This window comes from Primulina tabacum, chromosome 15 (genome assembly GCF_025594145.1).
Source record: "Primulina tabacum isolate GXHZ01 chromosome 15, ASM2559414v2, whole genome shotgun sequence".
Classification (NCBI taxonomy): domain Eukaryota; kingdom Viridiplantae; phylum Streptophyta; class Magnoliopsida; order Lamiales; family Gesneriaceae; genus Primulina; species Primulina tabacum.
The window spans coordinates 28,154,953-28,299,131 of NC_134564.1; the positions used below are offsets into that span (position 1 = coordinate 28,154,953).

General features: G+C 34.5%; 8 protein-coding genes across 11 annotated transcripts; 5 read left to right on the plus strand and 3 right to left on the minus strand.

The window, feature by feature from the left end:
- Nucleotides 1-33,092: 33,092 nt before the first annotated feature.
- LOC142527011 (uncharacterized) lies at nucleotides 33,093-36,607 on the minus strand. Its single transcript, XM_075631716.1, has 3 exons — nucleotides 36,370-36,607; nucleotides 35,682-35,792; nucleotides 33,093-33,323 (listed from the first exon to the last, which is right to left on the minus strand). Exons 1-3 carry the CDS (start codon nucleotides 36,484-36,486, stop codon nucleotides 33,093-33,095), a joined length of 459 nt encoding a protein of 152 aa, XP_075487831.1. The 5' UTR covers nucleotides 36,487-36,607.
- Nucleotides 36,608-50,980: 14,373 nt separating this feature from the next.
- Nucleotides 50,981-53,562, plus strand: LOC142527329 (uncharacterized). 3 transcript variants are annotated; one of them, XM_075632105.1, is made up of 7 exons: nucleotides 50,981-51,647; nucleotides 51,716-51,859; nucleotides 51,947-52,012; nucleotides 52,119-52,820; nucleotides 52,903-53,057; nucleotides 53,147-53,321; nucleotides 53,385-53,559. In XM_075632105.1, exons 1-6 carry the CDS (start codon nucleotides 51,384-51,386, stop codon nucleotides 53,298-53,300), a joined length of 1,485 nt encoding a protein of 494 aa, XP_075488220.1. In that variant the 5' UTR covers nucleotides 50,981-51,383; the 3' UTR covers nucleotides 53,301-53,321; nucleotides 53,385-53,559. The 3 variants fall into 3 exon arrangements, with proteins under 3 accessions (XP_075488220.1, XP_075488221.1, XP_075488219.1); XM_075632106.1 differs by having other exon boundaries at nucleotides 53,155-53,562; XM_075632104.1 differs by having other exon boundaries at nucleotides 53,147-53,560.
- Nucleotides 53,563-63,622: 10,060 nt separating this feature from the next.
- On the plus strand, nucleotides 63,623-66,141 carry LOC142526032 (large ribosomal subunit protein bL19cz; the record flags this gene model as incomplete). The annotated part of the gene is made up of 4 exons (XM_075630307.1): nucleotides 63,623-63,868; nucleotides 64,546-64,632; nucleotides 64,748-64,881; nucleotides 65,860-66,141. Coding segments are annotated over 4 exons (576 nt in total), but the record flags the coding sequence as incomplete, so codon positions are not given.
- Nucleotides 66,142-72,946: 6,805 nt separating this feature from the next.
- LOC142528128 (GTP-binding protein YPTM2) lies at nucleotides 72,947-76,084 on the plus strand. The gene is made up of 8 exons (XM_075633212.1): nucleotides 72,947-73,118; nucleotides 74,325-74,397; nucleotides 74,737-74,784; nucleotides 74,874-74,921; nucleotides 75,076-75,147; nucleotides 75,227-75,382; nucleotides 75,544-75,647; nucleotides 75,761-76,084. The coding sequence occupies exons 1-8, from the start codon at nucleotides 73,105-73,107 to the stop codon at nucleotides 75,855-75,857; spliced, it is 612 nt and encodes a 203-aa protein (XP_075489327.1). The 5' UTR covers nucleotides 72,947-73,104; the 3' UTR covers nucleotides 75,858-76,084.
- An 893-nt stretch (nucleotides 76,085-76,977) lies between these two features.
- LOC142528127 (RGG repeats nuclear RNA binding protein A-like) lies at nucleotides 76,978-80,596 on the minus strand. Its single transcript, XM_075633211.1, is given in 8 exon segments — nucleotides 76,978-77,429; nucleotides 78,075-78,122; nucleotides 78,271-78,429; nucleotides 78,650-78,782; nucleotides 78,890-78,955; nucleotides 79,181-79,511; nucleotides 80,180-80,294; nucleotides 80,296-80,596. Coding segments are annotated over 8 exon segments (1,113 nt in total). The 5' UTR covers nucleotides 80,386-80,596; the 3' UTR covers nucleotides 76,978-77,258.
- A 7,389-nt stretch (nucleotides 80,597-87,985) lies between these two features.
- LOC142526033 (secreted RxLR effector protein 161-like) lies at nucleotides 87,986-88,732 on the minus strand. Its single transcript, XM_075630308.1, has one exon. The coding sequence runs from the start codon at nucleotides 88,730-88,732 to the stop codon at nucleotides 87,986-87,988; it is 747 nt and encodes a 248-aa protein (XP_075486423.1).
- A 42,337-nt stretch (nucleotides 88,733-131,069) lies between these two features.
- Nucleotides 131,070-132,455, plus strand: LOC142526035 (uncharacterized). Its single transcript, XM_075630309.1, has one exon. The coding sequence runs from the start codon at nucleotides 131,070-131,072 to the stop codon at nucleotides 132,453-132,455; it is 1,386 nt and encodes a 461-aa protein (XP_075486424.1).
- A 5,650-nt stretch (nucleotides 132,456-138,105) lies between these two features.
- On the plus strand, nucleotides 138,106-142,795 carry LOC142527805 (uncharacterized). Of its 2 annotated transcripts, none has more exons than XM_075632746.1 (8): nucleotides 138,106-138,273; nucleotides 138,373-138,409; nucleotides 138,693-138,937; nucleotides 139,471-139,513; nucleotides 139,734-139,984; nucleotides 140,515-140,557; nucleotides 140,782-140,993; nucleotides 141,947-142,795. In XM_075632746.1, the coding sequence occupies exons 1-8, from the start codon at nucleotides 138,229-138,231 to the stop codon at nucleotides 142,577-142,579; spliced, it is 1,509 nt and encodes a 502-aa protein (XP_075488861.1). In that variant the 5' UTR covers nucleotides 138,106-138,228; the 3' UTR covers nucleotides 142,580-142,795. The 2 variants fall into 2 exon arrangements, with proteins under 2 accessions (XP_075488861.1, XP_075488860.1); XM_075632745.1 differs by having other exon boundaries at nucleotides 140,776-140,993; nucleotides 141,947-142,793.
- Nucleotides 142,796-144,179: the final 1,384 nt, after the last annotated feature.

The following is a 144,179-nucleotide window of genomic DNA, read 5'->3' on the forward strand; positions in this document are numbered from 1 at the left end:
GAACTTTTTTTTTTTCATTTTAACTGGATCGTTTACAAGAAAATGATATAGATGCAAAGACAATTATTGATTCATATGAAAACAAAATATGACAATGTGTTTGCCCTGTCATTTTCTTTGAAATCGTGGAGTTACATCATCCTAATCGAGTGATGAAACAATTCAAAATATAACAATCTATTCTAGTGTCTATTCTCGACAATGATGAACTTCATAATATCATGATAATTGGTCATCGCAACACAGATTGGAAAGAATATAATCAAAATGCAATTATTGTATGGAATAGAAAGTTAAAATATGTTTTCCAATGAGAACGACAATGGAGATCAAGAAAAATTGATGATGAATATTTTCAATGGTATGAGCGAAAATTGTTCGCTTTATATCTCCTACAGTGCATGGAGTTGTTTTTCGGCCACATCCATACCATATGTTTGCCGAACAACATAATGTCCAACAAAATTAAGTACGCATTCTCCTTATTCGCATCAGTCATCATTAGGCTGGTGGAGTGACATAGTTAGGACATCAAGTGGGTTTACCACTATTGGTTCATCAGCTGAATTTAATAGTGTACGAACTTTTTTTGGATATGAAACTACAAGGTCATCTGGACCATCAGATTTTTTGGGTAATATTCGGCCATATGGTCCATTATGTTTTTTTGGTAACACAAGCTCATCTGGTCTATTAGAGGTTTTGGTAATACATGGCCATCTGATCCATCGGGTTTTTTCGACAACACATGTTCATCTTGTCCGTCAGGTTTTTTGGGCAGCACAGGGTCATCTGATCCATCAGGTGTTTTCGATAATTCAAGATCATCCGGTCCATCATGTTTTTCGATAACACATGCCCATCTGATCCATAAGCTTTTTGGGTAATAGAGGGTCATATGTTTTATAATGTTTTTAAGTAATACAGGGCCACATGGAACATCGGAATTTTTTCGGTAATATAGAGTCATTTGATCCATCAGGTGCTGCCCAACGTTCGTTTGTTGATCATTATTATCAAACTCCAATTTTTTCAAATATCCAAATTTCTACATATCTTATTAATGTTGGTCCACAACAACTTGTTCATGATATGCGACTCGAGACAAATGTTATTTCACCTGTCATTTTCCATGTTATTCAGATGAGCAAAATGTAATTAATCAATATATGAGATTGCGAAGAGAGATGAAAAAATGTAATCCACCCGAGTGTGGAACCGGAAGCCATCTGTATCATTGTAATTTTGATGATGATTCTTTTAATTGAAATTTTATAATTGAGATTTTTCTTATTAGAACTTGAAGTTATTTGTATCATTGTATCAACTTTATTATATATTGCAATAAAATCATCATTAAGATTTATATATTTTCGAATTATATAAAATACTGATTTTATTTTACAAAATTCAAAGACAATAGTCAAAGACAATACTTTTGTATATCAACAACTAAAATTTAATATTTAACTTGAATAGATTATTGATATTGATTTTATTTTGAAGAAGTTAAAAAAAATTATATCATACTAAAAAATATCATTTGTATCATTGTATCAATTAAATTATATATTGCATTAAAATTTCATAATTAATATTTATATATTTTCGAATTATATAAAATATTGATTTTATTTTTAAAAAGTCAAATACAATACTTTGTATATCAACTAAAATTTAGTATTTAACATGAATATTCATTATAAATAACTTTAACCAACATCAATTCAAAATAAATATTCATTGACAAGAAATTAACTTTTTTGTCGGTCTGTATTCTTCAACTATCGATATCATTCAGGTATCACATTCATCTGGTTCCTGAAATAAAAAAATGAAAAAAAATATGTTTCATAATAAAAAAATAGAATAAGCAAAAATATACGTGACAAATTAAAATTAAAGACATTTTTACATATGCATAGTTCGTTGTTGTCTCTCTCTAACTACATGCTTATTCATCTCATTTTTCAGTTGAGTCGTTATGTCCTTACTAACTCTTCTTATTTCATGTCTAACCGGGTTGTTGTGCAATTCAAACAAGGGTGGATTCCAGTGTTGTTCATCTGCAAGAGGTTAAAATCTTCCCTCATACTTTGCTAAATACTCAGACGTGTTGTACCACGACTGCACAAAAGTTTTGGGATCTAACGAGTACCATTTAGTGGTGCAAATAGCATGTGGACATGAGATGTCAAAAATTGTCCATTTACCACATGAACAATAATTGGTCACTAATTTCACCACCTATATATGTTGGCCAAGTCTAGTCGCAACAGAAGCAGTTTGCTACCGTACATCATATCAAGAAGAAGTTCACTAGATTTTTTCACACATTCCCCATACTTCCGGCACGCATAATCTTACTATAGCTGATTTTCCTGAATCATATGACTACCTCTTTTAAGACGTTCAATGAAGTACTGTACGTACGTATCTGAGAATGGTCAAGTGTACTATCGCATATATAAGAAGTCTACAAGTTCCCTTTAACACATTGTTTTAACATTCCGACATATTGATTTTTATCACCCCACGATGCCAACCACCATCATGGGTCATACTTCATCTCTCGTTCGCAATTCCAGTAAAATATATGTCCGCCAAAATATTTTTTTGCTTGATTGTCTCTATTGTTGCTTCAAACTTACAAATTTGATGGTGTGTGCCTCCCTCTCAGCATAAATATTTCAAATGCACATCTTTGAAATCTGAATTTAAATTTGAGCAGACGTGCCTTAAACAAAAATGATGCACACCATGAGGATGTTGAAAATAGGGTAGATCCTCGGCTGCTCGCAGAATTCCCGTATGTCTATAGGAACTTAAGCGCACACCATTGCACCACAAACAACATATCGGCCAAGATTCTCTAAGAACCATTTCCTGGAATCAGATGTTTCTTCATCCACAATGGTGAATGCTAGTGGTAGAACCTGATTGTTTGCATCCAAAGTGACAATGATCAACATTTTATGCTTGTATTTTGTGAATAAATGTGTACCACCAACTCTAATAAGTTTTGATAGTGCCGAAACTTATCTACGCATGACTTGAATGCCAATAAAACATAGTTCAATGTCTTCATTGCTTCAGTTTTTGATATGAGATGCTTCAACTCCATAATTGTTCCCAGTTATATTTGGACATGACACACATATATTTCGGAAGTAGTTGAACTGAGATGTCCCATGCACCATAAGCAATTTCAACTGCACGTTTCAAATTTTGCCATTTATCTTTCACATTTTCCATTATATACTTAATCTTGTACGAAGGATCATATCGTACAACTCCCAATAGCATTTGTGCCACCATATCATTGTTCAAGTTGGGATTGTCTATACCGACATTGGTAGATATACATGTGTAAGGCCCGTCATATTTTGTTATTTTCCAATAACATGTTTACGACATCAAAGAAGCTCGAAGACCCATCGACATATGACTATAGAAGAATCATTTTTGCACCTTAATTTCCACAAAATGTGTTTGTTATCCATAGCACGATACTCATGTCTGATAACTCTAACAGAATGAAAATTTATATATGCAATCAGATCATTCTTATCCTTAAAAACACATTTACGCATAATTCTCCTCTCTCTGGATTATAATAGCTTGTTCTCATTCCAGAAGGTATATCGACAGAATCATGAGGTCTTCCCCGAAAAATTTCTTGAAAAATGATGGAATTTTAGAAGTGCTAGAAATAAATGATATGACTCTTCTCTGCAACGGTAACGTACTATACTTTTAAACTATTTTAAAATTTGCAGAAAATAATTTTTTTAAAATAGATAGTAATCATTCAAAATTAAATAAGGATAAACTATTCAACCAAATATTTTGCAATAAAAAGGTTACAAATAGAGTTTGCTAAAAAGGTAATCGTTTAAACATCGTAAACAACATCATGAAAATCAGAGTATTTGAAACATACATAAAATTCTTAAAAATGTAGGCAGTCCTCGGGTTTAGCCTCCGCATAGTCCGAGCCGGCTCATTGGTCCCCACCCCTCATCTCCTCATACTCAGTCCTCACCTGCATTGATCAAGTCTAGTGAGTTTAAAGACTCAACATGTATAAACTAGTGATAACAAGTAATACGTACTAAAACCACATGCAACTTAAAAGTAGAGCGTACGTACATAAACTTGAACGTAATAACATAAACATAGACGTGCCATCATCATAAAACTATTCATAAATATACTTGTTTCATACATACTTGAACATGTATAAACTTCATCATTTAGCGTAGAGATATGTTTCAAAGCAAGTGACCCATACATAAATGTGCCTGATCAGATTAAACCACAGTACTGGGCTGACAGGGAAAATTCACTACCACGTACATGAGATTCCCGGTCATGCTTTACCAGGTGGATTGGTCCCTGGTCATGTTTTACCGCTTTCCAATCCTGATATAAACTCGGTCATGCTTTATCGGGGTGGAGAGGTCATCGGCCACGTTCACCGACTTCCAAACCCATTCATAATTGGTCACAAGACATTTAGCATACCTTAAAAATAAAATCTTTTCATGTGCACGTCAAACATACTTACATGGCGTTGAGGGATTCGTTGGATCTCGCTTGGGGTCACTGCTGCACATACTTACATGATTTCAAGCACTTAACCTCCATAACTTAGACGTATTAGTCATGATCACCACCCGAAATGACAATTTACTTATGACGTTCTAAATCAGTCGGGACTTGACCTCGCTTATTCATCGTACTAAATCATGACATCGAACCCCAAAACAATCTCTATATGAAGTGTGAACATTTCCCAAACATGGAATACATGAACTTAAAATAGTGGTTTAAAAAGTCATGGACGAGCGCCTAGGCGCTGGGCGGCGCTGCAGCACTGCCTAGCGCCATGCCGCCACAAGGGCAGCGCCGCGGCGCTAGACTTGTGCAGAACGGGTGCTGCGGCGCTCCCTGGTGAGTGCTGCGGCGCTAATCCTGCACACAACCAACCTAAATAACATATTTTTGATGCAATTTTAAAAGTCACGTTCAAAAGACTCGAACCGATGCAACGAGACTCAACCTACAACGCTATGGCAATGTTCCAAACTAACACAACTCTCCAAAACAACGACGCACCACAAACAATGCAACACAACCCGTGAACACGACCTTTTGACACCAAAGTTTTTCCTACGAATTCTAATGCAACCAAGTGCCAATCGACACGAAATGAAGCACCAAAAATCAAACCCAAATTGTACTTAATATACCTAAACGCAGCAGCGATCATCCAACAATCCCCAACGAAGCCTGCAACAATAAACTTCACGAACACATCAAAAACACACTTTTTCATAAAATCGCAGTTTGAGCAGTCTCACAAAAACGATCATAACTCACTCGTTTCTTATCCAAAAATTGCGAATTTACTGTCAGATCAAAGGTATCAAAAAGTACTATGTTTTATATGTTGAAAAAATTTCCAGAAAATCAACCGATTTTTCACAAAAACCAAAATGACCATAAGTTTTTAGATCTAAAAATTTTGATCCAAAAATCATTTCAAACGTTTTTGCTCAAACTTTTCACAACATACATTGATTTTTACGCATAATAAACATCACAACACATGATATAACGAGATCGATGCAAAAACAATAGATTACACACGTGCCTTTGATCTTTAAAAATTCTGAAACTGATGATACCGAAGCGGGGGAGGTACGAGGGTTGATCCGGAACGATTTGTGGCTCGATTTTATTGAAGAAACGGACGTGAATCTGCTGGAGAAATTTGAGGGGGAGGGACGGCTGCTGCTAGTGCTAGGAACCCTAACTTTTCTTTTAAAAAAATGAAATGAAATGAAAGCAATAATATGTGTGTGTGTTAACCGTGAATGTGTGTGTGTGTATATGGGTGTGTGCGTGTGTTATAATATAATTAGGGGGAAATATTGCTTAATTAATAATTAACAACTAATTTAAATACTAACCCTCCTCTAATTTTAATAAAATTTCTTAATTTAAAATAAAATGTACAAGTGACAAATTTTTAAAAGTTTAAAATCATAAAATCACCTAATAATTAAATTAGGGCTTTTAAAATTCTAAAAAATCAATAAACCATTTAAAATAACTCATTCCTAACTTAAATAAAATACCACATTTTAAAATTGCCAAAATCGTCGTCGGTCTCTTTTCCTCGATCTCGCATCGAATAATCGCCTGAAACATGAAACTTAAGAAAATATTTTAACGTGTATCACATAAATATAATTAATTTAAAATGATGTCATTTCATAAATCATGCATCACTAAAAACATTTTAAAATTAATTAAATAGTTTAATAATTTAAATAAATGCATGTGTTTTACGGGTACTGATTTTGGGCTCTACAGCAACGTTTCACGAGATGGTTGATGAGATGATGTCCCCTCCTGAGGATTAGCATGCGTATTCACATTTTCATTGGTATTCACTTCTTGTTCTTGTTCTTCTTCTTCTTCTTCGTCGCTACATGACATCTCTAGTTCAGTATCACTCCTATAGACATCATCATTAGTGGTCATATCAGGAAAACGAGTCCCCGTATCTAAGTCAGCATTGTTTGCTGCACAATTACGTCTTTCTGGACTCCAACTTTCTCTACCAACATTTAGGTCGCAACCTAGTGTCGTATTCGGCTAACATGCAACAAGATTTGGTGACGAACCGGTGTTATATTGATCTCACGATCCACTTTCATGCTCCAAATATATATTGCTTAGTCCTTCAGTAACCTATGAAACATATGATTCTGGCTAATGGAAACCCCCATATGACGAAGTACCTTGTTGGTTATTAAACCCTGAATCGAAGATCTGTGGAACATATGATTTAGGTTCATCAAAACAAATATGATGATAAATTGAATTTGTTTCCACGTATAAATGCAACATATGCATATTGGGACATTGTGTTGTAAACTCTAAGCGTTGTCATCAACGAGATTGACTCAAACTTCATGCTAAAATACTCTCTCCATAAATGAATATTTTGTTGACAACTTCATAGTAAACTTCATTAGATCGATTCCTAACATTTTATGCACAACTTGAATAAACTCCAACAAAGTAATAGATTGTAATACTCGTGTCTGTCTAATATAAGGAATACTATATTCGACCGATCTATTCCAGATAATAACATGACCACCAAAATATAAAAGCATATCGATAGGAGCCATTTGCAAGAAGAAATTTCAGGATATATGGAAAATTTAAACAAATTGACAGAATAATTTTGGATTGAAGAATTGTAAGAAAGAAAGAAAAACGAGGCAAATAAGTTTAGAATTTGTGAATGTTTTGAATATAACAAAACAAACTAAAGAGATATTTATAGATGAATAGTGCATATGCAACGCGAGAATCGAGCTAAAAATTGCAAAGGCAGCGTCCGCTGTCGTTCGCTGCCTCATTGGCAGCAATGTGACATCGCCCACTGCCTTTGGCGTTTTGCAGTAATCTTGCAAAACACCATCAGCGAAATTATTTTTGAAATTAATTTTTTTTTAAAAATTAATAATACAAAAACCCCATTTTAAAGTTCAATCTAAAAGGAAAAAAGGGGGGAAATGTCTCCATGTGAAATGGTTCTTAATTTTTCGAAGCCACGTGATAATTTCACTCTTTTCTATAATATATAATATAATATAATGTTTCTTAATTTTTCGAAGCCATGTGATAATTTCACTCTTTTCTATTATATATAATAATTTTAATAATCATGATAATAATAAAAAAAATACGATGATAACACTACAATAATAATATGATCATGGTGATGATCTTGAAAATTTCTTAAACACTGAAATGTTTTTTTTTTTAATAAGCTTTCGCTGAGAGAATAAAAGGAAATGGTGGAATTGATCAAGATTTTAACTTATCTATCTTATTTATTAATAAAAGAATTCATTAATTTTGTCTAAACATCTTATATTGTTTGGTATATCAAAATAATGACCATATATATCATTAACAATATGTAATGTCATAAATATTTTTCACATTTTTCTACAACAAATTTACTAGCTTTTTGACTGTCTAATGTACATACATACATACATATATATACATACATACATACATACATATATATATTAAAATTTTAATATTTAAGGATAAAATTATATGCGTGTGTGTATACATATATATTATATGTATGACGCAAAATATGAGATGAAATATAAATAAATTAAACTATATGATAATTGTTAGATAAATGAATGATTTTAATAATTTTCCGGTATAACTGGTGTCCTATTTTTTTGTTTTAAAAATAAAGGGTTATTTTTTCCACATATTTAAAAATGCTAAGGTTGGTTACTCTTTCAGCTATCTTTGACAACACTAGTACATCGGCACATACCATGTACACAAAATAAATAATTATTCTTGAATAAGAGCCGTCGAAATATAGTGTTTGTCTGATATAATTTAAAATATTTTAATTGCACTGTTACAGTAGTTTATATTTTTTGATAAAATGATAAATGTCATGTCATATTCTTATTATTAGATTGAAAATGTCTCAGTTTTGGTGGTAAAAAAATAATATCGAGTTGTTTATAGGTCCAACTGTTATTTCTTTATATTTTCTAGTTTCTGGTAGGCATGCTTATCGGTTCCACCGGACCGGTTTCGGACCGGTTCCTACCGGTTCTGGGTCCGGTGAATTTGGAACCGTTCCGAACCGGTTCCGGTTCTAAGTTGAAATACTTGGAACCAATCCAAACCAAGACCGGTTCGGCTTCTAATAAATCGGTTCCGGTTCGGGTCAAACCGGTTCCGAACTCTAATTTATTATATTTTACTATATAATTAAAATTAGTAATATTAATGGACAGTTTTTTATTTAGTATTTTGATTGCAAATAATTGTGATTACATAAAAAAATTTTAACAGAATAACTTAAACGTTTATTTTTACAATTGAACATCTAAAATTCATCATGATTTATTAAAATATATTTTGAATATTCTGGATCTTCGTCGGAACTTGAGCTTTGGAATTCGTCGATCGCGCCAGAGGTCCTATTCTTTTTTTCTGCTGCAAACCAATCTTGTAGGCACGTTAGCATGGAAAGTGTTTCTGGCTTTAAATTAGTTCTTTGGTCACCAATGATCCTTCCACATACTGAAAATTCTGATTCGGAAGCAAAACTTGAACTTTGAATGGGTAGGACATCTCTTGCAATTGCAGATAACACTGAATAAAGTTTAGAATTTACTTTCCACCAATCAAGAACATCGAAATTATCCGTAGTCTCAATATATTGACTTAGATAAATTTAGATCTCAATGTAATTGGTTGTTGTCACCGATTTTTCTTTGAACTTTTGTCGTTTCAAACTTTGAAAGAAGTTCAGTGCTTCATTTTTGCTCTTATATGTCGGCATCTCCTCCGGCTGCGCACTCGGTTAATCACATTGTTCACTAGCATACAAATCAAACAATTCTTGGAGAGAATGCATGATTGACTTCTTTTGATCGTCAACATTCTTCCCAAGAAATTTAGCATAATATTCAAAAAACACGTCTAATCCTCCTTGATTTTGAGTAGGATCAAGTAATGTTGCTAAACCATGCACAATTGGGATAGTTTCCCAATATTTTAAAAATTTGTTTTCCATATTTGAAACAAAATCACGCATAACAGAATCATCGCGATATTCAATAAATTTATAAAACATATTGAAAAGTAAAGGTAGAAACATGGTTGAAGTAGGGTAGTTAATGACAGAAAATTTTTCGGTTGCTTCTTTAAAAATTTCTAACAAAGAAACACATTTACTCAAAATATTCCAATCATCGTCAGTTAGCATTAAAGATTGTGTTGTAATATTATTATAATATGAAGTAACTAAATCTTGAAAACGTAATAAAGTATGAAGAAAGTGATGTAAAGAATTCCATCTAGTTTAAATAGGAAGAGGAAATTTTTTAAATTTAATTCCGGTTGATTCGACTATTGTTTTTCAGTCACGTTCATATCTTCTTTCACGTAATAAGTTCCCACATAATTTGAATTTTTCTATTACAGTGGACATTTGCTCATCGCAGGCACATTTAACACATAAGTTGATAATATGACACACACATCTAACATGAAGCACATTACCTTCTAAAATTGGTTTTAGTGAATCTTTAAGATATTTAATTGCATGAGTATTGGCACTCGCATTATTTTATTTTGTAAGCCATTAATCTTAACAACATTTAAAACATATCTAGCTATAGTGTATGCGTTGTGAGACGATTCTAAATGATCTAGCGCTAAAATTCTTTTTTGCATTGTCCAAGTTTAGTCAATCCAATGACATGTAACAATAAGATATGATTCATATTTAAAATTAGTCCAAATATCATTTGTCAAACTAACTCTACAAGAAATATTTGAAAGATGCGATTTTAGTGTTTCTTTATATTCTTTGTAAATATCAAAACAATATTTCTTAAGTGTGTGCCTAGAAATATTGTGAAAACCAGGTTGAATAGTACTAGTAAATTCAACAAAACCTTCTTGTTCAGCTATTATAAAAGGTTGACAACATTTGGTAACATACTTTACGATGGCTTTCCGAGAAATTTCTTTTGTAATTGTAAAAGCTTTACCACTAAAATGATTAATTTGTTGTTGTATTGGTTCCCTACCGAATGGTTGTAGCGTATCAGGGTCAAGTTTATGTACCTTAACTAAATGTTTTTTCAAAGTACCGGTACCACCACCCGTTTTGTAAGAATGCCTCGTTTTGCAAATTTTACAAACGGCAAAAGAGTTATTCGTACCTTGTTGTTCAATATCAAAGTGATCCCAAACTTTGCTTCGCTTTGCACGGGCTGTCGTCGTGCTCGTTGACATTGTGTTGCTTGCTCGAGTAGAGGATGGCGTCCCTACATCTTTGTTGGGGAGTTCCATGGCTTCTTCATCCTCGTGGTCAGGTTCGACTTCATCAAAGTCGGGGATGTAGCCAAAATGTTCACCAAAGTCGGGAGCGTATTCGCCACCACCACCACGACGGTTTGAAGATGATGCCATTGAAATTCGAATTATTTATATGAGTAAATTGCGAAATAATAAATAAATAACAATAAAAATAATACGGATTATATATAAAATTATAACACAATTATTGAATATATTTGGAGAAATGATAGCAAAGAAATATATTGATTGTAGAGAAATGAGAATTTAAGAGAAAATTAATATGTGAAATATAAAAAATGACTTGTATTTATAGATGATTTTGAGGGTTAAAAAAAATAATATTTGCAATTTGGCCCCCAAAATTGGGCGCCAAATTTTAAAAAAAATTGCACATTTCAGTAGCCGTTGAACGGCTTCTGAAATGTGCACTTATAATGTGCTGCTGCAAATGCAGACTTTGGACCAACGGCTGCAAATGCAGCCGTTGGCCCAAAGGCCATTTTTTATTTTTTAAAAAAAATTCGGATTATGGGTTTCGGGTCCGGTTCCGGATACAGACCGGAACCGATTTGGAACCGGACCCAGAACCGGTTGAACCGATTAAGAAAATGCTGAACCGGTTCAACCCACAAACCAACGGATTGTACACGGTTTCGGGTCCGGTTCTTCCATACCGGTTCCGGTTCTGGGCTTAACTGGCCGGTTCCGGGCCGGTTCGATCGCGGGTTGGTTCCGGGTCGAACCGGCCCGTTAAGCATGCCTAGTTTCTGGCTGAATGTTATAGGTCAAGTCGGATAGTCTTTTATTCAAGACTTTTTTTCGAGTTATGCTTTTATCTATTAGATCAAATTGTTTCCAAAACTCAAACATGAATGCACAATAAGCTCAAGTTGCAAATTAGTCTCTAGTTGGTATGCTTGCACACCAAGTCAATCTATGTACATATCAGCCCGAAATTTCAGAAGATCATTTGACCAATCGATGCACATTATCCGACATCTCTAGTTGTCTAATAATGTTTTATAATAAGACAAAGACACGCTCGAACTTTTCTCTCTCATATATTAACTTTTCAGGAGCCATTTATTACTATTTTTATATACATGCCAAGATACATTAATTGCATCGTATTTTGAAGGAAAATGAGACAAAACATAACTTATCTTTATGTCAATTATAAGTACAAGTATTCATTTATTTAAGATATGAGCTTTGAAAGTTTTTATCTATATATTGGAGTTTTTATAATTTGTCTTATCAAAGAGTTCAAGCGTTCTTTAATTTTCTATCTTCAAGCTACTTCATAGCACACACATATAGTTCATTAGACTTGTCAAATTGGGTTGGGTATGTCGGGTTGACCTGTCCGGTCATAGAAATGAGGCGAGCTGTGTTGGAGATATTAGCATGTTCAACTTTTTTTTATTAAAAAATTAGCATTTTAAAAAAAATTAATAAAAAAATTATGCAGGCTAGCCCGCCAACTCACATCCAAGGCAGGTTGGGCTGTGTTTGATATTTGTAGGCCCGCCCAGCCTAAATGCGGGTTGCGTGTTGCTGGCTGACCCATCTCCACAGCCTGTTTTGACATCCCTATTGTTCATATATGAGCATTAAAGATCGACTTGTGTTGCCTTACCAACTCTAGTTTTTCAAGCTTCATGTTGAGAATTGTGTTTGTATCTGTCTTATCCTAGGGTTCACTATATAGTTTATGATCGTATTTGTGTAAAAGAGATATTAAGAGTTTCAGTATAGATATTAGATAAATTTTATCTGAATTGGGTTTTTACAAGTTGTTGTAAAACCAAAGTCTTTTAGTGAATTTCGTCATTGATTAGAAGAAGGGGAGATGTATTTCCTTGGAACTTCCATTTATCATGTTCTTTACACACACACACACACAAATGACATCATTTTAACAAGATTCCAATATTTTACAAAGAATATTATAGTTATTGGAAAATTTGTATGCATCCACATATGATCATTAAAGATGATGACATGTGATCTATCATCATTGATGGTCCAACGAAGATTTTAAAATCCAACACTGCTATGACTATCTCTAAGGGTGCACCTCTAATGGTAGAAAAGCACCGGTCTGAGTAGACCACTAAGGATAAAAAGAAAGCGAAACTCGACAAATCACTTGACAATGAATTTGAAATCAAAAATAGTTATTTTTTAGTAATTGAGGTGTATTTCAAATTCCCCAAAATTGAGTCATTTCAAATCATTCCCTCAAATACTTATTCAAATCTAAATCATTCAATCCAAACACAATATAAAATAATATTGATTAATAATTACAAATAATATTGACTTCCACATAATGCACAACATTTAGGAAAAAATATAATTTTAGTCTTGTAAGATCGCCTGTTTTGAACTTTAGTCATATAATTTGTCAAAGTTTAGTTTTCATTTAATAACTTGGATTGTTTTTTTGGATTTAGCCATTTTTCACCCGAAACCTCTAAACTCAACACATAGTGCTTATTTATTACAAATAATCTATAATGTGGCTAACATGACGAGAATAAAACAAATATTATAAAATTAAAATTTACCCAAACGAAAGAACAAAGACAAACTTTTTTCCTCCCGTTTTGAAATATAGGATGTCATTTTTATTTATTTTTTCTCATTATTTTTACTTAAATATATTTTAATGTGTAAAACATGTGTTTTGTTTTGGTCATATGAGTCATGTAAGAGAATATAAGTGTCAAATAAGTACTATTCGATATGTTTGATGACTTTTGGAGAAAAAATACTGAAAAGCAAGTTACTAGATGAAACCGAACTTTGACAAATTACACAACTAAAATCCAAAATCTCTCAACTTACAATATTAAAATCGTAATTTTTTTAACATATTTAATTTTAGTTAAAAACATTATTGAGAATAATATTTATTTAAGTTGGTGGTAGGAAGCAGAAGTCGCGTTAGCATAAAGAATTATAATTATTGTTAATTTGGGGAAGAATCTAATCTTCTGCTATAATTAAGAAGACTCAAGATAACATGCTTGAAAGTGCAAATACTAAAATATAATTACTTTTATTTATATAATAATAAAATAGCGATGATAATAATAATTATTATTATTATCATTATTCATATTTAATTTTGCTAACAAACACAAAAAAACATTATATTTTTCAAGTTTATAACTGATCATAAAATATTATTTTTTAGTTTTTTCCCTTACCCAAGCATCATTAAAATTTAAATTATATATCAAATATATGTAATTTGTAATTCTGAAAAATGATGTGATTTTGACGTATCTTTAAGAAGTTTCTCTTTCACAAAATAACTATCTATAAAATAGCCATTTGAAAAACATTGTGGAAGTTGAAAAATAGCTATTTCACCTCTTTTAAACCTTTTTCAACCTGGTATAAAAACTTAATTTATAATATTTATTCTTTAAAAAATTTAAATAAAAAATGATTTAACAAATATTTAAAAAAAGCTTTTCATAAATATGTTATGCGGCCGCAATATCATGGAGGTCTTGAGTTTGAATCCACCAGCTCGCAATATCATGGAGTTCTTGAGTTCGAATTGACCAGCTACTTGGGGTGTTTAATTAGTTAAGTTTAAGTAAATTATCTACTCCATTTGTATAAAAAAAAAAAAAAAAAACTTATGGTATATGAGCTTTTGTTTTCTTTTAGGAATGAAAATATATTCAAACATGCATTAAATTGATTTTCTTTTTTCCCCCAAAAAGAAAAATCCTTCTTGAGGTTTGACTTTTGTAACCCAACTGACCCTACGTATGTTGTAAACAATCCACCAATTTTACTTGACGAATCATAGTTTGAAACGCTATTTGTCAGATATACATTGAGAGGAAAATGAAATAATATTTCTTGGACATTCCAGAGCAAATTTAAACTCTGTTTCTTTATTGGACATTATCTTATTGATATTCTTTTCATTATTCAGTTTTCCATTTTCTTTTTTATCTCATTAGCAGATATATATATTGATACACCGGAGGCCCGGGTCATAGGTTCTGAATGATCTCGAGTCATGGATCAGGTTATTACAAGCTTTGGGCTGATCCGATACAAGCCGGGAAAATAACTGCTCGAGACATCATCTGGGCAGCCCGGGCTTTCAGACGAGTCCCCGAGTGAGGGCTCTCTACCCGAGTTACCTCGATAATAGCACTGCACTCGAGTGCACAAGTATGTGATACCTTATCTCGGTAATCATTATTGTCAAAATCATATAGATTTGACAAGGCGAAATGGACAATTTGGCATAGCAGATAAGTTGGTGTCAGACAGCAGGGTATGAGCAACCATCTTGCCATAATTAGTAAATGGGCATTGAAAACAAGGTCATCATTGACTTTCTTGCTATAAATATCAGGTTTTCTTAACATTCTCTAGATTTGCATACACCATTAGCACAATATTCTCTTTGCTACATTGGTTCTCTTCGTTCACCTACTGACTTTAGCATCAGAGTAGTTACGCCGGACATCTTTCCGGCACGCATTCTCATGATTATCTTTGTGTTTGCTGGTCAGCACCAGCCTTTCTCGAGAGAAAAATCTCTGGTTTGGGCACATCTCGTTGTGCTCTCATCCCTCATCATTTTTATATTTGATCCAATAAATTATCCGACCCACCTCACCTGATTTACCCGGATCTCATCATTGTCGCCGTCTGTGGAAACTTGAGTTTGAGGCATAGATAAGGTTCCCACTAGAAGAACAAACCAAGAAAATTCTCGGGTTCCTGGAGGTGACCCACCTCTCTCTGGTCAAGGTGGACCGCCACTCACTGGTCTTCAGCCTACTATTACCTTATTACCCGAAGAATTGGCCCAAATTATATCTGACGCCGTTGAGAAAGCCATGGCAAAGAAGACCCCCTCCCATCAATATACCCAGCCAGAGCGTGAGCAGGAGCAGGATCAAGAGGGCATAGGAAAGGATGGAGGGGCGGATGAAAGGGAGTCGAGTGTTGGTTCTAAATCCCCCATTGTAGCGGAAGAACTGGAAGGTTAAGGAGGAAAGTGAAGGTCTTGGAGGGGCAAGTTGGGGCTCGAGGCATCACTCGGATGATGGCTAAGGGATGTCCTTTTTTTTATTTAATCATTCGGGAGCCTCTGCTAGGTCACTTCAAATTTGTAAAGATAAAAGACTATGACAGGAGTTCTGACCCGAAAGACCATCTCGCCCGGTTCGAGAATATGGCTGTGTTGCACTCTTACGAGGACATGATCAAGTACAAGGTGCTCTTGACCACTCTGGTTGATTCGGCCCAAAGATGGTTTGAAGGACTGTCCCATTAGAGTATTCATTCTTTCGAGGATTTCCAGAAATTATTCTTACATCATTTTAGTAGCAGCAAAAGGTACAAAAGGACCACCTTCAGCTTGTTCGAAGTGAAGCAAGCCTTGAAGAAACTATAAGGGCATGCATCAAAAGATTCAATAGAGTAGCTTTGGATGTCTCATCATGCGCCCTGGAGATGAAAACCACCGCATTTACCCAGGGACTACGGGAGGGAGAGTTTTTTTCCTCGTTAACCAAGAAATTTCCCCGGGAATTTGAGAATCTTTTTGCCCGAGCAGAAAAGTATATTAACATGGAAAGAGCTCAGAAGCAGAAGCGAGATGCTTTGAAAAGAGAGAGAGGTGACCAGGTGGTCAGACCCGAGGAGAGAGATCATAAAAGGGTCAATGCGGGGCACTTTTCCCATCATGTACCTTTGAAAGTTGCTCGGGATAGGGATGTCCATGAGTGTATCTCGGATAGTTCGTGGGACCTGAACTCCAATTCACGATATGCTAGGTCCGAGAAAAAAGGATTTATCACCCTCCACAAAGCATGTTCTCATGACACAAGTGAGTGTCAAATGTTGAAAAAAGAATACATTAATCCATCCATACCAGAGTACAATCCATCAAACAGAAGGACGAGGTTTCCACCCTGGTCAACTCAGCGTTCTGGACCTAGCTCACACAATGGCTCGCAAGGTGCCCCGAGCGGAAGGAGAAACCAGGAACCAGAATAGAAGAAGGCCTCATCCCCGGTCTTAGGTGTAATAAAAATGATTTCCGATGGTTCCACGGATGGAGATTCTAATTGGGCCCGGAAGGCACGAGGCAAGAGAGATAGTTTGGAAGTAGAAGGAGTGAGCTGACCATCAGCTTTGGCTCGGATGATCTCCGAGGAGTCAGCCTTTCTCATAATGACGCTCTGGTGATCCAGGCCCGAGTTGCTAACTATGATGTAATGAGAGTCTTTATAGATTCCGGCAGCTCTGTTAACGTTATATTCAAATAAGCCCTTATGTAGATGTATTTACAAGGGTACTAGTTCGAGCCAGTAGAAATAGCTTTTTTTTTTTGGTTTCGCTGGTCATGCCGTATACCCGGAAGGATAAATATTTTTTCCGTTGACCTTGGGCTCCCGGGAATTGCAAAAAACTGTTGTGACTACTTTCACGGTTGTGGACGCCCCATCATCGTACAATATTATCTTGGGTCGGCCAGCTAGGAATGAATTTAAAGCTGTAGTCTCCACGTACCATCAAAAGATTAAGTTCCCAGTCGAAAATCGGGTTGGAGAAGTAAGGGGAGACCAACCGTCTTCCCGAAAGTGCTATGTGGAGACAGTAAGGGTAGATCAGAAGAAGGCAAAACGGGAGGAGAAGAGAAAGGATAAGACCCGGGAGGAGGAGAGGACACTGGGGAAGGGGGAAGTGCATTTTGTGGCAGAACAAGAGCAAGAAATTGTGGAGATCATGCTAGGAAAGGAGATCCGGGTGGCCCAAGACCTTGACTTGTCCACCCGAGTCAGTCTATTAAACTGTTTAAAAGCTAAACTTAATGTTTTTGTCTAGTCCCAAGAGGAACTAGTCTGGATTTCACCCCGAACATAGGTTGAACATCATCCCAGGAGCTCGACCTGTGAAGCAGAAAAAGAGGCACTTTGGTCTGGAAAAAGAAAAGGTCATTGACGCACAAGTCCGGGAATTGCTGCAAGCCGGACACATTTGAGAGGTACAATTTCTACATGGCTCTCGAATGTGGTTTTGGTTCCCAAAAACGCGGAGAAATGGAGAATGTATATAGATTTCAGCGACCTCAATAAAGACTGTCCCAAGGATTGTTATCATTTTACCCGGATTGATAGCTGGTGGATTCCACTTCTGATTTTGAGTTTCTCAGTTTTATGGACGCTTATTAGGGGTACCACCAAATCCCCTTAGCCAAGGCAGATCAAGACAAAGCCAGTTTTATTACGTCTGGAGGCACATTTTGCTATGTGGTCATGCCTTTAAAATTGAAAAATGCCGGAGCAACGTATCAGCGTCTAATGAACCAGGTCTTCATGAAGCAGTTAGGTAGGAACGTTGAAGTGTATGTAGATGACATCCTGGCCAAGTCCCGGGAAATTTCTTGTTACATCCCCGACCTAGAATAGACATTTGCTACACTTGTATCCTACGGGATCAAGCTCAACCCGGCCAAATGTGTCTTCGGGGTAAAAAGTGGTAAGTTTTTGGGTTTTCTAGTTACAGATCGTGGAATTGAAGTGCACCCTGAAAAAATCAACTCGCTACTCGATATGCCCTCCTCTCGATCTATCTAGGAGGTACAAAAGTTAACTGGGAGAATTTCCGCTCTTTACCGATTCATCTCCCGGCTGCGCACAGGAGTTATCCTTTCTTTCAGCTCTTGCGGAAGGCTCAAAAATTTGTCTGGGATGAAAAGTTCAAACAAGCATTCCTGGATCTCAAAAATCATCTAGCAGAACTTTCAGTCTTGGTAAAGCCAAAAATCGGGGAAAGATTATTTTTTTACTTGTCCACCACGGAGTACGCTGTCAGTTCTGTGCTTATCCAGGAGGAGGATTCTGACCAGAAGCATGTATATTATGTCAGCCATGCTCTCAGAGGAGCTGAGCTCAGATACAGTGAAGTGGAGTAAATAGCTCTGACCTTGGTAATGACTGCTCGGATGTTGAGGCCTTATTTTCTCTCTTATCCAATCGTTGTTCTCACCAACAGCCCTCTGAGGAGGATCATGACTCACCTTGAGGTCTCGGGAAGAATGGTAAAGTGGACAGTGGAGCTAGGGGAATACGATATTGAGTACAAGCATTGGATTTCCATTAAGGCGCAAGCCCCGTCAGATTTTCTTTCAGAAATGATTCAATCAGGCGAAAAAGAAGTATGTAGAGTTTTCATGGATGTAGCAGCAAGTCTGGTTGGATGCGGGGTCGGGGTGGTGTTGATAGCACCCTCAGGAGAAAAAATTAAGTTGGCCCTAAGAATCGATTCTCGGGTCACCAACAATGAAGCAGAATACAAAGCTATCCTCGCTGGCATACGAGCCGCCTAGGATATCGGAGCCTCCCGTGCCATTCTTTACTCTGACTCGCAGTTGGTCACTCAGCAAATAACATGAGTTTATGAAACCAAGGATGAAAATATGCTCAGATATTTGAAACTCATTATCACCCAGGAAACATCCCTAGTTGATTGGAGCATTGAACAGATACCTTGAGACGAGAATGGTGAAGCAGATTCCCTAGCAAAAATGGCTGCCTCCTTGTCAGATGTCAGTACCCGGGAGGTACTACATTTCACCCGGCTGGTTCTCTCTACTACTGAAGATGTACCACCAACCCGAGAAAATTCATGGATGACACCTGTGATCGAATTCATAACTCAGGACAAATTACCTGAAACTGAGCCCAAGCCCAGAAGATCAGAAAACAAGCTCCCAGGTTCGTTCTTTTGAATAATATTTTGTACAAGAGATCATAGCAAGGGCCTTTGTTAAAATGTTTAGCTAAGGAAGACGTAGAGTATGTCCTCCGAGAAATAAACGAGGGACGTTGTGGAGAGCATCTCGGGGGAATGGTGTTGGATCGAAAAGCGATGTTGGCTGGATTCTGGTGGCCCAGCATAAGCCAAGACTTTTCCCGAGTGTTTCGAGCATGTAAAGGATGCCAGCATCATTACAACTTTAAGCACAGCCCTGACCGCTCCGATGAAGCCGGTTTGGGCATCCTATCATTTCGATCAATGGGGCATGGGTATTATTGGTCCCTTCCCGGTAGCTCGGGTTCAAAAGAAATTTCTCCTGGTGGCAGTATATTACTTCACCAAATGAATGGAGGCCGAGCCTCTAGCTAAAATTACTGAGAAAGAGGTGTTGAAATTTCTATGGAAGAATATCGTATGTGGATTCGGGATCCCCAGAAGATTAAACTCAGACAACGGAATGCAATTTCAACGAAAAAGATAACATCTTGTGCCAAGAAATGAAGATCACTCAGTCTTTCACCTCAGTTTCCTACCCCCAAGCAAATGAGCAGACTGAGGTTACAAACAGAATTATCATGTAGGCTTTAAAAACTCAAATTCAAGGAAAATGTAAAGATTGGGTAGAAGAGCTACCTAGTGTTCTCTGAGCATACAAGACTACACCACGAACAACAACTCAAGAAACTCCTTTCAATCTTGTTTATGGTTGTGAGGCAGTATTACCTGTACAAATTGGGAAATCTTCTTCCTGGGTAGAATCTCACCCGGATAACAATGATCAAACCAGGGCAATGGAATTAGATTTGGTAGAAAAGAAGAGAGAACGATGATGATCTGGATGGAGGCTTATCGAGACCGGGTCATGAAGTCATATAATAAACGCGTCCGAATACGAGATTTTCAGATTGGGGATTTTTTTATGAAGAAAGTGAATCCAGCTAGGGATGTGGGCAAATTAGAAGCTCGCTGGGAGTGTCCCTTCAAAATCATCCAAAAATTTAGCTCGGGATACCTAGAAGATGCTCAGGGACGCTCTCTTAAAAGGCCTTGGAATGTTTTTTATTTAAAGAAGTATTATGCTTGATAAAATTTTATACTAGTAATCTACGATCCAATTAAATGAAAGAATTATTCAAAAAGTTGTAGCACAAGTCCAGGAACCCGTACCCTGGTCCAGGGCTCCGTACCACAATTATCCAACAAGTCCAGGGACCTGTACCTTGGCCTAGGGCTCCGTACCCTGGTTATCAAACAAGTCCATTGACCCGTACCCTGGCCCGGAGCTCCGTACCTCAGTTATCCAAGAAATCCAGGGACCCGTACACTGGCCCGAGGCTCCGTAATCCGGTTATCTGATAATCCCAGGGACCCGTACCCTGGCCCGAGGCTCCATACCCCGGTTATCCAACAAGTCCAGAGACCCGTACCCTAGCTCGGGGCTCTGTATCCCGGTTAACCAATAAGTCCAGAGACCCGTACCCTAGCCCGGGGCTCCGTACCTCGGTTTACCAACAAGTCCAGGGACCCGTACTCTGGCTCGAGGCTCCGTATCCCGGTTATCCAACAAGTCCAGAGACACATACCCTGGCTTGGGGCTCCATACCCCGGTTATCCAATAAGTCCAAGGACCCGTACCCTGGCCCGGGGATCCGTACCCTAGTCATCTAGTAAGACCAGGGATTCGTACCTTACCCGGGAGGCATGAAGCCCCGGTAATTTCTTAAAACTGGGAGACATGAGGCCCCAGTAGTCTATTAAACCCCGGTTATTCTCCAATACTTGGAAAATTTCTGAGAGTTTGACATTCTACGGAGAAAGAAACCCTGGTTATTATTCAGGACTTAAAGTATTTTTAAAATTCTCATTTAATTTCCAAATATTTTTTAGTCTGGAGTATATCTACAAAGGGAAAGATGGGAAAAGGAAGATTTTATTAAATAAAAGCCTTCATAAAAAGAACCGGAAAAGAAAAATTACAATCCTACTCTAAATCTATTTCACTAGGACCTGGCTATCCTTCAGCCTCCTGGTTTTCTTTTTTTAGCCTGCTTGGGAAGGGATGTTATGGCTCTATAGTCTTCCCCTATCCTCCGGGAGAAGCCCGGCCTCTTCAAATTTCTCTTGGCATTTGTCAAAATCGGTTCGGAAGAAAGAGTAAGCAGATCATCAACCGCCACCTTGAATTCATGAGATTGAATAAATGAGGTCTGCCATTCTTCCCGAGAGTGTATAAAGGCTGCCTAAGTCGTTTCGACAGCAATCGCCCGGGACTGTTGGTTCTCTATCTCCTCGGTCAAAGAACGATTCTTTAACTCCAAGGCATAGATGTGCCTCTGTAATGTTTCCTCCCTGGTGAGGCTGGCATCAACGTCCTCTCTGGTTTTAGCCAGGTCTACCTGGGCCGCTGATAGTTTTTGATTAGCCGTATCCAAAGCAACGCGGAGGTCAGTGACCATCACTTCGTAAACTGATCGAACCCGGGATAGTTCTTCTTGAAGTTGTCCGTGAAGCTCTTGGGTGGACCGGGCTCGACCAGCTTCCTTCGTAGCCACCTCGGCTACCTATTCAAAAGGCGAGATCAGCATTTGAACACCCTGTAAAGCAGGAGTTAGTTAAAAAAGAAAGAGGAGAATAGAGCAAGAGTAGAACTTACGGAAAAGATCCGGTTAGACCCTTCAAAAAGCTTTGGGGTCGGGAGAGAACCCTTCAAATAGGTCTCCTCAGTAGGAAGAAGCATCTTCTTCAGGATCCTGAATCAAGTAGGAGAAGCTCCCTCCAGGAAAAGGTTGCCTCGGACCCCTTATGGGGTGGAGTGGAGGGGCTCGGTGAGATGTTGGATTGAAGGAGGAGAAGTGGATTGGGCTGCTCGAGAAGTGCCTTGGTTTCTTCACTTAATTTTGTATACTGGAGCTAATTTGTATAGGGAGAAAATTGTTACAGTGAGAAACTTACTTCTGAACATATTGAAGTTGTTGTGTTTTTGCTATGAGTTTCAACTCATTAGGGTTTGTGAATCGAGCTGAACTAGATTTGTACAGTAGTTATAGCAATAAAATCTTCTAGTGGAATCTTTCTGGAAACAGAAGAAGATGAGACATAGAAGTTTTGTCTTCGAACTTCCATAAACAAACTCTTGACCTTTTTTTATATTTTCTATCATTTATTAATTCTTTTTTAGACCTTGTATATAATTAGTTCACTAAGGGTATCGAGCTATTTCCGCACTTTAAAACTCTTTTTAGTTGTTCGAAACACATAGTATGATCCAAAAATTAACTCGAGCTACTAACATAGCTAGATTTGCACAATATTCCAAAATTGTTTAAATATTTATTCACTCACCTCTAAACACATTTTGATCATAACAAGTGTATCAGATATGGTTTTTCTGATATCTGAACCTTGATATACACAAATGGAATTTTTCAATAAAATTTCAATATTTTATAAATAATAACATGACGACTAAAAAATTTGGATGCAGGCATATTTATCAGCCCAAAATGATGACACGTTGCATGTCATAACTGACGGACCAATGAAGATCTTAAAGGCCAATACTCTAATAGTTATATCATATGGAGCTCCACAAATGATCGATAAACCAAAAATATAGTGGATTGCCAAAAACAAGAAGAAAGCAAAACTTATAATGTGGCCAATGATACCCTTTATAAAATCATTGGAAAAATATGTTTTTTAAAAAAGCTGTTCTACTATTAAAGAGTCCGGGAAAATTTGACCCAACTCTGTGAAGGGAATAATCAAACCAATGAGAACAAGTTGACCGTACAATTCAGAAGTTCGACAACATCAAGATGAAGGTTAGAGGAACCATGAACGAGTTTGATGAGAGATTTAACAGCATTGTGATCGAGCTGGCTGTTTTGGGAAGGAATTAAGCAAACGAGAAGTTCTCTTGAAAGTAATCAAAGCCCTTCCAAGAGAATTAAATGTTAATACCACAATCATGTGAGAATCAAAAGATATAAATAGGCTCGAGTTCCACTCTGTATTTTCTGATATGAATGCTTATGAGTTCGATCTGGGAACAAGAAATGAAGAAGAGTAATTTGTTCCACAAATAACATAAGCTCTTATTGTAACCAAAAAATCTCCATCAAATTATGCTGAACAACTGAGAAATGATGTCATGTTCCTCTTCGTAAAGAAGTTTGAGAAATTTATAAGGAAGAATAATAAAAAAATAAAAATTTCAATACGAAAAATAATTATAAGAAGGAATCGACCTCTTCTGATCAAGCATGTTTTAATCGTGGAAGTTTAGACCATTTTATTGCTAACTGTTCCAGGCCAAAGAAATATGAGAATAAGTAATATGAAAAAAGGGGAACCAAAGACGAAAAGAAGTCTTTCAGAAAGAGAATAAAATTGAAAGTCTTGGTGGCTGAGTAAAGAAAAAGCAAATAGGCTGAATCAGATTCTGAAGCATCCAGCTCATAGAGTCCATCTTCTGCAATTGATGAAGAATGAAGAATCAGTCCAATGTCTAATGGCTGGCGATGATATGGAAATCAACAATGATGAGGTATTTGATTTTACATCTGATAAATTTACACGATATGATTTGATCACTAAACTAAATGAGATGGAAATGGATTATAAAAGGCATTCGTAAACATTTGAGAAAGTCAACGCGGAAAACAAGAGCCTAATTAGATAAATCTAATGAATCAAGCTGCATGCAGTCTGAAGAATTGGATGGTCTAAAGACCAAAGTCAGTGTGTTGATAACCGAAAATGAAAATATGCGATTCGAGTTCCAAGTGATAATGATTGAAAATCAAAGATTGAATAAACACTTGGAAAAAGTCTTCTGTTTCACTTGGAAATATGCATGAAGTGCAAAATAAAACGGGTGACATAACTAGTTTATGCTTTAAAAATAATGATTGCAGTTATTCTGAAGCAAATATTTAGATGTGTCTGGATAAGAGTAAATATAAATTCATAGATTTTGTAAGATCCAACACAATATATGAACACATAGAACATGAAATTCAAACTAGTCAGCCTATGTATCAAAAGAACAATGGGATGCATCGTGGAATTAGATATTTAGAACTAGAGAGCTCTAAGTCATGCTGGCTCATTAAAAGACTCAACAAAACCGGATCTGATTCTCATTCTAGGTCAAGCTGGCATGATAAAAATCGAGCTAGACAAAACTCTATAAAGGTTAAACATAACCACTACTATAATTGCAAACCAGTTTAGAAGAGATATAGAGTTTATAATCTGAAGGAAAGACCTAGACATATATTTTTTAAGTACATTACACAACACCCGTAAAATATCAGCACAATCACACACCCTTTGGAATGGAAAATATATTCGGGTAATTCAGATGTGGGTCCTGAAATGACTAATTTGTTCTGGACTCAAATAAATATGGGTATCAAAGTTATTTTTTAAGCCGTGATTTCAAAAAATCAAGATCGAGCTGCTAAGAAAGTCCATCTGACATCTAGACAGTGGATGATTGAGACACGTGAGTGGCAATATCTAACTGCTATATGAAATTATTGACCGCCAAGGTCCTATGATCACTCATGGTGATGATTTTAAATGTAAAACTGCGGGTAATCGTAAGATTATCCAAGGTAACATTATTATCAAATATGTACGTTTAGTTGAAAATCTTTGTTATAATTGATTAGCATAAATCAACTGTGTGATAGTTGATATGTTGCAGATTTCACAAGCACAAATGCATAACAAAAAATTCTGCTAGTAAATTTTTTTTGGTAGGACAACATTCTGGAAATACATATTAAAAAACCGGTATGTTGAACAACCATCTGATCCTGCGCGCTTTCTTGTTGTTAATTCTAATAAAAGTTGGTCGTGTCATAAGATGTTAAATCATTTAAACATCAAAACCTTTGCTAGTTTGAATAAACATGATTTGATCAATGGTCAGCTAAAAATGAAATTTTCAAAAGATAAGATCTAATCTACATACCAAATGGGTAAGCAAGTTAGATCGAATTTTAAAAACAAAAGGTCTAACTCATCATCCTGATGCTGAGAATTACCGTATATAGACTTATTTGTTCAGTACTGGTAATGAGCTTAGAAGGAATAAAATACACTCTTGTGATTGTTGATTATTTCAAGATTTATTTGGATAGTGTTTTTTAAATCAAAATATCAAACTCCTACCCAATAACGTTTTCAAAATGAGATAATAATTCTATTATGAATTGACCGAGACACTGAATTTACAAATCAAAATTTGTCCTCAAATCTTGATATCAAAGAATCCGACACGAGTTCTCAGAAGCTCGATCTACTCAGCAAAATGGAATTGGTGAGAGGAGAAACTGTGTGGGGACCCGGACGCTAATTCATGTCTTAATCATTATTAATGTCAAATATAACAATTAAGAAAAATGAGACTAATTAATTTTTTTTTAATTATAAATGCGGAAACGTAACAGTAATCTATCTCATATACATGTCAAAGTCAAAGTACAATCATGTACTACATGTCTCTATCTCAACTAGGTTCAACGACTATATATCCAGTGCTGAATCATATTCTGCTTCTGGGCCCGGATCTCCACGCTAACTAAAATCTCTCATCCTCTTCCTGATCCTGTCCCACCTGTTGTCATGCACACATACAAACAAGACAACAGCCGGATAACTCCGGTGAGAATTACATTCCCAGTATAAATCATGTATACATGCATTTCATATAAACAGATATAACAGCATGAAACAAATATTCATAACATGTATCAAAATCAGAAACATGAATCAATACAAACTCTGAATCACACTCTGTGACTCTAAGACTCTGACTCGACTCATCCTAATATAGGGATCCCGATCTGAATAAGAACACAACGTTCTCCCATATACTTTACCCCAGCTAGATGGTGGTACGTTCTTAGTCCCAGACTTTGGCTATCTATATTGAAGATCTGCAATAGGAGTCGGTCTTCTCCTTAGTCTATCGATATATATATTCAAAAGTCCAGTGACTTGGCGGTTCTGCCAAAGACTATGCGGATCTGTCCAACTCTAACTCATACTTTGCTATAGACCAATAGACTAAGCATATCAATAATAAGCATTGCAAATATCAAATGCAATAATCATTCAGTATGTGATTTTGGGAAACTCCAGTCAAATCTAACTCGAGTTGTGCAATCCCGCATCAACATTAATTTATACCTTTTTCTTCTCGATCTGACGAAGTCGAAGTCTCGAAGTCAAATCTGTCCATATCAAATCTGAAATGACAATATCGAATAGGCACAATATCAATATACCACTCCATTCAAGACCTGTTCTGATCAATACGCAAATCAAAACATAATCTGATCAATGTCAATGATATCATGATACAATCTCAATCAATACTGAATCTGATCAAAATCAATCTACTGATGTTTCGACGGCATAACAATACAGTCTCGGTAACCTCGTCAATCTCAACATCACAGATATAATACCACAACTCATAATCGATATTAATACGAATCATAATCTTCAATAATCACAGATAACAATCGCAAATCTGTATAATCTTGATCATATCAACTCTAAAAATCATAACAATTATATAATCAGTCCGTTCTTCGATCTGACTTCAATTATATACTGATCAGTATACCCAGAACACAATATATCAGTCAAATCATAATTCCTCCAATATCATAATTTCAAACGATATCAGAATTCGATAAAACTTACGTCCTGTTGTAGCTGTCGTCGTTAGGAACACAGTACTGTACTCGGATTCAAATTCGGACGGCCGGATCGTTCCAATTCAAAATCTAAAATCAAAAGCTTACGAATTCCTCAGATTCTCAATTCTTTCTCCTTTTCTGGTTGTTGAGGAAATGAACGATTGTATATATATATATATATTGCATGAAATGGTACAAGTGGCTCGTTGCATGTTCTGCACAGTCTCGCGCATATGCGCGACCACCGTCGGCGCATATGCGCGAGACCTTCGAGTCTCGGCGCTTGTGTCTCGGCAGCTCGCGCATATGCGCGCACCATCGCCGCGCATATGCGCGAGACCTACTGTCTCGGCATATCACCACTCGCGCATATGCGCGCCCCAATCGGCGCATATGCGCCCACTTCTCTGGACTTCCCTTAGGCTTACCGCACAGCTCGCGCATATGCGCGCACACTTATCGCGCATATGCGTGAGGTCTTCTGCCACTGGCGCGTAGGCTTGTCAAATTGGGTCAGGCCCGTCGGGTCGGCCCGCCCCGCCATAAAATTGAGCGGGTTGGGTTGATAAAATAGTAGCCCGTTTGGAGGTGGGCCAAACGGGTTGAGCCCGTTTGGGTTGCGGGCCAAATGGGTTGAGCCCGTTTGGGTTGCGGGCTGGCCCGCCAAATTAGGGTAGAATTTTATATTTTTAAGTTTTATATAAAAATTCCTATTTCTTCCTTATTTTTTCTCATGTGCCTAACTTCAATCACTCTGGTAAAATTTATATGCTTCTATTTTTTTTTGAAGATGTTATACTCTTCAATCCCCTCCTTTTTTTTAATGTTTAACTCGAACTAATCCAGAATTATCAAAATAATATAGTAAATAAAGTAATTATCTGTATTATTGAAAACATAATATTACATGAGTTAATTTTTAGTACATGTGTACGATGAAATCTTGTGTGAATTAGAATAAACACTTTATTTTTTTTATGTATTATGTTGATTGTTGTATGCTTTCAATGTCTTATTTCAATGTTTTTAAGTTTTTTATGAAAATATTTGACTGAAATATATTTTTCTTCTATGTTTATTTTAATACTGTTTAGTATTTTTTTTAAAAAAAATAATAAGCGGGTTGGCCCGCCTAGCCCGCGGCCCAAGGTGGGTTGGGCTGGGTTGGCCATTTAGAGGCCCGCCAAAATGGCGGGCTGGCCCGCCCCGCCCCGCCTAATGGCGGGTTGCGGTGGGTTGCGGGCTGGCCCGCCTCGTCAGCCCGTTTTGACATGTATACTGGCGCGCATATGCGCGGTTCCTTGTCGCGCATATGCGCGAGGTGTTCTGTCATCGCACATAATTCGTGTTTTCTTCCATCTTTTCCGATCTAATCCTTTCCATCTATAATCACCTCAATTATCACAAAATCATTTCAGATTACTGGTAATCAAATTCTCGGGCCTTACAAACTGAACCCTTAAAGAGGCTGCAAAAACATTTCTAGCCGTTTCTGGGATTTTTAAAAAAAAATATGGGCTGAAGCAGTGTGTGTTATACTTAGAACATATTGATGATAAACAAGAACCACAAAACAACACCCTATGAGATCTGGAATGACAAACGACCGAAAATCTCTTATTTTAGAATATTTGATTGTAAATTATTTATTCATAATAATGGTAAAAATCAACTGCTTTTGATGATAAATCTATTGCTGATATATTATCAGGAGATTCATCTTTTAACAAATCTTATTGAGTATTCAATAACAAAAGTCTAACCTTTGAAGAATTTATTCATGTAGCTTTTGGTGAATCTTCTGTTTCCCATGATATTCATGATATTATATTTGAATGATTTGAGTAAAAGAATGAAAAATTCTAATATTGAAATTGAAAGTGATGATGAGATTCAGATTTGAAGAACATATGATCTGCCATGTGAAGTGTACCTTCCTATTACTCAAGTCGATGAAGATACCGAGTTGATCTTGGAAAATCAAATTGATACTCCGCAAACAGATAATAGTCAAAATCAATTTGATCCAGTCCAAGATCAAGATCCTTCTATTGCAAATCCAAACTCACTTGGACCATGCTATCGATGGAATAAGAATCATCCACCTGAGCTAGTAATAGGTAACCTTGCAGCCCAACTAAAAACTAGAGGTCAAATGATTGATGAATTTATGTGTGATGCATTTATTTCGCAATTAGAACCTAAAAATTAGATGATCTCTCGCTAATTCAAACTAGATAAACACAACGCAAGAGGAACTAAATCATTCTGATAGAAACAAAGTATGGTACCTAGTTCCATGGCCTACAGATCAATCTGTTATAGGTACATATGTGTTCATAGAAAAAAAAACTAGATGAAAATGGTATTGTAACAAGAAATAAGGTCAGATTAGTTTCACAAAAATAAAAGAAAGAAGAAATAATTGATTTTCATGAGACCTTTGCACCTGTATTCAGATTAGAAGCCATTAGGATATTTCTTACTGATGGGATCGATTAGAGGGGTAATCGTTGAGCTACAATAGCTCGGTTCTTGAAATATTGAACACCGATGAATTAAATCGAGTTTGATGTTCAAACCAAGCGGGAAGACACTCGAAATAATCCTTCGTAGAAACCGATTACATACTTTGTAAAACATTTAAAATATAGCAAGTTGAATGAGTAAAAAATATTTTAGTTGAAGCATTTTATCAAACACTTGGAATGCAATATTTTGGTATTTGAAAAACACATAAAATGCTTCAACAATGCATCTTTAAAACAATGGAAATAATAGAATAAATGCAATAAACAAATAGACACGAATTTATTTATGGATGTTCGGAGACTTCAAATGCTCCTACATCACCCCTTCTTCCCCTTGGGAAGGATTCACTAGAAGACTTTGATTTATACAACTCTTTGTACAAACTCATTCAGCTAGGACTTACGCTACTGCCTAACTGAACTCCTAGCACTCAAGATTGTAGGCAGCACCTCACAATCAGCATATTGTTTAATGTCTCATATGCAAAGACTACAAACACAATATTTTACGTCTTTGTGTAAAGACTCACTATTAATGAGTTTTGATCTGTCATTTATTAGTTTTAGATATTGTATATAATAAGTTCACTAAGTGTATCGATTTTTTTCCGCGCTTTAAAACTCTTTTTAGTTGCTCGAAACACATAGTTTGATCGGAAAATTAACTCGAGATGCTATCATATCTTGATTTGCAAAATATAGTAAAAATGTTTAAAGTGTTAATCACCCTCCCCTCATGAGTTCTAGTTCCAAACTCCTGCCTTCCTTGAGGTTTGAGTTGCAAGAGTAGCTCTCCTTTCAATTGCTTTTGCCTTTGATTGAGTTGCAATGCTTTCACTTCCTTATAAGAGAGAGACAGAGAAGCGAGCATAAAGACTGCAACACCTCAGGAAGACGAGTGAGAAGTGCGTACACAACACTTGACTCGTCTTCGCCATGGTAAACCTTTTAGTCGTGTTGGAAACTTGGGAACTATCAAATTTCATTCTAGGTGGATGGAAAGTGATCAGTGGGTAAAATAAAAATGGAATAGAAGTGGTTTCCGTACGGCGTTTAAAGATGAAAAGGAAAGTGGGTTAGTTAATATATAATTACATTATTGTGTAGGTGTAAGATTATAAAGCTAAGTGGGAACGTGCAAGGAGCATAAAAATCTAGGGTGTGACTTGCTCAAACCACTGAACTCGTGCACAAGTGTGACCTATGGATATGAATGAATGCTAGACTGATCAAGACCAAAACGTGGTTGCACAAGCCTAACCCACCTTTCTCTACTTTTATTACAATCATTTTTGCAAGAAAATAATCTCGACTTATTTCTTTCATCATATTTAATGAGAAGCTTGTTTGTGTTTCATCGGATGAATAAGCTACATGCTTAGAGGGTGTTTGACTAAGTTAATTTAAAACAACTTACGGACTTTCATGTCTTATAAGTTGTTTTATGAGCTTATAAGCTGTATGATATTATTTTAAAAGTAAGTTGTCATAGTGTATGGATAAATCAGATGGTTAATCTTAAAGTAGTTAATGTTTTTGATATTATACGATCTTCTTGTTATGATAATTACCAAAAAAGACATAAAAGTATGAAATTGCGAAACATGGTTGTTTCTAACATGTACATATAATATATATTTTATATTTTAATTAATATATTAATTTTTATTAATAAAGTAATAATATTAGTTTATTAACATATCAACGAAAATATTTATAATATAATACTAATGTCAATAATCACTTATTTATGTTAATTAATTATTATTGTTGTTAAAAAAGAAACAAGATTAATAGTACTCGTAACTATATTAATTATAGTAGAATTTATATTAAAAATAATAACAATAAATACAATTTTAATAATTATTATTGGCTATTAATCAATTTATATATTATGTAGACGAAGGTAAGCTTAAAATTTTATAAAATATATGAAGATGATTTGGTCTTAAAACATCTTCAAATAAAAAAGTGGAGGTACCCAACTTTATTTAAAACAAGTTATAAGCTGTCAAACAAGTTATTTCGATAGCTTATAAGCTGTTTTTTTTTTTAATAATAAAAATAAATTTATCAAACAACATTTCAGAACTTACAAGTTCTGTCAAAAACACCCTCTTATTTCGTGTCTATTTGCAGGCTTCCCGGATGGGTGGAATAGTTCCTTCAATCTTCTTACTGGACACGCAACGGAAACAGTTCTCATTTGTTGTGTATAAATCTTCGTCTTGTTGTATTCAAGTAAAACCGGGAACTTGCTAGTCATTATTTTTATGTTGTATCGAGTAGTTGACTTTTGAAATTTTGAAAGTTGGTGAAGGATTTGGAGCTTGGTCTAGCCTAGAAGAGAGATTTATGTAGCAGCATCCTGCTGGTAAAAAAATAGAGTAGATATAAAATGATTACTTTTTAACTTACATATTTATCAAATAGTTTACAAAATATACAATTATTTATCATATTAGTTATTATTGTTGTTTCAGATCGACGAGTTTTTTTTTTTTATTATTATTATTACAGGAGAGGGGGACAGGACTCGAACTCGAGTCCCCGTCAAATAGGCGGACAGACGCTATCAACTAGTTAGATAGTCTGTGATAATCATAGAAGAATATATGTGAAAAGGTAAATAAAAGTTTTAGGTTCAATTCAAATGTATATGGAACTATTTAGCGGAGAATAGCCATAGAGCTAATATTACACAATACACTTAATCATGGCTTCAATTAATAACAATATAAAAGATCGAAATATATTGTATAAATGGGTAAAATTATCACAAAAAACTCAAAATGAAAATGTGTTGCCGCCAGAAACTTTTAGATTCATTTCCCAGAATAGTCCCGCTTATTCGACAAGCCCTTACTTCATGCAAGATATGTATGATGTGAGTCTTGGTCATATAAAACATCATCGAAGTTTTTGAACATGCATTTGATATTAGAGTGCATCAAATAGAATTTGGCATTTAGGAGAAACAAACAAGTGTGGCTTTTCTACAAAAATTACTCATCGACATTTTAAAACAAAAGAGCACATGCTTTAACTCACTTGAGCACATGCTTTAACTCACTTGAGCACGCTTATCTGAAGATATTGAACCTTCGATATGCTGATCAGGTTGGGTGCTTTTCGACGTTTCCGTTTTTTCAACTTCAGCTTGATCAAGAAAAGCCCGTGATTGCATTGCCTTCATCATCTCCCTCATTGTCTTTTCCTCTCCTTCGAGCTGAGTTTTCATTAGTATCTCTGCGTCCTTGTCAATTGGCTTGAAGTACTCCTCAATGGCTGCCTCCTATATATGTACAATCAACTATTATTCAACAACTGGAAAATTAACTCTGATATATTGGGAAAAAAACAAAGAAATCAACAAATAAGCACAAGCTGTGGTTAAAAAAAAACAAGAAGAAGAAGGACTACACCAAGGATTTTGAGGAGTTATCTATATTGCAACTTTTTTAATAATCACTCAACCTTTGTCTTCTATAGCACTAATCAACAAGAATGCACTTTATTGATTTTCTTCATTCTGAAAACAGTATTGTATCAAACCTTATTTGCTTAAAAAACAAATTTATATTTAATAAAACAAAATTTTATTTGCTCAAACAAAATTTGGATTAGCACAGTCCACCGGTCAATTTGACCAACTTTTAATATGCAATTATGAACAATTGAGTTAACTCATGTTCAATTATTTTCAAAAACGTTAACACTATATACCATAAAAGGTTTTTGAAAATTTTAATTCAGAAACATTTTTAAGTAACCAATATAATAACCTAGCAAAAAAATTAAAAAGTTTGACCACGCCACCCTTTACCAAATGTGACACTAAAACAGGGGTGTAATTTATCAGCATCTATCAACTGAAAAAAAAAATAATAACTTAACTCCTAAAATTAATTACTAAAGTGAAAAAAGTGTATAGCATCCCTATGAAAACCAAAAAATACATATTACCCCCTACATCAAAATTAATAATCTTTCACAACCCTAAGTTTTTAAAAACCAGGTATAAAACCCCTTGCAAAAGAGCTAAATGTGCTTCATTTTTTTAGAACACGGGGTTTTAAAAGGCTTTTAAATTTACTTGGAGGTAACATGTTTTTCTGATATCTCATAGGAATGATAAATGCAATTTACCCTGATTACTAATATTATTTCATTTTAATTGTGGTTTTCATTCCAAACTTTCCCATATTAATTAATTCATCATTTCACTATTGAGAAATGTTTAAATACTGCTCTCACTCGGGAGTCCAATTCAATTCTCCTGATTTAAGTGCATTGATTCTAATTAGGAATTAAAATTAAAACATTTAAATTTAAGACAATAAAATTTATTTTCTTTGTACATTTTTTTTCTAAAAAGACTAAACATGTAACTGAAATTAAAAACTGAGTTCTTATCTAAGTAAAGCATCAACATTGACCTTACAATCTTCACTTAACATTTCATTACAATAACATAAATTACAACAGACAATGAATCATATATTTATAATAAATTAAAAAGGTAGATAGTTTGAATAGTCAACTAAAACAAATACCACAATTAAAAGAATTACTTAAACAAATTACAATATTTTATAAATTAAAACTCTTTATTTAGATTATTTTTGGAGACAAAATAACGTCTCTAAACAGAGAAATGAAACATAAAAGGGAAGTCCAAAGATATAATGTTGCTAAATTATTTATTATTTTAAAAAAACCATGGTTCTCTTATAAATTATGAATTAAACTTGTAAGTCTCAAATCATTTGAATAAACAAACTAAAACTTTACAACAAAAGAAAGCTACTATGAAGGTACAATGAACTCTAAAGTTTAAACTTAGATCAGCTATGGATAAAATTATGCTTGCCTTTAAAATCAAATGCCTAGGCATTCAAATTATATCACTCAAACTTGTGAAACAGATATTATGAATTGACCTGCTGAAGCAAAACAAATCAACAGGTAATGAGGTTATGGCTGTGGACAGAGATCTGAAAGAAACTCATCCGGTTCATTATTAATTGGATGTCAACCTATATTGACCAAAGTCAAAATTGTGTAATTTGGTTGTGTTGAAAACAGGCATCAAAATTGGGTCGTTGAGCTATACTTTCAACATATTGGTAAGAATGATGTCTTATTCTCCGAATGCAACTACATTTTTTTTAACCTACACTAAAATGTCTTATATTCCAAATCCAACCACATGAGAATTCTGAAAACCATGACATAAAACGAACAAACTACACAGAAGGTCAGCTCCACATCAAACAAAGGTAACAACTACCACCATGGTTCGACTCTGTTTCAGTGGCATGAATTGCATAAAGTAAAATTAGGCAATCAAAGTTTAAGTACTTCTCAGTCGGTACTGTTTGAAATGAGTTTCAATAAAGTCTGTCCCTTTAGATTCCAATAAAACAGATATAAGGGGACAACCAACTGTACAATATACATGCATCAGGTAAACTCTCTCTTTAAAAGTAAATAAATAAATGAACTGAACACCAGTTTGTCAAGTGTGCATGTTCAATCCGATACATACACGGAGATAGATGACGGAACAATGCCAACACATGCTTGAAATCAGAGACTGTAGACCAATAACGTAGCAATGCAATAGAAGTAGTAGAAATGACAAACTTACTGTTTCCTCTAACTTCTTATTCATTGATTGCATATCTCGTACCATCTGTCGCACCTCTGATAAAATAATCTGTTCAGGTACCTTTTGGAGAGACACTTTCTTTTCTTCTGCCTTTTCAGGGAGAGAGAAGTTGAAGTAAGAATGGGAAATGAGAAGAAATTGAGGAGTATACATTATCATAACATTTAATCTGGAAGTATAAATTTTAGATTTTCACCTAGTATTGCCAACTAGTTGCTATGATGTTAAACTGTCAACATGGTTGAACTAAGGCTCTCACGTGTACATTTTATCCGTTTGAGAACTAATAGATAGCAGTGAGTTTGAAAGTAAATGAGACATGAATCCTCCTCATATGGAGTCATAGACAACAGGATACTGGCCTCACCGCTTGAGATGGTACGACACTACGCAGCAATAGAAACTACTACATCAACAAAAATATGAAAATCACCTCCCTTTATTTCTGCTATCAAGATATATTCACCTCCCAGACAATAGCAACTCTATTAATTCGTCACATTTCAACAAAAACATTGAATTTATTCTTTTCTCTAGAAAGAATTAAAAGAGAAAGCAAAATTTCAGCAATTTCCCAGCACGTCAAATCAAATTTTTAAATCAAAAGAAAAATATCGTACCGTGAAAAACAGCACAGAACTGAAAAAAAATGGAAATAGAAAGAAACCTTCTGAAGGCGTTGCTGCAGCTGCAATCTATAAGATCGGATCCTTCGTTCTTCATAGCCCGAAAGAACCCTAACATAGAACATCGCTTTTCTCCCAAATTCCAATAGCTTATCCATTTAGTTCTATCTTCTTCAGAATTAGAACGATTTTACAATAGTAATGAATGAATCGACAGCAATTGGTGATCCAAGAATAGGGTTTCGCAAGTTTTTTAGCATCGGAATTTTGGTGACTTGGGACGACTGCTCAACCAAATTTAAAAAAAAAAATTAAATTATATGTATAATTTTTTATAATAACGGTTTTGGATAAATCTCTAATCATAAAATCAATTTTACGTTCGGTCCATATGTCATAAAATTATATTTTTCACTTCCTAATACACAATTTTTTTTGAATTCACTCCCTACTTCGTATTTTATCTCATTTCCCCTTTAATTCAATTTTATTTCCATAATTACAACAGTTTTCTTCTCTTCCCCCAGTTTCTCACGTATATCCCTAACTCATCTCTATCAATTTTCATCTCCTCTTCTCCCCCAATTTCTCTCCACTGATTTCCATCTCTTCCTTCGTTGAGAACCACAGGCCATACAAACCCGCCTACTTGCGACACCTACTGGCGACGATTTGGAAGCCAACGATGACAGTGGACAGAGAGGCAGAGCAAAGCAAACGAGGAAGTGAGTTTCTTCTTCTATATTCGGTTGATTTGTCCAAATTTTTATATAATTTGTGCAATATTGTTTTAATTTTCTCATGTATGTGGAAATCCAATTTTTTAAGCTTTGAATCCGGCTCCATTGCTTCAAACAGTCTTAACGTGATAGCTATTTCATTACTTAAGGCATAGTTGCATTTTTAAGTCGTGGACCATAAATAACATATTTATCTGCTAAGTAATATTATACTGTCAAATATCTTCATTAGCTAAATGAAATGTGTGAATTAGAATATTTTTGTGAATCCTACTTATTAATTGGTTATTTTTAGATCCATGTTGTCATGGGTTTTGGTGTGCCTGATGTACTATAATGGATGTGGAAAGTAATATTGTAACGTCCTAAAAATTTAAAGGTCCGCGTGAGCCACATGCATGCAAGTTATTAAATTTCTTTCGTATTTTATTAAATTGTTTTAAAGCATTAAATGCATCTTTATTCCATGAAATTGTGTAATTCATGATTTATTTAAAGTTCATGCAATCTAGGGTGTTATTTTAAATTATGTGTTTAATTATTTTGTGCATTTTATGTATAATTCATTCATGAAATTTTAAAAGTTCATGCATTAGGGTTTATATGTGCATTTCACGTTCGATCGAGGATCAGAGTCCGGAGATTTCTCAGGAAAATTATTTTATTACACGATTTGTTTTATATATTAATTTTAAAACATTTTAAGTGTATTTTTCAAAAATGGGATTTTATTTGGGTATTTTTAACCGCAGTGTTTTAGTTTTTACAGTACGCAAAATTTATCGAATCGGGGGACTTTTTAATAGTTCGGTTAATATTTTCAAAATCTTTTCAACACGAAATATTTTTCAGGAGTGCGTTGGTATTTAATGGGCCTACTTTTAGGCTTGTTGAGCTTAAATATCGGTTTTAAATCTTTAAAATAATATTAGGGCCCATTAATAGGTTAATTAGTCATTTAATTGTTATATAATGCACCCTTAATCCTAAACCTAGCCACTTTGCACCTCTCAGCAGCCGACACCCCCACTCAAAATTTCCTCCCCTTCGGTTTCAGAGAAAGCACCAGCTGAAGGCCACGTTTTTGGCTTCTTGTTGCAAAGAAAAAAATCTCCGGCTCCCTCGAGTCATTCTTGTTCTTCCACGCATCATAAGGCACGCATGTATCATTTATTTCTGCTTCATACACGCCATATATTCGCTGTAAATTTCAGTATTTTATGAAAAGCTTATGATCTATGTCATGCTAATATCTTTGAAGGAACTTTACATGAAAACTTGCATGTTTCATTTTCTTTCTCACGTTTTCTTTCTTTCTACTGATTTCCTGGTGCGAGGGGCCGCGGTTCTTGAGTATCTAGAGGTTGCTGGTGGTGTCAAGTCGCTGGCATGGGGTTTAGAAATCGGCTGGACGTGTACGAGTGGAGAGCCGAGAGTTTGGAGCAAGAGGGGCGATCGGGTCCTACGTTTAGTATGCATCCGTTTTATTTTCTTTGAGTTTGGTTTAGTTTAGATGAGTCACTAAGGTTCTAATAGTGTGTCTTGAGGGCTGGACAGGTGGTGCTGTAGGGGAGGACCGATGTGTGAGGGGTTGGGCCATGAGTAGGTTGGTGATTGCTCAAAGGAAGGGTGGCCGAGAAAACCATTTAATACAGCAGGTTTAGCCGTGGGTTAAGGGGCTGATTTTGGGGAGATTAGGGGCTGTTAGAGTGTGTTTTAAGGATGGGTTAAGTTTGGGAAAATTTGGTTTAGTTTCGGTTCAATTCGGGTTAAAACCGGGACCCCGGTTCAAGTTTTGAAACGAATCGGTTAAGTTGTATTATGAGCTCGAGTTTACGTCTAGGAATACTTTTAATTATGTTTTGGGATATTTTAAGGAGTTTCGTAAGCTTCGGGTCAATTTTAGAGGTCCAGGGATGAAACGATAATTTTTGGGTTGACAGGGGCAAAATGATCATTTTGAATCCGGGGTGAGGTTTTGGTCCTGGCAGCGCCCTGAGCACAAATTATGATATTTTTAAATGTTCATGCATCACGTTTATGATTTTTACGAAATTATGATAAATACGGTGCATGCTTGGTTTAAAAGAAAAATTATGTATATGCATACTTTTATTAAGTGATGAATATGATGGCACGTTCTGAAGGAAGTGATTTAGTTGTGACTAACACGATGACACGATGATATGATTGGAGATATCGTGAGGGAAAAGGCCCCAGAGGGAGCCCGTTTACGGGAGAAAGCCCCAGAGGGAGCCCGACGATCGTATTTCCATTGACATGATATGATGACATGATAGGCTCGGGCTCAGTTGACGGGTGAGAGTGTCGCTGATGTCCCCCGCCGTCGGGTACCGCGGTTACACGTAGATGGATCCATCGACTGACATGATGACATGATGATACGAAAGTCACAGCTAATGAACGGAATTCAAATTAAGATTTTAACACGTATATGCTGATACGATGATACATGCTATTACCATGTTTTGACAGGTCACAGTTACGCATATGATATGATAACATGATGAGACATGTTTTGACACGTTACGATTTTACACGACACGCTTGTGGTCATGTTTTTAAGCTCATGAAACGTATTTTGATTATGCTATTTTTCACTGCTGTGTGCTACGTATATGTACTTGTTATTACTGGTACAGGTGTGTTGAGTCATTAGACTCACTAGGCGTGTGTGATGCAGGTGAGCATTTTGGGTAGGAGACAGGAGGTGCTGAACTCTGAGTAGGAAAACCTGGTGCAGTGACACGACCCGAGGACCACATGTTTTTCGCTTTATGATTTATGAGATATGAGATGATATGAACATTTTTATACGTTGATGATTTTAAGAATTTTTATACGTTTACGTTTATGTTGATTTTGGATGACGTTAGTATTTTTTTAAACTGCGTCATTCTTGTTGGTAAATAAATACGATTATTTTAAATGCAATTTTATAATTGCAAGCAAAAAAAAAATATTTCCGCACTTTTAAAACGAGTAGACGTTTCAGTTGGTATCAGAGCAAGAGTCCTGTATAGGGTTGTGCCACCGCCAGCTTCTGCCGCTCAGTCTTCAAGCCTCAAGTCTGTAAGCCTTTATGATTTAAATGTTTTAAATGTTTTTAATGCTATCACCTGCATGTTTACATGATATATGCTTTACAGTACATGTTTATCTGTCGTTATGTTTTGAGATTATATGTTTCAAAATTTTTATGCATATTACGACATGAGTTGAGAAATTATATGATTTTCTTGCATGCTGGCTTTGTGGTGGAATTTGATATGAATAAGATTTTTGCTATTAGGAATTAGGAGAGGTTAGAAATGATTTGTCTATATTAATTTTTGGTTAGTAGTACTGATGTTCTACTTGTGGGTCATAAGTTAAACTTGACAATTATGAATGCTTTTGGGACTTGTAGATTTTCTAAGAAATTATTGACGGTTCGTGGTTGCTAGTTGAGTTAATTTTTAGGATTCCATGTAAGGGTTAATGATTCGAGACTACGACGATCTTTGGAAGTTTAAAACGTAAAATTTATTTAGGATGCATGCTCTACCTAGCTAGATTTAAGGATTGAATTGTATGAATTGAGAATGTTAAGGATCAAATTGTAATAACCAATTACTTGAGGACCTAAGTGCAAAAATGAAATTCTAAGGGACTATTTTCGAATTTAAAGTTTGGGATTTAATTCTGAGTTTCGAGAATTTAAAGGTTTAATGAGGCAAAGATGGAAAATTTTATGGGGACTAGAAATGCAAATTTCGTAGGGTTGTAGGGCCAAAATGGTAATTTTCGAGAATTTTAAGGGCCAAATTGCAATTTCCGAAATTTTAAGGATTAAATTCGAACTTGGAGGAACACTTGGGTTAAATCAATAATTTTTCAAAGTTATGAGAATTGATTTTTGGTTTAATAAACTTAAAATTATTGAACTTTATGTTACGAGAAATCTATAAAGTGGAATTAGGAACGCCAAAAACTTATGGATAATTGTTGGACCTCAAAATTAAGGACAAATTGAATAATATTCGAGGAAAGTAAGAATTAATTTTGTAATTTTTATTAAATTTGGGGACTAAGTTAGCAGTAAGTGAGAATCGAATGGTTTAAATGACCGGAATTTTTATGATTTAGATTTGAAGGGATATTTAGAACCTTGAGATATCTGGGTTATAATGTTATAAGAAATGGTAATCAAGGAAATTGTATGATGAATCAATCTTGGGCTCGAAAATATAAGTGTTATGTTGTGGCAAATTAAGAAATTAAAGTGATGACAATTTAAGGTGAAGTTGATAAGTTAGTTAAGTTATAAGAGTAGACATTGAGTTAACAAAATTTTGGGAACTTAAGATCTTAAGAGTTAAATTTATACCTTTGTTGGGGTTAAGTTTTTCTAGAAAGTTGAGTATGATGGATGGTTAGGTTACTTGATAAACGCATGTAAGAATTAGGTAGACACCTTGTCTTGATAATTTTTTTTGGTAAATCATTAAGAAACTTGGGAATGAGTGAATACATGTGTTGGAATTGTTCTATCTAATATTACTTGGGTTGAGTAAGCTTGAATTTCAAGTTTATGAGATAAGTGTTTATACGGAAATTTTGGGTGAAATGGAAACAAAGGGGAATTAGTTGTGTTCAGCATAGGTTACCAATGGACGAATATTACGATTCTCAGCGAGTAAGAAATCTAAAATTTTGATACAGATATTCTAGAATTTTATGGGTTGTAAGTGAAGTTTATTTATTATAATTAGTTCAGCATTAACATGGGATAACTTAGTAAGTTTTATACGCTAGAAGTAATTAAATATTGAGGATACGTAAGTATGCGAAATTCGTTCCAACGAGGAAAGCCAAGAGTCTTAAGCATCAACTAAATTGTAATTGGGAAGAAAATAGTTTAAGCATGTGATTGATGCTAGAAAGGTTTTATTAATTAGGTAGAAGATCGATAGTGTATATTTGGGTTTTATGGATTAACGTTACTCGAAGATTTGCAACAATTTAATATTTGGGATGTACTTGTAAATAGTAAGTTGCGTAAGTTTGGTGCCGTAAGATAAAGATTCGATTCAAGAATCTTAGGCTAATTTTGTTACGAAGTTGACATAAGGTTTAATTTTTAAGTGTATCACCGATGATAGAAGTTGATCAGTAGAGTTTGGTACTAAGATTTCTTTAGTTGAACAGCATAAATGACAATGTAATAGGTTGATAAACATTATGGGTATAATATAAGAAAAGTAAGACGCAATAAAATTCGGACTGCCATTTCTAATACTGGGAAGTTTGAAAAAAGTTGAAATTCGAGGTATTAGTAGAATAGAACTAAGTCACCATAAGTTGTTTTAAGTTGCGATTCGCAAACGAGAATTTTGGTAGGCAAATTTATTAAGGATTTAGGAGACGTAAGGACAAATTAACGCTTGTTTTATCAGAGTAGCGCAGAGGAAGCGCGAGTTATTGGGATATTAGAATTAAGAGTCTATATATTTTTTTATTTTTTTTATTTTTTATTTTTGACTATCAAGGATAAGCGAATTTCGGGGACGAAATTCAATTTAAGGGGGGAAGATTGTAACGTCCTAAAAATTTGAAGGATCCGCGTGAGCCACATGCATGCAAGTTATTAAATTTCTTTCGTATTTTATTAAATTGTTTTAAAGCATTAAATGCATCTTTATTCCATGAAATTGTGTAATTCATGATTTATTTAAAGTTCATGCAATCTAGGGTGTTATTTTAAATTATGTGTTTAATTATTTTGTGCATTTTATGTATAATTCATTCATGAAATTTTAAAAGTTCATGCATTAGGGTTTATATGTGCATTTCACGTTCGATCGAGGATCAGAGTCCGGAGATTTCTCAGGAAAATTATTTTATTACACGATTTGTTTTATATATTAATTTTAAAACATTTTAAGTGTATTTTTCAAAAATGGGATTTTATTTGGGTATTTTTAACCGCAGTGTTTTAGTTTTTACAGTACGCAAAATTTATCGAATCGGGGGACTTTTTAATAGTTCGGTTAATATTTTCAAAATCTTTTCAACACGAAATATTTTTCAGGAGTGCGTTGGGATTTAATGGGCCTACTTTTAGGCTTGTTGAGCTTAAATATCGGTTTTAAATCTTTAAAATAATATTAGGGCCCATTAATAGGTTAATTAGTCATTTAATTGTTATATAATGCACCCTTAATCCTAAACCTAGCCACTTTGCACCTCTCAGCAGCCGACACCCCCACTCAAAATTTCCTCCCCTTCGGTTTCAGAGAAAGCACCAGCTGAAGGCCACGTTTTTGGCTTCTTGTTGCAAAGAAAAAAATCTCCGGCTCCCTCGAGTCATTCTTGTTCTTCCACGCATCATAAGGCACGCATGTATCATTTATTTCTGCTTCATACACGCCATATATTCGCTGTAAATTTCAGTATTTTATGAAAAGCTTATGATCTATGTCATGCTAATATCTTTGAAGGAACTTTACATGAAAACTTGCATGTTTCATTTTCTTTCTCACGTTTTCTTTCTTTCTACTGATTTCCTGGTGCGAGGGGCCGCGGTTCTTGAGTATCTAGAGGTTGCTGGTGGTGTCAAGTCGCTGGCATGGGGTTTAGAAATCGGCTGGACGTGTACGAGTGGAGAGCCGAGAGTTTGGAGCAAGAGGGGCGATCGGGTCCTACGTTTAGTATGCATCCGTTTTATTTTCTTTGAGTTTGGTTTAGTTTAGATGAGTCACTAAGGTTCTAATAGTGTGTCTTGAGGGCTGGACAGGTGGTGCTGTAGGGGAGGACCGATGTGTGAGGGGTTGGGCCATGAGTAGGTTGGTGATTGCTCAAAGGAAGGGTGGCCGAGAAAACCATTTAATACAGCAGGTTTAGCCGTGGGTTAAGGGGCTGATTTTGGGGAGATTAGGGGCTGTTAGAGTGTGTTTTAAGGATGGGTTAAGTTTGGGAAAATTTGGTTTAGTTTCGGTTCAATTCGGGTTAAAACCGGGACCCCGGTTCAAGTTTTGAAACGAATCGGTTAAGTTGTATTATGAGCTCGAGTTTACGTCTAGGAATACTTTTAATTATGTTTTGGGATATTTTAAGGAGTTTCGTAAGCTTCGGGTCAATTTTAGAGGTCCAGGGATGAAACGATAATTTTTGGGTTGACAGGGGCAAAATGATCATTTTGAATCCGGGGTGAGGTTTTGGTCCTGGCAGCGCCCTGAGCACAAATTATGATATTTTTAAATGTTCATGCATCACGTTTATGATTTTTACGAAATTATGATAAATACGGTGCATGCTTGGTTTAAAAGAAAAATTATGTATATGCATACTTTTATTAAGTGATGAATATGATGGCACGTTCTGAAGGAAGTGATTTAGTTGTGACTAACACGATGACACGATGATATGATTGGAGATATCGTGAGGGAAAAGGCCCCAGAGGGAGCCCGTTTACGGGAGAAAGCCCCAGAGGGAGCCCGACGATCGTATTTCCATTGACATGATATGATGACATGATAGGCTCGGGCTCAGTTGACGGGTGAGAGTGTCGCTGATGTCCCCCGCCGTCGGGTACCGCGGTTACACGTAGATGGATCCATCGACTGACATGATGACATGATGATACGAAAGTCACAGCTAATGAACGGAATTCAAATTAAGATTTTAACACGTATATGCTGATACGATGATACATGCTATTACCATGTTTTGACAGGTCACAGTTACGCATATGATATGATAACATGATGAGACATGTTTTGACACGTTACGATTTTACACGACACGCTTGTGGTCATGTTTTTAAGCTCATGAAACGTATTTTGATTATGCTATTTTTCACTGCTGTGTGCTACGTATATGTACTTGTTATTACTGGTACAGGTGTGTTGAGTCATTAGACTCACTAGGCGTGTGTGATGCAGGTGAGCATTTTGGGTAGGAGACAGGAGGTGCTGAACTCTGAGTAGGAAAACCTGGTGCAGTGACACGACCCGAGGACCACATGTTTTCCGCTTTATGATTTATGAGATATGAGATGATATGAACATTTTTATACGTTGATGATTTTAAGAATTTTTATACGTTTACGTTTATGTTGATTTTGGATGACGTTAGTATTTTTTTAAACTGCGTCATTCTTGTTGGTAAATAAATACGATTATTTTAAATGCAATTTTATAATTGCAAGCAAAAAAAAAATATTTCCGCACTTTTAAAACGAGTAGACGTTTCAGTTGGTATCAGAGCAAGAGTCCTGTATAGGGTTGTGCCACCGCCAGCTTCTGCCGCTCAGTCTTCAAGCCTCAAGTCTGTAAGCCTTTATGATTTAAATGTTTTAAATGTTTTTAATGCTATCACCTGCATGTTTACATGATATATGCTTTACAGTACATGTTTATCTGTCGTTATGTTTTGAGATTATATGTTTCAAAATTTTTATGCATATTACGACATGAGTTGAGAAATTATATGATTTTCTTGCATGCTGGCTTTGTGGTGGAATTTGATATGAATAAGATTTTTGCTATTAGGAATTAGGAGAGGTTAGAAATGATTTGTCTATATTAATTTTTGGTTAGTAGTACTGATGTTCTACTTGTGGGTCATAAGTTAAACTTGACAATTATGAATGCTTTTGGGACTTGTAGATTTTCTAAGAAATTATTGACGGTTCGTGGTTGCTAGTTGAGTTAATTTTTAGGATTCCATGTAAGGGTTAATGATTCGAGACTACGACGATCTTTGGAAGTTTAAAACGTAAAATTTATTTAGGATGCATGCTCTACCTAGCTAGATTTAAGGATTGAATTGTATGAATTGAGAATGTTAAGGATCAAATTGTAATAACCAATTATTTGAGGACCTAAGTGCAAAAATGAAATTCTAAGGGACTATTTTCGAATTTAAAGTTTGGGATTTAATTCTGAGTTTCGAGAATTTAAAGGTTTAATGAGGCAAAGATGGAAAATTTTATGGGGACTAGAAATGCAAATTTCGTAGGGTTGTAGGGCCAAAATGGTAATTTTCGAGAATTTTAAGGGCCAAATTGCAATTTCCGAAATTTTAAGGATTAAATTCGAACTTGGAGGAACACTTGGGTTAAATCAATAATTTTTCAAAGTTATGAGAATTGATTTTTGGTTTAATAAACTTAAAATTATTGAACTTTATGTTACGAGAAATCTATAAAGTGGAATTAGGAACGCCAAAAACTTATGGATAATTGTTGGACCTCAAAATTAAGGACAAATTGAATAATATTCGAGGAAAGTAAGAATTAATTTTGTAATTTTTATTAAATTTGGGGACTAAGTTAGCAGTAAGTGAGAATCGAATGGTTTAAATGACCGGAATTTTTATGATTTAGATTTGAAGGGATATTTAGAACCTTGAGATATCTGGGTTATAATGTTATAAGAAATGGTAATCAAGGAAATTGTATGATGAATCAATCTTGGGCTCGAAAATATAAGTGTTATGTTGTGGCAAATTAAGAAATTAAAGTGATGACAATTTAAGGTGAAGTTGATAAGTTAGTTAAGTTATAAGAGTAGACATTGAGTTAACAAAATTTTGGGAACTTAAGATCTTAAGAGTTAAATTTATACCTTTGTTGGGGTTAAGTTTTTCTAGAAAGTTGAGTATGATGGATGGTTAGGTTACTTGATAAACGCATGTAAGAATTAGGTAGACACCTTGTCTTGATAATTTTTTTTGGTAAATCATTAAGAAACTTGGGAATGAGTGAATACATGTGTTGGAATTGTTCTATCTAATATTACTTGGGTTGAGTAAGCTTGAATTTCAAGTTTATGAGATAAGTGTTTATACGGAAATTTTGGGTGAAATGGAAACAAAGGGGAATTAGTTGTGTTCAGCATAGGTTACCAATGGACGAATATTACGATTCTCAGCGAGTAAGAAATCTAAAATTTTGATACAGATATTCTAGAATTTTATGGGTTGTAAGTGAAGTTTATTTATTATAATTAGTTCAGCATTAACATGGGATAACTTAGTAAGTTTTATACGCTAGAAGTAATTAAATATTGAGGATACGTAAGTATGCGAAATTCGTTCCAACGAGGAAAGCCAAGAGTCTTAAGCATCAACTAAATTGTAATTGGGAAGAAAATAGTTTAAGCATGTGATTGATGCTAGAAAGGTTTTATTAATTAGGTAGAAGATCGATAGTGTATATTTGGGTTTTATGGATTAACGTTACTCGAAGATTTGCAACAATTTAATATTTGGGATGTACTTGTAAATAGTAAGTTGCGTAAGTTTGGTGCCGTAAGATAAAGATTCGATTCAAGAATCTTAGGCTAATTTTGTTACGGAGTTGACATAAGGTTTAATTTTTAAGTGTATCACCGATGATAGAAGTTGATCAGTAGAGTTTGGTACTAAGATTTCTTTAGTTGAACAGCATAAATGACAATGTAATAGGTTGATAAACATTATGGGTATAATATAAGAAAAGTAAGACGCAATAAAATTCGGACTGCCATTTCTAATACTGGGAAGTTTGAAAAAAGTTGAAATTCGAGGTATTAGTAGAATAGAACTAAGTCACCATAAGTTGTTTTAAGTTGCGATTCGCAAACGAGAATTTTGGTAGGCAAATTTATTAAGGATTTAGGAGACGTAAGGACAAATTAACGCTTGTTTTATCAGAGTAGCGCAGAGGAAGCGCGAGTTATTGGGATATTAGAATTAAGAGTCTATATATTTTTTTATTTTTTTTATTTTTTATTTTTGACTATCAAGGATAAGCGAATTTCGGGGACGAAATTCAATTTAAGGGGGGAAGATTGTAACGTCCTAAAAATTTGAAGGTCCGCGTGAGCCACATGCATGCAAGTTATTAAATTTCTTTCGTATTTTATTAAATTGTTTTAAAGCATTAAATGCATCTTTATTCCATGAAATTGTGTAATTCATGATTTATTTAAAGTTCATGCAATCTAGGGTGTTATTTTAAATTATGTGTTTAATTATTTTGTGCATTTTATGTATAATTCATTCATGAAATTTTAAAAGTTCATGCATTAGGGTTTATATGTGCATTTCACGTTCGATCGAGGATCAGAGTCCGGAGATTTCTCAGGAAAATTATTTTATTACACGATTTGTTTTATATATTAATTTTAAAACATTTTAAGTGTATTTTTCAAAAATGGGATTTTATTTGGGTATTTTTAACCGCAGTGTTTTAGTTTTTACAGTACGCAAAATTTATCGAATCGGGGGACTTTTTAATAGTTCGGTTAATATTTTCAAAATCTTTTCAACACGAAATATTTTTCAGGAGTGCGTTGGGATTTAATGGGCCTACTTTTAGGCTTGTTGAGCTTAAATATCGGTTTTAAATCTTTAAAATAATATTAGGGCCCATTAATAGGTTAATTAGTCATTTAATTGTTATATAATGCACCCTTAATCCTAAACCTAGCCACTTTGCACCTCTCAGCAGCCGACACCCCCACTCAAAATTTCCTCCCCTTCGGTTTCAGAGAAAGCACCAGCTGAAGGCCACGTTTTTGGCTTCTTGTTGCAAAGAAAAAAATCTCCGGCTCCCTCGAGTCATTCTTGTTCTTCCACGCATCATAAGGCACGCATGTATCATTTATTTCTGCTTCATACACGCCATATATTCGCTGTAAATTTCAGTATTTTATGAAAAGCTTATGATCTATGTCATGCTAATATCTTTGAAGGAACTTTACATGAAAACTTGCATGTTTCATTTTCTTTCTCACGTTTTCTTTCTTTCTACTGATTTCCTGGTGCGAGGGGCCGCGGTTCTTGAGTATCTAGAGGTTGCTGGTGGTGTCAAGTCGCTGGCATGGGGTTTAGAAATCGGCTGGACGTGTACGAGTGGAGAGCCGAGAGTTTGGAGCAAGAGGGGCGATCGGGTCCTACGTTTAGTATGCATCCGTTTTATTTTCTTTGAGTTTGGTTTAGTTTAGATGAGTCACTAAGGTTCTAATAGTGTGTCTTGAGGGCTGGACAGGTGGTGCTGTAGGGGAGGACCGATGTGTGAGGGGTTGGGCCATGAGTAGGTTGGTGATTGCTCAAAGGAAGGGTGGCCGAGAAAACCATTTAATACAGCAGGTTTAGCCGTGGGTTAAGGGGCTGATTTTGGGGAGATTAGGGGCTGTTAGAGTGTGTTTTAAGGATTGGTTAAGTTTGGGAAATTTTGGTTTAGTTTCGGTTCAATTCGGGTTAAAACCGGGACCCCGGTCCAAGTTTTGAAACGAATCGGTTAAGTTGTATTATGAGCTCGAGTTTACGTCTAGGAATACTTTTAATTATGTTTTGGGATATTTTAAGGAGTTCCGTAAGCTTCGGGTCAATTTTAGAGGTCCAGGGATGAAACGATAATTTTTGGGTTGACAGGGGCAAAATGGTCATTTTGCATCCGGGGTGAGGTTTTGGTCCTGGCAGCGCCCTGAGCACAAATTATGATATTTTTAAATGTTCATGCATCACGTTTATGATTTTTACGAAATTATGATAAATACGGTGCATGCTTGGTTTAAAAGAAAAATTATGTATATGCATACTTTTATTAAGTGATGAATATGATGGCACGTTCTGAAGGAAGTGATTTAGTTGTGACTAACACGATGACACGATGATATGATTGGAGATATCGTGAGGGAAAAGGCCCCAAAGGGAGCAAGTTTACGGGAGAAAGCCCCAGAGGGAGCCCGACGATCGTATTTCCATTGACATGATATGATGACATGATAGGCTCGGGCTTAGTTGACGGGTGAGAGTGTCGCTGATGTCCCCCGCCGTCGGGTACCGCGGTTACACGTAGATGGATCCATCGACTGACATGATGACATGATGATACGAAAGTCACAGCTAATGAACGGAATTCAAATTAAGATTTTAACACGTATATGCTGATACGATGATACATGCTATTACCATGTTTTGACAGGTCACAGTTACGCATATTATATGATAACATGATGAGACATGTTTTGACACGTTACGATTTTACACGACACGCTTATGGTCATGTTTTTAAGCTCATGAAACGTATTTTGATTATGCTATTTTTCACTGCTGTGTGCTACGTATATGTACTTGTTATTACTGGTACAGGTGTGTTGAGTCATTAGACTCACTAGGCGTGTGTGATGCAGGTGAGCATTTTGGGTAGGAGACAGGAGGTGCTGAACTCTGAATAGGCAAACCTGGTGCAGTGACACGACCCGAGGACCACATGTTTTCCGCTTTATGATTTATGAGATATGAGATGATATGAACATTTTTATACGTTGATGATTTTAAGAATTTTTATACGTTTATGTTGATTTTGGATGACGTTAGTATTTTTTTAAACTGTGTCATTCTTGTTGGTAAATAAATACGATTATTTTAAATGCAATTTTATAATTGCAAGCAAAAAAAAATATTTTCGCACTTTTAAAACGAGGAGACGTTTCAAATATTATAATGCACTGAACCTGGTCGCCAATAAATGTTGTTATAGTAAATGATTTGTTTGGAGAAAATGAGTTATAGTTGGGTGAATCTATTGCCAAAGAAAGGCGTATACTGTTTATCGTATATTTTAGTCAATAATTTTTTGAATTGAGGTGTTTGCTTTACTTGTTTTATCACGTTGGTTTGTTGTCATTGAAATTTTCATTTGCTAAATTATTGTTAATTTTCGTTCTTTCATTTTGTAAAATAGTATATCAATATAACCATATTTGTTTTTTCATTTTTGTAAATGGTTGCTCAATAATAGATTATTTTGGCAATGGTTGATCATTTTGGTAAATTTTTGTTCTGTCATATTTTAATTTAAATTTCTAATACTAGCAATTTTTTTACTGTGTTGGGTGCAGCAATGAAGCATGGTTCGAATACTAAAAGAGTTACGAGACATTATGAATTGATTAGTCGTTGTTCTCCTTCCTTTTTCAGAGCACGGTTCAAAAATTGAAACCAAAAATTGGTTTGAGGCAAATGTTGGGTTTGAAGAAAACTCCTTTTTTCACTTGTTTGAAATGCCTAAATTTCATGTTAGTTTTGCTAGGGTTGAGTCAATTTTCCGTAGATATGACATGATTTCAGATGCTTTTGTTTTTGGTGATAAAATATATATCACATTTATTTCAGCTGAATTTTCTGTAGTTATGGGGCTGAAAGATATTGGCCAGCACATTGATTTAGATATGTCAATGGAATCTGATATTGTCAGGAGACATTTTCAAGGATAAACAAGTATTGTCAAACGAAAAAATATTGCAGCAAAACTTGATATGTTAGCAGACAAGCAAGAAGATATCGATGTTGACGATTTTGTAAAGCTATATATTATTTTTGTTTTCAATTGTATCTTATTTCCAACAAGCAATTGTACGACTCCTCGGTTCTTGTTGACTTATGTTGACGACCTCAGCAAGATATGCAATTATGCATGGGGCAATGCAGCATATAGATTTTTAAATGAAGAAATTTTGAAACATGTACGCGATGGCGAAAGGAGAAAGAAATATTTTGATGGTTGCGTAATTGGATTGAAGGTAAGTTGGATTTGGTATTGAATTTCTTACTATATTTTAATCCTAACTAATATGAATTTTCATTTTAGGCATGGCTGTATGAACGGATTCCATCACTTGGGAAACCATGTGCTTTGCATATATTTCCAAGGTTTTTTCGTTGGGTTGACTCTAAAATCCCAAACGATCTCGATGCAGCTTCTGTTGCTTTTCTTTCCATAACAAAGAATAAGGTTTGAAATAATAGTATGCAATTGTATTATTTGCTATGATTGTAAATAATTTTATATAATCATAATTATTAGTGCAATTATACGTAGGTTCTCCCCATCTACCCTTTACCTAAGGAGAGGATACTTGTTCGTAATCGTGACAATGATAACAAGGTTAGAAAAAATATAATATGACATGAATTGGTACAGAAATATTTTTTATGTTAGTTAAAATTTTATTATTTGTAATCTTTTATGAGATATGGAAAAATAAATGCAGGCTCAAATAAAGCGACTGGATGCGATTATCAGAGCACAAGAGGAAGAGATAAGAGAAATGAAGAGAACTTTTCATGTTGACAATATAGAAGGTAAAAATAGAGTTTCAAAGGGGAAGGGGAGAAGATATACAGAAGAAAATGATGATTTGATTCCTCGTGATGCACATGAGTTTGATGAGTTTGCAGATGAAAGTTTAAAATTTATTGAAAGTGGTGATAAAGTTCCTTTCAATGGATATGATGGTGGTTCTGATTTAGCGCAAAAAAGGAGAAAGAGTGTAGAAGAAAGTGATGAGTATATGACATTTGAGGCTCATAAATTTGATGCAGCTGAAAAATTAAATGCTTTTGAAATTGGTGACAAAGTTTCTTTCGAGGTTTATGATGGTGGTCATGCTTCAGAAAGAAAGAGCGAAAAATATGTTGATACAGATGGAATTGAAAATGAACAGGCTATTGAGGATTCAGATAGAGATAGAGTTGACAACAATATTGAGGTGAATAGTAAAAGTGACGCTGACAAAGAGGAGAAGACTGAGTTGAAGAATGACATTTCTTCGATTGCTCGTGATGTTATGAGTAGGCAAGATAGGAGACTAAAGGGTAAGGAAAAAGACTTTGTGACACCTCCTTCCACAACCCCAAAAAAGAATAAAAGGAAACTAGTCCATCATAGAGTTGCGGATAAGCCTATTGAGCTGGTAAATCTGAAAAACATTTCATGTACTATATATATATTATTTCTATATAATATTTGACACTGTAAAAATTTTGCTATTACAGGAAAATTCAGAATTAGTTGTAACGCAAATTGCACAAGCTGCAGTAAAGGAGGCAAATCAAATGGATGATGAGTTGTTGGAATATGTTGGGCGGTCATCAATTTCTGACAGCGATAGGAATATTGTGGATACATTTTTGAAAAGATCTGATATGAGGTAATTCTTTTATATGTGATCTTGTTTTTATGTTTTGTCAATTTCTGGAGTAGTTTCTTTGATTTTAGAGAAATAATACACTTTTTTAGGGAGGAAGTTTGGAGAAGTATGAAGTTACAAGTTTCCAGACAAGCGCTGTGTGACTTGCTGTATGACAAGGAGTTGATGGATGACGTGATAAATGCACACCTAAATATTTTGTCAAGAAACTTTGTTAGATATGGAAATCCACCGAAAATATGAGTTTTAAATTCTGTGGTTCAGGTAATTGAATTTAATTCAGCAATCTATCATGCATAATTAATTTAATAAAATTTTATGTTATAGGCCGAATTTCAAAAAAAAGTTCATGGGACGAAAAAGGAAAAGAATTTGATGTTTGCGGACATTCCAAGATTTATAGATTCATTAAGCCGAAGTAGCCGTAGTATTCTTGGAGAGCTGGATGCTAATGTTTTCAATGAAAGCCGATATATTTTGATGCCTTTGAACACAAAATTTCATTGGTTTTTGGTGGTTTTGGACACCGTGACTAGTAAATTCATGCACATGAACTCGTTGTGGTCACCCCAAACAAAAGGGTTTGTCAAGATATTTGTAAGTTTGTATTATTTGCTACTTACAACATTAAGTTGAATACCACAAAAGAATATCAACTAATTCCGGAAATTCTTTCTCAGGCTAAGTTCATATCTAGCTACATCAAGAATTCACTTCGATATCCTGCCCCAAAAGCACAAGTTGATGATCGTTGTAGCCGACAACAGAGTGGAGTCGTTGATTGTGGGGTATTCGTGTGCCTATGGGCAGAAGCCTTTACACAAGATGACCCGGAATTTTGGGGATACGTGAATACTTGTAGTATTCAAGAATATCGTGCACACATGGCTGCCACCATTTTGGCCGATGAATATGGGATCCTTCACCATTTAGCTGGAAATTCTACTTGAATGATGTTCTTGGTTGTTTGGCTTGTATGTTCTGTAACATTGTTTTTCATATGCACTGCTTTTGTAACCTGAGATATTTCACCATTTAGCTGTAATATTTGTTTACTTTATGTTGTGTCATAATCAACATTTTCCCGAATATCTATTAATGCATGAATTTGTGGCACTAGATCTTCGGTAATGGGGTGTACTTTTGACACAAAATGTGGTACTTTATAAGCTAGATTGTTGTACAATGAATACAAACATGTGGTACTTCTCCTTGGGAAAAAAGTTGATAAAAATATTTGAATTGTGGTACTAGATATAGTTACTGTTATTTGATAGATTAATGGTATTAATTAAATCTACCTTAATTTGTGGTACTGGATCTTCGACAATGTGGTACATTTTAACAAAAAACGTGGTACTTTGGAAGCTATATTGTGGTACAATGAACATGAACTTGTTGTACAGCTTAACATATACAACGGAAATATCATCTCAAGAGTACGATAACACGACACTCATATTAAAAAAAAGGTTCAAACTAATTTGTACACAACTTCTCTTGTTCTCCTTGGGAAAAAAAGTTGATGATAAAAATATTTGAATTGTGGCAACAACACATCACAAGGTGATAAAATAGGTACGGATTTTTTTGTTAATTTACGATAGGTGGTGAAACTAAAACTTAGTTTGATATCTTATTTCATATCATTGCATTATATTTGCATATAATACATGATATGATATAGTTACTGTTATTTGATACATTAATTAAATCTACCTTAATTTGTGGTACTAGATCTTCGACAATGTGGTACATTTTGACAAAAAACGTGGTACTTTGGAAGCTATATTGTGGTAAAATGAATATGAACTTGTTGTACAGCTTAACATATATAACAGAAATATCATCTCAAGAGTACGATAACACGACACTCATATTAAAAAAAAGGTTCAAACTAATTTGTACACAACTTCTCTTGTTCTCCTTGGGAAAAAAAGTTGATGATAAAAATATTTGAATTGTGGCAACAACACATCACAAGGTGATAAAATAGGTACGGATTTTTTTGTTAATTTACGATAGGTGGTGAAACTAAAACTTAGTTTGATATCTTATTTCATATCATTGCATTATATTTGCATATAATACATGATATGATATAGTTACTGTTATTTGATAGATTAATGGTATTAATTAAATCTACCTTAATTTGTGGTACTAGATCTTCGACAATGTGGTACATTTTGACAAAAAACGTGGTACTTTGGAAGCTATATTGTGGTAAAATGAATATGAACTTGTTGTACAGCTTAACATATATAACGGAAATATCATCTCAAGAGTACGATAACACGACACTCATATTAAAAAAAAGGTTCAAACTAATTTGTACACAACTTCTCTTGTTCTCCTTGGGAAAAAAAGTTGATGATAAAAATATTTGAATTGTGGCAACAACACATCACAAGGTGATAAAATAAGTACGGATTTTTTTGTTAATTTACGATAGGTGGTGAAACTAAAACTTAGTTTGATATCTTATTTCATATCATTGCATTATATTTGCATATAATACATGATATGATATAGTTACTGTTATTTGATAGATTAATGGTATTAATTTAATCTACCTTAATTTGTGGTACTAGATCTTTCGACAATGTGGTACACTTTGACAAAAAACGTGGTACTTTGGAAGCTATATTGTGGTACAATGAACATGAACTTGTTGTACAGCTTAACATATACAACGGAAATATCATCTCAAGAGTACGATAACACGACACTTATATTAAAAAAAAGGTTCAAACTAATTTGTACAAGAATATTGAGTTAAGTTTTCATATAGCAAGAGTTTGAACACAATGTATCTAACATTCATGCTACAAAAATTACCCGAAGACATATATGATTATCCAAAATATATAATCTTCAGCTTAATGAAGACCGAAAAAAATAGCCCCATCTAGTTGTTACATTGCTTCCTTGCATGTCCTGCGATTATGCCCTGGTTTGTGACACCGTGCACACTTTGTAACATGTTTCTTTACTTGAGAAGGGAATCTTTGTGTTCTTCTACGACCTGGCTGTGATCGGACATCTGGCGGTATAATTATATCTCCATTAGAACATGGTAAATATGTATCTATATCAAACGTAGGGATTGGATTGATAACTGTCGCATAAGCTTTCCGATAATTTTCAACTCTGTAGCAAGAGTCACAAAAGTCATATATTGACAACCCCTTTGATTCAATCGCAGCAGAAGCATGTTTACAAGGGATCCCATTAAGATTCCACGTTCTACATGAGCAACTCCATTTTTCCAAATCCACCGCACATCTTTTATCACCATCAAGAACCTCAAAAATCCATGAACTAGACCTATCAACCTTCAAATTCCGAGATTTAGTGTAGTTCCGCAACAAATTATTTTCTGGCTTAGGACAGAGATTTCCAGCCATTACTAGAGATGACTCTCGTCGATTATTCATCATGTTCATAATTTGTACCCGTATGCTATCGACCATGGCTACAATCGGCAAGAACCTTGCAGGTTTAATCTAACTATTCCAACATTCTTCTTGATTGTTGTTGATAATGCCCCATCTTTTTCCAGAAAATAAGCAATTTGCCCAATTTTCGGGCTCCGAACTTTTAATAAATTCTTCTGCAAGAGGCATTGACTTGATTATACTAGTAATATGACCAATAAATTCATTCTCTGTTGCCGCGTATGCTGCTTTCTGGAATACAGATTCCCAATGTTTTTTTTTTGTGCAGTGGATACTTCTTCAAAATCTAAAATTTAAATAACACCGCATTAAAAATCTCATATACAAAGAGATATTATTTGAAAGCAAATAAAATATTATGGAACCTACCTGCCTACGAAAATTATCCACCAAGTGTCGCAGGCAATATGAATGGTGACTACCTGTAAATATACCGGGGATTGCCTTAACAAGACCACTATGCCTATCAGAAAAGAATGTGAAATGTGAGAAAGCTATACAATTTTGCATTTCCAAGACACACCTCAATTTCAAACAGAACCATTCCCAGTTAGCATCGTTCTCAGCCTCCACTACAGCAAATGCTAAAGTGAATAGATCATCATTAGCATCTTTTGTCACAGCACTTAGTATGCATCCTTTGAATTTATTTTTAATATGTGTTCCATCTAAAAAATCAAAGGTCTGCATCCCTTAACAAATCCAACAATACATGCATGTAAAGAGATAAAAAGTCGTCGAAACTTGTTCATTTGATCAACCTCGCAATCAGCCCAACTACCAGGATTTGTTTGTTTCAAAGCATCACAATACCACCTCAATTTGTCAAAACATCCTTTCTCTGTCCCATAAATTTGATGCATTGTTATTTCCTTGCCCATCCAGGCCTTATGATACTTCAATTCAAAGCCATATTCTGAGGGGACCCGGACGCTAATCATCTTCTTAATCGTCATTGGGATAATTGGATCAATGTAATTAATCTGGGTCTAATTTTTTTTTTAAATATAGTGCGGAACGTAATGGAATCAATCTAATATACATATCAGTATAAAAGTACAAGTTTTGTACAACATACATTCATCTAAATCTAAGGTTCAACAACTAATTATCAAGTGTTCAAACCCTATTTACATCGAAGTCCGTAGTCTCCACTCTAATCACGATCTCCTCATCTCCTTGACCCTGATCATGTCCCACCTGTTGCCATGCACACATACAAACACGACAACAGCCGGATAATTCCGGTGAGAAATACATCCCAGTATAAATCAACAAAACATGCAATCATATAATCGATATAAAAGCATGAAACAAATATCAATAACATGTATTAAATCTGAAAACATGAATCGATATAAAACTGTAAATAACTCGTGACTCCACAGCTCAGACTAGACTCATTCCTAGCCTAGGGATCCCGGTTTCCAGACGTTGGCATACTATATCGAATCTCAGTAATAGAAGTAAATCCACTCCTAATCAAACATCGATATAAACCAAACATCTAGTGTCTTGACCTATCCGTCAAAGACTTTGGCACCTCCGCCAATAACTCCTCTGTGACAATGTGCAATGGGCCAGTGACTACTCTATCACAATCTGGCACCTCTGTCACAAGACCAATCGTCTAATCACGCTTTCTATAAATCAATAGAACAAGCATATCAATTCAAATCAATGCATATAATAACAATATGTATGTGGTTTAGGGAAACTCAAGTTATATCTAACTCGAGTCATTCTCCCAGGTTCGACATTGACTTATACATTTCTTTTTGTAGTCTCGGTCTGAAGAATAGAAGTTCTGAATTCAAGACTGTCTCTATCAATCTGAAAGGACATATCGAGAATAACAATATCAACATTCCATTCCCAATTCAATACCGAATCTGATCAATCTGAATTTAATTCAAAATCAACGGCATAACGGTACAATCCCGATATTCCCGTCAATACCATATCAACAGATATCAATTACCAATCATAACCCATATCCAATACAATCTGTAATCAATCCATAATCCAAATCTATTCAATTTCAATCAATATAATCTGAAAAATCATAACAATTCCATAATCAATATGTTCTTCGATCTGACTTCGATTCTACGATGTTTAGTATATCAAGAACACCATATACATATCAAATAACAATTCCTCCAATATCATATTTTCAAATGATAACAGAACTCAATAAAACTTACGTCCAGTTGTAGCTGTCGATGAGAGGAATTCGGTACTGTGTTCGGATTCAAAATCGGATAACTGGATATGTTAAAATCCCAATTCTACACTTTAAGGAAAACTTTGAGAATTTTCTATATTTCTTCCCTCGGTTCTTGGCTGGAGTATGCAGGAGAATGGAATTTACAATTATATATATTGCATGAAACATTTACGTGTCACCCTCTGAAATTTCATCCAAGGCCTTACATATTCCCTATGAATATCTCTTACAATTGCAGATGGTTGATATGATGGTTCCCCTCTCAATTTATCTTTAACAATATTAGCCACCCAAACAGAATCAGCCTTTGGATGGCCCCTAGTTCAAAGATTTGCCTCTCCACATACGTGCCGAAGACAACATTTTCTAATTCCAAACGTTTCATCTGCCTTATATTTGGATGCATATATTCTCCATGAACAACCTTTGACATTACAAACAACTATAATTTTTTGACTATCATTTTTCTTATACACAAACGATCTCCTAGTAGCAATAGCATAGTTTTTAACAACCTTTCGAAACTCATCAGGATTTTTAAAAATTTGTCCTTCTCCATGAATCAAATGACTCCAAGCATCAATGGAGTTACTTTGTAGAACCATTTCAAATTGAGAAGCACTCGAAGAACCAACATCTGTATCAACATCATTCCTTAAAGAAAATCAACAATAAAATAAATCAATAACTAAAATTCAAGTTTCAAAAGTGAATGATGTATTAAATGCTTCGCTCGAAATACCAACATCTGTATCTTAGATAAAAATGAACTTATTAACTGTATGAATAAATTAAACGAAAAAAATTCAATCATTTATTTCTAATGTTCATGTGTGACACAACTACAAATAAAAAATATAGGAATTATCTGAGGTTATTCATGTCAATTGGAATTAATTCATCTTTTCGGATTGCTATCATGTCAATGATGTTCATTTTCATGTAAGCAAACAATGTGATCATATTACCGACATCTTCATCTTCATTCAATGTCACATATAACTTTCGGTGAGGTGCAAGGTATTGTATGATAGTTGAAGAAGGATTGATTTGATCACATTTGTTGGCAAGATGAAAATACATCTGCATTAGGCTCATATTTTCCTCGATTGTAAAGATAAACAATCGCCTATTGTACAAACAACTTCCTAGCAGCATCACATCACCTTCAATATTGACTCAAATATCTTCACATAAAAAATTGAGTGTTATTGTTCCAATATAATGAAGATAAATATAAGGACTTCCAAATAGCTTGTTATCAGTATTCACATAAAAAAATGTGCGTCATTGGTTTCATTGTTCACTTTTCCTCATAAAAAAATCTTCAAAGCTAAAAAAACATCAACAAACACAACCAACATACATAATATATAAACACAAAATTTACCTTTTCGTCCAGTATCTGCGCTCAATATGAACCTGGAAAATTCTCAACAAACACAACCAATGCACACTATTTATATTTGAACTAAGCTCAACTACTTTCTAGTTTCAAAATTTTCTCAACATTGTTTTTTTAGCAAATTGGGGATACATACAAAACGTAACACTTGTTTACTGTATGTTGTACAACGACCTACAAGAAATACTTTATTGATCATTTTGGTTCGGGAATTTGAACAAACCCCATAACAAATACACATTAATTATGTCTTCTCTTTCCTCTACGGTTTGCCTTACTGGTTGGTTATGATGATAATAAGATTTGGGTGTTTCAAATGGATATGGGGATTTCTTTGTTTGATCTTGTGCAATCTAATATTCTAACAATCAGATGCATATATTCACATAAAAAAAAAATTTCACGCTCAGGAATTTCAACAAACACAACAAATACACATAAATTTTGTTGACAAAGATGAATTACCATCTCCATTATACAATTTTCATTGAAAATAAAATCTTTTCAACAAAGTTGCACGTAATTTCTTACAAGATGGAAGGAGAAGGCACGATTCTGCTAAAACTTCGATTCAGCTGATATGCATTTTGTTTATTGCAGACGTGGTTGTATCATGTATGTGGAGAGAAGAGGAGAAGAGTCTAAGATACAAGGCGATGGCAAGATCTCACATTTTTGTTTTTTGTAGAGAGCGACAGTCTTTTTTTCTGAACGAGAAGAGATTTTGGGTTTAGATTTTTTTCCTTTTAAAATAAAAAAAATATTAACTAAGGGAGGTGAAAGTACTTTATTATCTCACTAGGGAGTGCAGAGTTAAAAAATATAGAGTAGGGACTGAAATTAAAAAGAGTTTGAACTTTAGGTATTTTTCCCCAATTTTCCGTTTAAAAAATCCACAATATAATATTATATTTTTAGTTTTTTAAAAAACATATATTATATTTGGGGTAAATTGTGAAAAAATACGCAAAACAAACTAAATTTTAAATTTACTCTCTGTGTTACAAAACTTTGTTTCCACCCCTTAAAGTATTTGAAAAAGACAAAAATATCCTTATTTGTCATTATATGTGATAAATTCAATTGACTGAATTTTTGATACATGACTTCGATAGAAACAAAAGAGTCAGTCCTAGCAAGAGAATCTCTTAGTGAGATAGCCGGAAGAATGTCTACCCTTTTAAAGTACAATTTTTAGGGGTAGACTATTTTAACAGTCAACATACAGAGAAGAAAAAAAAATATACACAAGCTTTATATAGTTTTGAATTACATGATATATGTAACGACCATGGGCTATCCCGATCTTGGGCTTCCTCGGGGGCCTTGTCCCGTCTTGGGTTCCCTCTGGGGCATTTTCCCTCACGGGCTTTCTCATGCATCATTACTCATAGGACTCTCCACACCAGGTTGGTGGAGTTATACCTCCCCAAGTCTCGAACCCATGACCTCCTGGCATAAGTACATAGTTCAAAGAGACTTCGTACCAGTTGAGACTAGGTCAGGTCCTTAGGGTCCTAGAAGGGTGATAGAGGGGTTGGTTCAGGGCCTGGTTGGGTTGGCTAGATCCTAACAACAGAAACGTGGAGTCCTATCGAAGTAGGAGTCTCGGCCATGGCTTGCATCTGCTGGTACCAGGATTCTTGATATCAATGTACTTATCCTATAGGTCATGGGATCGAGTCTTGGGAAGGCGAAAGAAACCCCTTGGTAGGGAGGGGGAGATCCTATGAGTAACTCGTACGACGCCTATGGAAAGCCCGTGAGGGAAAAAGCCCCTTTGAGGGAGCCCAAGATCGGGATAGCCTTGGGTCGATCGGGGCAGTGGGCCGTATGGGCGGTCCACTAGGCCTGTAATGGGTCGTTACAATATATGTTTAGTAGATGAATACATTATGTTATTCACTAAATATAGATGGAATTCAGGGGTCGAATAAAATATAACAATGCAGCTCTTCTTCGCAAAAATGTCAAGTCTTTGGAGAGAAATGCTCATAATAGAATACGTGACGGGCAATCCAGACACATTGGCACGAAGAGCCTCTTTCCTCAAAAGAAAATCGATAGAATGGTGTCAGCTGTCAGCATTACAAAAGAATTACAAAAGATTAAGGGGTATTAACAAACGTACTTCTTTTGTGTTATAAAGAAAATGATCTTCCAACAATCATTGGAAGTAAACCACAAGGCAGAAGATGAGAAATTTTAGAACTCATCCTTATGCTAGAAGTAGAAGAAGTTCTTGGAAACCAAGAACAGTTTGGTCCAGACAAAAGACCAGATCTTATAAATCTGGGCAAAGAAGTGGACCATCAAGAAGTATGATATCATCCCAAGCATCGAGTACATCTAGAAGCACAAGAAGAACACCAACAAAAAAAACTTTCAGAAGAGCTCATACTCGAGCTAATGAAAGTTTTAAATATTGTAATTGCTGGACATGTGGAGTAAGAGGTCATATCTCAACCAACTGTCCAGAAAATGAGCAATGAGGTATTAAACGCTTCGATCCAACTCCGGATATTGAAGAAGCAGTTTATTACCAAGATCTCATTCAGATATACCGATTTGAGGATATTGCCTCAGACGAAAGTATATAAGAATAAGTCTTAAGTCAGGAAAAATACGATGGAACTGAATCGGAATCTGACTGAAGACGAGATGTTTCGACAAGAAACACATGAAGATTTGTCTGGTTTCTTTAATCAGACAATAATATCTCATAACATGATCCAAAGAATCATGAGAGAAAATCCTGATCTATAGAGATATCAGAGATTCTCTGCAGAACAGGTAGATTTGCCCACTGCACTTGCAGTTGTTGTCAATTATTTCTTCAGCAAATTTTAATTATTTCTTCAGGTTATGAATTATGTAATGCCCACTGCACTTGCAGTTGTTGTGAGAAGATTTGCTCGGAATTTCTTCAACAAACATATTACACATCTTTATCTATCTATTTTTAGCACTCATTTTGTAAATCATTCAATAATAGCATCTTTTTTTGATTGAACACTCGCTGATGATCGGTTTGGTTCGATTTAAGTTAATTTTTTAATATTTAAAACTTTCAACCGAGCTAATTATCTCAGTTTGATTTATCAAACTAGTGATTGATTCGGTTCGGTTCGGTTCGGTTCATTCACCTGGACCCTTATGTGTCAACCCGTTTAGTGGATCACACCCGATTTGATCAGGTCCAATTGTACCCCGAAACCGTATGGTTCAAATCAGAATAAAATCCAATTTACTGAACCATACACAAATAAAGTGGATAAGCTATTCTAGCTTCAATCATGGCTTCCAACGTATTGTTACAGGTAACCCTAATTGACAGTCTCTACTTCCTCTGATGGAATCGGCATAAATTTTTGTGTGATTTTTCTTCTGCCATTGTGTAATTTTTTTTTTAATTATTTTCGTAGTCTCCGTTCATCGTTCCGAGAATTCCCGTGACTTTGGCCTCCGCCGCGGCGGTTGCGCGGCATCTTCCGCCGCGGCGGTTGCGCGGCATTCTTCCGCCGCGGCATTGATTTCTACAAATTATCGCAAGTTGAGTCTTCCGAAATTGAGTAAAAGTTGCTCCTTTGTTGTGAGGGCGGAGGCAAATGCTGAAGTTGAAGTGGAAGATAGCGAGGAGGCTGAGGTGACCCAGATTGTTCCTTCTGAGGAGAAATCCCCCAGAAAACCCAGAATCAAGCTCGGTGACATCATGGGGGTATTTCGTTGAATTCAAACTTTGTTGAAATTGCCTTAAGTACAATGTATGTTTATTACCTGCAAAATATATTTTATTCGAATTGATAAATGTGACGCCAAGAGAACTGAAGGAAGGGAAATTTGAAACGCGTTTGCAACATGTACGAATGGTGATTGCTGCAACCCAAAAAATTTGACAGCCTAAACCTGTTGATTAATACTTTAGGAGTGTAGCGTGTGCAATAATGAACTGGTTCTATCATCTATGTTGGTTGTGAAGAGTGTACTATGGTCTGTGTGGCAAGGATGTGATAAATGCCGTTGTCGATGTGTGGTTCTTCGATGAGATAAAGTTTGAGAACAAGATGAATGAACGATCAAAACAAGCAGCTAATAGATTCTGACCCAGATACTTATTCATTAGTTAATAGATTTTTTTAGCAATATTCATTAGACAGTAGTAATATGTCATACATGGTACGACGATGGATCAAAATCATGATTTACAGTGTGTGTTTTCTGGACGTGAGGCCACATCTTTTGCATACTTTTTCGCTGCATGAGAAGCTCTAAAACTGTGCTAGTACTAGTTCATTCAATTTTACCAGTGAAATCTCTCTTTTCCCTTTTTTGAATTATTAGAATAAATATGTTAATTTCTGAGCAAGCAGTTGAAGATTACTCTTTATCATACAGATTTTGAACAAGAAAGCAATTGAGGCAACAGACAAGGAAAGGCCAACTCCTGATCTTCGGACTGGGGATATCGTGGAGATCAAATTGGTTGCCCTATCATCACAGTCTTATAATTATTAAGAACTTTTCAGTTTGGTTAAACTTATTATACCTGCCCACTTTTGTATCTCGAGAATTTTGAATGGAGGTACTTGGTTTACAGGAAGTCCCTGAGAATAAGCGGCGCTTATCAGTATATAAGGGGATAGTTATGTCAAAGCAAAATGCTGGCATCCACACAACAATTCGGATTAGAAGAATAATTGCTGGTGTTGGAGTTGAAATCGTTTTCCCTATGTAAGTAACCTTCACTGTTTGCTTCTGAGGTGGCTTAATCTGAACCCTCCTTTTCTTTTGTTTACTTCTTTACGTCATTGAGCAATTTTGGTACTTTACTATCGTTGCCTTTTATATCCTCTGAAAAATGGTTAATGGATATCCTTTGAAAATACTACCGAAAGCGAAAATCTGACTAGAAAGGGCAGCATTAAAAACATTCAGGTTGCTTAACATGTAAGAATAATTAATTTAAACTACAAGAAGACTTGGGATTTAGAAATTTTCCTGCACGCACCTTAATGCACATGAAAAAGGTCCATCTAGTCCTGCATGGCATTAGATTTGCGTGGATTACAGAATTGTAAGTTTTCAGCATAAGCTCAAGTTTCTAAAAATCGTTAGGCGCTAGTCGGGCGCCTGCATGGCATTAGTAGATTTGCGTGGACTATAGACATTGTACGTTTTCAACATAAGCTCAAGGTTCCAAAATTCGTTAGACGCTAATCGGGAGTCAGACTAGGGCATAGGCTGTTTAGGCGGGGACTAGGCGTCGCTAGGCTGATTCGACGGTATCGACATAATAGGATGAAGTTTGGTGTATATTAAGACAAGCCAAAAAATCACATTATTTTGTTGGACTTTGATTTAGGACCTCTGAAAAATTTACTTTTCATTTTTTATTGGGCTTTTAATTTATATTGTAAGCCCAAAAAACATTTCAGAAAATAAAGCCCAAAGAGAGAATTAATTAATCCTAGGGCTGACTAGCACTCTTTCGGGGCGGTCGGCTGGAACCTAGCGGCCGAGGCCGAATTTTAGAACACTGTATAAGCTCTTTTATTGTCTATGTACCTCTGATCATCTCCATCATATGAATTTGTGGATAATTTAGTTTATGGATTCATTTTGATCGGTATTCGCCATTTTTATTATTGTTTTCTTTTCTTGATAAAGATGGTTTCTTCTGTTTGTGACTCTTGGCTTTCTCATTGGTAGATACTCACCAAATATCAAAGAGATCAAAGTAGTGAAGCACCGGAAAGTCAGACGAGCTAGGCTGTACTATCTTCGGGACAAACTTCCTAGGCTGTCCACTTTCAAATGAGAGAGATGGTTGTACTTCGCCCTATTCCTGGGAAATTATTCTTTTTTTTTTCCTTCACTTGCTAGCGACTTTAGATTTAAGTCATCCAGGAATTATTTGCTATCTGTTTTGTACGAGATTTGCTTGTTTCACTAATAAGTATAGTTATCAAGCTTCTCCGGAGCTATGTATCATATCTTGTTTGTATCGATATTTCAGTATTATATATCATTTTATACCAAAAAAATACCTTATATTTTTATATAAAAAAATTAACTTTATTATTTTAAAATATTATGTATATTTGAATTTATATACATTATTTCGTTATATAAAATTTTCAAATTTCATAATGTTATCGTACGGAGAATTTTGGTATCGATAACACTCCGTACGGAAAATTTCGGTAAATTCAATACGATAACCTCGGTATATCGAAAATTTGGTATTTTTTCCCACGTCTACATATTCGTCCAGGATTAAGTTAGAACATAGTTAGATTGAGATTTCATAATGATTTTTTTGTTATTAGATCAATAAGATAATTACGTAGATTATTGTTTGTTATACTGTTAGATCTTCAACTAACATTCGATTATCAATTATGCAGATGATTGGATAATTATTAGCTCAAAAGTTAACTGATTGAGGTTCCATTGTCGTGTAATAATAGTTATAAGGGCACCCACATTGGTGCATTAATAAGTATTAATAACGCCCATTAATGTTCATGCACCAATGTGGGCAAGAAAATTATTAATCTTCGCTGACATGGCAGCTAAGAAATTAATGAGAATGAACGGCGTTATTCCGGAATTTGCGACGGTTTTTCAAAAACCGTCGCCAATTCAAAAGCGTCGCTACTTTCGAAAGTTTTTTAAAAAAGTCACTACTAGCTACGGTTTTTGAAAAACCAACGACTCTTTTGAAAAAATAACATTATTCGCCAACGACTCTTTTGAAAAATAAATACTACGTATCATATTTAACAAACTATAACGGCTAGTTTTTATATAATATTGTAAAATACAAACTATAACGGCTAGTTAAATAAAATAATAATAAAAAATCAGTATAAATACAAATCAATTTCTACAAATTTATTCATTCATCCAACACATTTCTACTCATCAACCACACTCAATATATATTCTCTACCATTCTCAAACTTCTATTTGTAGGTTCAATATTTATTTCTTTAATCCTTATTTGTTTTTCATTATGTTCAACTGTTGTTTCCTATGTGTAAGTTTTCAGTCAAATTTGTAATAAATTTTTAAATTTACATAAATGAAACTCGTAAAATAATAAATAAAACTATTAAACAGTTGTTTTTTCATTTTTTAAATAATATTTTAAATAAAAAAAGTCCAACTTTTTTTTCATTTCTTAATAATATTTTAATGAATATTGGAATTAAGTTATTTTTAAAATAATAATACTAATTATTTTTAGTAATATTTGTTGTAAAATTTTAGAAATATTAGAAAGAAATTGAAATAATTAAAAATAAAAAAAATGAGTAAGTGGACAGTGGGACCCATAAATAATGAAAGTTGAAATTAAATGAATGTGGGTGTGTGTATTAATAATGGGGAATTGTTAATGTAATGAATATGTGGCTCGTGGACCCCATCATTTTTGATGAGATGGAGAGTTATTAATATGGATTAATTCCGACGGATGCGGATGCCCTAATACCTAATTGTTGTCTAGTAATATCTAATTTTTTTGTACTAGTGCTCAATTTTTGTTCGATTTATCTGACAACATATCATAATATTGTTAATTTAGAGTACACAATTACTCTATAATAAAACCGATTATTGTCTAGCAGTAACTAATAATTGTCTTTTAATGTCCAGCTTCTTATAATAATATCAAATTATTCTTCTAATTTGATTGATCTCTGTCTGACACTATTTGAGAACTATATAGCTAAAAGAGACATTATTTGACAATTGTATATTACATTACGGAGATTTCATGCCGAATTTTTTCTAAACTCAGAGTCTATTTTAAACCGTTTTATCAATTAAATGTGAGTAGAATAACAGAGGCTAACAGCCCGATTATATTTGCACACACTTCAATGATGCTTTCAGCAATTTGAACAGCAACTGAGCATAATCCACAGCTTTTTTCCAGTTTCAATCAGAACAATCTACTCACAATATTTTCCCAGCATAATTTTCGAAGTTCCCTACAAATTTAGCATTCCTAGCTTGCTCGTTTCGTTTATTCAAGTAAAAAAACATGCCTTTCTCTAGGAAAGATTCCTCCTTTTTCAATCCCTTTGCTTTCTACCAAACTCACAGCACACACGTGGACGGTGGAACCTCTGTATATTGTGAGCAGATATATTGTGTTCATTCAAAATTAGAAAAAGTGTCAGAAGCAGAATCTATGTAACGTCTAGAGAAATCATGTTAAACTTTTATGGACTAGTAACTTTAACTGGACATAGAAATGCAGTTGTTGATGTATAAAATTTGAAATTTTTTCTATTTAAATTGGGTGGCAATAACACAAATCGTAATTCGATGTTGAAATTCATTATACGTACTTGTTCGCGTAGGTCCATATCCTCTTTCAGAATCGGAATTTTCAAGAATTCGTTTATGGTCGGCTTCCGTATTCTGTCTTGGCTACATCATCATTTTTTGGTACTAAAGTTCCTTCCAAAGAAATGCTTGTTTTTCCATCATGGACATTGTATCCTTTATCATTCTTGCCCGGTTTGAAAACGATGCCGGGAGAACGTACTCCTTGATTAATTGGTAAAGTGGCAGCTATTCCAAGTTTTTTCATTACATGTGAGACTGCTTGCTGATAAATTAGGACGCAAAGTTAGATTTGGACAATGATCGAACATACATCAAATAATATAAATACGTACAAAAAGGGTTGACTGTATCTGATGGACCACACGAGGCTTCAAAGCAAGACCAGCATTTCGTGAAAGGTTTTCATTATATAACTAATCAGCTATAGCCACGAGCTGGGTTCAGAACAAGACGCGCAGCCAAGGAGTTGAAACTTTGAAAATCTGATTGTGAGGCTTCGAATTGAGGAAGATAGTCGTATTTCAGAAGCCAAATACACAAAAGGACAATGGAGTCCGAGGCCAAGGCCAATGTGACAGAATCAAGCACCAGTCATGAGAGAAATACTATAAACAAACCTATTCCATAACCGATTCCCGCTTCAATGTTCTTTGCACCCACTTTCCTCAACTAAATGTAAGAAATATAAGCAAAACGAAGTTTGGAGAGTTACAGCTTAGACCAAAAGCAACAAATTAAAAGAGCCAAATAAAATATATAAGAGAGACGTACAGAACTATTGACACGTCTGTGCACACCAGAAAAAGCATCTGTTGCAAAGTAAATGATTTGTCAAATTTAAGGTGTTACCTTTCATAAATTATGTATGATTTAAATTTTAATAGTGTATTATTAAACTACTGATATTAAACTATAATCAAGTATTGTTTAATTGAAACTAAGTACTGTATATTAAGTGTAAGATTACTTTGACATGGTAGTTGGCCAATTCTACTTAAATGATGGTCACAAAAAATATGAAATTAGAATATTATAACATCGATGGTATAAATTTATTCTCATGAAAATCCAATTAATAAAGACATGGGGAGGTGAGAGTACCCCTCACCTTCATCAAATTGTAACCACTGAGTATGGTGATTAATGGGTGATAATGGAGATTAAAGGCTGTATTATGTCATATATTTGGTTTAATAATGTATTTTAATAGGAGGTTAATGACCATGAATATGCTCTTTTAAGATAAGGTTAACGACCATAGGTATGTGCTTTTCAGAAGATGTTAATAGCCATGAATAATGATATTTAATGTAAAATAAATGGTCATGAATTGAATGATCATTCACCTCACCTTTGGAGACCTATATATAGAGGTCCACAACATGCAATAAAATCACACCAAAATTTCAAGAAAGAGTGTTGCCAAGTTATCGAGCCAAAGTTCTGTCCTACTCGAGTAACATAGGTTTTCCATTTAGGCGATCGAATATAGAAAAATCCAGCAAGTTCTTCAAGTTTTTGGAGCATCTTTCTGTAAATATTTGATATTACTGTTTTTGTTAAAAAAAAATTGACTTAAAATCTGGGAGGAATTCAACTGCTTACTGAATCGCGACCATATCACTCACTCACTCACCCTTCCTCTCAGATAAGAATGAAGATCGGTTAGAGTATGAAGAACAAAAACTAGGTTTTGGGGATGGTAAAAAAGAGAAGATTGATGCCGACATCTAAGTTTCATCTTCGTTATCAATTTATTTCAAATTGTGAGCTTTCATACCATAGTTAATATTTTACATTACGCTGTTGTAAAATATTATGTGATTATTTTGGAGTTGTAAAGACAATATTTCTATTTATGAACAATAGACTGGTTCTAAAAAAAATTTCTTATAAGCTTGATGTTTACGATTGTGTGATTGTGAGAAGATGTCGATGTCATACGTTTTGGTCTCGAGGTGTGACATGTTGTATCTTCGCATTTTTTCGTATTAATTGTGTTGATATTTGTAATAATAGCTAATTGAATCTTTTATTTTAAGATGTACTGGATGTGATATATTAAGTGCTTAATTTGGTAGAATTTTTATCCAGTTTGTTATATGCGATACTTTTTTGTGAAAGTTTGACATCATATATTGGCACAAACAATGAAGTATTTTTTTAAGAAAAGAATATGATGCATTCATTGACATATTTGATAGACATTATACCCATTTTGTTAAGTTTGGTATTTATTTATGACAAAAACTTGTGTGAGACGGTTGATAAGGCCAAATATTATAAAGATTTTTAGGGATTTAATTTTATAATATTTGTCCTTATCTAGAGTTTTTATCTCTAATTATGTGTTTATCTTGATTAAGTTTATAATGATTGTAGAATTGAATAAAAAAGAAAAAATGACTAATCTTGGAGATAAGAGGATTTTATAAAATTTCAAAGGAAACGAAATATCAAAAGAAAGGAAATAAAATATTTTCATTTCTTGATGATATTGAAAATTTAGAAAAATCTATGTAAATCTTGATAAATATCTTATCTACATTTTTTATACTTGACATGGGCTTAAAATATTTGAAAGAGGAGGCCCATTGAGAAGAATAAAAAGGGGCAGAAGCGTAACAGGAGAAGGAGGCGCAAAACAAAAGAAAAAATCAGCGCGGAAGGGACCGAACAGAGAAGAGAGAAGGTACAGAGGGAAGAGACAGAAGAAGGCAGCGCAGAAGGAGAGGGAAGAAGAGAGCAGAACAGAGGAGGAGGGCCGTAACAGGAGAGAAGAGGAAGGAAGCACAGAAAAAAAAAGCTACAGTGAAGTAACGACAACGCGGAAAAAGAACATAAGAGGAGAAAGATTTGAGGATAGAAGCAGGAGGAATTCCTCACACACGCCAAATCACTGAGAATTCCTTTTATTCCTTCTTTCTTTTGTTTTCTTTTATGAAATTAAATCTGAGTTTTCATTTCTATTTTGAATTCATGAAATAAATTTCTTTAGGCTAAGACCACAATAGGGCCAAACAATACTTTATTTGATATTTGTTTTATTTTCATTATATTATTTTTCTAGATTTTAATTATTGATTGATGTTAGTTTAATATTTCTTGTTAATAGTCTGATCAACTATTTACATGTATGTTGATTAATAACAAATCGGAAGATGATTGATTAAATATAGCAACAAAGACGTCATCAACACATGGTTAAACTGACTAGAAATAGTATTCGGTTTCAGTGTGCGGTTTTAGGTGAAAACTGAAATTTCACAAAGATTTAATACATTTAGATCTAATTAAATTCAATTAGAAATAATTGGACTGTTAGATTTAAATAAGTTTATTAACTCGAGGAATCGTTTAATAAATGAATTTGGGGATTTCACCGTGATTGTCAAGAATTAAATAATTAATTAGATTTTAACACGTGTCAACATAGTAGAGTTTGGTATTGTTGTGTGTCTTAGCTATTTATTTGAATTTAAATCCCTACTTGATATTTGAATCCCTCGTTTTTAGTTGAAATTATTTTATTTAATAGTTTAGATTAATAATTTACATATCATATTTTTATTTATTTTATCTAGCTTAAGTTAAGTGATAAATATTCTAGTAATTAAATATTAGTTTCTGTGGGATCAATACTTGGACTCATCAACCATTTACTATAACTTGACCTAGTCTGCTTGCTAGATTTATTCCCAACCGAAATCTTCGGTCAACGGTCTCACGGGTGGTATTTTGTGAGACTGATTTCTTATTTGGGTCATCCATGAAAAAGTATTATTTTTTATGTTAAAAGTATTAATTTTTATTGTGAATATCGGTAGGATTGAACCGTCTCACAGATAAAGATTCGTGAATCCATCTTATAAGAGACCTATTCTTCATTTATTGATGAAAATTCGACATGAGTCATTGGCACATAAAAACCACAATAAAGCATGGTCAGTGAATATTTTACATTAAAAACTGGGTTTACTAAACTTTCAAAGAAATATATTATGCAAATGATAAGTCAATAACAAATTATTGTGAATGTTAGCAGGGTTGATCCAACTCACAGATAAAAATTCGTGAGACCGTCTCATCATAGACTTAATCTTTATTGTAACGACCGAACACAACAAACACACTGCAAATAAATAGTAAATACCATTTCGTTGTACGTTGTTAGGTCAACCAATCAATTATTTTTAATTGTTCCAAAAAAATTATATTTTAAAAAAAATCCGAAAGTCTAAATAATATTTTAAAAAAAAATTTGGTGTCCAAATTGAAAGCGCATTCCTTCCAAATGAGAGCACCAAAAAATGAAAATGGCAGAAGTCCTAGTCAGCAAACATTACTTGATTGCCACGTCACGGCTCCACCCTCGCCACATTTTATAAAACGCGTCTTTCATTGAATGAAAGACAAATATTTATATATATTAAATTATATAATTGATAAATACAAGCACCATCTCTCCATTTTCAACCCTTCACCGCATCATCTCTCCGATTCGATCAAAATCATCGCCTCTCGGGATTGAATTCTCTTCGGAGCCTCTCTCGTGTTTTATTTTTTGAATTGAATTGAATTTCTTCGGCCATGAATCCAGAATAGTAAGCATTTTGTTGTAGTTTTCAATTGAATTTTGCGATTTTCGGGATGATATAGAGCAAATGAGTTAGATCTGTGTGAAGTTTTGGGTTAAAAAGTTTGGTTGACCGTGATTGGTTTCTTGATTTTGTACTCGTTGGATCGGTTAATTTATGATGTGGCGAGCGCTTTATTTGATCCGTAGCAGTCATAGTTTACGGTTTGTTGAAATATGATCGCTGTGAATTTCATGTTTGCGGGAGCTAGTCTATATAATTTAATGCTTGGATGAGCCGGATGACCTTGAGGATGCAAGGTTCATAATTGGAATGATCAGCATATTATTTGTCGTTCTTTCTCTGTGAGAGGTCGCCGATTTTTGTTGGGAATATTGTTTGTTGAAAAAATCAACCTTTTACGCGTCTTATGTATTCAAATTGTGACATGTTTGAAGTCAAAAGTTTTCATTTTCCATAGCAAAGTTAAAACAAAGGAAGAAAAAAATAAAACTAGAATTGCTTTATGTTTTGGGGATTCGTTAATGTGTACTCTGCTGGTTCCTCATCAAATACAAGCTATCAAAGTAAATTATTTTAATCTTGTTCTTCACAGTTTTTTAATAAATTTCATGTCGCACATGATGATAGCCTGACTTGGAAAATTCTAAGTTGCCAAAACTTTCACGTTCTCTGCTATGCAGGCTTCTCTTCTGTGCATTTTTTTATTATAGCAAACTACTGTTCTAACTGCTAGAAAATACTTAACATCAGGAATCATAAAATTGTACCTTTTTCTCTTTTAGTGCTACTTGATGTATAAAGCTGCTTATGAATTTGATATCTGTTAAGACGTATATAATCACAATGAAGCATCACCAACTATAATGTATTTCAGTCTCATGTGGGTCAGATTGGTTGTGGATTTATTTCTGAGTGGGAATGCTGAAATATCTTCTGTAATTTGTCAGATTCTTTTTCCTCTCCCTTTTTACTTTATCTCTTCCTATCTGTTTGATTGTTCTTCGTCAATTGCATTATGCTTCGGGTGTTAACTTCTGTTTTTAATGATCTAATTTTCGGATGTTGCATCTTTTGATATTTTGTGCCGCGGATACTCATTTTACATCCTTTTCCCTGTGATATCCAAGGAGTTTCATGTTTCTTTAATGGTTGAAAAATGATTTTCCTTGATTTATTCGAGACTGAACATACCTTCTCATTTTGTAACAGTGACTACCTTTTCAAACTCTTGCTTATTGGAGATTCTGGTGTCGGCAAATCATGTCTTCTTCTGAGGTTTGCGGTAGGTGCCCATTCCCTCTCTAAATGATTTTCTCCTACTATAAATAGCAATTTGAAAATTATTCGTCCATCTTGCTTTTCATCGTAGCATTCCTTACTAAGTTATTGATATGCTCTTTTTCCATGAATTATGAATTTTTTCTATGGTGATGTTCACACCTGTGGCATTTTTTCTGTCTAATCCTTTTTTGGTTAATATGAAGAAGTGCGGTGGTTTGCTCTTCATCTCTTTTTACATGTCAATTTGCATAATTCATGCATGTTAGAGTTGCACAAAGATCTTTGGAGTTCATAGGAATATCTTTGCGTCTGCTGACTATCAGTGTATTATTGTTTTCAGGATGATTCATATCTTGAGAGTTATATCAGTACCATTGGCGTTGACTTTGTAAGTGATCTGTGTTAGCGTGCCCTTTGTATGTCCTGGCAGTTCTGAAACTACAAGTCCCCTGATATATGTTGTGTTCTATGATGCAGAAAATTCGTACAGTGGAGCAGGATGGTAAAACCATCAAGTTACAGATAGTAAGTGTTTGAAATTCATCATATCTAGCTATTATATTGGATGTGAGATCTTAATATCCAATTTCAGGATATGAGAGGAGGATATGTTGTTTAACTAGTCAAAATTTTTTATACTGTCGAATGATTAATCTTTTTTGTCTTTTGATAAATGCAGTGGGATACTGCTGGACAAGAACGTTTTAGGACAATCACTAGCAGCTACTACCGTGGGGCTCATGGCATAATTGTAAGCATTGCCTATTCTTGCACCTAAATATTTTCTGCTTGATGAATTAGGTTTCTTATTCCGCTCATACGTCTATCAGGTAGTTTATGACGTGACTGACCAAGAGAGTTTTAACAATGTCAAGCAATGGTTGAACGAGATAGACCGATATGCAAGTGACAATGTTAACAAGCTTCTTGTTGGAAACAAGTGTGATCTCACAGCACAGAAGGTCGTGTCCACCGAGACTGCCAAGGTAAACTTATAAATGCTTGATGCAATTTACATTTGTAATTCTCCGGTCTGAACAATTTTCTTCTTGATTTGGACCACCGTCGTTTGAAATCCAAAGTTGACCCCTGTATCAATCATCTCACCTTTCGATGAACTTCTTGTCTGACCCCCTCTGTTTTATAGGCATTTGCTGATGAAATTGGGATACCTTTCATGGAAACAAGTGCGAAAAGTGCTACTAATGTGGAGCAGGCTTTCATGGCCATGGCCGCCTCAATCAAAAACAGGTAAACAATGTATGGTGTGCAGATTATATAATTGGATGCTGTGTGGTGTTATAATTAGATAGTTTTCCGTTATCTTTTTCACTAATGACTTATTTTTACATCTACATTATCAGGATGGCAAGTCAACCGGCCATGAATTCTGCCCGACCTTCAACCGTGCAGATCAGAGGACAACCTGTTAATCAGAAGTCTGGCTGCTGCTCCACCTGAAGCAGAAGTCGGTAAGCTAGATAGCAACGCAATGTTATCATGTCATGCAAAATTAGTGCTTGTTTCCTGTTTAACAAAATGTCATGCACAATCGTGTTAATCACTTATGGTTATGTTAAAACATATATTCTTTGTTTATGTTTAAGTTATTCGATTTCTTAAAAAGGACGTGTACAAAACAATCGCCTTGGCGAACGTCAGTGTTGGTTATAGTTCTTATTTCCTTATTCCTCATCTTTCAAATGTATATTACTATTCACTACGAAACGGACAGAAGATTTTATGTGTTAGGTCGTTGTACTGTAGCTGGTAATTAGTCTGTCAGATTCGCCATTGTTACTCTCTCCACTGATTTTAGATCAATCATGCTTTGGTTCAATTGGTGTTATAAGGATGGAGTGCCAACCAATAGATCTGTTGGGGTCTTGTTCAGTTGTATTAAATAGTTTCTTCCAATGATTGCTACAATCCTTCGGGATGAGTCTGATAATATTCAATCCAAAACCATTTTTACAACCAAACGTAAATTATTACACCATACGTTAGAAAGTCCTGTTTCTACCTTATTTATCCATAAAATAACTCAATATCACAGTTTTCTTTTTATAGTTCTATTGGACTTTACCCAGGATATGATCGTGGGATCCGGTCAGAAAGATTCAATGATTTCTGTTACATCATCCTAGGCCTTCCGTAAAATTAACACATCACTTAATAACAGCGGTTGCGTAGTGTCAAAATACAAGCATTTTAATCACTCGCCTTCATTCTGCCCCAGGACTCTAGGTTGAAACTTGCAAACATAAATGGGGTAGGGTATAGGTTTATTTCCACTGATCGTTCACAGCTCAAAATTTTTGCAATCCACAAGTCGAAGCTCCTTATTCCTAACAAATTTTGATCTCAAAGTAAAGATAGCAAATCGTCCTTGTGGTGACGAAAATTCTCGTGAGACTAGATTATATAGTAAGAAAAACACCTTTTGAGGCTCCATACCTCATATCTCTGTCAGAACCGAAGAGTTTCCTAAGGCCCTTTTAAGAATTACATAAAGAAAAAGATGTCACCGATGGAGCAACAAATAAGAGAGTAGAAGGGGAGAAGATTATGTTTCAAAATGTAACAAAACTGGTTTTCATAAACTTAAAAAAAGGCTCATCCCATGGGAATTAAATGAAAATGAAAAAGAAACTACCGTCACTATTAAGTATTATGGAAATGGTATTTCGTACACGTCAAAGTAACAAAGAACCAAAGGTGCAAAAACCCCCGGAACGCATCTAAATGTACACCGAAATGACTGCAAATTTCCCATGATTGCCGACCAACTTTGCCACTCACGAACCACCAAAGATCTGATTCCTATAATCTGTCAAAGCTCGTGTGGCAAGCCGAAGTTCCTTACTTACCTGCAAGGGAAGGGAACTCTCCATCATCTGCAATGGCTAGGGCCTGCACGTTGTAATTGCTTACTCCAGCTCCACCTCTACCGCGACCGCGTCCCTGACCACGACCTCCAGATCGGGGGTACTCTCCCTTAGCCGGCTTCAGAAACTCATTTATGCTTACAGACTGCATATCAAACAGGAAAATACACAACAGGTTAAGTAAAGCTTCAACGCCGGTTCATGCATGTCACACCGCTTGTGTTAGAATGGTCAGTGAACAAAAATTCCAAGCAAAATGCAGGAAGAGAATCATTAAAATCTAGAGAGATTCAGTCTTATTAGAGATTTGCTTGGAAGTATATAGCAAACTATCGATGAAAGCAGTGAAAGCATCATATGAAGTGAAAGGAAAAAAAGGCACAGAAGTTCCAAATAACTGTTTCAACACCTTCCATCACACTGGATACAACAAACTTTCAACTTACAGGATGTGGAACATGTGTCCCATAAACTGATCACATATATAAGCCAGATGCCAATAAGAAGACGTCACATTGTTTAGAAACAAAAATATGTAAAGAATTAAAATCACCTGATCTACATAAAATTAATTTTGTATTTTCTGGAAAATCATCAATGTCTTTTTGGTTCCTTCATCAATTATATCACTCTAATTAAATCTTGTCAATAGAGTCCAGAAATAAAGACGAAGACAATACATATTTTTCCTTCCACACCCAAATAAATAAATCCCATGTTCTCTGGTAAATATCAGATTGACAGATGTATCGAAACATAGGTATATTGTTAAGACACACAAGACACACACCTTTTTCGCTTTCTCAGCAGCCTCTTTGCGTTTATCTTTGTCAGAACCCTGGGCAGAAAATATTATTAGCACAAAATACATGGTAAATGGGTATAGAAAGACAAGCTGTAGACTGAGAGTAGCTTAGCACAATCAACAAAATCCATCCTAAATGGGTATAGAAAGACAAGCCGTAGACTGAGAGTAGCTTGCTCACCAATTTAACAAAGAATTCATCATCATTCTTCTTGTTGGACAGAATCTGCATGGACTCAAGTTCTTTGTCCAAGTTAACCTTCCTTTCTTCAGACTTGAGCGCAACCAAGGCCTTTCTCTTCTCTTCCAGGACTTTTTCATATTCCTCCAGAGTCATCTCCTAGCATGATATAAGATGCAGGTATTAATAATATTACGATAAATAATTGGACATATTCGCCAACAAATTACAACATATATACAACAAAAATCTAGAACTTAGGTCACAAGCACTAAATTAAGACAGGAAAATTAAAGATTGAATTCTTGAAGAATCTACGAAGTATAATGAAAATGAATGAATAAATAGATTTCAAACCAACAACCAAGAACTAAACTACCTTCTCTTCAGGCTCCTTGTTTTCTGGTTCATTTGCAGGAGTTTCCTTGTTAGCATTAACATCTTCTTGTTCTGATGGCTTTTCAGCATCAACATTTTTCTCTCCTTCCACAACTGGTTCTTCAGTTTCCCCACTTTAAATGAAGTAGAAATTACACAAAATGCATTTGACAGCAGAATTTAGAATAAGAAAATTAAAAAAACTGATTTCGATAACAAAAATTCAACAAACAGTGCTTACGTGGCTATCTCATCAACTGGTGTTCCCCAATTTCCACGACCAGCACCCTCACGTTTAAAGCCAGACCTACAAATAAAACATAAAAATAAAATGGAACCAATGACATTGAGATTTCGATAAAAATTGTAGTGAACTTCCGATAATTTTACACCAATAAAGAAAGAAGAAAAAACCAGAAAATCAATTCCAAACAAAAATAGCGGACCTATGATCATGAGAGCAGCAAAAACAACAAAAATTACAGACCTATGATCATGAGAGCAGTAAAAACTACTATCATAATAAACTTACCCACGCCCAGTTCCACTGTGACGATCAAATGCTCTTCGTGGGCGTTCACGTTCACCCTCTGTACTTTCCCCATTGCTAATACCACCACGGCGGCCCCCTCGGAAGCCACCACCTCCGCGTGGCCCACTATATGGACGCCTTTCTGAAGAATCCTTTCCAGCATCTCCATCTTCTGATTGCTTATATCCTCTGGAAAAACCATTAGTGATTCCAAATGCATTTTCATTGTCAACCACGTCACGGTTAAATCCACGCCCACCGCGTCCACGCCCACCACCGCGTACAGCACCACGGCCTCCACCACGTTGATCTTCATTCTTGGACTCTCTCACTGCCAATATAAACAAATTACGCTGACTGTACAGTATAATTAACAGACCTTAAAACCACAATCCTCCTGCTAAAACAAGACAGTAAAGTTTGTGTAAAAGGCAATCAAATTTATTAAAGAAAAGTACAAAAAATCATAGCAATTAACAACTCAAATCAGCATTTGCACAAAAGCACAACTTACAGAATCCCGTGATTGAAAAAACTTCATACATCAATCTCAACATATAAATGAGTTTTATTATCTGTATTACGATTAAAACAAGAAGCTCAATAGTTTTATTTTACCCATCGATGAAAAGGCAAGGCTAAAGAATAAAACCCAAATTCCAATGAGAATTAACCAACAGCAGCTCATGGTTATAGGGAGAGTAAACAAAGTAAATACACCAGGAAAAAAGGTAAAAACTATGATCTCCAGCAAAGAGAATAAGAGATCCCCCAAGAAGTGGGCAAACATGAAGAAAGCTGCCTTCTGGATGAAACTTATAAATTTAAAATAATAATTACTCAACACATTAGATATATTTCTATTCTGAGGACTCAGTTGCAAAAAACACAAGAATATATATAACAGGGGAAAACCTCATTCCATTTAGCAAACGAAACCCAGTGACATAACAGTAACGATAAGAAATAAAAATCAAAACTGGGTTTTGAATATCTCACCAGCCTGAGCTGGAGGGACAGGCTTGGAGGGAAGCTTAGCCGGAGGCTTGGCCTGAGCCGCCGGAGCCAGAGCTGGAGCTTTCTTGGCTTGAGCCGGACCCTGAGCCTGCGCCAGGTGCATTCGGCTTCTTCGAAGCAAGGAGCTCAATTGGGTCCTCGGAGTCATCATCACCCAGAAGCCCAAAAGGATTAATAGAACTCATCATTCTCAGATTCCTGACAAATAGACGGCGCTTCAGCGAAAATTCTCAAGAATCAAGGAACTCCTAGAAGCAAGAATCCATGGAAAAGGGATCAAATACAGTAACTGTGAAGTGGATTCAGAGGAAAAGGGATTGAATGAAGTGAAAGAGACGCAGAGTGTAAAGGAAAACCCTAGCCAATTGCGGCAGAGAGGAATAAAGAGTGCGAGTAAAAACCTAATCCGGAATGAGGAATTTGTAGATGTATCTCTGGTGGGCTCAGAGGTTAATGGGCTTCATGAAACAGTAAGCCCATTATCTGTTTACACTCCATTTTCTTCTCAATTTGTCAAAAACAACATCCGTCCCTTACTTTTATACTCTTCTTTCGAGATTTCATTTGATAAAAAAAATCAGCTTTTTTATTGAAACTTTTTATACACAATAATAATAATAATAATAATAAATTCAGATTTTTTATTGAAACTTTTTATACACAATAATAATAATAATAATAATAATCTTCTTTCCCATAATATTTCTTTCTCATACTATTTGAAAAGATAAAAATAAATAATGCCATTATTTTTAAAAAAATTGAAATTCGAACATTAACTTTGAATAAGATTACCATAACATAATTATATTTAACACAATGTTACCATATGCCAAATTAAAAAAAATTAGTTGGAACTAGTAAATCTTGTCATGCATCCATACAGATTAAATTTTAATACAAAACATAATTGTTTAAGAAAAAAGTATATGTACATATATTTATTTTGAGAAGAGAGGTCATATATTCAAATACAAATTTTAGAGGGTTATCATCTAATTTTTCGTTTCTCTGACTTTATAAGTTTGCCACAGTTGTTTTTCATTTTTAGAAATATACAAGTTGGCATTTTGTTTTATATTTAAATGTAATTCTAGTCTAATTCATAATAGTTTATATGGATTATAATAAAAATTCTGTCGATGTAGAACATTTTGATTAATTGATCACGAGTTAATTAAAATACAAGACCAAATTGAGGCACTTCATTTATGAGAGAGAGAAAACTCTTTTGATTATAAAAAAATCATAGATCTTAGTAAACAGTAATTGTTTTATCTATATATATAGATATTGTTATATAATAAAATATTTTGTCCATAACACTTGGCCATACCAAATTTATTTTAGGAAAATTATAATATTAGTCTTGTATATTTATTTTTTTCTGATAAGTCTATGTTGTCGTCAAATTTCAATTTAGTTTGATGTATAAATTATGTTGTCAATTTTAGATGTTTTTATGGTTGTTATTGAAAGAGTATTCTAAACTGATTTTTATGTTTAAAATTGGAAATTTCATATTTTTTTTCTAACATATATATATATATATATATTCAAGTTGAATTTTCGAGCATTTACAGCAACCGTGGGAAAAATGACATAACTTCTTCTTGTTCGAGTGTCGAAATGACAAACCGCTTTTGCATTGCAAACTATAATCGTAGAGCATTGCATTGGTGTAAACATTGCAGCATGGTCATGCCTAAGGAAAAGCAGTTTATTCGTTAAAGTCTGATCACGTGTGTCACCAGAAAAAATAGACTATGAAACATTTGGTTATTCATCCATCTACTTTTATCAGTTTCAATTTTTCAAAAATATTGTGAAAGAACTCATTATAATTTTAAAAGAGAGATTGATTTCAAATATCGAGGGGAGATAAATTTTATGCTTAACTTGTTTTAAAAATTATATTTTTTTATTCACATAAAAAAGAGAAGAAAATGTTAGATAAAATCATTGTTTATCTAAGTTTTGTTATCATAAAAAAAAAAGATTTTTAGGTTGAGAAATAAAGTGATATTGATTTTGATAATAAATAAAACTTGTTATTATGTTTCTAACGTATTTATTCAAGTATAAAGTTGTTATTTCAAGCTGGAAGATGAAATTCGAAATCAACCAAACTGAAAATATGGTGAGCCGCAATATTTTGATTATATCTCACAGCTCGATGATGACAAAACGATTGAATATATGACAAAACGATTGAATAGAAAACTCAATTTTACATAAGTCATACTTCACAACAGCTAAGTTGGTTGGAACATTATAAAGACGAAATATTAGTCGCAAGATTGAGCTGATGGAAACGGAAACAACAATCAGCTTGAATAAATCAATTTTGATATTTTGGTCATATCTCTCAGCCTAGTTATTAAATTGAATGATTTAATATGCAATACAAATATAAAAGAACGATCTACAAATAAAACATTTTCATAAGTCAAAGTCTGAATCAGATCAAAAGAAATTGATAAACCACGATGAAATTGCAGGTTCTGCATAGAATTAAGAACAAGTTCCATATTGCTAACATCCTGATCTGTCAAGCATATCGTTATCATACGAACTTGGAATTGAGCGATTTTATATTCCGTGGAAATCTAACAGAGAGATTACAACTTTCATGGTTATTACTTTACCCAAAAAATGATAAATTAAGAGCTATTTTAAAGCAAAGCCAACAGCTCGACTTGTACTAGCTTGGAACAATTCACTTGGAATAGCTCAGACCAAGCCAACAATTCAAACTCATAACAGACCAGATCAGACCATCATGTCACACTACAAGAAAATAGGCATTCAATAACACATCAAAGACAATGATTTTTTATGAAAAGCGTTGTGTTTTTTCTTTTAACAACGGTTTCATCAAATACCGTTGTCGTAGTCTAAAAAAACCCGCTCATAGACAACAATTTTTTACAAATCGTTGTCTTTGATGTGTCTTCGACAACGGTTTTCTAAAACCAAAACCGTTGTGGATTAGCGTTTTTTTTGGAGAAACGACAACTATAGCGACGGTTCCAAAACCGTCGCTAATTTAAAATTGCGACAATTTTATTAAACCATCGCAATGTTTAAATTAGCGACGGTATAAACAAAAAACATCGCCATTGGCGACGGTCCTTTCTTAACCGTCACAATTTTTAAAATAGCGACGGTATAAACAAAAATCGTCTCCAATAGCGACGGTCCTTTCTTCACCGTCGCAAATTGTCTATAAATACTCGCATTTTCGGTACATTTTCCCCACACCTTCCACATCTACAATACATTTTCCTCTCTTGTACGAATTTAGTTTCGATATAGGGTAAGTTTTTTCGCTTCAATTCTTGAAAATTTTTAAGTGTTAGTTAAGATTATGAATTTTATTAGCTTAGAAAGATAGTAAGCTTTTTTAGTTAGATTTATTAATTTTTTTTACTTTACTAAAAAAATTAGCGACGAATTATGTCTAAACCGTCGCTAATTAAACCGTCGCTAATGTTAGGGACGATATAACTTAAACTGTCGCTAATTTTAGCGACAGTATATATTAAACCGTTGCTAATTAGCGACGACTTAGTCAAAAAAAGTTGCTAAAATTAGCGACAGTGACGACTTAGTCAAAAAAAGTCGCTAAAATTAGCGACGATTTAGACATAACTATGTCTAATTTCAAAAACCGTCGCTAATTAGAGCTATGACAACGGTTTTAACGCACTTTCAACAGCACTGCCAATTACAACAGTTATAAATGGCTTACGACAACGGATTTTATCCGTTGTCATATAGCGTTTTTGTTGTAGTGTCGTCACAGTTTGATCAGCTCGATCTGATAACAACTCAGTTTTGGAAAATGGCCAGAAACACGAATTTGATCGTTGTATTGGTTTCATGGTTCGATTGAGAAGCATGAAAAAGTTAAAGACCTACTTAAGGTAATTGATGAACAATTTCCAACTTCAGACAAGGCCCTTGCCAGCAACCTAATAATCGAGTTCTCTTCATTAAGGCTCACAAGTCTGAAAGATGCGGGAGAGCATTTCATGAAGATGAGGGACATAGCGGCTCGATTGAAAACACCTGAAGTGAAAATATCTAACTTTCTTATGCACTTTATTTTATGCACTCTTCCACGGTAATATGGACTTCAAAATTTCTTACAATACACATAAGGATATGTGGTCAATCATCGAATTAATGATCATATGTGTTTAAGATGAAGAAATGTTGTTGATGGAGAAGAGTGATAATGTTTTTCTGACTTCACAAGAAAATTCTAAGATGCAAGCCAAAGTCAAGGGAAAAGAGAAAAAAAATTCCACCTCAACCTGACATCAAGAAAGAATCCAAATGTTTCTTTTATAAAAAGACGGAATATATGAAGAAAGATTGCACCAAATTTAAAGATTGTCTTGACAATAAATGTATTCCTATTTCATTTGTTTGTTATAAATCTAATATTGTAAATACGATTTATAACACATGGTGAATTGACTCTGGTTCTACAATTCATTTCACTAATAACTTGCACGGTATGCAAAGCCTAAGGAAGCCAGTAGGAAGTGAGCGGATCATCTATTCGAGAAACAAAATGGGTTCATATGTAAAAGCTATAGGACCTCGCGATTTAGTTTTGGATATTGGTTTTATTTTGGTTTTGGTAAAAACACTTTATGTTCCAAATTTTTCTAGAAATTTGATTTCAATTTCAAATTTTGTACTGTATGGAGATTCATTTCGATTTTTGGATAATTCTATGAATTTATTTTATAAATCAAACCTTGTTGGAAATGATACAACGATGATGATTTTTTCAATTTCTTTAAAAAATGATAGCAGAACCACTACGGATGTTCAAACGGGTATTAAAAGAAGCGTTATAAACGAGGATTAATGTATATTGTTGCACCCGAGATTGCGACACATTTTCATACAGAAGATTAAAATATTATAAAAGATGGAGTACTCAGTACTTTGAATTTTTCTAATTTTGAGACTTGTGTAAACTGTTGTCTTTGAGCTGGTTTTTTTAGAACTACGACAACGGTTTTTTAAAATGTTGTCATTTTTTAGTGTTTTATTTGGTTAACGACAACGGTTTTTGAAAAACCATTGTCGTAGTTCTATTTTTTTTTATAAAAATTGGTTATCTTAAACTGTTGCAATATAGCGACGATTTTATGAAACCGTCGCTAATTAAAACAAAAACCGTCGCAATTTTAAATTAGCGACAGTAAAAACCGTCACTAATTTAAAAATTGCGATAGTTGTTTAAACAACTGTCGCATTAGCGACGACTTTAGCTTAACCGTCGCTAATAGCGACAGTTTAAGCCAAAACCGTCGCAAATTGTCTATAAATATCCGTGTCCTTGGTCATTTTCTTCCCACACTAAATTTTTCTCTCTTCCACGATTTTAATTTCGCTTCAATTCTAAGTGTTAAAATTATATATTTTTAGTTTAGTAAGATTGTAAGTTTTTTTGTTAGATTTATTAAATTTAAAAAGTAATTTTTTTATTTTACATAAAACAATAGCGACGGAAATCATATGAACAATTAGCGACGACGGTTTGTCTAAAAAAACCGTCACAATATTTAGTTTAACAACGATTTTTCAATGCTACGACAACGGCTTTTCACCGTTGACTTTAGACGTCTACGACAACAGTTTTTCACTGTTGTCTTTGAGCGCACCTTTTAACCACATGACCTTTAACAACGGTTTTACAAGACCTACGACAACGGTCAAAGGTCGTAAGATTTTTTTTGTAGTGTACGTTGTCCAGATATGGACATGCAAAGTTCAAAATATTTTATAACTTTCATTGATGATTACTCACGATACATATATATCTATTTGCATCATAACAAGCACGAAGAGTTGAAAGCCTTTAAGTTTAAGGTTTTTAAGGCTTAAGAGATTGAGATTTTGAGGTCTGATAGATGTGGTGAATAATATGATAGATGCACCGAAAAGGGACAAGCTATTGGTCATTTGTGAAGTTTCTTCAAGAAAATGAGATTGTTACCCAATATATCATGTCTGGTTTTCCGGACCAAATGGTGTGGCTGAAAGAACAAACCGAACTTTAATGGACATGGTTAGGAGTATGAGTAGTAACTCTAAACTTCCCGAAACCTTGAGGATTGAAGCTCTTAAACGACAGTGTATCTATTAAATCGAGTTCCAACTAAGGCTGTCCTAAAGACTCCATTTGAATTATGAAAATGTTGAAAACCGAGTTTGCAACATATACACACTTGGGGTCTGAAGTAAGAGTTTATAACTTACAAGAGAAGAAACTGGATTCAAGAACTATAAGTGGATATTTTATTGGGTATGTCAAAAAATCCAAGAGGTTTAAATTCTATCATTCATCTCATAGCACTAGAATTGTGGAATCAAGAAATGCGAAATATCTTGAGGATGATCTGATTAGTGAGAGTGATAATCCATAAGATGTAAATTATTTCAAATTGATCTACAAAAAATTAATATGAACCCAAGTTTATATTGTTAAGAAAACATATATATTTGCAGCTTTTACCACAAAATGAAGCGATGTTCCTTTTTTCTTTTATCTCATAATGGCATTCTCAGTGGTCTAAAATCAAACTAATAAATTTTCTAATAATTAGCTTGACAAGCATATGTATAAAAATGTCTATATGGGGGAAAGATTAAAATGGAGAGAGTTATCATACTTTTTTTTTCACATTTACAACGAGTGAGTAAATAATAACTTTGTTGCCTAGGATTTGCACAAAATTAGCACACACAATATGGATAATATACTATGAACCTTCTGGTACATCTTGAAATATAAATTCGATTGCGCAATTATATTTTTTCATATATTTTGATTTATAAGAACAAAATCAAATCATGGATCATTCATTGTTTGGTATTATTATTTTTGTGCTCTCAATAATCAACTATTAATTGTAATGAAAAATCAAGATTCATTCACCTATGATGCTCTCACAATAAATCTATGGTGTTCAGATTCTCTAGGCTTGTTCCAAGCTTCAACAAGACAAGATAGCAATGAAGCTTGTGCCATATGGTTTATCGCCATTTCTCCCACCATGAACCTGAACAAGTGCTATAGCAGTGAAGACTTTGTTGCAGCGAACATGACAATAAGCCCTCTCGCTTCATCATTCCTCGTTTTTACGTCGCGTCGAATGGGACGACTGGTGCATTTTCTTAGACTGCATTCGTTGTCTATCAACCAAGAAAATACGGTGTACTTCATTGCTCCTTTGGGCTCCAACTTGTACAGTGAACTTTTTTTCCTTCTGGTGGAAAACCCTAAATTTTGAAGCCATGGATTCTTCGGGCCCTTCTCAAGCTCTCTCCCCTGCTCGGACTAGACGTACTTCGCCTTTTGCTTCTGTTGATTTCAAACATCTTGCATTTTTATTATTTTTCATTTGGAGGGATCTTTTGTCTCAATCTTTTCAAATCAAATTTTTTAACAAGGTTAATTGAAAAGTTTGATTTTCCATCCAAATTACCTATTAGGCTAGCTTGAAGGCACATCGGAATAATTTTTGAAGTAGGACAAATAGGAATTCAAGTGATGCAATAAACTTGATTATTATATTTTTTTTATTGATAATCTGCAGATTACATTAGCATATTTATAAACTAAGTCACACATTTTTCAAGGCTTATTAACTGATCCACTCTTTGACTAGCTATTCAAACTTCCTAAATGACTTTCAAAGTACTAGTAAATATTCTAGAAAATGACTCTAGAAATTACAAATTATCTTAACGCTCCCCTTAATTTTTAATTTTCAATTGCTGCTTGAACTTCTCGAATTTCTCTACGGTAACTGCTTTGGTTAGGAAATCTACAACTTTAACATCTGTGCTAATGAACTCCATTTGAATATGCTCTTTGCTTACCAATTCTCGAACAAAGTGATGTCGAAGTTCAATATGCTTTGAACGAGCATGAAACACTGGGTTCTTTGTCATTTCCACAGCTGACATTTTATCACAATAAATTTTTGTTGGCTGATTTTCAACTTGCTGCAAGTCACCAAGAATTCTCCTTAACCAAGTTGTTTCACATGCTGCTTCTGTTGTTGCAATATACTCAACTTCAGCTGATGATAGAGCAACTATCTTTTGATTCTTTGAGCTCCAAGCAATCACTTTTGATCCAAGACAGAATATGTATCCAGAAGTGCTATTCCTGTCATCTTGACATCTTGCCCAATCGCTACCAGTAAACCCAACCAATTTGTTTTCTTGATCTTTGACATAATGCAATCCAAGCTTCTTTGTTCCTTGCAAATACCTCAAGATTCTTTTAGCTACAATAAAATGAACTTTGGAAGGATCATGCATAAATCCTGAAACAACACCAACTGCAAATGAAATATCAGGCCTCGTATGAGTAACATAAATAAGTGATCCAACCAAACTTCGATAGATTTTTGGATCCACTTTTTCCGACCCATCATTGAGCTGCAACTTCTCACTCGGCATCATTGGAGTGCTAAGATGCTTGCAATTTGCCATGCGGAATTTTTTAACAAATCCTCTACATACAATTCTTGTGAGAGAAAATTGTCTCAATTAGCTTGTCTTATTTGAATACCAAGGAAATACTTCATCATTCCAAGGTCAGTCGTTTCAAAATATGCCATCATTTTCTCCTTGAATTCCTTCAAAAAAATCATATTAGTTCCAAAGTAAATCAAATCATCAACATATAAGCATACCACCATGAAATCATTCTCATCCTTTTTCACATATAGAGTTGGTTCATTCCTGCTTCTTTCAAAACCATTATTGAGAAAAAACCCGTCAATTTTGCAATTCCAAGCTCTAGGGGCTTGCTTCAAACCATACAAGGCCTTTCGTAATCTGTAAACATTATCTTCTTTTCCTTCAATCATGAAACCATGTGGCTGGATAACATAAACTTCATCTTCAAGTTCTCCATTCAAGAAAGCTGATTTAACATCTAAATGAAACACATTTAGCTCTAATTGAGCTGCAATTGCAAGATCTGATCTTATTGTCTCCATTCGAACCACAGGAGAAAAGGTTTCATTGAAATCCACTCCAGGATGTTGAGCATAACCCTTGGCTATGAGACGAGCCTTGTGCTTTCTTATTGACCTATATTCACAATATTTGGTCTTGTAAATCCACTTTAGACCAATCATATCTTTTTCTTTAGACAAATCCACTAAATCCCACGTTCTATTTTTATCAATAATTGCAATATCTTATTTCATTGCTTGAATCCAAATATCAATATCTTTTGCTTCATCATAGTGCTACGGTTCACTAGAGAATAATGCAAGATTGCAAGAATCATAAATTTCCTGCAAGGATCATACCTTCCTTACTCGAGAATCTGGATCCGAGAATTGGTGGACTTTGAGAAACATCTTCATTCCATTGCCATGCAGCCATCTCATCAAACACAATATCTATTAACACAACAAGCTGATTCTTTATTGGATTCCACAATCGATAACCTTTTGATTCATCATTATAACCAATGAAAATCATTTTTTCACCTTTCTTATCAAACTTATCTTTGCTAGGGGACTGATTTAATGCATAAGAAATGCACCCAAAAATTTTCAAGTGATCAACTTGTGGTTTTCTCTTACTCCATGCCTCAATTGGTGTTTTATTCAAAACCGCCTTCGTGGGTGAACGATTAAGAATATACATTGATGTATTAACAGCCTCTGCCCGGAGTTTTTTTGGCAAACCTTTTTGTTCAAGCATGCTTCGAGCCATTTCAGCAATTGTTCGATTTTTCCTCTCAGCGACACCGTTCTGCTGTGGAGTGTATTTCAACTTGAGTTGCCTTTGAATTCCATTTTCCTTACAGTGATTCATGAATGCATTGTATATAAATTCTCCACCACGATCTGTCCTTAGAGTCTTTATCAAATAACCACTCTGACATTCAACAAGAGCCTTAAAATGAAGGAAAACTGAGAAAGCCTCTGATTTTTCACTCAAGAAATATATCCACATCATCCGAGTAAAATCATCGACAAACAATAAGAAATACCTCTTGTTGCTCACTGAACTAGTCCGAGTAGGATCGAAAATATCAGCATGAACCAATTCTAATGGAGCTCTTGCACGCCAAGCAGATTTGGGAAATGGAAACCTGTGCAATTTCCCATATAAACACCCTTCACAGATTTTATTGTCTTTCTCAACATTCGGAATTCCAACAACCATATTTTTTGATTTTAGCAAATGTAGTCCCTTATAACTCAAGTGTCCATATCTCAAATGCCACAAATAAGAATCATGACATGTTTCATGCTTAAGTGCAAAACTCTTACCAAAAGGCATGATGAGACGAAAAACTTTGTTGCTGGCCATGTCAATCTTAGCAACACTCAGATTTTGTTTCTTATCAATAATCATGCATGCATTGTCACCAAAATGAACCAAATAACCCTTTTGAATAAGTTGACCAACACTTAGCAGATTCTGAGCTAGATTTGGCACATAAAGAACATCTGAGATGTGTTTTTTGTTACCTTGCTTGGAGTGAACCTCGATGGTGCCTTTTCCTTCCACCTTTTTTATCTTGCCATCTCCAAGCTTTACCTCAGAAGAAAAAATTCTGTCAAGTTCTACAAAGCTGTTAAGCTTACTCGTCGTGTGGTTACTACAACCACTGTCAATGTACCAACCATTTTCATCTTCAGTTTCTGCACTCATGCAAGTGTACAACATGAGATCTTCTTTTTCTTCCTTTGAAATGTTGGCATGCTCTTTTCCTTGTTTTTTTTATGCCAGCAATCTCTTTGAGAATGATTAGGAATCCTACATCTTATACACTTGAAACGACAATCTTTCGAATTGTGATTATCCTTCTTGCATATGATGCAATAAGGACCATCATGAGAATTTTTTTGCTCCCCACTTCTTTGTTCATCTTTTGCTCGATCATTCTCTCCCATTTTCCTTTGCCACTTTGATTTTTATTTTTTCATGAATTATTTGAAGTCCCAAATTTATTTGGCTTCTTATCAAAAAATCCAACTTTGTATTGAAATGCCTGCTCCAAAGGTTGTTTTAATGATCGATTAATTCTTTCTTCATGTGCTTGAAGAGAGCTCAAACATCGACAAGTTGGAAAGATCTTTCGATTCTTCGATTGCTGCAACACAATGATCGAACTTTGGTGGTAAACTTCACAAGATTTTCTCGACCACTCGTTTGTCTTGAATATTATCTCCAAGGCTTTGAATATTATTCACAATTTCTGCAACTCTGGAGAAAAAACCTCTGATATTTTCGCTTTCTTTCACCAAGAGATTATCGAAATCTCACCATAGAGATTGAAGTTTGATAGACACAACTTTATCCTTTCTATGAAATTCTTGTTGCAAGACTTCCCATGCTTCTTTTGTTGAATATTCTAGGGTAGATAGATTTACTAACCCCTTGCTTTAAATACCGAAGTGCAGTAGCATCTTTCTTCTAATCTTGTTTGTATTTCTTTTGTTGATCTTCACTCCAATCTGCACCATCTTCGGTAGGTGGTTCTGGATAATCATTTTCAATGATATCCCATAAATCTTCGGAGATGAAGAAATCCATCATTTCGGTGCTCCAATAATCATAATGCTCTCCTTCAAATATAGGTACTTCCGTCGAAGAATATTTGAACATCGTGATTTGCAAATTTCCAGCCATTGCAATATGTCGGTATTGATACTGTAACAAAAGAGAACAAAGTGGACTTAGAATTTCTTCTCTTCACTTTTGGGCTTGAAGTATCTCAAGAATATGGCTCATTCACTTGTCTCTTTATATATCTTCTTGGAGGAATTTCTGGAAATTTGATCATCTTTCTGTACACGTCATCTCCAACTGTTGGCGGGACGGGACCAGTGTCTTTGATTGGAGCTTGGCTTATTTATCAAGTTCAAAACAAAGATTTAATTGCAAGAGAACCTTCCGAAAGAATGTTTCGTAAAGCCATTATTTTCAAGGCTCTGATACCAAATTTGAAGGGCACAACGGAATAATTTTTGAAGTAGGACAAATAGAAATTCAAGTGATGCAATACACTTGATTATTATATTTTTTTATTGATAATCTGCATATTACATAAACATATTTATAAACTAAGTCACACATTTTTCAAGGCTTATTAACTCCACTCTTTGACTAGTTATTCAAACTTCTTAGATCATGACTTTCAAAGTACCAGTAAATATTCTAGAAAATGACTCTAGAAATTACAAATTATCTTAACATAGCTTTCCTTGTTTGTCAGTTCTAGAATTCTCGATCTCGCCGGAGAATAAGAACGAACGACCCTCCGGTGTGTGTCTCTTGCTCGATCGTCGGAGTCTGCTGGAACCTTCTCGCCGATTCTACTTTGGTTTCTTGTCATTCTAATTAGTATTCCAAAAAATCTTCTGTGAATAAATTGACAAACTAATCTTTTCAGGGGTATTTTTTTAAATCATGGTCAACTATTTTTTTTTTTAAAGAAAATGAACTACTCAAATGCATTTCAAATACACGTATAGTAAGCTAAAAAGACTTATACTGTACAGTCGAATGGTTGCGGGTTTGAATCAACTTGGACATGAATTAAGGGACCTTATTTATGCCATTTTGAGTAAACATATATTGACATTATTTAATTTTTAAATATTAGATAGAGTTTAAAATACATTATAATTTAATATAATAAATTTTGGAAATAAAAAAAAAGTTGAAGGTAAAGTAATAATTGTATCGTGTGATTTGGAAGTTAGTTGAAAATGTCTTTTTAAGAAATAATTATGAAATTATATATAGATATTTTGGTTTATATTTCGAGAAAATTAAAGTAACGTCGCTTTTATTATTGGCATCTTCTTACAAAACTATCGTGCACTTGAAATTTAATTATTATACTAATTATGTAGCGTAAGATTTTGGAAATTTCCGATTACATTAATTTTTTTTTCTATGTAACATTGATTATGTTGATATTTTACATTGAATTATCTACAAATTCATCGACATTATTAAAATCGTTACTGAAAGTATTAGTAATATAGAGTAATTAACTTGCATTTTATGTATATATTCATTTTTTAGTTTGTACACAAATTTAATTGAGGTAATAGAAATAATTCTAATATTTTATATTTGGCCATATGCATAAAAAGGATGATAATATGTAGCTAGTTTCTAAAATAATTCTCGTTCCAGAACTCGTCAATTCTATTTCCTTGGTACTTTTTTTTATTTTTTGTTTTTCATTTGTACTAAAAATATTACCATTTAGAGGAAAAAAATATTGATTTTATAATTTATGTATATTCATTTTTTAGTTTATTGTAATCTACAAATGAGATAAAGTCGAAGTAAAAAAAATTAATTAAACTATGTAGAGTAGGTCTCTTGTGATGTAAATCAAATATAGTAGTTATTTGAATTGATTGAATTATTTACATAAATGACTTTAAAATATTAATATTTAATTATATAAATTTATAAGTAGATATTTGATAGAATTAATAAAGAATATTTTAATAATATTTTTTATAGTAAAGCTTAGAGTATTGAATAAAGATCAGTCTACTTTTAGTGCGTGCGTAAAGTGTGCTGTTTCAGTGTGAAATATGTGCTATAATAGACTTTTTGGTTGAAGGCGACTTAAGATTATAGTTGTTGTCAAGTTAAAATCTTCAAATAGAAGGAGTAGACACATGCTAAAATAATTCTAAAAATAAATTTATTTCCCTAAAATACAATGTTTAATAATACATTAAAAATGATTTTTTTTTTTTAAAAAAAACATATAAATGGCTTGAGAAATCATGGTATAAAACTGTATAATTAAGATAAGATAAATTTATGTGCTCTTTTTGCAAAATACATCATGACTCTATCCCATCCCTATCTAGATGGCTTGAGAATCCAATCTAAAAATGTAGACTTGGCTTTGGATCTATCCATCGGCCCGCCATGGTCCCTACAGGAACAAGCTCCGTGACGTATCTGTGGTGGTTTTAAAATTTTTTGTACTCTGATGGAGTCGTGAAATGTAAGAGTGTTGTGAAGCATTATTTCCCTTTTCATGGATGCATGAAGGTGGTGGAATCCATATCCTTGTATCCAGTTGTTAGTCCTCTCAGGTACAGAAGGAATAACAAGATTTTCTACATTTAGATGGTAAAGTGCCTGCAAATCCACAAATTTAATTAATAACAGTTTTTTGTAATATATAAAGATTGAGTTGCGGTAATGGAACAAGTTTTAAATCGTATAGCAGTTTAAACATCATGTTTTCGATTACGCTACCAACCATATATACCAACTAATTATTTGTTATGTGAGGTTAAACTTACAGATTCGATAGCAACCAGTAACTTCTTGCACATTCCTTTGCACCTGTGTATCTGACTTGTTGCAATGAAAGGCATCTCGGCAAGCTTTGTCCCATGAATTCTATATAAAAATAAATAAACAAGCAATAAACTGATTAAAATCTGCACATTGTTTGCACAACAGACAATAATAAATTAATTGTGTACCAACAAATCTTTCGTACCTCAGTGACGCGACTGTAATAATCTCATCATCCTTTTCAAGAACAGCCGTGTAGAAGCATCTAAAATCCACACGCTTAAAGTTTGATCTGCAAATTATGAGAAAATTGATTTAAAAAAATTTTCTTAAAAAGTTATTTTTACAATATAAAATATTATATATACTATATATTATGTAATTAATATTTCTTACCCACAATTGTAGACAACACTAGGAATCACTTTAGTTCTTGTGTGCCTATCTTTTATTGGCTCAAAGCATTGTTCCATTAATCTTCTTGCAACTCCAAGTTTGGAGTGACACATTGTTCTCAAGTATGTGTCATCAATATACATTCCAAACCCATCACTCATTTGATGTAGTAGAGTCCAAGAAAACCCTTCATCTAGCTCATTTCCTTGGCCAACCATGTCTCTTGTCAACTTATTATATACCTTCAATAACCCGAATTTGTAGAGCCAAAAATAAGAAATTTTCGAAATAAAACCGTAAGTATTACACTCGAATTAAATCATTTCTAATCGAGTTATAGTAAATTTGAATCCATGCAATACCTCTTTGCAGCTTCTGTCACAAAATGGACCGACTGGGATGACATTAAGATCAATGTTTCTCTGCTCTTGCATCCCATAATGGCATTCCCAATTGTCTGTTCAAAGTAGCAAACTCATAAATTTTCTAATGAGCTCTCTCTCTCTGTCTCTGTGTGTATATCATATACCATGAACCTGCTGGAACATCCTGGAAACGATATGTATTCAGTTTAATCAATCGAACAAAATTTCATAATTTTCTCTTTTTTTGTACGTCGCACTTTAGAATTTCTAGCAAAATGAGATATATATTATTATTTCAAACATAAGAAAAATATGTTTTGCAATAGAAATTAATTACTAATATGATATCTACCTCCATGCCCATGCATGCTTGATGATAAGTAGAATTACATTGCTCACAGCACATCAGATCCCCTCCGTCAGCACAAATCATACAAGCATCATCGTGCACATTGTTAGCCAAGATCGAGAAGATCGGATCACAAAAAATAATTTCTTGTGATTTCAATCATCTCCACAGGATCGATTGTTCCACGTATTTAACACGAATTAATTAATTACAACACACAGAAATTAGAGATTACCCTTGCATTGAAGCGTGTTTTTGATCTTTCTCTGCACTAGATCTACGCTCCAAACCTCCAAGCCTTCTCCGGTGTTCTCTCAAACTCTAAACGTAGGATTGTGTGTGGTCACTTGTTACAATATCACATATATATTTGTAATATCTTGTAACATAAAAGATAATGACAATATCTTTTTAAAATATAAATTTAAATAGACAGAATATATTATATCATATCTAGAATATTAGATGATAAATTTCCATGTAATATAATAGTCCAGATAAATTTATCCCACATATACCATAAATTTATATTAGAGCCACCAAAGGGGACCTGGTCGGATTCAATTAAATTAAGCTCCAATAAATTAATTTGATCCAATCAACTCATGATTAATCAAAATAATTTATTAATCTTATCCTACTCCACTAAAAGAATAAGATTGCACTCTCAAATTAATTGATATTACTGAAGCACAAAATCAATAATTATATCCTCTGATTTATCGACTCAACACATATCACCTACAAAGTCAAATCAAAATGGATCATTTCGTCAAACTATTTTTCTCATTTCTATGATCTCGGTAATCAACAGTAAACCTTAAAAAATAATGAGGAAAAATTAAACAAGATTCATTAATTCACCTGCGGTACTATTCGTCTCAATCATGTTAAATTTATGGCATTCGGATTCTCTGGGCTTGTTCCAAGCTTCAACCAGACAAGATAGCAACGAAGCGTGCGGCGTGCGTGCAACATATATGTTTTCATATGGTTTATCGCCATTTCTCCCACCATGAACTAGAAAATCTGCAGCAGTGAAGACATTGTTGCAGCAAGCACACAAAATGCCCTCCCTCTTCATCATTCCTCGTTTTTCCTTCTCGTCGAATGGGAAGACTACTGCATTTTCTTGGACTGTATTCGTATCTATCAGCCAAGAAAGTATGGTGGGCTTCATTGCTCTTTTGGTCCCAGCTTGTCCAGTGAACTTCTTTTCCTCGTGGTAGAAAACCCTAAATTCTGAAGACATGGATCCTGTTGACTCATGTCCCTCTCCAGCTCTTTTCGTCTTCCTCTCTCCCCTATTCGGAGTGGACATGCATGCTTCGCCTTCTGCTCCTGTTGATTTCGAACATCTTGCAGTTTTGATGATTTTCCATTTGGAAGGATCTTTTGTCTCAAGCTTTTCAAATCATCAATGTAATTAATTAGGTTAGTTAAAGAGTTTGATTTGCCAACTCAGACCTCACTAAACACCCTCGAAATTACCAATTATGTTGCCTTTCCTTGTCCGTCGGTTCTGGCCTTCTGGATCTCGCCGGAGAACAAGCACGGACGACCCCTCCGGTGTTGCATCTCTTGTTCAATCTATATATACAAGACTCATCGGAGTCTGCTGCAACCTTCTCGTCGACATCTACTTAGGTTTTCTTGTCCTAATTAATATTCTAGAAAAAAAAAATACAAGTTATGTATGGTAAAATAATATGTAATTTTTTGGAGATAAATTGTTAAACTAATCTTTATACCCTTTTAAATATATACACTTGTTAAAGTCAGTTGCGAGCTTCTCCTTGCTGGTTTTCTGTAAAATTTCAACGGATCTTCTACAAATAAATTGAGGAACTAATCTTCTCCTCGTTCTAATTAGGGTCGTCTCTCAAAAAAAGTTCAGATTATATATGCATCAATTCACCGGATATAGCTACAGATCTGTAGATTTTTTGTATATAAATTGAGGAACTTATAATCTTTATTCACCTTTGAATATGCACTCGCCGGACTCCGCCGCCATCTTTTCCTCGTTCTAAGTAGGGTTTTCTGAAAAATTTTCCGTGTATGCATCCATTCGCTATATATAGCAAAAGATTTATACCGTGCATTCGATTGATCGTAGGTCGAATCGAATGAGAGTTTTTTTTTAAATTTTTTTGCATGTAGAGATGTCACAGCTAATTAGATTTTCGAGTAGATGTGAAATTTGCACGTACTATCGTGGTCTTGAAATTTATTATACTAATTGTTGAGCATAAGATTTTAGAAAGTTCTGATTGCATCATTTTTTTCTTTATAATATTGATTTTGTGAAGATCCTACATTGAATTATGTTTAATTCATTTAAATAAATAAAATTGTAACTGATTATAATCACGAGAACAAATAACATAATTTGTGGACTAAATATATACGTTAATAAAATTATTTTTGAATTAGAAATGGCTACAGTATTGTATTTCCGATAATTGCACAGAAAGTGCATGAACATCATTTCAGAGCAAGTTTGTACAGATTATTAATCGGGCTCGTTGAAATAGTTCTGTTTTTCCATATATTTTGTGTGTAATAATTGTTTTTCTATATTTGGCTCTATAAATAAACTATAATCATAATGTGTACCCAGTTTCTAAAATAATTCATAATGTATTTGATAATAATCATATCACAAAAATTCAGGTCTCACAGGTCAATTTTGTGAGACGTATATCAAACCTAACTCAGTTCATGAAAAAAATATTACTTCTATGTCAAAATATTATTTTTCTTTGTAAATATGGATCGAGCCAATTCGTTTCATAGATATAAATCTTTGAGATCTTCTGAAAAGATATATACTCTTATTATATATACCTAAAACTTAATATGCAACTACAATAGAGAACACCTACTTTTATTTTATTTGTTTGTTAAACAAATGCTTGAAAAGTCAATTGAATTTTTGAACTTGAATTTTTTTAAAAAAATAATATTTAAATTTTGATTTCGCGAATGCTTCGAAAGAATTAAATTTTTGAAGAAATAGATTGTGGTATCGTTAATGAATACTAGTATACCGATGCACGCGTTGTATGCTTGTATAATATTTTTTATAATTCATTTGATTTATAAGGTACCATATTAGAGATCGTAACATCTTCATTCAGAGTCACTCTTGAAAAATCTATAATGTTCCTAAAATAATTTGGTGGAAAAATTTATGAAAATCATCGTGTAAACTATGTTTATTTTGATGTTTTATTTTGATTTTGGTTTGATAAGTAGTAAAAGTTTGTTGAACAGGTCTCTTATGCAATAGTCTTACGGGTTTGTATCCGTGAGACGGGTCGACTTGGTCCCGCCTCAGAAACATTCTAATCAATGGTCTCGGAAATATTTTTGACGTAAAAATTAATATTTTTCACTCAAATTTATCATATATTATACAATATTTCTTCATAACTAACAAAAATTATTTTTTTTGCAGTGAAAAGTAATCCCGCCTCAGGAACATTCTAATCAATGGTCTCGGGAATCTTCTACGATAGGTCTCACAAGACTAAGTCAATTCTTTGGACATAAAAAAGTAATAATTTTGTAAGGTTCAAAAATAAGATGACGGAATACAACTAAATGTAAATCTAGGAAAAAATAGAAAATGACTAATTAAATGGTTTTAGTAGCATGAATTAATTATGATATGCACGATTACATGTTTAAGAATATGGTTTGCTGTTAGAATGCATAAAACTGTAATTTTTAAAGGTTAATCAAGACGTTATCGAGGAACGGAGACCGATGGCTGAAAAAAAGAAAATATTTTTATTAAATAATTGTTTTTAATTATTTAAAATAAGGTTTATGCTATATGATACTTTTGAAGATAAGGTGATTTTATACGTCGAGTCGTAATTTTAACGGTATTCGATTTTTGACAAAAAATGAACTTTTTGAGAACTCGGCTAATATTTTCACAACTTTTCCTAAATAAAATATTTTAATATTTCTTAATGGACCTAATATACTAGAATAATGGGCTTAGGCTTACACCATATGTTCTAATTAAAAATAAAAGCCAAAACCCCTCCCCAAAACCCTCACAACCCACGCCCCCTCCCCTAAAAAATTACAAGGACTCTCCCCTTCCCCAAACACACACACCACATGCAAGTTTGGAAGAGAAAGCCTCGGTTCTTTCAAGGGATTTCAGCCTAGGTTTCTACGTCGTCGTTTTTCGCATCGCCAACTCGTTTTCGTGCGTAATATACGCAAAGACACAATTTAACTTTCTTTTTCTCATCTATCACACTATATTATTGAATTGAGGCATGTTTGCATGAAAATATGTTTACCGTGTATTTATATTTCATTTTTGACATGCTTTGATCAAAGAACTTGTGTTTGGGTGATTTAAAACCTATGTATATGATGCATGAAGGGGCTGCCATCTTAGGACAACAAAAAGGGACAAGTTTAAGAGGCTTTAAGAGCCTATGAAGGCTGATGCACGAGCTGGGCAAGGTAGAGGGAAGGGTTGATCGAAAACAACATGTTTGTGAACTAGGGTCTCGTCTAAGGGGAAAGTAGTGTGCGGCTCAACCAGGGCTCAACCAGGGCTCGGGCTGGAAGTGTTCAGGTGTAAGGAAGAGTCCTAGCCACACTAGGACTCAAGCACAACGGCTAGGGAAGAGTCCATGCGAGATAGGACTCTTCCCATGCCAACCAAAAACAATAGCTGTGCGCAGAAGGATCACGGCTTGGCCAGGGGGTCCAGGCTAGGGTCTAGTGAGGGTCAGGAGGTTGAGGGCTCGGTGGTGACTTGGGTAGAAAGGTCCCCGTCGAGTGTACAGTCCTAGGCGCACAAGTAAGGGTCTCGCGTGGCTCTTGGCTCGGGCAGGGAGTTGCAGTGGGTTAGGGGCTGTTTAAGTGGGGCAGGGATGATACATATGGTCCCTAGGTGGTCTGGTCAGGGGCTGGCTCAAGGGAAATAACCCAGAGTTCGGGTTTTTCGAAATAAATGGCTAAGGGTTCGAACCGTGGTCCATGGGGGTTGAATCATGGTTCACGAGGGTAATCTAGGTATAAAAATTTTATGTTTAAAATTTGGGAAGAAAATATTAAAATTTGAATTAATTCGGGATTAAAACGCTTCACGAATTTAATAATATGAAATTAAATCGAAAGCCTCGAATTTAAACCAAAACAAAATATTAGAAATTTAATTTAAGCTTAAATAATTATTTGGGATGACCTAGAGTTAAAAGTTAGAAAAAGTCACAATCGATAAATTCTAAGTCTAGGGGTAAAACAGTCATTTTACACAAAAATTTAGACGTCTTAACAGTGTCCTGAATGCTGTAATATATGCTAAAATATTTATTTTAAATATTTTATGGAACTTTATGATGAAACGTTAAAGCTAAAAAATGTGTTGCATGCTTGGTTTAAAAGAAAATTGATATATATATATATGCATGAATTTTTATAAGTGATGAAAATATGAAAAGTTGAAGGAGGTAAAGTGATTGTGACTAATACGATGATTATGATGATACGATTATTATGATGGTATGTAAGGTCAATGCTCAGTTGATAAGTGAGTGTCACTGATGTCCCCGTCGCCCAGTACTGTGGTTACACGTAGATGGATCCATCGACCTTCAGCTGATACGAAAGTCACAATTATCGATCTGGATTCAATAAAAGGAAAATGTATACGTATATGATGAAAATGAAAATATTAATGATGAAAGGAAAAATGTTTACATTTATGCATGATCATGAAAATTTATTTTAAGTAAAAGTATTTTCACTGTTGTATGTGATTGTATATGTATTACTTGCTATCATGGTTAAGATTTGCTGAGTCAATAGACTTACTAGGTGTGATCAATGCATGTGAGCATGATATTGATGTTGTTGAGGGACTTGATGGTTGATCTTGCTGGACTGAAAGTGCACATAATCCGAGGACCAGCACTAGTTTTCCGCAATTTGATTTAAGTTTACGTTAAAGATTTTACGAATTTTATGATGCTTTTGAGAGGTTTTTGAGAGGATGTTAGAGTTAGTTGATTTTAAAATTTTGCTAAGTATAGGGTTGGTAATCGATCGACTATCTTATGTTTTGAATTATTTTTCTTTGAGTTTTCAAATATAGATGGTTATTTATTTTTAAATGGTGCAAAGTTATTTTAAAAAATATGTTTATGTATATATTCGGCCGAATGAGTATAATAGGAAAAAAAATTCTATTACTTTTTAAGAAAAACGAGTAGTGGACGTTTCAAATTTTCATGGGTCAAATACTTTCACTCAAATCAAAATATAATACACAATATTCTTCATAAGACAACTAACAAAAAATGATACTTTTGCCGTGAAAAATAATACTTTGAACGTAAAATTAATATTATTATGATAAAAATGTGTATAGAGAAAACGAATAAACACTTTAAAATTTTCTTTTAAAACTTGAGATGATATTAACACTAATTAGTTTTTAATGTCTTTTGTTGACCAACTAGATACAACTAGACCACTTAAAATGATTTTCAAGTGGTGAAGGTCCGACTAGACTAGTCATAGTGTATATTCAATTGAAAAGTCTATTAACAATGAAACCATACATATATGGATAGTAAAATAGAAAATGAATAACTAGAAGTTGCATGGATTGAATTAGAGTTTAGAGGAGTGAATAAACTATGTAAAAACTTTTCTTAAAAAACAAATTGTTCTAATAGTTTTCAAACTGTTAAGATAAGTATCCTTGTATAGCTAGTTTATTGGACTACTAGAAGGTGAAAAATGCGGAAATGATCCAATAATGCTAGTGATAAATATATATTTAAAATATCAGCTCAAAAAGAACCAACGACTGGAAAAGATAAATAATTGAAAGTAAATGCACAATATAAATGACACGAGAATTTTTATGGATGTGATATGTGTCGTTTTTACATGTTTTATTGCATTAGTTTTGTGTGTGTTTGCATTGTGTGTGTGCGCATTTCATCTACATTCTGTTCGTTTTAGAATTTTCATATGCATTTGATCGTGGCTCACTCGTATTTGATGAATTTACAGGTGAAATGGACGGGAAACTGAAAAAGAAGGAAATAATCAAAGCTAGAAGAGAATGTTGGGAAATTGGCAAAAATGTTGGCGGTCGGGCGGTAGGATGTTACCGTTCAAGCGCGAAGAGTGATTTCAAGAGCATGGAGACACAGAGGTTGGCACTCGGGCGGTAGGATGTTATCACTTGGGCGCAAGAAAGAAAGAAGAGAAACATAAGAGTATGCGTTCAGGAGGTAAGATTTGACCGCTCGGACGCGAGTGCTGCGAGCTGAAAGAAGAAAGACAGAGGAATCGGCGCTCGGGCGGTAGAATCTTACCACCCGAGCGGGACTCATATTTGGGAAAAAAATTATGTGCGTTGTTTCTTTCAATCCGGGAAAGGCTTACCAAGTTTGGCCGGAAAGTGGCATATGGGCGAGATAGGGCAAGGAAAAGAGACTTTTGTAGCAGCCACAAGATTTTGGAGAGGAGAGAAAGGCTTGGAGTTGAAGAGTTCAAAATTTTCGAGCATTGATTTCTCGTTTTCGCCAAGTCTAGTATTTCTAGTTTAGATTTTCTTGTTTAAATATTGTTTTGCTTGTTTTTATCAGGAATTCTAGGAGCTAACTTTTCATATTTGTTGGGATTTAAGGGGATCCTACCCCGAAACCATGTTTAGTTAATTTACTTCTCAACTTTTGATTTATTCTTGATTATGCCATTATTTTCTTTGCATTATTAAAGCGTAGCTAACTTTAATAAAAATCTCATATTGCGAGTGAGTTTGAGAGAATAGCTTATGATAGGACGAGTAACATAGTCCGTGGATTTACAATTTGCATAGAGATATGAAGTTGGATACACGTCGATAGTCATAGTCCAGTAGGTCGAAAGCTAGGGAATTTCATATAGCAACATGCAATTCAGATTTGATAAATAATTAAAGAAATTTAATTACTTCACTAAGTTGAATTAGTTTGGCATACTCGAGAGGGCGTGTTCAATTATTTAGGAAATCCTGTCAAAAGCGTGGATCATTGTCGAACTAAATTAATTAAATGAGCGAGGGGTAGGGGAACCGAGATTCCCAGCAAATTGATTTCTCATTGAATCCTTAATTAATCATTTTAGTTTATCAATTTCATCATTTAATCTTTGAATTATTTGGTAAATGTTTAGTTCATCATTCTAGTAGTAAGTAATCAAATCGTTGCTAAAAGTTAATTAAGTGGAAATAATAATCGTGAAATACAGTCTCTGGAGGAATGATACTCGTACTCTTGTACACTGTATTATTACTTTACATCGTGCATTTGTGATTATATCGAGCGTGAATTTTAGTGAATTTTTACCGAGGATTTTACAATGCAAGTTTTGCTCGATCAGGATGTTTGGAGACTAAAGCTCCTACGTCACTCCTTATTCCATTTAGAAAGGTTTCCATTAAAAGATTTTGGTTTTTCAACATTTTGTAACAACTCACTTCAACTAAGACTTATATATTGCATAAATTCAAACTCCTAGTGATCAGTTTAAAAATATGACTCTTTAAGAATCCTAGATTAATCAGATACTTAGAAACAAAACTGTAACGCCCCAGATTTGACGATTGTCCTCACTGTACCAAGACGAGTCTTTCCAGCGTGCTTATATCTTCACTCAAACGCACCCTAGGAAACTTCCCAGGGGGTCACCCATCCCAGGATTGTCTCAAATCAAGCACGCTTAACTTTAGAGTTCTTACGTGATGAGCTACCGAAAAGAAGATGCACCTTCTTGATATGAGTAGTACATATCAAATCTTTTAAGTCATCTTCAACTGTACAGTCCATTACATTGAACAGTCTCGGAATCCCTCTCATTCCGATGTGGGATCGGTTCATTCATGTTCCTTCCAACTAGAAGCCTGCCAGGAGCTGCTCATTGTCCGTGCAACCTCATGGCACCGGCGATCACCCCCCCCCCCCCCCCCCCTCTTTGGCCCCGGGCCTCACATGCCCACCAGCTTCAGCTTGGTTCATCCCCGAACCACACCGTACTAAGAGAGGTCGTGAAACGTCTGCTTATTCGTTTTCTTAAAAAGTACTAGAAATTTTTTTTTAAAACCTCACTTAGCATCGGTCGAACCATAAAATATTTTTGACATCATTTTAAAAATAAACATCCAACTGCCATTTAAAAATCCAAAGGAAAATATTTTAAAGCATAAAATCGTCAAATATTTTACCAACCTAAAAACATTATTCGAAAAGTATAGCTCATACTATAACCTCTCAAAAATCTCTCATAACATAAATAAAGGACGTAAAAATATCTTTAACATTACTTAAAATCATAATCATAACTCGCGCGGAAAACTAGCGTCGGTCCTCGGGTTATGTGCACCTCCAGTCCAGTCAGATCAACCATCAAGACCTCCAAAAACATTAACATCAAAATCACCTGCATCAATCACACCTAGTGAGTCTACAGACTCAAAACATCATATTCTTGATAACAAGTAATACATAATACAGTTAACATATAACAGTGAAAAATACTTGTACTTAAAATATCATTTTCATGAAGATGCATAAACTTAAACTTAAACATTTTCGTAAACATTTTCATTATGCATAAAAACATTTTCATAAAAACATAAACATACTCATATTCATATTCGTATTCATATTCATATTCGTATTCATGTTCATGTTCGTGTTTGTTGAATTCAGATCGTTGATTGTGACTCGTATTTTTAAACGTATTGGGCGATGGATCCATCTAAAGAAAACCACAGTACTGGGCGGCGGGGACACCAGCAACACTCTCACCGGTCAACTGGGCCTTGGCCTACGTATTAACATATTCGTATTCGTATCACGTATTCGTATTCATATCCGTATCCAAGGAAACACGATTGTCGGGCTCCCACTGGGACCATAACCCTCACGATATTTCCAATATGTAGTAGTCACAATCCCTTCACATCCTTCAACATGTTATCATCACTTAATAAAAATCATGTATATGCATATCGTTTTATTTTTGAAACCAAGCATGCAACATATCTTTTAAATGTCAAAGATTAAACCATAAAAATCCATGAACATTTAAAATAAACGTTTTAACATCTTAAAATTGACATATTATCATATAAAAATTCATAAACATCCATAATCATGGAAAATAATCATATTAGCATATAAAATAGCATTTAGGACACTACCATGACGTTTACTAATTTCTAGGTGTAAAAAGACCGTTTTACCCATGGATGTAAAATTTCCCGTTTTTGACATTTTCTTAATTTCATTGACTCTAACATGTCCCAAATAATTATTTAAGCTTACATGAATTTTCTCATATTTTTATTTAGCTTAATTCGATGACTTTTAAATTAATCTTTAAATGTGACGTATTAATGCGTTTTAAACACGAATTAAACCAAACCTTATTATAAAATTCCCAAATTAAAAACTTAGACTTATAATAATTATTTAAGCTTAACCCTAATTTTTCATAATTTTATAAGACTTAAAACTAGGCGTTCAGTTAACTCGTTAATTAGCGTTTCGTGCGGCGATTAAATCCCGGTTAAATCCAAAACTCGTTAATTTGATCCCAAATTTTTAACATAGCATTTTTATGATTTATCCTACCCTTCGAAGTCATGAGCCACCCCCGTGGACCAATGGATTCAATTTTAGTTGTTTAATTTTCGAAATTGACCCTTAACCGATCAACCCGAGCCATCTCCTAATTTACTCGAGCCACGCCCGAGCCACCTTGAGCCAAAACCTAGTCAACCCACCTAGGGACCCTACTGACCAAGCCCAGCCCGAAATCCAGGCCCTGGCCCGACCAAAAGCTTGCTGGAATTTGACCCAACCTTCTGCAGGTGTGTGTGCATGTGTTACCTTGAGCCATTGAACTCCTACCTAGGCTAGGACTCCTCCCAACCCTTAACCATCGAGCCACCCTGACCCTAACTGACCCTGGACCACGCCCAGACCATACCCAGACCAACCCAAGCCCCTGGACGCGAGCAGAAAACTCCTGAAGTTGGACAGCACCCTCACGCCACCCTTGTTGCCATGACCCTTCCTCACGTTTTCTGATGCTAAGCCCCTAAGCATCGAGCCAGACCTTGAACCAGCCCATGGTGCACCTTCTTAGGACCCTAAGGACTTACCCTAGCCCAGCCCCAACGCCCCTGACCGAGCCACAAACCTTGCACATTTGCTGCAACCTGCACAGCCCCTATGTTTTCTCCCTCTCGGGTGGAGTCCTAGCTTGCTAGGACTCCTCCCCAGCCCATGGTATCGAGTCCTAGCGTGGCTAGGACTCTCCCACTGACTCACCCTCGACCTTGGCTAGCCTCTGGAACCAACCAACCGAGCCCTAGCCCCTGCAACAATAAAACCGAACCCCCTTGTTCCCCATGACAGCCAAGTGCTTGTAGGTTGTGTCCAGATTGGTGTGTGTGGTTTAGGTGATGTTTTAAGAGTCTGAAATTCATGTAAAACCATACCTTAACCCTTCCTAGACATGGCAGCCCCTTTTTGCACATAAACAACATACTTTGGATCAAAGAACCTACTTGAAAATTTCATGTTACATGCACAAACGAAAATTACATAAAGTGTCTCTTATTTTGCAAACTTTTCATGCATAAAACAATTAATATGATGTGCTGATGGTTTGAAGAAAAGAATAGGCGTGCCTTTGCGTTATATACGCACGAATAACCGTTGACGTCGAAGAACGGATAGCAACCTTGGCTTGTTTCTCCTTTGCCCTTCGAATTTTCTTCAAAACTTGTGTGTATAGTGCCGTGTGTGTGGTGTTTTGGGAGGAGAGAAATTTCAGAATTTTAAAAGAGGGTGGCCGATTGATTGTGTGAGGAGTGTAGGGTTTAGGAGACTTAACATATATTATATACTAATTAATTACTAACAAGGCTTTAGGCCTATTAAGTCATTAAATTAAGCCCATTAGTCTAATTAGGATTTAAATAAAATATTAAAATAGTTTTTTGGTAAAATAGTTTGTAGAGTAAATAGCCAGGTTGCTAAAAAGTTCATATTTTTGTTGAGAAACCAACACCGATAAAATTTATATCCCGGCGTATTAAATCACCTCAAAACCCCATATTTTCAAAAATAAGAAAAAGCATCACCCTTATTTTAAATAATTAAAAACAATTGCTTAATAAAAACATTTTCTATTTTTTTTTCCAGCCCTCGGTCTCTGTTCCTCGATCGCAACTCGAATAACCTTTAAAAATACGTTTTAATGCAATCATGTAAACAAATATATTTTAAACATGCTAATATGCACAACATAATTAATTCAAGCAATTAAAACAATTAATTAAAATACACAAAGAATTTAATAATTGCATGCATGTGGTTCGCGTAGACTCTTAAATTTTCGGGGCGTTACAGGTCGGCTCTGATACCAACTGTAACGCCCTAGATTTTACGACTGTCCTCAGTATCAAGAAGGTGCATCTTCTTTTCGGTAGCTCATCACATAAGAACTCTAAAATTAAGCGTGTTTGGCTTGGGAAAATTTTGGGATGGGTGACCTCCTGGGAAGTTTCTCAGGGTGCGTGTGAGTGAGGACATAAGCACGCTAGAAAGACCCGTCTTGATACAATGAGAACAGTCGTCAAATCTGGGGCTTTACAAAAACCAACAGATAGCTTCTAACAACTTGAGTTGGTGAAGTAGTGCAATGATGATCCTTAGAAGATCTGATAGATCTTTAAGATGCAGATAAGATAATACGAGAATTCGAGAGCAAGAGCGAAAGCAAGAGTGTGAGCGCTTTCTTTGAACGGAATCTGTATCTATATATAATTAAAAATCTCCAACGGTCGGATATGTTCACTTGTACCAATTCTCGGTAGAATGGTCTTGTCTCTATCAACATCGTACACTGCAATAAATGTCATTGAATGTTTCTTTTGTTTTTCCATTTTTATATTGAATAGCCATTGAAAAGTAACTTGACTTTAAGCATACTAGGAAATTTTAAGTTACTCGGATGTTGGTGGGATATTGTAGTCTTATACTAAAATAGTTAGTTTCAGAACGGCTGGAAACAAGTATTCACTTTCCTTTGCACATTTCTGACCGACAGTTGGATAGTAACAGTCTATATTGAATGCTTATTTGAAAGCTTATTCTGGTCAGAACTTTGAGTGATCTACAACTTGAAAATATTAAATAATTTGAGCGGTCTGACTTCTTTATTAGCGGTTAAAAACCTGAAATTACAAAATAATGTAGTGGATGTTTTCCTATAACAGCTCGATGCTTGTATTTTGTCAATCACCAAAATTTAGGGTTAAAGAAATATTCTAACAATTTCTCACTTCGGTTTTACAAATCCAAGCTACAAATCTATACAAGATATTACATGAATGCGATTAAAATGAGATAGAATTGAAAGAGTGTATTTCATTAAATAAACGAAATTTTAGTTTTACAATTAAAAAATAAAATAAATACATCGATGGTAAGATCATATCTCATATAGCCAGAACGGCTACTTCCACCTCCTCTTTTTGTCTTCTTCTTCCATTATTTTTCTTTCTTCATATTTGGCCTTCTCAGCTTGCCGTTTTTGCTATTGCATCTTCTTATAATCTACTTTCTCCTTTTTTCATTACCATGCTACATATATTCTAAGATTTCATGTAGTTGGCTACCCATGGAGTCTAACCGTTCATCCATATGCTGATGAATTTTAGCTACTTGGGATTGCAGCTCGACCTCCATATTGTTCTGAACACGAGAAATTTGAGCAACTAGTTTAGTGTTCATGTTGACAGCTTGATCCTTGATGGTATTTTGAGTAGTAACTGTAAGAAATATGACACATATTAAAAAAAGGCGTGGCGTGTAGGAATTGGCGACGGCCAAGAAGCCTACCATTTTTTACGAACAGCACATGTAGCCTCAAATTTTTGAAAAATTGAGACGTGCACGCACCTCTTCTTTGACAATCAAGCTCCCACAATAAACTCGTTGATGGTATGAGATACCTATAAATAGCAGCGATTGAGGTCCCTAAGCACACACTTCAGAAAACAAAAATACACCATCTATCGAGAGGGCGGAGTGCTTAGAAGGCATCAATCGAAGGAAAAGCAAAGAAATAAAAAATTTTCAATTGCCGGAGGTAATTCTCGATCCGCTTCCGCATATTGTTTATCATATTTATATATACGTGAAAATATGATTTTGAGAAAAATCTCTAAAAATTGGTATCAGAGCCGTGATACCTCTGCCTTGAAAATATTTGTTTTCATATCATGAAATTTTGGGAAAAGAATTTTAAGTTTTACGTGAGAAACTTGAAATTTATAGGACGGACGTACAATATTAAGGAACATACCTGAGAATTTGTTCTCGGATGCATCTTGAACCCTTGAAGATAAAAATATACAGTTTTCTTTATTTTTAAAAATTTTGAGAAAAGAAATTTTCAAAGAAGGTTTCTGAAAATTTTATTTCTGAGAGGAAGAAGACGATGCAGATGCCTTCGTATTTGAGGCATTCAATTTGATTCCAATATATTAAAGGATTCACGTGAACATTAAATAAGGTTGATGTATTAATATTGTTATAGACCTACGTTGAAGACTTTGTCTTCAATCATTTGATTATTCAAGTAATTTTTTATTTTTTAAAAAAATAATTAAATAATGTGGGACCCACACATTATTTAATAATTGAATGAAGTGTCGGATTTTATTATATTTTTAAAATAAAAATAATAATAAATAAAAAATAATTAATGTGTTATTAAGTTATATGTATAATTCGTTATATATATAGCATTTAGTCAAATAATTTGTACACATTAAAATAATTTCAAGTTCGACGTAATTTCTAATACATGTTTAGAAATTATTTTTGCATGTTAGATATAATGTCAAATATTATGGATAGGTGTTTGATGTGTATATGCAAATTTAATATTATGTTTACATTTATTCTTGAAATTTAAAATGCAAATAATATTTAAAAATAATTGGTACATAAATATTCACATTATGTTCATATTAAATTATATTAAGTTGTTTATAATTTGAAATGAACATATTAAGTAAGATGTGAATATAATATTATAAAATAAAATATTTCAGATGTTCACAAATGAACAAATAATCCTCACTTTATCACTACTCTGATTGAAGAGAAAAACTGATGGGGAACGTATTTGTTCATATTAAGTAAAAATGTGAATATAAAGTTATTTAATGAAAAATTTTGTCTTATAAAGATTCACATAAATGTGGATAATTAAGTTGAATAATAATTATAAGGTGATGTAAGAAAACATGATCTGAGGGAGTTCTTCATAGATCGGTTTAAACTGCCTAGAATTGTCACTGGTCTCCCTGAGGAATGTTGCTCTGACTAGGAGTTAGGTATTTAAAGGGCCTTAGCACTACCTATTTTTCCTGGGAGCACTCTTGAAAAATGTTGATTATGTTACTAAATAATTATTATATGAAGTATTAAAGTAAAGCCAAAATTTTGTCCGGTGAACCATATAATTTTAAATAATTGAGGAATAGTCACATCATCCTTAATTATGGAAAATTATGCATTAAGTGGATTTGGATCACATAATGGACATCAATTGTAATTAATTATATAAATATAATAAATTTTACCCCACATGGATTTTTATTATATTTATATAACTAATTAGGTTAAAATATCAAATTATATTTTTCTTAATTTACCCACAGGAGTTAAGGAAAATACATTTTGATATTTTTATCATAAAAATACAGAAAAATCTTATTGAATTAAAATTTTAGCCCACAGGCAAATTTTGTGTCACTAGATTTTTTTAAAACATAAATGACATTGGTAAAACATGATATTGTGTCAAAATTTTAAGCATATGATATTTTGTGCAGTTATGCAACAAATGAATGTGAAAACAGCTTTTCTCAATGGAGAACTATATGAAGAGGTTTAAATGAAACAACCTGAAGGATTCTTCTCTGGTAATGGTGAGCAATTGGTTTGTAAGCTTAAAAAATCTATATACGGATTGAAACAAGCTTCCCGTCAATGGTATTTGAAATTTCATGATGTTATCTCTTCATTCGGATTCGTTGAGAACCCATGGATCAATGTATATACCAGAAGGTCAGTGGGAGTAAGATTTGTTTCCTTATTCTATATGTGGATGATATATTACTTGCAACCAATGATAAGGGTCTGCTATATGATGTGAAACAATTCATCTCTAAAAACTTTGATATGAAGGATATGGGCGATGCATCTTATGTCATTGACATTAAGATACATAGAGACCGAATTAGAGGTATTCTAGGTCTGTCTCAAGAAACCTAAATCAACAAAGTTTTAGAGAGATATCGGATGAAAGATTGTTCACCAAGTATAGCTCCTGTTGTGAAAGGCGATAAATTCAATTTGAGCCAATGACCAAAGAATGATCTAGAGCGGGAACAAATGAAAAACATTCCTTATGCTTCTGCTGTCGGAAGCTTGATGTATGCTCAGGTTTGCACTATACCTGACATTGCATTTGTTGTTGGGATGTTGGGAAGATATGAGAGTAATCCAGGTTTAGACCATTGGAAAGCTGCAAAGAAAGTAATAAGGTACCTTCAAGGGACCAAAGATTATATGCTTATTTTCAGACGAACTGAAAATTTGGAAGTAATTGGATACTCTGATTCAGACTACGCTGTCTGCATTGATTCAAGAAAATCCACTTCAGGATATATTTTCATGCTAGCTGATGGAGCTGTATCTTGGAGAAGTGCAAAGCAGACATTGACTGCTACTTCCACTATGGAAGCTGAGTTCGTAGCTTGTTTTGAGGCAACCTCACATGGTGTAAGGTCGAAGAGTTTTATTTCAAGGCTTAGAATCATGGATTCTATATCTAGGCCATTAAGAATATATTGTGACAATTCAGCTGCTGTTTTTATGGCTAAAAATAACAAAAGTGGTAGTCGAAGCAAGCACATCGACATTAAGTATTTAGCCATATGAGAACGTGTTAAAGATAAGAAGTTACTTATCGAGCACATTAGCACTGAATTGATGATTGCGGATCCTTTGGCTAAGGGCATGCCACCATTGAAATTTAAGGATCATACAGAAAGAATGAGACTTGGTTCCTTTATGTAATTTTGTTGTAAGAACAAAGTTAATGAAACTATGATGTGATATTTTCTCATATTTGTTGTGTACACATTCATTGATTTGAGATATATCAATAAAATTGGACCTCGAATAAACATAGGGTTTATTCATTAAGTTATTTGAGAGATATAATACATTGTAATACATGGAAGATAATAATCGTTTTTAGATGACCTATCGTCATGATTCATGTATTTTATTTTCTCCTATGGTAAATGAGATATATGTGTCAAGTGGGAGAATGTAAGAAATATGACACACATTAAAAGAGGCGTGGCGTGTAGGAATTGGCGACGGCCAAGAAGCCTACCATTTTTTACGAACAACACATGCAGCCTCAAATTTTGAAAAATTAAGACGTCACGCACCTCTTCTTTGACAATCAAGCTCCGACAATAAACTCGTTGATGATATGAGATGCCTATAAATAACAGCGATTGAGGTCCCTAAGCACACCTCAGAAAACAAAAATACACCATCTATCGAGAGGGTGGAATGCTTAGAAGGCATCAATCGAATGAAAAGCAAAGAAATCAAAAATTTTCAATGGTCGGAGGTAATTCTCGATCCGCTTTCCGCATATTGTTTATCATATTTATATATACGTGAAAACATGATTTTGAGAAAAATCTCTAACAGTAACATCAATTTGAACTTGAGACTCAATAGCACTAATACTCTTCATAATTTGGCTCTTGAAGCCATCAAACATAATTTTTTGGGAAAAATTCTTGATCTCAATATCATTGACAGATTGTGAAACGATGACCAACCGAGACATCAAGTGATCAAATGACGACCTTGTAGAGGAGTCTGATTTTCTTCCAAGAAATTTAGCTGAGGAGCAGAAGAGGGGCCAGCTTGAATTTTTGAAAATTTATCAGTTGAGAACGGAAGCGGATTGACATAAGCTTGCTCTCTTCGCGCTAATTCATCTTTGTCTTGCAGAATTACAAGTTCATATTGAACTTGTTCTAGAATTTTGCTTGCCAATTTAATAACACTGTCATTTAAACTGTCCAAATTTAAATGAACATCTCCCTAGAAATTTTTAGAGAAGCATGAATCTTGAACTCGTACATTGCACATCATGTTAGGATCGAAGACAACTGTCCAAAATATATTTTAGTTGAAACAGGTTTAATCTACACTTGCAACATTTGCACTCTTGTGTCATTTGAAAAATAAATATTTTTTATTGTATGTTCATAATATATTTTTTATTTTCAAAGTGTGTGATATTATTGCATTCTACAAAATCAATAAGACATAGATTTAACAAATTATCTTAGACTAAATTTAATACCATTTTATTATCATATACGAATTCAATGCATGAAATCTATTTCTTCAATCTTTTAAGCACATAAACATGTATTATAAACTATAGATATTGATTATTAAAAGATATCGTCTGAAATAAAATTAAATATCAGTGTCCTAGTTGAATATGAATTAAATTTGCAAAAAAATAAATTAATTAAATATCTACATCTACACAAACAAAAACAAATGAATAATCATCATGCAATTTTGCTCTTAAAAAAGTGCATATTTATAAGATTCAGTAGATGAACCTAATTCCAAATGAGGTATAATATCATCAAGCAATCTCATGCAAGCAATCTCATGCAAAGCAATCTCATGCGAGATACACAGACTTTACATTATGTTTTAGAATTTTAATGGTGTCGATGCCGCACCAATAATAACTTCCAAACATTATCCATAAAAAATTTGAAAATTACAATCAGTATTTCGTCAAGTAATCTTAAGCTTAACATTATTTAACGTAGTTACAGCATAACAGTTCATTCACCATCTCTTTAAACTGTTATCTTCGATTCTAATATGAACCTAACCTCGATTTGGAGCTTCCAAGAGATTGTGGTCGTACAAATTCTCTTGATGAACATATGAAAAACAGGAAAGAATAGTAAGTCAAATACCTCAAATCAGCAATCTCTGTGTTATAGGAAATGGTCACACTGTGGAGGTTAAGAAGAAGAAACGTGGCCATGTGGGAAGCGACAGCGCAAAATGGAGTCAAATAGCAAATCAAAATGTAAATCTAATTATTATGAAGGTGAAATTAATTATTAGTAATAAAATATTTTTGATTAAAAAGAGGAAGAATTAAATGTAAAAATTGTAATTTGAATAAAAACTTCATCAAATTAAATGAACTTAAGATATACACCTATGTGTATACACATATATATTTATATATATATTTACTATCTATACTTTTATACTATTTTATAAGAGTTCAATGTTTTGACGAGGATACCAACTTTTCTTTCTAATTTACCTTTTTATTTACGATTAATATTGATCATCTCCTTCCATTTGTGGGCTTGAAAAATTATCCATTGTTATACAAAATGTATGCTGAAACAGAAAGGTGTACAAAACCAGCGAGCTAGTATAGCGAACTAAACAGTAGCACAATGCATAAAATAAAGCAAACCTAGCTCTCTTGCTACGTCTAGGTTCAATGTCTTGATCAAGCTCTTGTTCTTCATCCATTGTTTCATATAATCTTTTGGATGAACTTGGTTCTTCCTTAGATTTGCATGGAAACATGTGTTCAAAGAACGAAGCATTTCTTGATTCCATTACCGTATTCTTGGGAATATCAGGAATTTGAGATTCGTGTACAAGAAAACGATAAGCGCTACTGTTTTGAGCATATCCAATGAAAATGCAATCAACAGTTTTTAGTCCTATTTTTACTTTCTTTGGAGTGGGTACTGCTACTTTGGCAAGACACCCCCACACTCGCAGATATTGGTAGGAAGGACTTCTACCTTTCCATAACTCATATGGACTTTTATCTTGCTTCTTTCGGGGAACCTTATTTAAAAGGTAATTTGCTGTTAGAATAGCTTCCCCCCACATGTTCTGTGGTAAACCAGAACTTAATAACAACGCATTCATCATTTCTTTCAATGTGCGATTCTTTCTCTCTGCAATGCCATTTTGCTGTGGAGAATAAGGTGCAGTTCTTTCGTGTTTGATACCGTGTTGAGCACAAAACTCAGCAAATGGTGATTCATATTCACCTCCACGATCACTTCTTAACACCTTAATTTTCTTGCTAAGTTGATTTTCAACTTCACTCTTGTATTGGACAAATTTGTCAATCGCTTCATCCTTACTTTTAAGGAGATACACATAACAAAATTTTGTGATATCGTCAACAAAAGTAATGAAGTATTTATTTCCACCGCGAGTTTGTACACCTTTTAAATCACATACATCACTGTGAATTATATCAAGTGGTTCACTATTTCTTTCAATAGTACGAAAAGATGATCTCGTTAGTTTTGCCTCAACACAAGTTTCACATTTGTGTTGTTTATCAATTTGGAATGCAGGAATGCTTTTCATGTTTATTAATCTACGAATTGTATCGTAATTAACGTGTCCAAGTCTACCATGCCATAAACAAGAAGACTCAAGCAAGTAAGCAAAAGTATTAACTTTATTCATCATGGGCTTAATAGCCATTACATTTAGTTTGAACAAACCATTACAAACATAACATTTGCCAACAAACATTCCACTCTTAGACAAAACCACTTTATCTGACTCGAATACAATGCGGAAACCATGCTTGTTAAGAAGCGACCCGGACACCAAGTTCTTGCGGATGTCAGGTACATACAACACATTGTTCAACGTCAGTTCTTTCCCAGATGTCATCTTTAGAACAACTTTCCCTTGACCCTTGATTTCAGAGGTAGCGAAATTTCCCATGAATAGTTTTTCACCATTCTCAGATTCCTCAAGAGTAGCAAACATCTCCTTGTCCGAGCAAACATGGCGAGTGGCACCAGTGTCGATCCACCACTCACTTGGGTTAGAACCCACCAGATTAACTTCTGATATTACAGCACATAGATTCATATTCGAAACCTCTTGAGATATGTTCTCCACCACATTCGCCTCTCGGTTTCTCTTCGGCTTCTTACAATCAGATGCCTTGTGACCCATGCCATCACAATTATAGCATTTTCCCAAGAACTTCTTCTTTGACACGCCTCCTTTGGGTCCCATGTTCAACCTTTTGCTGGAGGAGGAAAATGTTCTCTTTTTCGAGCTTTGGCCATGCTCGACAACATTTGCCTTAGCGGCAACAGGAGAAAATAATCGTCTTTCCGAACTCTTGTTGTCTTCCTCGATGCGAAGTCGAACAATGAGCTCTTCAACATTCATCTCCTTTCGCTTGTGCTTCAAGTAGTTTTTGAAATCCTTCCAAGCTGGTGGTAGCTTCTCAACAATAGCAGCCACTTGGAATGATTCGCTCAAAGTCATCCCCTCACCGTGAATCTCGTGAAGAATCACTTGGAGTTCTTGAACTTGGCTGATAACCGGCTTAGAATCCACCATTTTAAAGTCCAGAAAGCGACCAACAAGAAACTTCTTGGCCCCGGCATCCTCGGTTTTGTACTTTCTATCTAGGGATTCCCACAGCTCTTTAGCCGTTTTCTTTTCGCAAAACACGTTGTAGAGCGAATCTGCCAATCCGTTTAGTACATAGTTTCGGCACAAGAAATCAGAATGATTCCATGCCTCAACAGCACTAACAGATTCAACATCTCCCTCACCTTCGTTGAGTTTAGGAGCATCCTCAGTGAGGAATATGGCCAAGTTCAGCATCGTCAAATAAAACAGCATCTTCTGCTGCCACCTTTTGAAGTCCACACCAGTAAACTTCTCGGGTTTTTCACCGTGACTTGCTGGAACAGCAACCGCAGCAGCACGTGGGGTACCATGAGGGACAACTTGAGGAGGGACAACATGAATAGTTTCCCTTTGCACGTTAGTTTCAGTAGCCATATCTGAAACAAAACTCGTTATAAGTAATCTGTTTTAAGATTGTTATACAAAATGTATGCTGAAACAGAAAGGTGTACAAAACCAGCGAGCTAGTACAGCGAACTAAACAGTAGCACAATGCATAAAATAAAGCAAACCGAGGCCTGTATGTAATACAGTGTTCTTAAAACAGATTCGTCCCCTCCGGTGTGCTTCGAGGATGAACTTGGACGTCTGTTTCCCAGGATACAACGGAACAACCAGCAGTACCTTAGCACGAGATACCACAAAGGCGAACTGAAATGTACCTGAACTTTATCACGAGACAGAACGAGAAAAGGAGCAGCAGCCGGTGGAAGGAGCAGCCGCCGAGACAACAGAACAAGCAAAGCGTCGAAATAACAGAATGCAGGAGAGTGTGTTGGTATATCTGAAAGACTCGAGGCTGCCTCTATTTATAGGCACTCATATGGACAGTTACGGCTGGCCATCTGAAAGGCCAAAGGTCAGCAGCTGGAGCACCAAAGGCATTTCAGTTACAACACCAAGGGTCAGCTGAAATACCAAAGGTCTTGGTCCATAATTCCAATTTTCGAAAATAAAAATAGCAAAAGCCAGGTGAACCTTGGTGGGAAATTTTGCCTTGATCGGTCCGACATTCGACGCACCCAGGTCGCGCTCGTACGCTTGCACACAAGTCAAGCCTTTTTCCACTGCAAATCGGGCCCATGATTTGCACCCCCCCTTGGGCCTGTGCGCGCGAGAGAAAGCCTCTTGACCAATCATTGTTACACCTCTATAAAGTGTAACACTATATAAACTCACCAATGCTATGTTCATTTTCCAATGTGGGACATTTCCCACTTGCCATCTACTAGGCCTTAGTCCAATTTCTCATTCAAAGAACAAGCCCAATAAGCCTTTATAAGTCCAACATCCATTTCCAAAACTCCCACTCCCTAACGCACAATCACCACTTCCCCACTCTCTTTGTAGCTTTCGGCGATAATTTCTTCTTGTGCTTCCTTTCCCCTCTTAACCTTCTCAACTGAAAATAATCTTCTTTCGATTCAACATGTTATTTTCGCATGTATAAATCAATTTCGCAGATAGGATACATGATGCACTGTAAGCGATTAATGTATGTTTTATTGCTTACTATGTTGTAAATGTTTATGAAATAATGTGTTATGTGTTCCTACTCTTTGTATGTGCATCCAAAAAAAATTAAATAATAACCAATCAAGGAGTGTGCAGTTTTGAGAAATCATAAACCTGGTGTTGCAATCCTTGCCTCTTTTGGATTGATTTTTATGTCTGCATTTCAATTCTCTTAATCAAAAAAGACGTAATTGGTGTATGATCAAAAACAAGTTTACATGAAAACTTCCATTTATTGAGAATGGTTTGTTTTCATTACCATTGTTTTACCGATCAATTTTGGCAAACCTAAGAAAAAACGGTAAAATTTTCATTGCAGTAGCAACTTCTTGGATAGTTGCAACATTGTTGTCAGGTGGTAGTATTGCACATTCAAGATTACAAATCTCACTAAGCCCAACAAGATCAACACTTTGCAAGATCAAAAAACAGTAAGATTCTTGCGGAGTTAATTAGATGTGCAACAGCTGTGGTATGGGATGAGGCTCCAGTGACAAATTGTTATGCTTTTGAATCTGTTTGTCTAACTTTCAAAGATATAATGGATAACGAATAACCATTTGGGGGGAAGACTATGATTTTTGGTGGAGATTTTAGGCAATTATTACCGATTGTTAACGGGGATCAATGAGAGATCAAATTGCTGCGAGCACTTCAAGAGGTGCATGATTTTGGAATTATGTCAATATATAATATAATTGTATTTATAAATAGTGGTATCTAACATTAACTTCAATAAATTTGAAGTCTGTTAGGACGTAGATAATTGGTTTGGGCTGGAAAATGACAATCGGGATGAATCCATGTGACTTCGGACGTTTGATTTTAAGAATTTTTCGGAAACTTCGGAGTTATACATAAGGAATTTCATTACACACTCATTTTTTTTATTTTATAAGCACATTTTCTTATTTTTTGTAGAGTGCAAATAGAATTGGTTGGATTGAAAGATGAAATCTAACGAAGGTATGATGACATATACTTATTGAGATTTTCTAATGCATAATGGGCAAATCTATTTTAGTTTTACTATATTCATATTTTTGGTAATTTTTAGAAATGCATTGCAACAAGAGACAAATAGAAGAAAAACATTGTTCATGTACATATGTTGCTTATCCATAAAAAAAAAATAATGACATACACTTACATTTCTTGATTTATTTGTTTTCTTATGTCTACATAAACAAATAAAACCTGCCAATGATGTTGATGCACCACTACAAGAAAAATGATTTTCCGCAGCACGTCATCAACAGCGTGCATTAAAAGCATGCTGCAAATATTACTTTTAACGGCGTGCAATATGTGCGCTATTAATATCGTTGCACTCGACAGAAATAACGGCGTGCATTAAAAGCACGCTGCGGATAGTAATATCCGCAACATGCATTTATGTGTGTTGTTAATAAATTATATAAACGACAGCGTGCAGTTATATGTGAGCTGTTAATAACCTATGCAATTTTCGCAGCGCACAATAAAGGCACACCTGTTAATAGTATTATTAACAGCGTGCATGTTTATGTGCGCTGTTAAAAGTAAATCATTTTTAAAAAAAAAAACATCGTGTCTAGACATTAATGGCTTACATTAATCACACGCCGTCAATATTATTATTCACGGCATGCATATTAGCACGCTGCGAAAAATGGGCGCGCAATTTTTAAATTAGCGACGGTTTAACCCAAATCGTCGCTAATTTAAAAGTCGCGACAGTTTAAACTAACCTGTTGCTATATTTAGCGATAGTTTAAAAGAAACCGTCGCGGATTTTAAATTTTATCAAACTGTCGCTATTTGCGACGAGTCTAAACCAACCGTCGCTAATAGACTATTAACTTATGTCGCTCATTTTCAATCAGCGACAGTTCAATAAAAAAACCGTCGCTATTACTGACGGTTCTATTTCAACTGTCGTTAATAGCGACTGTTTAATTAAAAACCGTCGCTAATATTCGCAAATTCTCTATAAATATCCGATTTTCGTTCTATTTTCCTCCACACCACTTCACAACACTTAAAATTTTTCTCTCTTATATGATTTTAGTTTCGATTTATGGTACATTTTTTGTTTCAATTTTTGGTTAATTTTTTTAAGTGTTAGTTAAGATCATGAGTATTGTTATCATAGTTATATTGTAGTTTTTTTTTAAATTTATTAAATTATAAAAGTAAATTTTTTTAACGAAAAAATTAGCGACGTTTTTCAACTGTCGCGAAATGTACGCAAAAGTAGCGACGGAATTTAAACAGTCGCTAAATTAGCGATGACGGCGACGGTTTTTTACCGCGTCGATTAGCGATGATTTTTTAGATGTTCTATGAATATTAACGGCGTACATTGCACGCTGCGGATAATAGTATTACCGACGTACATATGCACGCCGTGGATAATAGTATTAACAGCGTGCACATGTACGACGCGAATAATCTTGAACTTTCAACAGCTTGCAGTTGTGCAGCGTGCAATGTGCGCCGCGGAAAGAGAAATTGCGCGCTGCGAAAAACCATTTTTGTTGTAGTGTACTACACAAATCATATATTATGCGTTTTTAATATTAATTTAATAGAATAAAATGTTTGCAATTTATAAATGTTATTCTTATAGTTCTACAAGCGTCGCGCGGGTCAAGCAAGAGCACATTTTAGTTAGATTTTGGTTGAGTTACAAAATGACTATGTTACAAATATGTTGACTCAAATAACTGAAAGTGGGGAGGAGAAAACATGATTCAAGATGATAATGAATATTTTACTCATTAGTGTTTTTTCTATTCGTTGTTCGATTTCCATCATGGCTCAGTTTTCTAAGTTTTCATATGGTTGCATTGCTTAAACATCCATATATAATATCCAAAATTCATTGTATAAATTGATGCAAGTGCTAAAAATTCATCCCTCGTTTATATCAAATTAAAATATTAAAGTCAAATTACAAATATTTAACATTTTCTATAAATTTATTAAACAACATATCAAATATCCAATATTGCGTTAAACATGCAATGCGTGTGCTCGGTCGCTACTATGATAAATTTCGGGATCTTAAATAGTTTTGTGTTTTATACTACAACCATCCCATCATTCAACTCTAGCATTCTAGAGAAGTCGAATGCTCATGACCCCTCGACCAAGTCCTCGTGAAGGTTAGTTGCGTAGTAAGTACTAGGCACACACCATGTTGGAAAATAAATGTAGGTGGTAGATTGCATTTAATGGCATGTTTCATTTATGTATATGGTTCGCAGATTGTTGACGAGGACAAAAAGCTCTATAAATAAAGCTCCTCCCTTCATTTCATAGCATCCCTTCATTGAGTTTTCTCCCGTCTTATAACATTTGAATACTCAGTTCTGTAATATTTGTGACGTGTTTTGTTCTCTTATATTAATAGAGTGTGTGTTTTCTTTGGAAACACAGTAAGTGAGTTGTACACCATAAAATATTATATTGAAATTCTTTTCATCTTGCCATTGGTTTTTACCCTTATAATTTTTAGGGTTTTTTTACATAAATTTCGATGTCCAGTTTATTATTTATTATCTCAAGTTGTCGCTCGTGAGACCAACAGGTGGTATCAAAGTCTGATTTTAAAATTTCTTAAAATTCTGAGTATGCTCTGTGATTGCAGCCTCGACTGATATTCCACATCAGAATTTTTTTTTTATTTTTTATTAAGGCAGATTATTTTGTCAAGTCTACTAAAATTTTTATAGACATAATGGCACATGTACAAGACAACAAAGTTAAGTGGAAACAATTTTATGCTATGAAAAATAAAGATACAAGTAGTTCTAAGAAAGGATAATTGCTTGCATTGGAGATAGACCGGTGAAATTACCGACGATTGAAAGTGGAATGATATTAATGATAATGATGTTGCCAATTTACATTTGGCTATATCAGACGAAGTACTGTCAAGTATCTCTGAGATAAAACCAACACAAGTTATCTGAGATACTCTGAAAAAATATACGTGATCAAGTCGCTATACAACAAGATTTTTCTAAAGAGACGTGTAAAACCCAAGAATTTTAAGTTTTATCACGATAGTATATTTTGGATACAGGATTTATCTCAATTGAGGATGTGAGATTTGTAAGATTTTACCAAGATTGAGTGAATAATAATATCGTGTATATTATTATTTGAAATTTCGCAGATAAATGCCTAAGATTTGAGTTGATATGGAGATACCGGGATAAAAATCAGGCAAAGTATAATAAAATCCCTAGAATTCGAAATTTACAGTGTATATATTTGAGAATTTCGAAAATTGAGAGATAAAAGATTTAGAGTTCGAATTTATATCACGGATAGATCACGATTCTCGATAAAGATTTGATTCAGATTCAAACGCGATATCACTCGATCACGATAGCAGCCAACCCCTATAAATATGAGGGCCCTGTAGACTCGAAAATCACACCACATATCACACCAAATTTTCGAAAATTTGTGCTCTAGTCTCCTTAGGAATTTTCGAGCGCAGCGAAGCCCTGCCGCCGTCCAACCAGTGAAGTAGGAATTTCGAAGAACCCTAGCCTTTTTACGTTTTTCATCAAGAATTTAAGGTAAGTGGGCTTGTTTTAAATTATTGAATTTCGATGCATATATTTTCGGTTTTATAAAAATTCGGGCGAGTACAATTCTTCTTCTACACCCTTCTTGTTACGATATTTTGCATGAATAAATGTTTTGACACTGTGAGAATTCAACTTGATATGGGTGGGAATCCCAACCATACGTACCCTTACGCGGTGGGGGAGATAACCGCTATACGGCCTCGTCCCCTTAGAGGAGTAAAAATTAGGGACTGATATCAGTAAACCATTGAAAGTAGATGAATCTCAGTGTCGGGTTAATGATGCGCACGTGATAAGAATTATGTTTGCATGGTATGTATATTTCGAAATTGCATGTTGTTTTGTTGTACTCGAACGGCCCCCACTTGCTGAGTATTTCCCAAAATACTCACCCCTTACAACCTTCCCAGATAAATCCGAAGAGCAGATTGAAGAAGAAGAATCGGAACAATTTTGGGGCTGGTGAATTGTTTTAATCTCGAGAGTTGCTAGTAAAGAGGTTTCTGAATTTTGGTACTCAAGTTTTATGTAAAAACGTTTCCGCATTTATTTCATTAGTTATTTCAGTTGTAAAGACCTTGGTTTTTGAGATTATGATTAATAAACTGGTATTTCGATTTATACTATGCTACGAGGCTGGTTGTTTCAATTGTGTGATTGTTAAACGACGACGGTGTCAAATCCTGAGTTTCGGGGCGTGACAAGACGGCTTTATACTCTTCAGATGGCGAAATCCTCATCGATGAACGACCATATCAACACACTAAATACTTTATTTGCTTAAGTCACTTCTCTGGGCATAAAATAGAGGAAAATGAACGTGCAGAGCTTCTACTTCAAAGTCTACCAGATTCATATGATCAACTTATCATCAATATAACCAAAAATATTCTTATGGGCTTTCTTAACTTCGACGATATCTTAACTGCGGTTCTCGGAGAAGAAAGTCGGCGCAAGAATAAGGAAGATAGGTTGGTAACATCAAAGCAGACATGGGTTTTACTAATGATAAGAGGAAGATTTATGAACCGTGACTCTAGTGGGAGCCAAAGACGAGATAGTTCGAAATCAAGAAGTAAGAAGAAAAATAATTAATGCTTTAAATGTGGCGGTAAAGGACACTTCAGGAAAGAATATACGAACATGGAGAAGAGTTCTCAAGGAAATATGGCCAGAACTTCAGCGGTGGTGAAATATTATTCAGCGAAACAACTATAGTTGCAAAAGACAGACACAAATTTTGTGACACATGGATTATGGATTCAGGAGCTACGTGGCATATGACGTTACGGAGAGAATGGTTTGATCATTATGAACCAGTCTCAGGAGGATCTGTATTCATGGGAAATGATCATGCCTTGGAAATCGCTAGGGTCGGTACTATCAAAATAAAAAATGTTTGATGGCACCATTCGCATATTACAGAAGGTACGACATGTGAAGGGACTGACGAAAAATATTTTGTCATTGGGGCAATTGGATGATATCTGGTGCAAATCCCGTATCGAGAACTGGTTCATGAAAATTGTGAAGGGTGGTGCGCTTGTGGTTATGAAGGCAGAAAAAGTTGCTGCAAATCTATATGTACTTTTGGAAGAAACACAAAAATAGGCGGAACTAGGCAACTAGCTGTTACATCAATTGGTTCGGAAGAATAATTAATAGTGTTATGTCATAGAAAGCTCGGGCATATGTCAAAATGAGAGTTGAAAATTCTCTTAGAATGGAAGATGCTGCCGAGACTTATAAAAGTGTCACTACCTTTTTGTGAGCATTGTGTTACCAGTAAAAAAACACAGATTAAGGTTTGGCACTTCTACTGCCTAAAGCAAAATCATACTGGAGCTGATTCATTCGGATTTTTGGCAAGCACCGGTTGTATCCATTGGAGGAGCAAGATACTTTGTCTCGTTCATTGATGATTTCTCTAGGAGATGTTGATCAAGAAGAAATCATATATTTTTCAGATCTTTAAATATTTCAAAGCGCGAGTTGAACTTGATTCTGAAAAGAAAATTAAGTGTTTGAGGACTGACAATTGAGGAGAATATACAAGTGACGAATTTGATGCATTTTTTCAAGATGAGGGCATCAAAAGACAGTTTAAGACAGCTTACACACCTCAACATAATAGAGTGGGAGAGTGGATGAACAGGACCTTGTTGAACAGAACAAGAGCCATGTTAAAGACTGTGTGTCTAGATTAGTCATTTTGTACGAAAGCAGTTAAAACCGTTTGTTATATTATCAATCGTTCTCATTCAGTGGCAATTGATCTGAAGACTCCAATGGAGATGTGGGCCGGAAAGTCGACAGGTTATTCTCGTTTGCATACATTTGAAAGTCCTGTGTACGTTCTGTACAATGAGCAAGAAAGATCAAAGTTGGATTCGAAATCCAAAAAATGTATCTTCTTGTATTATGTTGATGTAAAAAGGGGTTTCACTTGTGGGATCCTACTGTCTACAAGTTTGTCATCAGCAAGGGGTGTTATCTTCGAGGAAGATAAAGTAAAGGGAGACAAATGTACATTGAATTTAGAAACTGCTATTTTTCAGGTGGAAAATAAGACGGACGAAGTCAAATTTCTTGTGAAGAAGTACTAGAGCACGAAGAACAAGAACATGTTGAGTCTGAGGTTTTCAATGTGAGGTAGTCAATTCGAGACAGAAGAGGTGGAGGCATTGGACAAGAACAAAACTTGAGATCTTGTTACACTACCACGAGGGAGCAAAGCCATTGGTAATAGATGTGTCTATAAGATCAAGCGTGATGGCAATAATCAAGTGGAGTGGTGTCGTGCTAGATTGGTGGTAAAGGGGATATGCTTTGAAAGAAGACATTAACTTCAATGAGATATTTTCTCCTGTGATTCAGCTTACAACAGTCAGAGTAGTGTTGGAATTATGTGCGGTGTTTGACCTCCATCGAGAACAGCTAGATGTGAAAACTGCATTTCTTCATGGAGATCTTGAAGAAGAAATCTATATGCTCAGCAGAAGGTTTTGCGGAAAAAAGCAAAGAGAACTTGGTTTGCAGGTTGAACAAATCTTTGTACAGTCTCAAATTGGCGCCAAGGTGTTGGTACAAGATATTTGGTTCTTATATCACGAGTATTGGATACAACAGATTGAGTGCAGACCGTTGTACGTATTTCAAGAGGTCTGGTAATGATTATATCATTTTGTTGTTGTACGTGAACGATATGTTGGTAGCAGGCCCAACAAAGATCAGGTCCAAGGATTGAAGGCATAGTTGGCTAGGGAATTTGATATGAAAGAATTGGGACCAACAAACAAGATTCTAAGTATGCAAGTTCACCGAGACAGAAGTAACATAATGATTTGGCTATCCTAGAAAATTTATTTGAAGAAAGTCTTGCAACGCTTCAACATGCAAGATAATAAGCCAATTTTGACCCCTCTTCTTATTAACTTCAAGTTATTCTCCGAGATGTATCCTAGCAGTGAAGCAGAGATGATGAAGATGTCTTGAGTACCATATGCATCAGCAGTGATAAGTTTGATGTTTGGCATGATCTATACAAGACCAGACATTGTTCAATCAGTGGGAGCAATTAGTCGGTATATGGCAAATCCTGGACGAGAGCATTGGAGTACTGTTAATAGGATCTTTAGATACATTAAGGGTACCTCAAATACTGCATTATGTTTACGGAGGATCAGATTTTACACTCAGGGGACTATGTCGATTCAGATTATGTAGGTGATCTTGATAAGAGAAAATCTACTACTGGTTTTGTGTTTACACTTGCAGGGGATCAGTAAGTTGAGTTTCAAAACTACAAACAGTTGTGACGTTATCTACGACGGAAACACAATATATGGCAGCTAGTCAACCTTGTAAGGAAGCAATATGGATTAAAAGGTTATTGAAGGATAGTCAAACACAAACAAGAGAATGTTTTTTTGTTTTGTGACAGTCAGAGTGCTTTGCATATCACAAGAAATCCAACCTTTCATTCCAGGACTAAACATATTGGAGTTCAATTTCATTTTGTTCGAGAAGTAGTAGAAGAAAGAAGTGTTAATATGTATAAAATTCATACAAATGATAACATAGTTGATATTCTGATCAAGTTAGTGAACATTGATAAGTCTAAGTGTTGTAGATCCTCAAGTGGCCTAGCGAAAACGTAGCAGCAGGGTATGACAAGAGTGAAAAGATGTGTGAAAATGTGTTTGATTCTCAATCAAATCTCCAAATGAGATAAATGTCGGCAATTAAATGTAGGTGGCATATTGCATTTAATGGCATGGATAATTTATGGAGATGGTTGGCAGATTGTTGACGAGGAAAATTCAGGCGTAAAATTATATGCGTTTTCACACGGAAAAAAAGCTTTACAAATAGAGCTCACTCTCCTCATTTCATATCATCCCTTCATCGAGTTTTCTCTCATCTTATAGCATTTGAATGCTTAGTTCTGTAATATTTGTGAAGTGTTTTGTTATCATATATTAAGAGAGTGTGTTTTCTCTTTGGAAACACAGTGAGTGGGTTGTACACTATAAAATATTATACTGAAATTCTTTTCATTTTGCCCTGTGGTTTTTACCCTAATAATTTTTAGGGGTTTTTCACGTAAATCTCGATATCCAGTTTATCCTTTATTTTCATATTTATTATCTCAAGTTACCGCACATAAGACCAACACACCTGACCTCCCGATTCAAATGTAACAAAATGGGAAATCTACCATAAAGAGAAACTCATTTCCCGATAGCCAACCTATAAAGGAGAGGAGTTAGCTAATCGATTAATACTCATATTCTTACGTACCAGACTTTGATCAATCATCCATGATAGGAGATAAATAAGGGTTTTGCCTTCAGATTTGACGAATGAACAATAAATCCGTGGACAAAAATCTTATAATTTGAGATTTATGACACCGACAAGGAAATAAGATAAAGATTCATCTGGCGATCTCTCGTCTTTTTTGTGCATGTTTTTAGACGGGTCGCCACTTAGAACGAAAAACAAACTTTCCAAGATCACGCTTCTTGGAAAAATCACATCCAGAATGAAAAACCTTGAATTACCAAGCTTACATATAAAAATTGTGGATGATAAAAAATGAAATATATTAAAAGTGGAATTGTTTGAGGATGTTGGCAGATGCTGCAACAATGGCGTAAAGTATAATTAGTTTATGATCTCACACAACTTTTTAAAGAAGTGATTAATAAAAACAAATGTGATTAGTTTTATAAAGCATAATTTTATGTTTAATATTTTTTTCTCTAATAATAATACAATTATTAAAACGTAAAATAAAATGTAAGATTTATTTTCGAAATTCTTGTTATTAATATTGTCAATATATTTAATATTAATATATTAGACTTATTTCTTCATTTTTGTACTTACTATGGATATTATTAATATTTTTTTAAAATTATCTATTTGTTTATTTCTTATTACTGTTATTATTATTTTTTATATTATATTATATTTAGGTTAGGTCATTTTATACACATAGTTGGGATACTTTTGTCATTTCATGGTGATACACAAAATTAATATATAAAATTATACCAAATACATCCTACTGTGTTATTTATCCATATCTTTTAGTTTATAATCCATCTAGTAACTAACCTTATCACATGTATCAATCAGAGTCTAACTTGTTACTATAATCATTTTTGTAGAAGTGAAATCAACATTATACGTGTTTTGGGATCTCAATTTAACTAAACAGAAACAAACATAAAATTTGAATTTAAAAAATATTTAAATTTATTTTTAAAATTAATAATTAATAATATTTTTTAGTTATTAACAATCATATATTACTTTTATCCATTCGGAAATAAATTGTTTATTAACTTTATATACAATTGTTTACGATCCAATCATTTGCCTGGTATTTTGATGGAGACAATAAAAAACATACGATCCATTTTAAATTTAATTAAATAAAATAGATTATGACTTTTTTAAATCGAGAAAAGGGAGTTGACTGATGTTAGTTAGGTGAGTTCATTTATTAGGTCATTAATTAGTTAGTTAGATTTTATTTTTTTAAAAAAATATTTTTTTAATTGATATATCGGGACCTCCCCGATTTGAGGTTTCATTTATTCCCGTTTTTGTGTTCTTCACTGATAAAATAATCAAAAATCATTTGAAAATTTGAAGATTCGTAGAGAAGTAAGTATATACTCGAATGTTGTTCAGTTTAATTCTGGCTGTATTTTGTTAGAATTTTTGTTAGTGGAGTTAGTGTGAGTATTTACGGTCTAGCAACGTGTAGATTGTGTGGGTCGAGTAGGTGGATGGAGTGTGAGTCAAACATGATAGTATGGGACAGTGTCTATACCCATATATAGGATGGGTCGAGATTCACCTGTGGGTCGAGGTGTGCACACCTCGACAGATTGGTCGAGGTGTGTAAACCTCGACCCACACGTGGGTCGAGGTGGGTCGAGGTGCACACACCTCGACCCACGTTTCTTCAAACCTGTGTTCTAGGTGCACGTCAAACTCGACTCGACTCAGGTTCGAGCTCTTCACACGTTCCTATGTGTGGATCGAGTGATGTGTTGGTTGAGTAGTGTCTAGTGATGTGTTGGTCGAGGTTGTAAATATGTTGGATGTTGCATTCATTAGCATATTTTTTTAAATAAATAATATTGTCTATAATTTAATATTCTTATTTATGTTTTGTAGGTTATGTCAACCGTTATTCTATTTGAGTACAACGGCAAATGAGAATATAATGAAGATAATATATTTAAATGGCGTTCATGGCCGAGTGGTAAGTGGGCAGCTATTCCTTTGGATTCTGATATTTGTTCAATGGAATATATAGAAAGTGAGATATACAGGATTATGAATCTAGGCGGTACAGAAAAATTGAAATTAAGTTATCTTCCTGATGCGCAGCATTGCAATATTCGTCCAATTTATATTGATGATAATAATGATTTGAAAACATACTTATATTTTGGATGTGCAAAATAAAGAGCAGTACTTCATGTCGAATTTGAACTAAGTGTTGTTTCTCTTGATATTGTTGAAATTGAAAATATCATATCACCGGATTTAAATTTGACTCATTTGGATGATGAGTATGTCGATGATGAAACAAATATGTACGATCACTATTTTGATAGAACTTTTGTCTCAAATGACCATTGTACCAATAATGATGTATTAGAAGATATAAATACATCAACTGAAAATATACAAGAGAATGATGTGAGAAACACATAAAATGATGTGGAGGATATAGATGTGGTACATGTGGATGATAACGATGTCAACATCCGTGTAGCTCATGATACTGAGACTCATGTTCAAACTGATACATATTCATTTACCGATGGTTCAAGCTTATTTATTGGTCAAAGATTTTCAAGCAAGACCGAAGTGAAGAAAGTGCTATCCAAAATTGCTTTGGACTCGTCTTTTGAGTTTGAAAGTGTCAAATCTTCTCGAATTATCTATTCGGTTCGTTGTGTGAATAAATGTTGCAGCTGGAGAATTTGGACTTCATAACACGAGAACTCAACAGATTTTGTGATTCGTACATACTACAACACACACAATTGTGACTTGACTGGAATGCGTAAAAAGCATCGACAAGCCAGTTCATCTGTCGTTTGTGATATGTTGGCAGAGAACTTTCGAGGACAACAAAAAACACCTCAACCAAAATCTATTATGACAATGATGCGGAATAAGGGGGTTGACATTACCTATTACAAAGCCTTGAAAGGCAAACAACTTGCTCATGATATCTTTAGAGGTGATCCTGAAAGAAGTTTTGGTCTTCTACCTTCATATTTGAAAATGGTCGAGAGAATGAACCCTGGTAGTATAATAGATTTAGTAGTAGATGAGCATAATAGATTCAAGTATTTGTTTTTAGCATATGGCGCATGTGCAAGAGGATATAGATGCATGAGAAAAGTCGTATCTATTGATGGTACATGGTTGAAAAGAAAGTACGACGATACTTTACTTGTGGCCTCAGCACAAGATGGAGATTTTCATCAATATCTTTTGGTTTGGGCTGTTGTTGATGTAGAACCCATTGCTTCGTGGAGTTGGTTTTTGACGAAGCTCTTGAAAGTAGTGGTTGATGAGGAAGAGTTGGTGATTATCTCAGACAGACATCTGGGCATCATTGCTGCAATTGCCAATGTTTACAAAAATGCACACCATGGTCATTGTATATGGCACTTGTCACAAAATATGAAAATTCGTTGCAAAAAGAAGGGTTGTACCGAAATGTTTATGCGGTTAGCAAAAATTTACAAGCAAATCGACTTTGACTTGGAGTACGAAAAGTTTAAGAAAATATATCCCGATGCTACAAAGTTTTTGAATGAAAGTTATTCATTGGATCGATGGACTCGAGCATATAGCCCAAGATCTCGGTATAACATTATGACAACTAATGGTGTTGAATCAATAAATGCAAGATTGCGTGAAGAAAGACAACTTCTAATCATTGCACTACTAAATTCTTTGCAGACTTTGACTATATCTTGGTTTTCAAGGTATCGAAATGCATTCATCGCATCAACAACAAATTTCACTCCAACTGTTGAGTCGATTCTGTGTGAAAGGTTTAATATCGGTCGGGGATATCAAATTTATGAGCTGGGCCGTCTTGAGTTCGATGTTCGAAGTGCTACAAATAGTGACATTGTGGATTTGGAATCGAAGAGATGTACCCGTAGAGAATTTGATATTGACAAGATTCCATGTTCTCATGCAATTGCAGCGAGTTACTTTTGTGATGTTAATTTTTATTCTTTGTGCTCAGAGTATTGTTCTGTTATGATATGGTCTTTAGCCTATTCTGAGCCAATTTATCCCGTTCTAAATCAGAATGAGTGGCCACTTGATGATATGTTAGTACTGCCACCTGTGATCAAAAGAAGACGTGGAAGGAAAAAACAAAACAGATTTCCATCCGTAGGAGAATTTGGTAGAAGATAGGATTGAATAATATGTAATTTGTTTGAATTTAAATACAATCGATTTGATTTTATTAATATGTATGTGTTTGTGGGGAATTTTTAATTGTGTTTGACGGGTGGTCAGTGGGTCGAGTGGACAAGATTGTAATGTGTGCAGTAGATTTTTGAGTTTGGGTCGCGCGGGTGGTAAATTATTTCATTTTTGGGTCGCGTTGGTCGAGTGATAATGTTAGGGGTTTGGTTTAGGGTTTAGGGTTTGGGTCGATTGGGTAGGAGATTTTGAGTTTTGATCATTTTATAATATATAATTCACTTTATATATGATTAGAATGTAAATATATATAAAAAATTTATTTGTGTAAACATTTTAATATGAGTTATATATTATAATTTAAGTATGTTAGTTAAAAAATTCATAACAAGTAGAAGAATGTATCTCTTATTCTAACAATATAGGTTGAATTTATACTGGAATAAAATTCTTAACAAATTTTATAATTCCACTAAAATTCTTAACAAATTTTATAATAATAGAACTAAAAAAACTCATTACATATTCACTTTAAAGAATGTATAACGAAGCATATGAAATTAATGTTTATTGTATATAAATATTAACAAATTTTATAATTTCACTAAAATTCTTAACAAGTTTTATAATAATAGAACTAAAAAAATTCATAACAAATTTCATTACATATTCACTTTAATGATATATTGAAGCATATCAAATTAATGTTTATTGTATATAAATGATTCGAGGATACTCGACCATAAAGCGTGACCCACTACACTCGACCCAACATTGGGTGGAGTCATGTTGGATAATAAATTCTTTTAAAAAAATTTATCGGTGATATAATGTGTCTTAAAACATGGTATAAGCTACAAAGAAATTTTGGGTATGTGTCTTGAAACATGGTATTAGCTCATTAAAATTTATCGGTGATATATAGTTATATCTTGAAAGAAGATTGCCACAAACTTTTAGCAAATCATGTTTCATGGTTTAAAATAGATACCTACACGACCCAATGAATCGAATCAATTTTCATTGTTTAAAATAGATTGAATATATGGATCACAGACATTAACTAAAAATCAATATAATGTAACTAAAAATCAATAAAATGTATCACATAAATGTTTTAATCCAACGACTTAATTTATCCCAAATACAACAACAACAATAATGCCTAAATTCTTCAATCTTCTCATCGTTAAGTTGATAGGCATTTTCCCTAAACATGGTATAAGATGCTAAACAGTATACTCCACATTCACCGCTGCAATGAAAAAACAAACATTAATTATACATTGATATACATTAAACAATAATAAAATAATAATTTTTAAAATAAAAAATTTTAACCTGGTCTTTTGAGTAGGAAAATTTTCTGGCCTAACTATACTCCATCTTTCTGAAGCATCAACACCCAACATATGTGAAAGCATAAGGGACAAAGGGTTAATAAGTTTAAGCAATGTCTTGCCCGAACTATCTACGTTGCGGTCTGAATCCATGATTGTGATATTCTTACGTCTACGCAAAACTTTTAACAAAACCCAATGCCCAGGAAGATGAAATGATATCAAAATTATTTTGGCTTTGTTCCATGGAATAGCCGGGCACTCACCAATTTCTGCTATCACATAGGGTATCAAACATTCTATATTATTCTTTCCGCCCTCATTGAAAGCACTCAAAACCAGCTGATGAAAATCGACGTCCATCAATGACACCTCATGTGACATTAAATGTGAGTACGTCCTTTGTAATTGGAGCAACCCTCGACAACATTCTTGAATATGCTGAAAGTAATAAAGTGAAAGATGTTAATTACTAACTCAACGTAAAAAACAAAAAACAAAATAAGAAAAAACATACGGTCTCGGTCAGCCAAGAAGCAGGTGTCCCCAATACACAAAACCACAAGCTATCGTAGGACGAACACTGTCCATATATCCTCGTATTTTCCATACAAGAATTAATCTCAGCACTTACACGTGGCCACGATCTATTGGCGAACATTCTAGCTATTTTCTCAAAAGTCAAAGACATCATATCATTCATAACATGATGATGAAGTTCCTCGTCTGTCATAGGCTCTTCCTCCAATGTGAACAATCTTAACTTATGGCCCGAAGTTTTTTCAAAAGCTCGAGTCAAAGACGGATCGCTCACAATTCGAATATTTGGATCCACCTCATCTGCTCTCATAAATGGAATATCTTCAAACTATGCCTTGATGTCTCGCCTTGATCTGAGAGAATAATACATACAATTTGTCATTTTTCATACTCAAAATTAAAAATCATATAAATATTGATAAAACTTACCAACATTGACATTCATTGAAGGTAATCTCCCAATTATATCCTTCAAACTCAAGATATCGTCATACATATTTTTCAATTGATTTATGATATCGGCTTGGTGCTTTAGTATCGTCCCAACTTTATCCTCCAAACTTGTTAAACGAAGTTCATACATATCTGCAAGAGATGTATGATCTCTATGCATAGATGTATGTCTCATGTGAGTCAATGGAGGAGACAGTTGATTCAGGAGTGAAGGACTACGAGATGGCTGAAAAGATTTTCTGATTTTATCTCGAGATGATATGGAGTATGTATATGTGAATGACTGGAGAAACGGTCGATCTTCAGTCTCAGTCTGTACACCCACTTCATCATCTGGGTCGCCCAATGGATCTTGAGTGCAAATTACTTTGATACCTTGGAAAATTAACTCCGTAATGTGATTGATTATCACATCATTAGAATCAACAAAATTGTCAGTCATATAATGTACAGACATCAGCTCCTCTGTGATGGGAATGAGCATCCCAAAATATCTATATTAATCATTAACAATAAACATTAAATTAGTTAACGGTTAACAAAAAATATATTAGATAATACGAAAAATAAATAAAATGAATTTTTTGTATTTACCTTGTTATGTACATTTTTAAATGCTTTGTTCACATCATCTATGGAAGGGGAATGGTTTTTACTTCATTTTCTAGTCAATCAATGACACATCCGAGGTATCGGCACATTGGGACCTTCTCGATGTCTAGCGAACACTTCAGCAATTGCTGGAAAATATTCATAGGCCAAAATCTAGCACAGAAAAATAAACACATTATTAGTATGATATAAAATAACAAGGATATTTCATTTAATGAACAATATTTAGTTACTTGCTGTAAAGGATGAATAAATCTATTTATATGGAAGCTACCGAACCCACTAAAATCTGGATCATTTCCACGGCGTGCTACCAAATTTTCATAGCTTCTGAACTTAGTTTCAAGATCTTTTCTAAGTCCATAAATTACTTCTTCGAAAGCTATTATACCCCAGGGATAGTTTATAAAACTATCAAAGATATGTACTAATCTAATCCATTCTAAATCCACGGTATCATTTTTATTTTTTCGTTGTCTGCCTAATACACCTACCACGAACAAAAGACATGTCAATTTTACCTTCTCAATGTCTATTTCTTCTCCTAAATCATTCTCATATTCATCAATTCTATCTATCAAATCTCTCAAACGTATACAGTAACTTCCACCAAAATGTCTCTCCCTAAATTCATCTTCTTCATGTATCATATGATAAAAATTTGAACAATTTAGGCCAGTTAACAAACAATACTTTAACAATGAAAATCGTAAAAGTCGTTTACGATATATCATCCAAAATTCATTACTGTCATAACCTTGCAACCGGCCATTAGGGCGGGGCGGGGCGGCCCGCCATTTTGGCGGGCCTCTAAATGGCCAACCCAGCCCAACCCACCTTGGGCCGCGGGTTAGGTGGGCCAACCCGCTTATTATTTTTTTTTAAAAAAACTAAACAATATTAAAATAAACATAGAAGAAAAATATATTTCAGTCAAATAATTTCATAAAAAACTTAAAAACATTGAAATAAGACATTGAAAGCATACAACAATCAACATAATCCATAAAAAAATAAAATGCTTATTCTAATTCTCACAAGATTTCATCGTACACATGTACTAAAAATTAACTCATGTAATATCACCAACCGTAAATACAATGAAACCTTTAAATGTGAATTCCAAATCTTTTTTAGTATACACTTTCTCCAGTTTCTTAAGGGTTTGTCTGCACAAGGCACCTAGCTCTTACCATCCACATTTTCTTAAAAAGTGAGAAACATTGGAAGATAACACAAAGTCGAGAAAACAGACGGTTGTAAATTTCAGAAAATATTATGTGTTCAACAATACACATAATTACTTTATTTACTATATTATTTCGATAATTCTGGATTAATTCGAGTTAAACATTAAAAAAAGAGAGGAGACTGGAGAGTATAACATTTTCAAAAAAAAATATAAGCATAGAGATTTTACCAGATTGATTGAAGTTAGGCACATGAGAAAAAATAAGAAAGAAATAGGAATTTTTATATAAAATTAAAAATATAAAATTCGACCCTACCCAAACAGGCTCAACCCGTTTGGCCCGCCTCCAAACGGGCTGCTATTTTATCAACCCAACCCGCTCAATTTTTATGGTAGGGCGGGCTGGCCCAACGGGCCTGACCCAATTTGACAAGCCTAATCATTAGCACATAAAATTAAATTATCAAATTGAGTATACTGCATCAAATATTCTATCTCTTTCTCATTTAAAAATGATACAATCTTCTTACAAATTTCAACGTATCTTGATCCTAAAGTTAACTTGCATTCAAAGAATTGATTCCTTCCAAGTTTAGCGGGGAAGTAAATCTGCAAAAAAAAAAAAACAAACAAATAAAAAGGTTATTAGTTGTAAAAATTTAAAATTAAACCGTTTTGTTCATTTTAAATTGGGTCGAAGTGGGTCGTGTTTGTCCCGACTCAAGGTGAAGAGCTCTTCACCTTGGGTCGTGACCCCTTCAACTTAAGCACGACCCAGAAGACACGACCCATGGAGCTTGGTGAAGCTTCACCCTGGGTCGTGGTCGTTAAGCACGACCCCTGGGTCGTGAAGTCTTCACGACCCATGGGTCGTGAAGCACGGCTTCACGACCCAGGGGGAGCTTTCACGAGCTCACGACCTAGGGTGAAGCTCCCCCTGGGTCGTGAAGTCTTCACGACCCAGGGTGAAGAGCTTCACCCAGGGGTCGTGAAGAGCGACCCTTCACCCGGGTCGTGTTTTCACCCGGGGTCGTGAAACACGACCCGGGGTGAATTCTTCACCCTGGGTCGTGAAGAGCTCGAGCAGCTCTTCACAGACGAGACCCAATAGATTTCACATCTCAAGATAAATTTCTTATCAATACGTGGTTTCTCGTTGGATTTGTTGCAGAAGAATACCTTGTAGGTTCATGGTTAATTGTTAGCCAAAAAACCAATGTATGCAGGGAGGTTGAGAAGAAAATAATTTTTTGTGAAGATAAGGAATGAAATGAGATCTAGGGTTGAGCAGGGAAAGATGAAAAAATTGAGTCGAGTAAATTTTTTTTATTTAATTAAATTATAATAAAAAATTAAAATACACTAATAAAAAAAGTAATTTTTAAACAAATTTAAAACAAAAAATAAAAAAATAAATTACGTTTACTCCCTTTTGTTAATAAACAATTCGTCAACCCCGTTTTCCTCATTTTCCCTGTTTTGATGTATGTATCACCACCGTTGAAAGTTGAAAACATTTGAATGATAGAATAATGGCGCCAAATTTCGAAGCTTATTGTAAGCATCTGGAAGATTCAAAAGTCGTGGCTTGTGGTGTATGTGCGTCTAAAGAAGAGAAAGAAATATGCCCAATTATCCAAAATTGGAGCTTCACGCCGCGGATTCTCGGGTCAGAAAAACTTGAGTTCCTCGTATTTCTAGAGTCTAAATCTTTTCACGCATTGTAATTTATTATGATTGTTGTTTTTGTTGTTTTTGTTGTTTTCAGCTTCTGGGTTATCTGGATTCGGCTTCACTTCCATCAGGTGTTCTTAATCTTTCTCTTCGTAATGTTTATTTTTATTTTTATTTTTATCGTCGCTCAATAATTTTTGGCTGAGCAAGAAAAGGGGCGCAAATTTGATATTTGGGGGATGAAACTAACATAATGAAAAATTTTATACTTAAATTATTACTGGTTTTTGGTTAGTACTGTTGTGACCCTGTTTGGCGCAGACTGTTCGATAGAATGACTGAAAGAAGCTATTTTATGTGTCTTGATGGTGTAACTTTATCGTTTCAAACTTTCTCTTTCTTCCCACTTTTCAGAACCTCCTGACATCCGAAACTGGTTCTCAAGCTACGTATATGAGTCCAATACGCTCCATGGTTTTCAAGATTTTGATGCGTCTGCCGAGATTTTCAATGAGGAAGAAAAGAAAGCGAAGTTGGATGATATTCGAGTAGTTGACAAAGTTAATGATTGTTTATTTGCTGGTAAAATGGAATTTTTGGATGGGGTTGTTAAATGTAATGAGTCTGATGAATTGGAAAACAGCAAGCGTGCCGCTGTGGTAATTGAACTTCTGTTTTCATCCTTTTATATTTTATTAATTAATTAACGAGCTTCAATATTGAAGCACAAATCTTGATCCGGAGTAGAAAGAATCTAAAAACAAGCCTTTCAGTTTTTTTCTTCTCAAGGGGACGCAATTGAAATAATTACATACAAATTATTTGGAACATAATATCTATCTGAACCTGTTCATCATGTTCGGTACATTCTCTTTTTCTTTATTTTTTTTACCAGATATTTGGTACATTTTCAACTCAGCCTGAAATGTGCACACTACTGTCACTGTTAACTGCTGCAAAGCTCTGGTGAAGGAAAAGTACTTTTAGTTGAAATGTTTAATCGTAAAAGGGATTGAAGCCCTATCACAATGTTTGGTTTTGTTTTGGCCTCTTGGGAGATTTGGAGAAAATAACCTTTTGCGTATGTGTTTTGCGGATGTGTTTTCATAGTATATTTGGTTTTTTTGGGTGAGAATGAGGTTATTAATCTACTTGTCATAATCTTTCAATTTTTGGTGGACTTTTGTGATAGATTTCAAGATTGTCCGACTCCGACTCACTTTTGCTTTCTTCAGGTATGCAAAACTCTTCTGGGCATCAATACTGTTAATATACTCGCAACATATAAAATGTTTGTATAATTTGATCCTTGTGTTAGAAGCAAAGATCGGTTAAAATGTTTACTTTCAAGTTCCAAATTCCTTTTGCCATTCTTTGGCAGCTGATATAAAAAAAGATTGATCTACATAAAGCTCTAAATAGACAAAATGCGATCACTGTTCTTTTTATTTATAGTATCGGAACCTCCTGACATCCGAAACTGGTTCTCAAGCTACGTATATGAGTCCAATACGCTCCATGGTTTTCAAGATTTTGATGCGTCTGCCGGGATTTGCAACGAGGAAGAAAAGAAAGCGAAGTTGGATGATATTCGAGTAGTTGACAAAGTTAATGATGGTTTACTTGCTGGTAAAATGGAATTTTTGGATGGGGTTGTTAAATGTAATGAGTCTGATGAATTGGAAAACAGCAAGCGTGCCGATGTGGTAATTGAATTTCTGTTTTCATCCTTTTATATTTTGTTAATTAATTAACGAGCTTCAATATGGAAGCACAAATCTTGATCTGCAGTAGAAAGAATCTAAAAACAAGCCTTTCAGTTTTTTTCTTCTCGAGGTGACGCAATTGAAGTAATTACATACAAATTATTTGGAACATAATATCTATCTGAACCTTTTCATCATATTCGGTACACTCTTTTTCTTTATTTTTTTTACCAGATATTTGGTACATTTTCACTCAGCCTAAAATGTGCACACTACTGTCACTGTTAACTGCTGCAAAGCTCTGGTGAAGGAAAAGTACTTTTAGTTGAAATGTTTAATCGTAAAAGGGATTGAAGCCCTAACACAATGTTTGGTTTTGTTTTGGCCTTTTGGGAGATTTGGAGAAAATAACCTTTTGCGTATGTGTTTTGCGGATGTGTTTTCATAGTATATTTGGTTTTTTTCGGTGAGAATGAGGTTATTATTCTACTTGTCATAATCTTTCAATTTTTGGTGGACTTTTGTGATAGATTTCAAGATTGTCCGACTCCGACTCACTTTTGCTTTCTTCAGGTATGCAAAACTCGTCTGGGTATGAATACTGTTAATATACTCACAACATATAAAATGTTTTTATAATTTGATCCTTGTGTTAGAAGCAAAGATCGGTTAAAATGTTTACTTTCAAGTTCCAAATTCCTTTTGCCATTCTTTGGCAGCTGGTATAAAAAAAGATTGATCTACATAAAGCCCTAAATAGACAAAATGCTCACTGTTCTTTTTATTTATAGTATCAGAGCCTCCTGACATTTGGAACTGGTTCTCTAGCTATTTGTACGAAACACCTATGCTGGATACTACAGATGGTTTCACATTTTCTGACTGTAAAGAAGGCGAAGAAAGTGAGGCATGTAATGCTGAATTGGCCAGCCATAGCAGAATTTCAGAAGTAGTTAAAAGTATCGACTTAGTTAAAGGTTCCAAGCAGACTTATCAAACTGACTCTACGGTATGCCTATCTCGTTTCCTTGTATCTTTGCATGTATGTTCTCGTGGCAGTTTTATATGGTTATACATTTACCAAATTGCATATTATGTTCTCGGAAGTGATCTATCAGAAGTTGTTGGAAACACAAACTAAATCTTTTATTTCTGGGATTAGAATTTGATTGATTTTTTATGTCTGTTTTTCCTGCTCTTTAGTTTTCCACTTTGTTTGACGTATTCTCGAAATCATTTATTTTCTTATTGTGCTTAAGGGAGAGTGTTGTATTTATCGTGATCCTTTATTCCATCACATAACGAGAAGATCATTTTTTCTTGAAGGTGTAGGCAACCCTCTCACCTGGAATAGATGCACTCTATTCCACAAAAAAGTGATAAAAAAATCTTATAATGACTGTCTATGTTCACCTAATAAATGGGGTTACCGAGTGCACTAGGTCAATCAATAATATAATTAGATTTTGTGTCCAAATTTGTTTAATATTGACTATTCATAAAATACATGATTTTGAATTACTTGAATGTAATTTACACACATTAAATATATCGATATATTTAATTTTTTTAATTAAATTAATCCAATTAATAAAAATGTGTCCCCCTGATTATAGTCTACACAGCATTCTATGCATTTTCCTTAATTCAAATATCTCATTTGTATGCTTTTGGTCAATCTATGGATACAATAGAAATACCATAATTGTCTGAAAATAGGAAAGTATAATTCCAAATAGGCACCAATACAAGTATGCAACTGGCAAATACATTAAAAAAAATTGCAATTTCACTTTTATAATGATTCCAATTTGGAGATCAGGGCTTCATAACAAACATGAAGATTAACATTAACATATTTATTGATGCGAATTTCTTGATTACAAACTGTATTTCCATTGTCCACATAACTGGATTTGGGGGCCTGCAAATGAGGCTAATATTGTTTTTCTGGATTTGCAGGATGGTCAAAAGCTTGAACGTAACCGAATTCCCCATGTGCCAAATGAGCTATCATCTGAAAGGATTTCTCAGCACATGTTGCCAGAACAGAAAGCACAAGCATGTAGCCATCACTCAGTCGAAGAATGCATAAAAAAAAACACAGATGGTAAAGAAAATAATGCGAAGTCAGATACTACATTCATGCGCAGAACAACTCGGAGTCATACAGTAGTGCACGTGGAGAATGATACAAGTCCTCAAGGAGGAAAATATCTTCCTTTAATTCAAACAAAGGATAATTCTGAAAACAGCCTATCGAACAAAGGAGATTTTGGGAAAGAAAACTTTGAAACTGCACTTCCAGAAAATGGTTTTGTTTGTACAAGAAACAGTGGTAGACGAACGGACATTGAGAGCTTCACAAAGCCTCAAAGAGTTCAATTCCAGACCCTAAGAAAAGGTGTGAAACATGGGCCGAACCCCGTGGAGAACACTAATACAAGGAGAAATGTTTTGTCTGAAACCACAAATTTTCCCTTGACTAATGCACTGGAGATTACAGGAAAGTGGTGTTGCCCTCAAAGAAAAAAACCGAACCGTGGCCCTCCTTTGAAGCAGGTTCGATTGGAGCGGTGGGTTCGTCAAGTCTAACTCACATGTGCTAGTTATAACATCTCGCTGGAATTGTACTCGGGGAGGTGATGACCTTGTGAATTCAATTTAGCTCGCTTGTATGGTAAAGAACATGGAGGCTTCAATGGACGAGCTATTTTAAATCAACTCATTATTCTATTTTAGCATATCATTAACTTTGTAATAGTATAATTTATGAATCAAATATAAAACTCAGTCCAATTCATCAATTTTAAACTCCATTCTAAAGAGAATATTATCGGAATATCTCATATTATTTATTTACAACAACTAATTTATTCTACAAAATATTTATATACATTAAATTAAAATATTAATACATTAAGTTATGCTTAATTTCTATAATGAAAATGATTAAAATTATTAATTAAATTAAATAAATCATAAATTTGTTTAAACAATTGCTTTAATTAAATTAATAATTAAACATATTCAAAATTTATGCATTTATAATTTTTATAATCACATCTTATATGTTTTTTTTTAAAAATTCTTGATAGTCATAAAATATGTTAACTAATAAATTTAATTGTATATCTTACTCAATAAAATATAAAATTATAAACATTAACTGATTTAGTTTGTTGGAATATTTAAGTTTTGATGGTGTGGTTGGCTTAAGAAATTAACTAAGAATTACTAAAATTCGGCACTACGAAAAATTCGGTGGCTGATAAGTTCAACAAACGATTTGCTCACATATGATAGTTCTTCAATGTCTACCTAACTAAATGGACAATCATTACTTATCATTCTCAGATTACTGAATCTTGTCAACGATCATGCATGAGCACTAAATTTATTTTCTTCATTAGTGGAGCATAACATCAACAAAACGAACATTCATAAGATGTTCAGTATTCTAGTTAAGAAAAACACTTTCCGACTGATTTGAGTCAATATCACAAGCATCTATTGTTGCCTTATATTATTAGTACATGACTTGTACAAATCATACAAGTGCATTTATGATCGTGATACGACAATATACAATTTATAATCGTTCAGATCCTAATATTTGAAGATCATCTGTAAAAGTTCAACTCTTAATTCAAACAGAAGACACTTTATGCAATCAATTTTTTCTATTCGAAGCTCTACTGAAAATATCAGAAGAACACTCTCAAAATCCTTATTAAATATTTTTTTAGAGATCATCTTGTGCTAGTCATATTCACTGTATTCTCTATTTGTGTTATCTTTTGAGTAAGTCTTTATAATTGATATGAAGAGTCTTTCTGTTGAGAAGTTTATTTAAAGTTGTGAAAAAGTCAATATTAAAGCAGTGTTAAGCCCTATTGAACTAGGTGTTTATAAAAGCCTGTAATATCTAAGTTTTTTGGTGAATAACTTTTGGAAACAGAAAAAGGGAAAGCGTATAATGATTTCAACCTTCGAACTTTCAGAAACCATTCTTTCAACTTATTTACAGATTTATTGTTTTTACTTTTGGTCACAAAGTTTCGGAAGACTCATTTTGCATTACATATCAATTGTATGCTGATATTTGATGGTCAATATCAGATTCTGCTATTAGCACAAGTAAAGATCACTTGATATTCAAAAGAGAATAAAATTGTGAGGTGTTTATTCACCT

What these genes read in the sequence shown, in the direction of transcription:
- LOC142527805 (XM_075632745.1), top strand. Translation starts at nt 138,229, where the DNA reads ATGCCCAATTATCCAAAATTGGAGCTTCACGCCGCGGATTCTCGG. An exon ending in CTCACTTTTGCTTTCTTCAG is followed by an intron (nt 139,514 to 139,733) that starts GTATGCAAAACT and finishes TTTTATTTATAG; the next exon opens with TATCGGAACCTCCTGACATC. An exon ending in ACAGCAAGCGTGCCGATGTG is followed by an intron (nt 139,985 to 140,514) that starts GTAATTGAATTT and finishes CTTTTGTGATAG; the next exon opens with ATTTCAAGATTGTCCGACTC.
- LOC142527329 (XM_075632104.1), top strand. Translation starts at nt 51,384, where the DNA reads ATGTTAGCAGACAAGCAAGAAGATATCGATGTTGACGATTTTGTAAAG. An exon ending in GTTGCGTAATTGGATTGAAG is followed by an intron (nt 51,648 to 51,715) that starts GTAAGTTGGATT and finishes TTTTCATTTTAG; the next exon opens with GCATGGCTGTATGAACGGAT. An exon ending in ATCGTGACAATGATAACAAG is followed by an intron (nt 52,013 to 52,118) that starts GTTAGAAAAAAT and finishes AAATAAATGCAG; the next exon opens with GCTCAAATAAAGCGACTGGA.
- LOC142527011 (XM_075631716.1), bottom strand. Translation starts at nt 36,486, where the DNA reads ATGGATAAGCTATTGGAATTTGGGAGAAAAGCGATGTTCTATGTTAGG. An exon ending in TGCAGCAACGCCTTCAGAAG is followed by an intron (nt 35,793 to 36,369) that starts GTTTCTTTCTAT and finishes CTCCCTGAAAAG; the next exon opens with GCAGAAGAAAAGAAAGTGTC. An exon ending in ATAAGAAGTTAGAGGAAACA is followed by an intron (nt 33,324 to 35,681) that starts GTAAGTTTGTCA and finishes GTACATATATAG; the next exon opens with GAGGCAGCCATTGAGGAGTA.
- LOC142526033 (XM_075630308.1), bottom strand. Translation starts at nt 88,732, where the DNA reads ATGGCAAATTGCAAGCATCTTAGCACTCCAATGATGCCGAGTGAGAAG.
- LOC142526035 (XM_075630309.1), top strand. Translation starts at nt 131,070, where the DNA reads ATGCGTAAAAAGCATCGACAAGCCAGTTCATCTGTCGTTTGTGATATG.
- LOC142528128 (XM_075633212.1), top strand. An exon ending in GTGGGGCTCATGGCATAATT is followed by an intron (nt 75,148 to 75,226) that starts GTAAGCATTGCC and finishes TACGTCTATCAG; the next exon opens with GTAGTTTATGACGTGACTGA. An exon ending in GCCGCCTCAATCAAAAACAG is followed by an intron (nt 75,648 to 75,760) that starts GTAAACAATGTA and finishes CTACATTATCAG; the next exon opens with GATGGCAAGTCAACCGGCCA.